At 38.2% G+C, this 107,457-nt stretch overlaps 2 protein-coding genes across 3 annotated transcripts; both read left to right on the forward strand.

The window, feature by feature from the left end:
- The first annotated feature begins 11,799 nt into the window (after nt 1–11,799).
- On the forward strand, nt 11,800–79,313 carry USP4 (ubiquitin specific peptidase 4). Of its 2 annotated transcripts, XM_051986600.1 has the most exons (22): nt 11,800–11,966; nt 14,986–15,113; nt 26,510–26,640; nt 28,196–28,322; nt 29,341–29,486; nt 30,008–30,069; nt 35,723–35,857; nt 36,996–37,110; nt 38,224–38,397; nt 42,286–42,444; nt 44,130–44,354; nt 45,890–45,973; nt 47,134–47,228; nt 49,469–49,660; nt 54,218–54,306; nt 70,289–70,525; nt 71,729–71,799; nt 72,170–72,288; nt 72,910–73,059; nt 75,063–75,166; nt 76,428–76,516; nt 76,882–79,313. In XM_051986600.1, the coding sequence occupies exons 1-22, from the start codon at nt 11,830–11,832 to the stop codon at nt 77,041–77,043; spliced, it is 2,931 nt and encodes a 976-aa protein (XP_051842560.1). In that variant the 5' UTR covers nt 11,800–11,829; the 3' UTR covers nt 77,044–79,313. The 2 variants fall into 2 exon arrangements, with proteins under 2 accessions (XP_051842560.1, XP_051842568.1); XM_051986608.1 differs by lacking the exon at nt 35,723–35,857.
- Nucleotides 79,314–82,097: 2,784 nt separating this feature from the next.
- On the forward strand, nt 82,098–88,219 carry C1H3orf62 (chromosome 1 C3orf62 homolog). The gene is made up of 3 exons (XM_051986723.1): nt 82,098–83,491; nt 84,973–85,064; nt 87,677–88,219. Exons 1-3 carry the CDS (start codon nt 83,031–83,033, stop codon nt 87,940–87,942), a joined length of 819 nt encoding a protein of 272 aa, XP_051842683.1. The 5' UTR covers nt 82,098–83,030; the 3' UTR covers nt 87,943–88,219.
- Nucleotides 88,220–107,457: the final 19,238 nt, after the last annotated feature.

Genomic DNA, 107,457 nt, shown 5'->3' on the forward strand with positions numbered 1-107,457 from the left:
ATTTAATAAAAAAGCTGGAGAGATCTCTAGAAGCAAAGCAAAGTTTATTAAGAATTATTAAGAAGGACATCCCACCCCTTAAATAGAGAATGGAAGGGAGGAAGCACCTCTTGGGACAGGGTTAACACTTTAATCCCTAACACAAATGCCCGCTCCCACCACTGACCCTCATCCTCATTGGCTGAGGGTTTTAATTCTAAATAAGGGACCTACTCAAGAAATTGAACTTGACCAATAAGTACATAATCGCCCATATCTGATTGAAATAGGGAGAAAATGATGTCATGGAAGTATAGCAAGAAGGGAATTTAGGTATGCCCTTGAATCGATATTTCAGGCCTACTCAAACTCTGAAGTAGATGAAGCCTTACTCGATTTTCACAACTGTCTTGAAAGATCTCACCTCATCTCGTTCAGTACTACGTTACAAATGTTATCTCATTTGATTTTAAAATAACCCTGAGATATAGATGTTATTATCTTCCTTTTACAGATGAGGAAATTGAGTCAAACAGGTTAAATGACTTGCCCAGGGACACAGAGTTAATGTCTGAGATGGATTTAAACCCAAGTCTTCTTGACCCTAGCCCCAGGACTCTACCACTGAACCACTTAGTTGTACACTCTGTTTTATCCTTTGAAAAATGAGTTAACTATTTTCACTTTTTTTGTTTTTTGTAGTTATTCTTTTGTTCTGATTCTCCTTTCACAATGATTAATGTGGAAATTTGTTTAATATGATTGGACATGTATAACCTAAAAATAAATAAATAAATAAAGAGTTGGATTGGGTTACCTCCAAGGTCTCTTCCGTTTCTAAATCTATGATTTATATTCTGGTGGGAACCTCAGGCAAGTTCTGCAGCCAAGGTGGCCTTAGGGATTACAATGATGCAAATACCACACAAAAATAGTGTTAAATGCCCTTCTCTTATTTGTGTTGTTTTCAAAGAAGTAATGCAAGAAGCAACCTGGAGTAACAAAAAACACAGTAGATTGGAAGTCACTATTCAATTTCTACTCAGCATAAAAACAAGTCACATGCTTAAGACTCTTAAATCCATTCCTCCTGCCTCTAGGTTAAAATACAAACTCCTTAGCTTTTTAAAAAAAAATTGGAACATTTTTTATAATTTTGAGTTCCAAATTCTCTCCTTTCCTTATTTCCTTCCCCCTTCTTTTGAAGGCAAGCAATTTGATATCGATTATAGTTGTAAAATAAAAAAAAAATTTCTATACTAGCCATTAAACTCCTTAGCTTGGTATTTCTCCCTCCCTCTCTAACTTTGCGTTTAAAATTACCCATCACAGTCTGATTCCAGCTCATCTTTCCAGGCTTCTTTCTTTTCTTTTGATTAAATTAGATTTTTAAAATTCCAAAATCCAACTTCTCCCCCTCTCACTTTGCCTCTTTTCCTAATTGAAAAAGAAAGAAAAAAAAGTCCTCATAACATTGTAAGCAAAACAAATTACCTAATTTTTCCAGGTTATTTTATACTCCAAATTGACGGAAAACTGACCTATTTGCTAATACCTAAATTTAATTTGTTATTTCTCATCTTTGCACCTTTATGAAGGTCAAACTTTACTTCATACCTGGAATATCTTCCTTCTCACTTCTACCTCATAAGAATTCTAGTTTCCTTCAAGAATTAGATTGACATGGGTGAACTCTATAAAAATTGTATAAAATAATCACTGAAACTATGTCCCCTTTGATCTGCTAAGAGAGAGAGATTGGGGTCTCCCAGGCCCCAGAGAGTCTGGAAAGAAGGCACATCTTCCAGACAGAGATAAGCAGCATAATTCAAGGGCAAATCACGTTCCCTCCCTTCCCCCCCCCCCCTTCTCCCTATTGATCTTTTGGGAAGTCTCATCCTCTTTCAGGAAACTCTAAAACCTTCAAAGTGATTTTCATTCAACTGGGAGATCTTGGTCCGATAATCAGTTCAAACTGACCCAGATTTGCTCAAAAAATAGATTTTTGCCGACTCATTCTTTGCAAATTTCTTCATTAAGAAATCTGCCTGCTAAGGGAAAGCCCCTTAGTGAAAAATAAAACTTCCCTTTTTTGCCACAGACTTTGGGGTTTGGGAATTCTTTCGCTTTTGAACCTGTAGACGTCTCCGAGCAAAAGGGATCTCATTTCTTTTTTTTTTTTTTTTTTTTTAAATAACTTTTTATTGATAGAACGCATGCCAGGGTAATTTTTTACAGCATTATCCCTTGCATTCACTTCTCTTACGATTTTTCCCCTCCCTCCCTCCACCCTTTCCCCCAGATGGCAAGAGTCCTTTACATGTTGAATGGGTTGCAGTATATCCTAGATACGATATATGTGTGCAGAACCGAACAGTTTTCTTATTGCACAGGGAGAATTGAATTCAGAAGGTATAAATAACCCGGGAAGAAAAACAAAAATGCAAGCAGTTTATATTCATTTCCCAGTGTTCTTTCTCTGGGTATAGCTGCTTCTGTCCATCTTTGATCAATTAGGGCTCTATTTATCGAAGAGGTCCACTTCCATCAGAATACATCCTCAAACAGTATCATTGTTGAGGTATATAATGATCCCCTGGTTCTGCTCATTTCACTCAGCATCAGTTCATGTAAGTCTCGCCAGTCCTCTCTGTATTCAAGGGATCTCATTCCTACACATCATCAAGATCATGCAGCAGAGAAGCTTTCATATTTTCTTTTGTGAATGGTTTTTTCTCTTTCTTTCTTTCTGTGTATCTCCCTCCTTTCACTCCTCTCCCCTATTTCAGAATAATATCTATGTATAAATGTATGTTATATTATGTGCTTAGTGCTAAGTATACAAATATAAATTTTAATTTGTCCTCCAGAAGCTCACATTTTATCTTCTATGCTTAGCACAATGTCTTGCAAATAGTAATAGTAGATTAATAAATTCACATTGGTTTGGAGTTCTGCCATTTACTAGCTGTGTATCTCTGATCACTTCCCTTCTATCTACCTCACAGTTTCTTTGTGGGTGAGGTTGGAAGGCTGGGAAGTTATGAGCTCTCTTATTGCAGACTAATTCCCCTAATTGCTCACTTTCTTCAGCCCCAGGCAATACCTACCCTTCCCCTTGTTTTTCTTCCTTCAGGGTCTAAAACTTTCTATTTCATGCTTCCTGCTCTATTCTTCACATCTAGGGACTAGATTCTTCAACTCCTGTTTCTGAGCACAGTGATTTCCATATAGTGCGTAATAAATGCTTCATTCATTCGTTCTTTAGCACCACTTCAACTAAATATAAGCTAGGTCTTTGTCTTCCTTCCCAGAAGAACCAGAAATTCTAGATGGTTTTTGAAAGCGAAAAGAAGGCCTGCTAAGGTGAATGAAGTATTCTGGGCAATAATACATGAAAAATTGTTTAGCATTAAAAAAACCACTTTTTTGGGGGGAGGGAGGGGGGATTCTTGTCAGTAACTTTCATTTGCCTCAATCTTTATAGGATTTGAAGGATAAACTGGTATCTTTGGGTTTTCTACCTTCCTTAGGACAGTTCATTCTGTCATTCTGCTTTTTGTGGAATTTTATTGCTTTCCTCTGACTATAAGCAAATCAATAGGCATTCATTAGGTATGTATGTGCCAGGCAGCATGCTAGCTGCTAGAGATAACCAAAGTGAGATCCTTCTCGGAAGGAATTTATATTCTACTAGAAATACTATACCATTCACAGACATGTAGATACAGGATGTATAAAATAAATACAAACAGATGTTGAGGACTTACAGCTGGAGAATTCAGGAAAGGATCCTTGAATAATGCTTTATTGTATTTGATTTAGTTTGTTAGCTCATTGAGGACAGGCACTATATAGCATCTATTCACATTAAAAACTGTGTGTGCTTCTTATTTTAGCACAATATGCAAATTGACACTTAGGATCATAGGACTCTAGGTCTAAAGATAGAGGGGATCCTAGTGACTAATCAGTCCAAACTAATTTTATTTTTCCCCTTACACATAAAATATTTTATTATTTGATAGGCAAGTCTTAAAGGAAACATTCTCTTTTTAGCTTTCAACATTTTAATAAGATTTTGATTTCCATTTTTTGATAGGCATTTCTAAAAACAGGTACCTAGCAGATGAAATATATAGAACATTTGGAGTGCCATTTTCTCTGCTCTGGCAGAGATAAATTCTATGTCCTTTTTTTACCATAAAGTTGACTTTTATAGTCCACACAGGGAGGAAGCATCAAATGTGGAATTTGAATTCAGATTCTCTTAGTATCAATTATTCCCTTTTTCTTATACCATTCTAAATCTCTAACACATGTATTTTTATGATCCTAGAACTGGCGAAGAGAACAAAACAATTATTTTCTCCTCCCCCCTTTCGTTCCCCATAGGTACCTTCCCTCCCCAAATATAACTCTGCTTATTCTAGAATACAGGTGTCACAGAGATCAGGATTATAAATAGTGAGTGAAAAGGAATGGAATCTCTCCCAGGGCATAAATTCCTGAAACGGAAAAAATTGGTCTTGCTTTTTCCATAATAATGCTCAATTAAATTCATCTGTCATTTTCCCCTCAGCCTTCCTAATTTACTTTATGTAACAGCCTTATAAAATAATGATGGCTCCATTCTAGTGCAACTAGATGGGACTTGAGAGGTCATTTAGTCAATCCCATATGGGTTCTTTTGGCTCTGCAATGCCTGAGAAGTATCAGTCTAAGGTTTTCCCTCTCACATAGAATTAGCAAATCTTAGGGTCCAAAGGGGGCTTCATATGTCACCCAGTCCAAACTTTACATGAGCTGTAATTTCTTTACTAAGGGTGACTCATTTCTTTGTACCATAGCTTATTCCATCTTTGGGTCTCTAATTATTAGAAAATTTTTCCTTCTATTGATGTTAGGTTAGTCAATAAGCATTTATCAAGTTTCTACTATGTGTCGGATACTGTGCTAGCTGCTGAGTATGCAAAAAAACAGTAAAAGATAGTCCTTGCTGTTAATGGAGAAAACATACAACCAGCTATGTACTATCAGGCTAGACATAGGATAAATTGGAGATAGTCAACAGAGGGAGGGCATTAGAATTAAGGGAGAAAAAGACTTCCTATATAACTGGGGTAAGCATGCTATCATGAAATTGAAGTACAATATTGATGAACCTCACTGAGAACTAATTGGTAGGGCTGGAAAAAAGGTTAGAAAAGCCAGGAGGTAGAGAGGAGGAGATAGAACCTTTTGGGTATAGAGGATAGCGAAAAGTGCCATAGAAAATTCCCTTCCTACTGAATTGTAGACGTGTTTGAAAGGGTATACTGTGTCTGAAAATTGAAAGGTAGGAGAAGGCAGCTTATGAAAGGGTTTGCACATAACGATTTTATTATCCTGGAGGTGATATAGAACCATTGAATTTTTTTAAAAAAATTTTATTTTTCCAAATACATGCAAAGATTGTTTTCAACATTGATCTTTGTGAAATCTTGTTTTCCAAATTTTTCTCTTCCCCCCTCCTTCCCTTGGTCCCATCCTCTTCTAAATAGCAATCATATAAGTTAAATATGTGCAGTTCTTCTAAACAACTTTCCATATTTGTCATGCTTCACAAGAAGAATCAGATCAAAAGGGGGAAAACCATAAAAAAACCTAAAATATCAACAAAAAGATGAAAATAGTGAAACTATTATGCTTTGATTCACATTCACTCTTCATAGTTCTCTTTCTGGATGTGGATGGCACTTTCCATCACAAGTCTAATGGAATTGTCTTGAATCCCCTCATAGTTTAAAAAGAGTCAAGTCTATCACATAATCATCTTGTTATTGTATGCAGTGTTTTCTTGTTTTGCTGACTTCACTTAGCATCAGTTCATGTCTTTCCAAGCTTTTCTGCAATCATCTTGCTTCATTTCTTATAGAACAGTAATATTCCATTACATTCAAATATCATAATTTATTCAGAAATTCTGATGGACATTCACCCAGTTGCCAGTTCCTTGACACTATTAAAAAGGGCTGCTGCAAATATTTTGCACATGAGGGGTCTTTCCCTGTTTTATGATTTTTTTTTAGGGAATGCAGATCCAGTAAATACAGTGCTGGATTAAAGGATATGCACAGCTTTATTGCCCTTTGGGCATAATTCCAAATTAAGAGCCATTAAATTTTATTGAGGAGGGGATGATGGACTTGTGCTTAAGATCACATAGAAAGCTGAAGAGGCTGTCATTAAAAAAAAAAAAAAAAAAAGCTAAAGAGGATGAACTAGGGTGGGAGACACTTGAGTAGGCAAATAATTAGCAGGCTATGGCAATGATCTTGGCAGACTCAGCTTGTTGGTGATAAGGGCTTGCATCAGGTGGTGGTAGTGTCAGAAGAAAGAATGGCTGTATTTGTGAGATGTTACAAAGAAAATTGGCAACAGGCCTTGGTAAAAGATTGGATATGGGGAGTGGGAGTAAAGAGTCAAGGATGACACACACCTAGGTTGTGAGCCTGAGTGAAAGTTGGTAGCCTCTCTGGAGTGATTTTTTAAAGTCCTCCTGACAAGATAGATCCCCAAAGTGTGGCTACCAGTTTCCTCTTTGTTCTAGGAATACCCCTAAGGGGGTCGAGAGGATTTTCTTTCATTCTTTCCAATGCTATTGTTTATGAGCTCTCCTACCTAAATCCTTCCTCCCATGATTATAAGTTAATGTAATTTAATTATCTAGACTTAATTATCTTTTAGAATGGATATATACTACAGCAGTATGACAAAGCATTTCCCCAAAAGTTGGTAACATACTCTCCTACAAGAATATATAGAATCCAGGGAAAAGTGAGCTCAGCAAGGTGTATTCTCACCACTTAAAAACACATGTGACAAAGAAAAGGGATAACACAGCTTCTACAAGTCCTTTTACCAGAGTCCTCACATTGTTACCCTTCAGTGTAGTGTAGATTTTTTTGCCAGCCTCCTTGTAGAGCCTTAAATCTCTTTTCTTCAAATATAGTTTATCTTCACTTTCTGATGCCTTTACGGTCATCAAATGTCCCAGAAATGTTGATGGGAAGATAATATCAGATTCTCATTCTTCTTTAAGGAAATCCTATTTCCCTCTGCAGATACCTATATGGGATTGTCTCCCAGTCTCTCACTTCTTTATGATCCTGGTCACCCTTCTTGATGCATTCCAGTTTGTTAATGTCCTTTTAAACTGGTTCCAGAATCACATACACCACTCCAGTTATCTATGACCACAGCAGTTTAAAACCTGGATTGCTAGGCCTTTATTATTTATTATTTGTATTTATTATTATTATTATATATTATTAATATATATCATATATATTATTTTAAAATTTTAGTCATTTTTTTTTTTTTAGGGCATTGTAGTTCTAAATTCCCCCACCCCTTTCCAAGTCTTCCCCCATGTATTGAAAAGGCAAGTAATATGACATGCAAACCATATTGTGTTGCTAAATAAATAAATAAAACAACACCCAATAACTTTTTTCATTGAAAAATAAAAAGCTTTTTGTTAAAGGCAAAAATGTGTACAGAAAGTTAAAAAAGTATGCTTCAATCTGCAATAAAAGTTCATCAGTTATCTCTTTTGGTGGTGGATAGCATTTTTCACTCTGTGTCTTTTGAAACTGTTTTGAATCATATTATTGATCATAGTAGCTAAGTCTTTCAGAATTGATCAGCTTTGTTATAATATTGCTGTTACTGTATGAAATGTTCTCCTGTTCACTTTGTATCAATTTCTAGCTTTCCAGGTTTTTCTGAAACCATCTTGCGTTGTCCTTTCTTATAACACAATAAGATTCCATCACAATCAACCATTCCCTAGTTCATGGGCATCCACTCAACTTACAATTTTTTGTTTTGAGAAAAAGTGCTGCTATAAATATTTTTTGTACATATAGATCCTTTTGTTATGCCACAGTTCTCTTATTATCCTGCCTCAGTTTCCCTAAATTGTTCTGCCTCAGTTTATAATTGTTCTGCTCAATCCTGCAAAACCACCCCTCCCTCTTAATCAGAATATTTGATAAGTATAAAAGATTTTATATTTTAAAATATTAGAATGCCTCTCCCCATCCCAAGCTATCCAATATCAGATACCCACTTATCAAACTGCCTCTCCCCATCTCTGGTGGATCTTATCCCACCCTGTCAGAGTCCTCTTCCTGCTCTCAGCACCCTGACCCCACCCCTGCCTCAGTCTAGCCCCTGTGTCTGAGCCATATATATATGTCATCGAGAACTCACATTGTTGACTGGATTCTTGGAGACAATAAGTCTCATTCAGCCCTGGGACCAAACCATGGATCCATTTGGTCCCAGTAAATCTCTCTCCTTTAAAAAAAATATTAAATACTCTCTAATATCTATCAGTTTCTCCAGCATTACATTTTCTCCTTTTCTTTAATCTCTTTAGGGCCTCGGAATAATATTGCTGAGTTGAAAGCTAAGCACAATTCTAAAGTCCTTTAGATATAATTCCAAATTGTTCTCCAGAGAGGTTGGACTAGTTCACAACCATACATTAATGTAACTAGTTTTCACAGAGTAAGAAAAAATTTTTAAATTAAGCAAACTGATCAATACATTAAAAAACCCAGATTATTGTATGCACACCTATGGACACCTCCCCCCCCTTTTCTCCTACAAATAAGGAGAAATGCATTTACTCATCTTTTCTCCAGTGCCAAACTTGGTTATTATAATTATAAGGTGTTCATTTTGGTAATTTCCCTCTCTGAACCCATTAATTTTGTAGATGAATAAACTGGGGCCCCAAGAAGGAAAATAACACACCCAAGTTTATATGGATAGTAAATAGCAAAATTCTAATTTGACCCATTTCCAAATACTGTATTCTTTGTTATATAGTCAAGTTAGCTATGACCTGAGAATGATGCTAGCAAGAATCAAGACAAGCCCTTTTCCATCTATAGTGGGGGTTTTAGACTCTTTTGCGTGGAATAGACTACTTTGACTGTCAGGTGAAGTATTGGACTCAAAAAATCTGTTTTTTTTTTTAATTGAAGAAAATGCTGTATTTCATTTGGCTGTTAGTGAAAGTAAAAATACACTGTGGATCTCTAGGTTGAAAAAAGAGTTCTAAGAGTTTGGAATTCCAGGGTTGATGTGGTCCTTAATATGTGATAATAAACAATACTTAGCTTATCACCAGGAGCATCATTTTGACTAATGTCTGTAACTTGTTGGATGTACAAGCTCTGAGGTCAACATACTGGCCAGATTTGTTGACTCTATGTCTCTTTATAAAGTCTATCCCAGTCTCAATTAGAAAATGATGAGCTGCTCCTTGAGGACTGCTGTCAATCACACAAATCTCTGATTATATAAATAATATTTTAAAAAGTGAGTTGTATCATCTACATAAACCTAAGTTATTGTTATCAGGCCATTAAGCTCACCATTTGATATCTGGGCTTATTTGTCAGTCTGCTTCTGTGCAATTTCTTCTATTCACAAAATTTTGAATCAATTGTGGTATGTAAACCACTGAAACATTACTGTTATCTATATGGATAATTTTTAGAACAAGATACAAGTGGTACATTATTCTTTCTAACCACTTCTAAGAATCTTGAAGAGCTAAACATAGACGTTGGGAAATGTGCATTTAATTAGATTTTGCACTCATTTTTAGGGGCAGTCCCAGGAATTTGTTCTTATGAGTCTTGCCAGTATGAGGTTGCCATTATAAATGAGATTTATATTATAAATGAGAAACTGATTTAGGGAAAAAAAACCTGTTGGTAAAAGAATAAGGAGGTTTGAGAGGTCTTTTCATCTCAGACACTCTCCTGGAACAGAGATCCAGAACTCATGCAGTAAGCCTAATTCTTTGTTAATAATCATTTTTGTTAACAATAATAGGGACAATTCTCATAGAATGCTTTTCCACTTTTTAAACTTCACGAGAATAGTTTTGTTGTTGGTGATACAGGCTATTTATTATTTGTAAACATTACATTTATCCCTTTTTAAAAGTGTAACATTTTAGTTAATTAATAGCTCCTTGGATTGATAATACCTTGGGTTTCATTACATTGACTGGATGCGTCAAGAGACCCCAAAATTCAAATCTTGCTTTTTTCATTTATCCCAAAGAGAGGAATTGTTTTCTCTCATGGATGGATGACCTGAGAGGTTTGGGCTATTAGTTTAGAGATTTTCCAACTTTTTGGTCTTAAAGGATCCCTGTTAAATTATTAAAAAATTATTGATGTTAAAGAGCCTTTTTAAAAAATGTAGCTTCTATCTAATATGGCAGCTAACATCTGCCATATTAGAAACCAAAACATCTTAGTATTATGAAAATAATTTTGTTTTTGAGAATTCCCTTCTTTGAAAACCCCTGGCTTAGATGATTTTCAAGTTCTCTTTAAGCCTTATGTAATCGCCTCGGTTTTAACTGCTTTGGGTCTTAGTTTCCCTATTTGTAAAAAGTGAGGGTTGACTTTAGATGCCCTTCGAAGTCACCTGAGAATTCTTCTAAATTCTAAGTGATTCTCATCTTCGCTGTTGAAATCCTAATTCTTCCTCACAGCCCAGTTCAGAAGCTTCTTCCTCTAAGACGACCTCCTATGAACTCCACAGAAGGAATTTTTTGTTTCCATCCCTCTTGTGGCACTTCTGCCACAAGTTTGGGATTTGAGGGCTTTTGTTTTTTGGTCTTATTTCTTCTGTTATATTTTAATATTCTTGTAGGTAGGAACTTCATTTTTTAAAAAATGTTTTCGGTACTAGTGTCGTAGTAGGGGCTCAAAGATAAGAGTGCCCACATATAAGCTCTTCATCTCTATCCTCTCTTCCCTTCTTGCCTAAATCCGTTAAGACTTTAAGGGAGACAGTCAGGGGCCAACCTCCAAGCACATCTCCCGCTGAGCATGTCTTCGGGATACCAGTGTGCCACTCTTTTCCTCACATCCATAGGAGGTGGGCTCTTGTTTCCCCTCTTTCATCTCATGCCCCGCGTTTTTCTTTCTAACTCTTCCTTTTTATCCCCCTCAATGCACCAGCTCTACGAGCCTTCCAAGGTACTTCCCGCAACTGAGCTCTCAAAGCGGCCCCACAAAATGTCGAGGGCAGCCCCGTACTGTGGGAGCCCACAAACAAAAGCGGGGTACGGATGTGCCAAGCTAAACGTGGATCCCGGATGGCCAGGGAGGAGAAGTCGTCCCGGGAGGAAGCCCTCACCATCGGCATCACGGCGGACATGGGCTTCTTTCTCTATCCCCCTTCTCCCCTCCCACAATCACCCACAGTCACAGGGGGAAAGAACTTAGGGACAGTTGGAAGGCGACGCTCGTATTTTACAGATGGGGAAATTGAGGGTCCCCAAAGCAGTTACGGAACTCGCAGTAGGAGTCTCTGAGAAGGGTGTGTACTCAACTTGGCGGGGGCCCGAGCTCCAGGTTTGGGGGGAAGGGAGAGAGGAAACGTCGGTTGGAGACCAGGAAGTAGTGGGGGTTGGGGGAAGACCAAGGAGCGGGCCGTGGGGGAGGGGTCGGGCGTGGCTCAGAGCCTGAGGCTCCGCGCCCAGCTCCCCGCCCGGGGTCACCGCCCTTCCGCCCAGCAGCTCTGGTTGCGCGGTCTCGTTCACTCGTTCTCTTCCTCCTTTCCTCCGGCCCCTCCCTAGAAGCGCGCTCCTGGGGCCGGGGCACGCGGACTGGGCGTGGCGAGTCGGGTTGACGCGCAGGGAGGGGAGCGGCTGGTGAGAGAGGCGGGGCGCGCGGACGGCGCTGGGCGGAGGGCTCCGTGCGTGCATGCGTGCGTGCGTGCAGAGCGTGGGGCGCGGCGTGGAGCGCGCTGTGCGCCAGGCGGATGTCCGGGCCGGCTGGGCCGGAGCTGGGGAAGGAGATGGCGGAAGGCGGAGGCTGCGGGCAGCGGCCGGACGCAGAAACCCAGAAATCCGAGCTCGGGGCCTTGATGAGGACGGCGCTTCAACGAGGGGCACAGTGGTGAGAACCAGAACCCCGGCCACGGAAGCCGTGCGGCCTGGCACCAGCCCCTGGCACCTGGCAGCCGCTCCCGTGGTCCTCCCTCCCCGGCCCAGGCCCTGTTCCGCAGCTTTTCCAGGCCTTCGGCCCAAGCCCAACCTGCGGTTGTCCTTCGCCCTTTCCTGGGTGGCCTTCCTTCCAGCCGCTGCCGTCCCTTCTGTCCAAAGCTCCACTTCACCAGCCCAGCCCCGTGGCCTTCCCGGGTTCCGCACCGGCCCTCGCCTGGCTTCGGCATCTTAGAATTACCTTCCTCCTTCACTCCCCCCCCTCCTTTTCGCCCCCGTCGTTCCCTTGTCTCCTGCCCTGGACGAACCCCGTAGGCCTTCTCTCTACCTTCCCTGAGGCTATTGGGATCGTACCCTAAATCTTTCCCTTATGCTCCCCGAGCCCTTTTCCTGGAAGCCTCTTATCTCATTCTCCTTTAACTTACTGCCAGACTCGTAGGTATTTAATAAATGCTTGTTGACTTCCTCATTCGACACGTCCCACGTCTTGTTCTTCTCCAAGGTTTTATATCTTCATTTTAGTTATATTTTACATCTCCATTTTCCTTAATTTCCCTTATCCTCTCCTATCTCAAATCTTTCTCCAGCTGAGAAATTTTGGATCTTTTAATGCTGAAACTTCCCTGGGAGTATCTCCCTGCAGAGGGTAGTAACGCTCTGTGCGTATTCTTAACTGGCATGAAACACCCCCCTCCCCCAAAGTAGATTTGAAGTGAATTCTGAAGGGAGTGTATGAGGACTTAGGTTGAGTAAGCATAGACTGGTGCTTCTGGGAGTGGAAGCTGGAATAATGAGAGCAAAGAATGAAGAAACTTTTTTGAAAGGAGGGTGTGGGAAAAATGAAAGATGTTGTCTCTACCACTTGATTGGTTGAGAACTTGTAAGCCCAAGACAAATAACTTGTATCAATGTAAGGATTATGGGAATTGTAAAGTGTTTTGGAGAGAGAATTGATAGGGCCAAAAATAATTTTGGCGACTCCATTTTGGAGTAGGAGAGAAAAGTGGTTGGTAAGACGGAATTGAATTGTAAGTATAAGGTGACTAAGATTTATGTTGGGATTTAATGTTTAGAGGAAGAAATGGAGCAAAGAGTCCTTGTGGTCTTGACGTTATAATAATGGATGGATGATGAATAATGTGAAAGAGCAAATGAAACAATATGTACTGTGCTTTGCTAACTTTAAAGCATTATATAAATGCTAGCTCTTTAAAGAAGCAATGAGCTTTGACTACTGAAAAGCTAAATATGATGCTCACATTTTATTAGTAAAAAGGAATGAAAAGTGAGGTAAGGTTGACAGTAGAAATATGTCTTTCACATATTTATTGGGTGTGTGTGTTGGGTTGGACCTGTAATTTAATTAAGTGTGTTGTAGATAACTTGTTTAACAAGGAAGAAGGACAATTACTCTGTAATTTAGAGTATTGTCTGGAATGTTCATAATTTAGGTGACTTGCTCAGGGTCACATTGGTAGTAAAAGTTGGCCGGATGATTTTCCCCATCTCCTCTTTTCTGACTCTTTGTTCTCCCTCCATCTACTAGCTCTTAATCCATAGCCATACTATTCCTCCATGTGCACTTAATAATTATTATGTAAAGTTATAGTTACATTAAGAGAGTTTGCAGTGAGCTGTTACTCAAAGGACAAGATCAGACCAAGCTAGCTTTAGGGATGGGTATATTTAGAAGTTCGCATAGTGGTAATTCTGAGCAGGGCTAAAGACAAAAAGACCTTGGAGAATTAGAAAGTGAACCAGGGCATGCCAATATTTGCTTTGAGAAGAGGAAATTTATTTATATGAACAAAAGCTTACATTTCGAATAACAGTTTTGATGAAGTATGTGAGAAGATGTATAAGATCCTTTAAAAGTGTGCTTTGTATCTTACTGATAGATTCACACAAAAGTTTTTTAAATGAAGATTTTCATTTTTCAAAAGGAAGCGAATGAGGCAGTAGGATGACAGGGAAAATATGTTCTATTTATTTGTTACGTTTACTAATATGTTCAGTGCCACAACATTGTGATACTTGATGGGATATGCAAAATTTAGTTAGAAGACAGACCCTTCCCTTATGGAGCTTATAGTTTAACCAAACAGTAATATTTCCAGAAACATTGGGAAGAAATTTCAATAGGAACATAGCAGTATCATGGGCTTCATTATCTGACACAATGAAATTGATTACAGAATGATGCATTTGCGGGTATTTAATCATACAAATTCTTCATTTTCGGGAATATACAGATGTTATTTAAATTAGGAGATTAGAGAGTTGATGTTTGGGATTACATTCTAAACTTTGCCATTGTGTGATCTTGCACCATGTACATGGTAGCTACTGTTAGTTGATTGAATGTCTTGCTGAAAATGGAGTATATAGGAATAATTTAGGACTAGAAAAAGAAAATTTTCACTTATCACCTCAGAAACTTGTGTTTTGCAGCTCTATATTTTCCCCTCTCCACATTTAGTTGTAATATTTATTGGAAGTGCTTTTGAAACACATACATGCCCCAGATTTGCTAAAATTTTCCTAACTATAAAAAGTAGCAGATTGAATGTAAAATGATAATTATATAGCTTGGCAAGAGAAAGTGAGCAAAATTGGCACATTTCTATAAATACTAAAAATCTTACTTAATGCAGCATATGCCTAGGCATCTATTTAAATGAGCTTGAAGGACTATCAGAAATATTGCAGTATAGTTAAGCCTACTGAAAAATAGAAACTTATTGCTGCTTACATTGGCAAAATAACTTTAGTATAGATCAGGGTAGAATATTACCTTAAGTAAATATACAAGCCCAAATTGGATCCATTTTGCTCATCTCAAGCCCCAAGTTTTTTCTTAGTGAGATTGCTTAGGGAAGTGATTGAATCCATATTTATGGAGTATTTATATGCATTGGAGAAGCTTTTGCCTCTTTAACTTTTGTACATCAGCTAAATTTTGTCTATTTTTCTAGGTATCTGATTGACAGCCGGTGGTTCAAGCAGTGGAAGAAATATGTGGGCTTTGATAGCTGGGATATGTACAATGTGGGTGAAAACAACCTGTTTCCTGGCCCAATAGATAACTCCGGACTTTTTTCAGGTAAAATGTTAAATTGCCTCTTGGAGTGCTGAAGCAAGACGACTGTCTAGTAATGAAGGAGAGCGTTTGCTATCAGTAGGATTTGCATTGTGAACCAGATTTCCTTTGGTTTGGATATATATGGAAATGAGGCTCACATCTGAAGTTGGAAATTGATGCTTTCATGTATATAGGGGAAACCAGGAGGAAATTCAGCTATTTTCTTCTGGTTGAATGGAATTGACAACCTTCTAAGTTTTCCCTTTTATTTTTCATGTACTTAATCCAGTGTTATATTTTCAGGAAGCTTGAAAGGATAGGAAAAAAGTCAGAAACATAAACTTAAACATTTGAAAATTACATTATAAAGCTGTTCTTGGGGAGCTATAGTTTTCTGAGTGAACTCTAAATGATACAGTGGTAGGATAAATGAACATTATTAGAGCCCTCCTTATCTCTCTGATTCTTAGGTGAGATTGGGCCCATGTGCAGTAAAAACAGAAATCAAAGCCAAGCTAATGAACTTGAAACAGTGGATTGGCTAGGGCCAGATTTACACATGATAGACCATCCAGAGAATCCCATGATCTCAATTCCTACTTGGATAAATTAGGTGAAGATGATGTCTTTCCCCCCAATATTAAGGCTCTATCTGAAGTCTTTTTGCATGTGGAAGTGAAAAATATTCATATTGGATGGCACTGTGATATGTTTGAAGAACTACATTGAGGACAGGCTCTTTCTTTTAAATTGATAACTTAAGAACTTCCTAGCAAGTTATTTTAGCTTTTTGAGCCTTTATTTCATCATCTGCAAAATAATGAAGATAAAGTCTCATAGAGTTTTTGTCACTAAAGAACATTGTTAAATATAAAATATCATATTTACACGAAGTGTTCTCAGAGGAAGTCTCTTGATAAAACTAGTAGGAGCAGTCATATGGAGGTCTTATTTGGCAATCACAAACCCACTCTTTTAGGGGAAGGATTCAATTTGGGCTGTGAGAAAGGTTTCAGTGGTACAATTCATTAAATATCTGTTATAGTTTATCATTTACAATTTATAACTAGTTATGGTAAACCACTGATCAGGAGGTCCCAAGAAGGTCAGAATTGTTACATACTTAGAATTGTTCATACTTAGCATCTCTCTTTAAAAAAAAAAATTCTGGACTTAACAAAACACCAAATAAAATGAGCATTTCCATATTTAAATTGGAATGGAAAAAGAATATTGTACAAGAAACTGTGACTCTCTTATTTGTAGTTTGCCTTTCCTTTTAAGTATATAATTCAGCATGTAACTTTCAGAGCTGCCTTACATACCTGTTTCCTTTTGGCCTCTTCTGTGCTTTTTAAATAAATGCTTCTATAACATCTTTTATCTTATTTTACCTTTTTATTGGTTATCCTTACTTATAAACCATAGTTTCCCTTTTATCTAACCTTTTTTCTCTTTCCCCCATTAGAAAAAAGGGTGGAGGGAATCAAACCTTTGAAATAAATATGTATATTCAAGCTAAATAAATTGTTGAATTGGCCATGTTTGAAAATGTGTCTTGTTCTGAACCTTGTGTCCACAAGGAGGTGGGTAACATGCTTTATCAATGTTCTGAAATTATAGTTGGTCATTCATTCCGTTGACTATGGTTCTTAAATCTTTCCAAGTCTTTTCTCTTTATAGTGTTATTGTATAAATTGTTTTCTTGGTAATGTTCATTTCATCCTATAGTCAGTTTACACAAGTCTTGGTTTTCTGAAAATGTATTTTTTGGTAAATTTTAAAAACAAGAAAAGTAAAAAGAACATTGCCTTATATTCAACAGAACATGAGTGGATTCTATATAAAACAATACATTTCGATTTCCAGAAAACTTATGTAATAAATATTATACATTGTTTTCAAAGCTACTGAGCTTTTCTTTGCTTCTTTACAGGTTTTCTTTTTGTTTTCTGCTGTGCACTTTTTACTTTATTTTTTCCCTTTATCCCCATGCCCTGAAGGTGGCTATAATTAAACTTAGGTATATATACGTACCTCTAAACATACACATATATACTCTCATATACATCTATGTAAGACTGTATTTCCATTTGTCATCTCTTCTAAAGGTGCATAGTATCTTCTTTTGTAGGTCCAAGCCTTTCCATGTTTTTCTAATCAACCAGCTCATCATTTCCTATACCACAGCAATATTGCAACATAATCACATCCTCTCTGAGAGATTGTCTATGAAAGTTTTTTCTCCAGTTTTCCGCATTCCTTTAATTTTTGGCTACATTGGTTTTATTTATATAAGAAAATTTTTAATTTGAGATAATTGAAAGTATCCATTTTATACTTTAACAACGCTCTTGCCTTAAGATAATAGTTTAAGGTCTACTACAGCTGAATTTCCTAACTTTACATTTTTTTCCCCCTGGTTTCTTTGAAATTCCTGATTTTTTTTTCCTGAGGCATTTGGGATTAAATGACTTGGCCAGAGTCACAAAGCTAGGAAGTATTAAGTGTCTGAGGCTGAATTTGAAGTCAGGTCTTCCTGATTTAGCGGCCTGTGCTCTATCCATTGTGCCATCTAGCAGCCCCGAAATTCTTAATCTTTTATTCTTCCAAACAATCTTTGTTATTCTTTTTTCTAACTCAGATAATTTTTTTGATAACTTATTTGGGATGGCTTTGAATAAATAGAGGTGTTAGGTAAAATTGTCACTTTCTTTTTACATTAGCTTTACATATGCAGGAACAATAGATGTTCCTCCAATTATTTAGATCTGATTTTATTTATATAAAAAATGTCTTATGTTTATGTTCATATATATTCCTGTATCTATTTTGGCATGTATACTTTCAGGTATTTAAACTGTCTAGTTGCTTTAAATGATCTGAACATATTGAATGATACTACTGACACATAATATAATTATAATCTCCCTATTTTTTGATTAAATCTATTGTAGCTTTAATTTTGGAGATTGTGATTACTACTCTTGCCTTTTTTTTTTTTTTAACATAATAAATTCTAGTCCTGCTCATTATTTTGTCTTTATGTGTATCTTTCATTTTTATTGTTTCTTGAAGCCAACATATTGTTAATTCAGATTTTTAATCTGTTAAACATTTCCATCTTATGGGTAAATTCATCTGTTCACATTCTAAACTATAATTATTTGTTGTGTATTCTTTCCTTTTTTTCATACTATCCTCCTTATTTACTCAATCCCACCTCACTCTATTTTATTTTTGCCTGCTATATGGACCTCCTATTCCTAAACCAACCTATCCTTCTAAGAATTCCTCCCATTTCCTCTTCCCTTTGCTCTTATATTTTCTGAATTTAGAAGAATTTTATATTTTTTTAGATTAGGGGTAAGAAATCTTTTTCTGTCAAGGCCCATTTGGATATTTATAACATCATTCAAGGCCCATTCAAAATTTTCAACTTAAAAGTACTCAAGCAGTTGACATTCAACTCAAACTGTTGCCTAAGGTTGCTTTAGCAGAGCCAGACCAAATGGTTATCTCTCCTGTAGACTGGATGTTCCCTATGAGCCCTGTTCTAGAACTTCAGGGGCATTTTCCTTGATAAGTTTTTGTAACATTGTTTTGAGAGTTTGTGTGTGTGTGTGTAAAATTTTCTGGTAGTCCAACAATTCTGACATTATTTCTTCACTATCTGCTGTCTAGATCAGTTTTTTCCTATAAGATATTTCATATTTTATTTTTTTTTTCATTCTTTTGATTTTGTTTTTTTTATTCTTGTCTCATAACATCACTAGCTTCCCCTTGCCCAATTCTAAAAATTTATAATTTTTCCTCGGTCTCTCTTATTGGATTCTTTTTTTTTTTTTTTTTTTTTGCTGAGGCAATTGGGGTTAAGTGACTTGTCCAAGGTCACACAGCTAGGATGTGTTAAGTGTCTGAGATCAAATTTGAAGTCACATCTTCTGGACTTTAGGGCTAGTGCTCTATCCACTGCACCACCTAGCTGCCCTTCTCTATTATTGGATTTTTAAAGGTTTTAAAAAATTCTTCCAAGAACAAAGATTGTATTGAGACCATTTGATGATTCTTAAAGAAAAAGTAAAAGTAATTTTTTTTTTTTAGCTCTATTATCTATCTTCCTCAGAATATGAACCTTGATCACCTCTTTCCCCATAGTAACTCTCTTTGGTTGTGCTCGTTTTCCTTTGCTTGATAATTTTTCATTTTAATTTTGTTTTAAGCAGCTTTTAGTATAATCAAGTTCTTGTCCTGAAATATGAGGAATGGTGCCAGATCTCAGGCCTTTTTTATTGTTATTTTCTGAGATCTGTCTTGGGGCCCAATCGTGAGCTCTACTTTCTATTCCTCAAGCAGGGTTAGTGCCTCCAGTCATATTGTCCCACAATGCTCTTGCTCCTTGTGGTCCCTTCTGTGCCTCCAAACTGCAATGCTTTCTCTGAAAATTAGGGACTCTGCTCTCTTGAAACTTCTCATAACCATCAAGGCTCCCTCCCCTTTTGCTGTTGCACAGTCAGTCCCTGAGGGTGCTTGGCTTTCCTGGACTATGGAAGATCTTTCAGTATTCTACTCAAACCTTCTCATGCCCATTTTGTTATTAGGTAAAAGTTCTGCCTCCAGAGTTTGTGTGTAAATTCCTCTGAATCAGCGTGGAGGTATTTGCATTTTAATCAGGCTGAATCTCTACCTCTGGAGGTCTGTCTTTTCTAGGGTCTTAGTTTGTCTTAAAAGCACTACTGCTTTACCCTGAATTCTGTTTATATATTTATTTATTATTAATTAATTTATTTATTTTGCTGAGGCAATTGAGGTTAAGTGATTTGCCCAGGATCACACAGCCAGAAAGCGTTAAGTGTCTGAGACCAGATTTGAACTCGGGTCGTCTTGAATTCAGAGCTAGTGTTCTGTCCATTGTGCCACCTAGTTTGCCCCCTTTTGTTTATTTCTGTAGCTCAACATTCCCTCTGAGTAATGTCCTGTCTCTTTTTTGTGGATGATATTTGGAAAGCTGAAAGTTTTCTGACCTGCGTTCTAATATCTTCCTCTTTTTTATTTCTTAGTAGAAGTATTATTCCACTACATTCATGTGCCATAATTTCTTCATTTATTCCCCAATCACATGTATCTTAACAAGTTAAGAATAAAATTTTCATCCCTTTTGTTTACACATCTACATCTTTTCTGATTAATTCTATGTTGTAATCTAGAAAAACCCATGAATCCATATCAAGTAACATGATTATAACTGACACTTTTACCAACATTTTGGAGACTTAAATCTGACTTTTCTTTATTTTTTAAAAAATTAATTTTTTTAAACATTGCTTTATGAATCATGTTGGGAGAGAAAAATCAGCAAAAGGGAAAAATCATGAGAAATATTTTTTAAAAATAGAAAAAAGAATTGAACAAAATGTGTTGATTTACATTCAGTGTCCTAAGTTCTTTTTCTAGATGGCATTTATTGTCCACAGTCTTGGGATTGCTTTAAATCACTGACCTGAGAAGCTGAGAAGAACAACTTTTCATAGTTGGATCATTGCACATTCTTGCTGTTACTGTGTACAATGTATTTCTTGTTCTGCTTGTTTCATTCAGCATTAGTTCTTGTAAATCTTTCCAGGCTTCTCTAAAATCAGCTTGTTCAGCATTTTTTATGGAACAATAATATTCCATTACTTTCATATACTACAGTTTGTACAAGCCATTTTCCAATCGATGGTATTGTACTCATTTTCCCATTCTTTGCTACCACAAAAAGAGCTGCTACAAAGATTTTTGCACTTGTGTGTCCTTTTCCCTCATTTATAGATCCTACTTTTTTTTTTTTTTTTTTTTTTTTTTTTGCTGAGGCAATTGAGATTAAGTGACTTGCCCAGGGTCATACATCTAGGATGTGTTAAGTGTCAGAGATCAGGTTTGAACTCAGGTCCTCCTGACTCCAGGGCTGGTGGTTTATCCACTGCACCATCTACTTGCCCCAGATCCTATTTTTCTAATGAGACATGGAAAGAGGTGGTTTTTGTTTTTTGTTTTATATCATTTATTCTAAGACTGAGACATTACAGAATTCAATATAAAACTCAGCTTCTTTTCATTTTGTCATTGTAAATATTGTTCTCCTATTTATCAGTATCCTGTATTTTTCAGACAGGGCTTCCAATGCGCATCTCAATTTATCATATTAGTTATTTCTTATGGGGGAGGAATATGCCAGTATATTCATATGCCACAATTTGCCTAGCCAGTCTACAATCTACAATTCTACAATTGCGTATTCAATACTTTGTTACCACAAAAAATGCTTTTAAGAGGACTTTTTTTTCCTCTTGAGAACATGTAATTGTTTTAAAAAGACATCTCAGCTATAGTTTTTTTTAATACACATTATATAGTCTTATGGAGTATGAAGGAATTTATAGTTTATCTAGTCCTACCTTATGTTGGAAGCAAGAATATTTTCTACATAGTCACTAACATGGCTATCCAGTCTGCTTGAACATTGAGTGATGTTATTTAGGGAAGTTGAAATTTTTGATAATTGAGTTAGTGGTATTTGGGACTAATTATGTAGGAATGGGATATTTTCTTTTGACAAGAGCTATAGTCACTTTGTTCATTAAACCTTTTGTTCAGTATGAGAGGTTGTGTGAGTGATTTTGAAATGCAAAATTAAAATTAGGAAACTTTGACAAAAAATCACTCATTGTTCACGTCTCTGTTTATGCATGAATATACATGTACATATGCTCTTATATTTGTGTGACCTGGTGGTAGCAGCAGTTTTTCCCCCCTCCATTCTCTCTCCTGATCTCTTTTTAAATTGAATCCTTGTGGTAAGCCTGATGTTTTGTTTATCATTCTTCCTCTCCATTTATCTCTGCCAAAGAAACTTGTAGAATGGAGATCCATATTTTGATGTTACAGTGTGGTTTTAACAGTGGTGGGCCAAGGGCATGGTAAACTGTTTTGAGAATCCCAATTTGATGTATCTCCCTTGATTGCAGTATAAACACTAGTATGTTAATGGAAACAGTTTGCTATATTCTAGCTAGAAAGTTTGACGTAGCAAGTGTGGTTCGCTGCATTCTTGCCAGAGCGAACTGGTCATTTTCATTGTCAATGATGTCTGACTAAATGAATGGAAAGTAATGTATTAAATGCTTATGTGTCAAGAACCATGTGGAATTTTGGAGATAGAAAGACCCTTTATTAAGAAACTTACCTTATAATGGGGAAGAGGTATCTTTGAGCATGAAAGCTATAGGGATTCTTAGTAGTCCCGCAGGGGAGTTGATTGAAACATTGTATCCAGGAAACATGACAGAGTGGGTTATAGTTCCTAATTTCAGAACTACAATGGAAGGGAAGGGGAAAGAGTACTCTCAAAGTAATTGTAGAAGAGTATAAGATAGCCTGAGAATAGGGAATAAAGTAAAGTATAGTTGGTACTTTTCTTAAAAGAGTGGCTCGGGAAATGCTGTCACTAGCCAGGAGAGTAGGGGCCCTAAGATAGGCGTTTTAGAGAGGAGAGGGTTGAACCCTTAAAAGGTATGGTCACACATGAGTAGTGGGTCCTTCTTTGAAGAGATAGCCAGAAAATAGAAAATAAAACGAAATTCCCCTCCACAATTGCATTTGGTGAATAATTAGGTAAAAATTCATTTCTTCTTAATAGAAGAAAAGCTTGAAATGTCTTTTTTTGGATAACCATTTATCAGACTTATTGCTGAATGATTGTCCCATATTCAAAATGATACAAAGTGAGGGTAGTTCAAATTGGAATACCACGACAAATGATGACAATTACTATATATTAAAAAACAACAGGAACAAAACGTATAAAGAAAAGAAATCAGAAAGGGACACGAGAGATGATAATTTTGTTCCTTTATATTGGTTCAATTGATTAGAGAACTTATCTTGACTACTTTAGCCCATTGCCCATAGTCATGCTGTATGATTCTTGTATTTCTGTCATGTCCTCCACAGAGAATCCATCCAAATCAATACAACAAATAATAAATTTATAATATTTTTTGAAATAAAATGAAATTACAAAATAGTTTACAAGTTATGAGTTTGAAATTCATTCCTATAACTTCTTGTTTGTATTTGTCAATGTTTTAAGTTTATGAATTAAAACTTTTTTGAAATAATAAAACTGCATATTCCTTTGTATACTTCACAGTAATATGAGAAAGAATATATTAAATACTTTGAGCTCTTCAGAAACTACTATAGAAATGCCTGCATAAACAGAATCAATTATAGTGTCATTGCTATATCAACTAAGCATTTAAGTACCTGAGTCCTGAGAAAGCCTCTGTTAAAAAGAATATACCGCATAAACAAAAAGGATATATTATACACATGTGGGATTCTCTTTGGCACCATTGTTCCCCATTTCCTTAAAACTTTTTAAGTTCTGTTCTGTTTTCCTTGCTTTGACCCTATGGAGAATCTTACTACTTTCATCTTTTTGGTAGATGTGAGAATTTTCAGAGAGCAGGAGGAGCTGTACATAAAAGTGAATTAGATGGAATCATTGAATTATTTACTGATCATTGAAGAGTCACATAGTACAACTATGTGGGATGTGGGGAAAGAAGGAATCTCCCTTTAATGGTTTCATATTTCCAGTGCTTAGCATAGTACTTGGCACATAGTTAAAGTGCTTAATAAATGCTTATTGATCTCAAGTATATAATGTAAACTTTTTGGCCTTCCATTCAAGCTCTGCCACAATATGACTTCAATTTTATTTAGAATTTTATCAAGTATTACTACTGGTCATTGATTCTAGGTCCAGCTGAACAACTAGGTTTTTCAGTTTCATCCTACCCTTTGTCTTAATTCTGTTGAAGTTCTCTTCCTTCAAAACATACCTCTGGTGCTATTTCTTCAAAGATGCTTTCCCTATTGCCCTCAGCTGTTAGTGATCTCTCTTCTTAAATTTTATTCAGAACATTTTAAACATCAGCCTTGATTTCGTCACAGTCTGCTTTGCATCAGTCATTTTTCATTTTTGTATCATTAGTGCTTTGCAAAAGGACCTTACACTTATTCTTCAATATTGTTGAAATAAGTATAACCTATTATCTCTTCTCCTTCCCCATCTCATAGGAAAAAGTAAAAGTAACTAAAAACTGAGGCCCAAAGAAGGGAGATGCTCAGGATTTCACAAATAATAAGTGGTCTGATGAAGGAGAAGGGAACGAATTCACTAATTGCCCAGAAAACCTCCTATTTTGGGGGAAGAGAAGTGGTAGGCTTATGTATTCCAGATGGTGGTCATGAAGCTTTCTTAATTGCCTTTATTGCTTTGATCTAATTAGTACAGGACACTACTTCTGCTGTACTGTGAAATATAACTTCACAAATACCAACTGTTCATATGATAGCTTTCATACTTGTTTTGATGGTCTGAAGTACCTTTCTTAATTCTCAGGTTGAGGATGACTTATTTGCCTGTGGAATCTTTGTGCAGGTTCTTCCTGGTCCTGGAATGCATTCTTCCTTCCTGTGTCTCTTAAATAGATTGCCTTTTTTCCAGAACTCAACTCTGAAGGAGCTTCTGCAGGAAGTTTTTCTTCATTTCCTAAGTTATTAGTGCTTTTCTTATTAAAATGACTGTATGCCAATTTCATATATATTTTGTGCAAGGTATATTGTACAAATATATGTACATGCTCATCTATGAACATGCCATGTATAAATTCTTGCTGTGAGCCACAAAATTCCAATTTGTAACAAAAATCATTGAGACATGGAGACAGTATTCCAAGTGTGATAAGTCAATTCATCAGAAATATCATTTGGGTTCAAAACTTTCCTCATGGTCCCTCTTCTACTTGAAGAAAAATTGCTTTTATAGGCATTGAGGGATATCAAAAGTAGCATGAAGCAGTACAATCTCGTGATAATCATGGAAGTCTTAAGATTGGCTAAGGGAAATGTCCACCGATTATGATTGTCCACCAATCATAATCACTTTGTCAACAGGCATTAGCTACAGCTCATCAACTATAGGCTGTCAATTATAGGTCATCTCAGCAGGAGTTTTCCAAAGGCTGTAAGACCCTGCCAGCAACATCTCAAAAGTTTCCACAAGTCACAAGACCCAAGTGTTTGACTAATAGTATCTTAAAGTCCAAGGAAGCTGTGGCTTTGAAACTGTAGTCATTAGGTGGTGAATGGAAGTGATTTCTTTGGGATTGAGGGAAGTGTTATTACTCAGGATTATGAATTTTATTTCAAGTGACATACTTAAGTGTTGGGGAAGGGGGCATTACTAATGCATTAAGTTTTTAACCCTAGGTAATACATGTTCTTATAGCAAGCTTAATTAATACAGCCTGAATCCATCTGATAAATTCAACACAACCAATATAATCACCAATATATAATAAATTAACTAATTGTTGTCTACATAATTTATGATTACAACATTATTCAAACAGCTATATACAACTTGAAATCACTGATACTCATTAAATCACAATGACCTGAGTAAATACTGTTTAAATTGAGTAGGGGTATCGGAATGATCTTCACAGTGCTGCTATATGTCCTGTACATGTATACACATGTGTACTTATTTACGTTCATGTTGCCTCATCAGTCTGATGGCAGGTACTATTTTATCTTTGTAATCCTTTTATCTAACATACCTAACTGTATCTGGTGTGGAGCAGGCATTTACTGCTAGTAGTTGGATTTTGCATGGCATTTTAAAGTTTGTTAATGCTTTATGGAAACACCTTATTTGGGCCTCACACTCCTGTGAGTTAAGCCTTACATCTATTATTCTACAGTTTTACAAATGAAGAAGCTTGAATTTTACAGAGGTAAAATTGTCATATACATGGCAAGAATAGAGGTAGTCTTCAGCAATGTCACTTTATTATAGTACTTGCTATATCTCGAGTTATTATAAATTTTGGAATATTACAGACTTAGAAGAAGGTGGTTGTACAATATGGACATTGTAGTCTGGTCCCTGGATCAGGGAAAAATGATCTTTATTAGTTTTTGCCAGTGATGTCTTTTCATCTTGAGTTTGACATTTCTTGAATTACTTATGTATTGTTGATTCTTTTTTTGTTATTTAAAATAAAAGTTTTGTTTCTATCTAAAAATTCTATTTTATAAAGACTAGATGATGATTGTCTGATGGTTTTATGGAAAGACATGGGTATTTGTCTTGTTCATAATTTTATATAAAATTGTTTTAAAGAAGGAAATGAATAAGAATCACTTAAAATAAAAAAACATGGAAGGTGGTTTCAATTTGCTTGAGTGGATGGAATCACCAGTTCATCAGAGTATCCAGAAATCAATTGAAACGAATATTCCTTTCTTTTGAGAAGAGCTGCACATCTCATGATTTTTATGTTTTTTCTTTTTCTTTTCAGATCCTGAAAGTCAAACCTTAAAAGAACATTTAATTGATGAACTAGACTATGTATTGGTTCCTACTGAAGCCTGGAATAAATTAGTGAATTGGTATGGCTGTGTGGAAGGGCAGCAACCTATAGTCAGAAAAGTGAGTGTTTTGAATTGCTATGCATTTGTATAGGCTTCTTATATGGTGTATATTTCTGTTCTTCATAAAGTTTGCTTGGAGAACAAAAGCTGCTTGCTTGTGCTGGATTTGGGTTGAGTTAAACAAACCTAATTGGATTGAATGAAAGTGCTTTTGACCTTTGACTTACCATTTCCCACCAAACATAATCTGGAAATGGTCCCAAATTCAGATTTCTTGGGGTGGGGAGGGGGAGACATTAGTAGAAGTGAAAAATAAAAAAAGAAGTACTGTTGTTAATGTCAGTGGGACTGGCATCAGAACATGACTTATGTTTAGTTTATGGTGAATATAGCATTAGCATACTTGTATTCTGGATATAGGAGAGGTCTAATTGAGAAAAGTCCATTTGAAATAAATATTTCAATGCTTTCCTTTTATTTTCCTGAAAAAAATAAGATACTTGTAGTTTTCATTGTCTAGACTTTGAGCAATGTCCATGAACAAATCTGAAGCCAAAATTTTATAGGCTCAGAAAGTTTGAGCCTCTGGAGCAACGAGTGTTCTGGTAGTTCAGAAGGCACATATATCAGTGATCCTGATCTTTAGGAAGAACTGGTTCCTAAATATGTGGACTCAAGTACAAGGTCCATTCATTTTAAGGGTTTCTGAATTTTTCAGTTTTGCTTTGTTCCCATATAGGAGAATTTCCATCACTCCAGTCCACATGATGTTTTCACATTGTGCAAGTCTCATGGTTCTGCATACTTTGTTTATCCCCTTCATAATAAGATAGATAAGGAGAGTAGCAATCAGATTGAGTTGCTCAGAAACATCAGCTTTTTCAGCAGCTTGAAATCTGAGATTTTGAGTAGGTTCTATAGAGAAGTTGGGTAGGCAGGGGAAAGAAAAATAGTAGGTAGTAATTTTACTTAATTTCATATATCCTGTAAGTTTGATAATAGTTTTGACAGTAAGCATTACCTTGAACATTTTATAAATATGTTGAGACTTAAAAAGCACTGAGTGTATCCCTTATTTGGTGTCTGACCCAATTTGATAATCCTTTGTTTTTGTAATCATTTCTTTTGTAACAAATGAATTCGTTTTTGAACCATTGTTATGTTGTAGATATCTCTTTGCCATGTTAGTAATATATAGAGTACTCACGTTTACTTGTTTTAAAGTAGTCAGGCCAAAATTCAGGGCAGCTAGTTTTGGCTGACAGAGTCCTATCCAGAAGCTAACCTGACTTTCCAGTGTAGCCAGTGGGCACCTGTCATATCTACCTTCTCTTTGCATTGATGTGACTCCTGCCCCTTTAGTCCTGGCTGTGTGAAAGCAGTGCATTCTTTTCGATTTTCAGGAGAACCTAACCTGTGGAGTAGACTTTCTTCAGTGTTAGGGGCAATAATTGTTATTTTAATCTGTAGATTTGGTTGCCTAACCACTCAGGGAAGGCGATTCTCATGTTTCACTGTTAACTTACTGACTTGATCTTTAGTTTCTGTGTTTATAGCTTTTCTTTGATATGACATCCCCTTCTCTCCTTCACCTTGATGACTCTTGTCTGTAGGTTGTGGAACATGGCCTATTTGTCAAACACTGCAAAGTAGAGGTTTATTTGTTGGAACTGAAGCTCTGTGAAAACAGCGACCCCAACAATATGCTGAGTTGCCATTTCAGCAAAGCAGATACCATAGGTGAGCATCTACTAAGCTGGGCTTGGCTTATGATAGGTTTTAGTTCATACCCAATGTCATTGGCAGCATGGGAGTGAAATTTCTCTCCCTTTAAAATCTTTATTTTCAAACTGAGAAAGATATTATATACCTGATTTATGTTTTGGTAGTTTTTCCATGCATGGACTAGGGCTGCAGAGTTATGGCTGCTGTTTTCTGTTGGGGATTAACATCACTATTGGAACTAAAAAGCACCCTTATCTTCTTGTCCTTCGTGTACATTGAGCACTAGCCATGACTTTGCTGTCTGCTACTCTTTTTAGATTTTTGGTTATATTCATTTCTGAATATGTCTTGCTGTGCCCTTCTTCTTTCTTACTTGCTCCCCTCTTCCCTTTTAACAAAGATTAAAAAAGAAAAAAAAGTTCAATAAAACTAGCCAACACATGTACCATTCCTGATAGTGCATATATCAATTTACATTGAGTTGTCTTCAATACTTTGTGTTTTGGTGATGCCCTGTAGTCTCTTTTGAAGTTTGAATTTTACCTGAGAGCAATTCCCTAGAGGTAAGACTACAGCTCCCAACATGTTTGAAAGATCTTGGTGTAAAGTCAGTGCAGCTGAAGCAGTTGGCAGTCATGGTCAGATAAATATATACGTGATCGGATCCGACCACATATATATTTATCTGACCATGACTGCCAACTGCTTCAGCTGCATATATATATATATATGCAAGCTGCAACTGCTGCTTTTTTACCAAGATCTAGGAAGGCTGTATCAGAGGACTCACATGGATCGTGGGTTTTTAAAAAATACTCCTTAGTGGTCCTGAGATTAGGCAAGAGGAATTTCAGCTACAGAATACTATGAGAGCACCTGAAAATGTTAGCTAGAAATGATTTATCTTTTAATTTTAGTGTTATTGTGGGACTTGATTCTGCCTTGTTCATGAAATTCCTCAGATTTAGTTCTTGCCTATTACTTTAGACTTGACTGTAGAAAAAACAATTAAACTGTGTTTGTCTCTAATTAGCAACCATTGAGAAGGAAATGCGGAAACTATTTAACATTCCTGATGAGAGGGAAACAAGGTTATGGAACAAGTATATGAGTAATACATATGAGCAGCTCAGCAAGCCAGACAACACTGTGCAAGATGCTGGTTTATACCAGGGGCAGGTATGTGGTTCTGAACTTATACTTGTCCCTCATGCCTGGAATGCTCTCTCTTTAATTTCTACCTTTTAGGAGCTCAAGCTTTTTTGAAGACTCAGCTTAAATGTCACTATCTGCAGGAGGCAGGTCTATTCCCACAGCTTCTTTAACCTTCCACTCTAAAGTTACAATCTATCTATTCTAAGTTATGGCTCTTGTAGACATTTAATTATTTATATGTTGTTTTTCCTGCTACAATGTAAGCTTCTTGAGGACAGGAGCTGCTTTCATTTTGTAAAAAAAAAAAAATCCCCACTTTTTAGTACCTTGAACATAGAGCTTAATAAATACTTGCTAATTGATGGCAGATTCCTCTTTCTGGTATGTGTAAATATATTGTGGAATGTCAAGAACTTATGTTCTTTGCAGAAGTTGGCTAGATCCTAGCAGCCTTGAATTTCTTTATATAGAACAGAAAATATGTATGATATTGTGACAGTATGAATTGCTTCCATCTCCTTAGTGTATTATTCTCTTTCATTCAGGTACTAGTCATTGAGCCCCAAAATGAAGATGGCACATGGCCTAGACAAACGCTTCAGTCCAAGTAAGTGAGCTTTTTTCCTGTTTTAATGCAGTGTTTAAATGTCTGAATGAGAAACTCCTTTCTAAAACATCTATGCTAGGGAAATTTCCTAAAATTCTGAAGTTATATTCACATGGTTAGGACTTGTTCTTTGGTATGCAGCAATAATAGGCAACCTCTTTTTTTTTTTTTTTTTTTAATTCAGGTTTAGTTTGATTAGCTCAAAAGAACACAGTATCAGGGAAAGTATTTCACTATTATCAGGTGAGGTTCCTGTTGTTTTAATGATGTGTTATTAGTCGTCTTCTTTGTGATTAGTCTGGCTGGGAGCCCAGCTCAGTGGGAACAAGATTTTGGCTGAATTAAAGGCAATAGCAGTTTAACACTGTCTCATTTCCATTAAAGTGTCATTTCTGAATAGTTGTTCCTAGAGCTTGCCAAGAAAATTTTTTTACCATTTATATGCAGTGTAGAATATATCCTTGGAAAGGGAAGAATTGATTTTTCGTTTTAAACTGGGAAAAAAGATATATGTAATGAGAATGGTTGTAGGGTAATGGTTGTGCCTTTGTGCCAGCATTATTCAGGTTTTTGAGAAAAACTTTTATTGTTTTAGAGATTTCCCTCCTCTTATTGCACTGATAAAAGAAAAAGAAAACTTCAAATAATGATAGGCAAAAGAAATGAAAAGCAGTGGGGCTCTTATTTTTATGGAACCCACGGGACTTCCCAAAGGAAGTCCCTAAAGGAACTTTTAAGATAGAATTCATTGTTGAGGCTGTTGTCATCTCTTCAGAAATGTTACGACTGAGTGTCTGAGGCCCAACATTCTCAAATTCGTTACAATTGAGGTGGAGCATCAGAACAGTGTTCTTCATTAGGAGAGCAACGATAGTAATTAGGAAGAAAACAGCCTGGTGTATGTTGAGACCTCATGTAGCTTTGTCAATTTTGATTATTAAATTGGAATTGGAATTGGGTTGGAAATTCACTAAGGCTGCTTATGTAGCCTCATAAATATGCTTCCCCTGGAATGAGCAACAGTCTTGGTAAACATAATACAAGACTGTTTTTATTAGTTTGGCCAGTACTATCTCTTAGTGACAGAGTTGGGAAAGTAGAAACATTTCTGCGTGTGATATTATTTAATTCTAGTATATACAAATGACTTGCATCCACTCTATTGAGAGCTACTTTTTGGGTCAAGTTTCTTATAATTTCCCCTGAATTTTAATGATGATTTTGTTTTGTACTGTATCTTTTGTGTTGAAATCTTCCTAATTCTCCCCAGTTATAACGTCTTTCAGTCAACAAACATATATTAACTTCTTACTAAGTGCTGTTATTATTTGTCCATTGTTCTCAAAAAAGACCATGACATCAGGAAGGTGAAGCCATGATTTACAAGTGAATTGAATTTAGGTGAAGGAGGGTGGGCAAAATTGTCACCTTCACTCTCTTCCCATTTGGATCCAGTGGCAAGATATGTAGATCAGGATGACTGGAGATGATTCTGGATGCAGTGGGAGACTTTGGCCTTTTTAAGCTAGGATCTTTCCCAGATCTCAGTTTTTTTAAGCAATACCCATTCAGTGATTAAAGCTAGGTAAGAAATGAGGCAAATAATGGCTTCTTTCCCCTAGTCAGAAAAAAAATCAGTTTAGGAAAGGAAGCCCTTAGGGTTTCTGACCAAAATTGAAACAATTGCTATTACATTAACTGAACCATCTATCTGGACCCAAACATTTGGATTAGGAGGTACTAGGCAAATGGGTAGAAAGAATAGAATAGTACCTACGTGCAAGGAATTTGCACTTACCTAAGGAAGCCAGTACTTAGGTAAGCATATACAGATAAATATGAGAAAATAAAGCTAAATAAGATTAAGGTAGAGAGGGCAGTCATTAACATTAAAAGAATAAGGAAAGACTTAGTACATGCTCCTAAGCTGAGACTTGTGAAGTGGCTACATGAGAGAGTGCACATAAAAAGCTCTTTCGTGGGGTGGGGAGAGGAGGGACATGGGGAGGGGAGGGATGTGGGGAGGAACCCAGTGGAGAGATTCGCAAATGAGAGTGGAGTTGTCTCTGAGAAACAGATTGGCTGAATCAAAGAGGGCAAGACTGTGAGGGCACAAAGATAGGATGAAACATCGGTATGAACAAGAACCTTGAATTGATCCTGGGGGTAATGGGAGCCTAAGCACTTTCTTGAGGGGAGTGATATGGTCAGGTCTATGCTTAAGAAAAATCACGTGGCTCTCTTCAACAATGAGATGATTCAAACTAGTTCCAATCCTTCAGTGATGAAGAGAGCAATCTACACTCAGGGGACTGTGGGAACTGAGTGTGGACCACAACATAGCATCTTCACTTTTTCTGTTGATGTTTGCTTACATTTTGTTTTCTTTCTCAGGTTTTTTTTTTTTCCTTCTTTACCTGATTTTTTAAAATTAAAAAAATTTAAAATTAAAAAAAGCTTTAATAAAATAAAAATTAAAAAAAAAAAAGAGTTGGAAGGGAACTCAGAAAGTTACCTAGCACAATTCCTACCTGATTTTAAAAAAAAAGAAAAAAGAAAAATCACATTGGTAGCAGTGTATAAGGTGGACCAGAGTTGAAGGAAACTGTAGCTAGGAAAATCATTTATGAGAGGTCTTCAAGCAGTAATCTAGATGATGAAGCACTGGGGATTTGGATGATTAAAGAAAAGGGTTTGGTATGACAGTTGTCATATAAAATCTTGAGAGAAATAGCAAAATTAAGCAACTGATTGGGTATGTGGAATGAAGGAGAGAGAAGAATGGAAGATAATGCAGAGGTAGTAAATCTGAGTGGTTGGAAGAATAGTGATGCCTTTGACAGAAATAGGGAAGTTTAAAAGAGGGGTAAGTGTGGGAGAGATCCATTTTCTTTTTGAATCTTTCAATAGTTGTCAGAAATCTTTTCATAATCATTCTCCTCTTGTCTAGCATTGGTCAAGCATATGAGTTTATTTCTTAAAAAGGTTGTGCTCAATGTTGTGATCCCTAGCTAGAACCAGCATAGCTTTTTTTTCAAGGAAGGAAGCTCTTCCCCAAGTAATTATGGAAATTGGAAGGGCAGTTGTTATTTTTCTTTACATATTATTAGAAAAAAATTGGGAGTCCCTTTACAATATTTTTCTTCAGCTTAAAAATATAAAGTGCTTTGAATATTTAAGGAGATGTTTCAGAATAGGATTGTTTTTAGAATTTTAAGCAAGTATCTTGAACAGGAGACTGATTTGAATCTGACATTTATCTATTTAAAGAATTTACTCAGATTTAAATGTGTATCTTGATATATTTAGGGCAGAAAAAAAATGAGTGTAGATTTTAGATCCAATACCTTAAATGGTACATCCAGTGTGGCACATGAAGAAATGTGCTTTGGGTTTTTCAGAGAAATTTTGGATCTTGTACCTTGATCTACTCAAGCACTTTTGGAGAATTGTACCTTTATTAAATAATATCTTAGCTTGTCTTCTTTATGTAAATTTATAAAATTCTAAATACAAAAGTACAGTGAGGTTTAATCAGGCACTGCTTACATATATTTCAGAATATTGTCGAGATCAAACATAATTACAGTTAAATAACATACCCTCCATACAATATTGTGTAGATGTTTTCTTCAGTAGATCCTAAGTAAGACTTGGAGAATTTAGAGACGAACTTCTGACCTTCTTGGTTCAACATCTTCCTTCTTTGCAATTATTTTCATTCTTACAGGTTTTGTTCCAGGATTAAGGCACCTATTTCCTTTGAGTCCTCAAGAGGGGAAGAAGTTAATCAATTGCCCAGAGTTACACTGAGAGTAAAGTGGCAGGAATAGGGCAAAAAGACAGGTGTTTGTTGTTTTTTTTCCCCCCTAACTCAGTGCTTTCCTGCTGTGCCATAGTGCCTTCTTTGGTAAAGAGACTGGCCATCTTTGGATATGGATGTGTATGTATGTCCAATCACTTCATTGGGTTGTATGATTTATTGTACATTTAATTATATTCATTTTTAACTTCACTTAGCAGTTTATTCCTTAGCTACACCAGTACTGGATGGGATTGATAGTAGAGTGAAAGGCAATTTAGAGTTTGTATTTCACTGTCTTCTCTTTCTTCCTCTGGCTTTGTTCTTTGTATAACTGATTCTGTCATATTATTGGAATTTGGTAATAGAAGCAGTGGTGGTAGTGGATTGAATTTAGTGGTGCATTTTAAGTTATTTGCTGGTAAATATCCCAAGCTTAGTGTCTTAGGGTATCAGATCCCCATTTGATATGTTGTCCCATATGTTCCGCTGAGTACTTAAGCTAATTTACAATATAAAACACTGAGCATATATATATGTAAATAAGTACTTTTTTTTTTTTTTTTTTACTAATGGAGATTTATCTCTTAGTAGGTACATCATTAAGCTAAATGGGTTCCTTGCCTCTTAGAAAGTTATTGGTGCAGTCAAATATAGAATGTAGGCTTTTCATTCCTTACATAGCCAGTTATATTCTTTAAGGTATGCTCATTTTATTAGTGTATTAGTGTAGACACTGGCTACCTCCTTTGCTTCTCAAAGCTTCAATTTTTTTCAAAAGAAACACTAGTTTCAAATCACGTACCATTATATTGGGTCCTTTATGTTGTCTATCTTTGCTATCTAATCACTTCCTTTGTTTAACCTTTGAAAACTTAGTATTTTGAGCTAATATCACAATTGTCTATTTCTTTCTTCCTTTTTTTTTTTTTTTTTTTTTTTTTTTTTTTGTGCTAAGGCAGTTGGGGTTAAGTGACTTGCCCAGGGTCACACAGCTAGAAAGTGTTACGTGTCTAAGGCCAGATTTGAACTCAGGTCCTCCTGACTTCAGGGCTGGTGCTCTATCCACTTCACCACCTAGCTGCCCCACAATTGTGTATTTTTTAAAGAAGACTTCAGAAGTCACTAGCTGATTATTAGTTGTCTTATTTAACTTTTAATTAACATAGAGAACATCCTGGTGGTTGTTGGATTTAACTAATCTGGAAGTAAGTATAAATCCAAATTATACATTAATGAAAATATTAAATTTTTTGAATTACATACATAAAGTTGAAACAGTTCCTATCATTCTCACAGTCATTTGTCTCACAGTCATGTTTATTTTTGTTTCCTCATTTTTCTTGGAGATATGCTAAAACTGTAGAGGTGTTTTCAATTTAACAGCTATTTCTTAATTATCTACCATTTCCCCGGCCAGGAGATATTAGATGTTGGGAATGCAAAGAAAAAAACAAAGCATTTTCTGCCATTGAGAAACTTCTATTCTGCTAAAGAGGATTTTTCACTGTCTAATTACTTTATTCAAACTTTTAAGGAAACTACTTCACTATAAAATTTTACTGTTGTTGTTCTTTCATTCTTTTACAAGGAATTCTGTTAAAAAAGCATAAATGATTTTTCATCCTGAACATGTTGTGCATGACCACTTAGGGAAACCCAGATATATGTAAGGCCAGAAGAAAGGAAAATTTTGAATTTCTTACCCTTGTGTATCTGGGACCTGCCTTGAAGTTACCTGAAAATGAACTTTTCATATCGAGTAATTGAGCATGTTTCCTGTCCTTGAAAAGTGCTCTGAGGCACTATAAAAATCAGTAGCATTATTCCTGCTTCTCTCCTCTCTCCCAGATCAAGCACTAGCAGAGCTTTTACTACCTCTCCAAAATCATCAGCAAGCTCCTATTCCTCCATGTCTGCTTCTCCCATTACAAATGGTGATAGTGCTAACTCTTCTGGCGTGCACAGCTCCGGTCTCAGCAGGGGGTAAGAGCGGGACTTTTCTCACTGCTTCTCTTTCCTTGGCATCTTTTCCTCTCACTTCAAGCTTTGAATGTCTGCCACCTGTGTCTGCCCTCATTGTGATGGGCTTAGGATTTGCTCATTCCCCATAGTGGTTTTTTTTTTTTTTTTTGAGGGGGGAGGGGGCAGCAGGGCCTTTTCCCTGTTGTTTTAGTCAGTTCTGTAGCCACTTTATGTAGTTTCTCCCTCTTCCCTCTCCATCCCCCCAGCTTGTGCCTTCTAGTTGTGTTTTTACAACATTAACCCAACTATTTTTTTTCTGCTCTATATGTGACTATTGCTGTGGTACTATCACAGTTTTATAATTTTATTTTTAGTAATTATAACCTAGCTAAAGATCACAGAGAGTAGCAAATTCTTGTATATTCATCTGTTTCCATCCCTCTCCACCCCCACCCCCCTTGCTTCAGGAAACTCCTTCCCTCCCTTTTTAAAAATCATAACAACCATGTAATATCAGGGAAGAGAGAGAAGTATAACTGCCAGTTCAGAAAAATGGAAGGAGGCAGCCAGGAATTGGGTACAAGCTACAAGCTAATCTTGTTTGTGTCTAGTATCTAGGCAGAACCCAGCTTTTTTCAAAACTAATATTTACTTCACTCTGCAAGATGAGAAGAATTTAGACTTCCTCTCCATTAAGGGAGAGGCAGTATGGCAGCATTATGAAGAGAGAACTGATTTCAAATGAAGACCCAGGTTTTAATCCCATCTCTCACACTTACTGGCTTTGTGATCCTGTACAATCACCTTAACTTTTCATTTCTTTAGGTCACCTCTAAGATGACAAGTGGCAGAGAGAGGGTGCTATCCTGTAAGAAATAATTTGTCACTGGGGTGTTCCCTATATGTGATGAAATGACAGGTCTAGCCCCTATTCAGTCTCTCCATTATTTACAGATGAGCAAGATTTAGAATAAAGCACTAATGTGGTCCCTTCCTTGATTGTGAAATGCTGTTGAATTGAGGTTTGATGTACCTAGCTAGATAAATTTAATAGGAGGTGGAGTGGAATGAAGAGTAGAACCCTGTAATGGGTCATCTGTACACGTTTGTTGTTCAATATATTCTTCTATTTCTGATGAGTGTTTCTGTTTTCTTCCAGAGGTTCTGGCTTCTCCAATTCTTATAGTTGCCGAGAGTCTCAATCTCACACTCAGCCTGGGCTTTGTGGACTTGGAAACCTGGGGAACACCTGCTTCATGAATTCTGCTTTGCAGGTAGAGGTGCAAAACCTCCATCTAAATAATTAACTAGTTGTCCAAGACAACATGATTTTCCCAGGAATTTTCAAATTATTGGAAGTTGTGACAGCTGTGGTGCATAAACCTGTTGCACTTTCCATAGTCAACTTCTGGTTTTCTGTGTTCTACAGGTTCCCAAGCTCAAGTTTTAAAGAGCCCTGAATCATTCCTCCACCACTCTTTCTCTAATTTGTTAGGTGCCAAATGTAGATGCTAAAATATTTTAATATTGGAAGATACAATTATTCTTTAGGGTACCAGAATTCTTTTCTTAGGTTCACTAACTCATGGGGTAAACACTTAAGAACCAATGCATGCAGCTTGGGAAATATTAAAAAGAGATAGACAAGCCTAGGTCCCTGCCTTCTTCAAATGGGGGGGGAAAAGATAGAGATAAAGTTATGTATACAAAGTTCAATTTTAAGGGTTCTTTCTAAGGGTTAGAGACTCCCTGAGAATATTGGTGCACTTGCCCCATGGCCTGCAGAATTATCTGGTAGCTTTTAACAATCTACACCTTTGCTCTGCCTGTAAACTTTACACATAGGCAATAATACAGCATGCCAATTATTTCAGAAAGCCTGGCTCAGAATTGCTCCCTTTGGAGTTTAATAAACTCAGAGAAAGTTAAAGGCTATTGACTCAAAGTGAGCTTAAGTATCTCATTTTATCTTGAATTTCCAAAAGTATGACGTGTTGTAGGAAGAATTAGATACATTAATGTTAATGGGAGTTTTTTGTATCCACTGGGTTGGCTTAATGGAATGAATGCTGAACTGAGGCAAGACACCTGGGTCTTGGCACTATTGCTAATCATAGTACAGAATAAATGTGCATAGTACAGAATAAAATAGTGCATGTTGAATATTATGTAAGCATAAGACTCTTTCAGCTGTATCAGTAGTCTGTGGATGCTCATTCTTAGTACCTTTTGGAAACTTCTAAGAGTTTTACTTTGAAAAGATGAAAATTGACTACTTTAGGATTTGATTATTTTGTACATGTTATTGATTAATATATTTGGCTATTCTTTACATCCTTACTTATTTTAATAAGGATATGTGTGCCCTGACAGAATTCTCTTTTCAGTGCTTGAGTAACACTGCACCATTGACCGAATACTTTCTAAAAAATGAATACGAAGCTGAAATCAACCGAGACAATCCTCTGGGAATGAAAGGGGAAATTGCTGAGGCCTATGCTGAACTCATCAAACAGATGTGGTCTGGGAGGAACACCCAAGTGGCCCCACGGATGTTCAAAGTAGGTAGACATTCCTTTATGAGAATTGCTTAATTTTCATTCCTTTCTTTTTTAAGTTAAAACTTTTTTTTTTTGGCTGAGGTAGTTGGTGTTAAGTTACTTGCCCAGGGTCACATAGCTAGGAAGTGTATCTGAGGCCAAATTTGAACTCAGCTCCTCCTGACTTCAGGGCTGGTGCTCTGTCCATTGTGCCACCTAGCTTCCCCAAAACTTTTTTTTTTTTTTTTTAATGATTAAGCATTTACTTTTTCTCATTCTTTCACTTCTATGAGGGAAGAAAAACCAGAATCTTTATAACAAATATAGTCAAGCAAGACAAATTCCCCTATTGACTTTGTCTAGAAATGTTTGGCTCATTCTACATATTTGTATCTTCCATCTTCTTTCCCCCTTCTGGGTACCATTCTTCATCATTGATCCTTTGGACTTGGAGTTAATCATGGCCTTGATCAGAGTTCTTAAAAGATTTAAAAATTGTTTGTTTTCAAGTGCTGTAGTTATAGCATAGATTCTCCTGGTTCTGCTTGCTTGACTCTGCATCAGTTCATATAAGTCTTCCCAATTTTCTTTGAAATAATTCTTTCATCATTTCTTATACCACAATAGTAATTCATTTTTATCATATATTAGTTGTTCTCCATTTGATAGTCATCCCCTTAGTTTCTAATTCTTTGCCATGAGAAAAAGAACTTCTATAAATATTTTTATACAGGTAGAATATTTTTTTCTTTCAAGGATCTTCTTGGGCATATGCTTAATTATGGTCTCACTGGCTCAAACAGTATGTAGAATTTATTTATTTTTGAGCTATAGTTTTTCATTGCTTTTCAGAATGCTTTGCTGATTGACAATTTCACTAGCAGGGCATCAGTGTGCTTGTTTTCCCACAGCCCTTCAAACATTTATTATTTTCCTTTTTTGTTACATTTGCCCCTCTGGGTTGAGGTGTAATCATGGTTTCATGTGGAGACTGGCGACTAGACAGCATTGACACTTAAAATCCAGCCTTAAATTCCCACGTTTGTAACTCTGGGTGAGATATCAACCTCTCTGAACTTCAATTTCCTCATCTGTGAAATATTTGTAAAGTGCTTTGCCACTTAAAGTGTTGTATAGACACTAGCCATTTTTATGGCTACAGATAATTAGGGCTTTTTCCTTTGAAAACTCCCTTTTCACATCCTTTTGACCATTTGTCAATTGGGGAATGGCTTTTTGATTATTTTTAATAATAGCTTTTAATTTTCAAAATACATGCAAAGATAGTTTTCAACATTCATTCTTTTTTAAAAACTTTCTTATTGTAGCTTTTTATTTACAAGGTATATGCATGGGTAATTTTTCAGCATTGACAATTGCAAAATCTTTTGTTCCAATTTTTCCCCTTCTTCCCTCCACTAGATGGCAAGTAGACCAATACATGTTAAATAAATATCCATTCATTGTTGCAAAACCCTGTGTTCCAAGTTTTTCTCTTCTTCCCCCCATTTGTTTCCCCTAGATTCTAAGTAATCCATTGTATGTTAAATATGTGCAATTCTTCTATACCTATTTCCACATTTATCATGATACACAAGAAAAATCACATCAAAAAGGAAAAAATGATAAAGAAAAGAAGGCAAGCACATAACAAAAGAAGTGAAAATACTATGTTATTACATATCACATTCAGTCTCCACAGTCTCTCTTGTGTGTGCAGATGCCCTTTCCATCACAAGACCATTGTAATTGGCCTGAATTACTTCATTGTTGAAGAGCCAAGTCTGTTAGAGTTGATCATCACATAAATTTTTTAAGGCTCTTATTTATAATTAGTTCCTTTAATACTTGGGAATGATACTTTGATCAGAGAAAGTTGCTGCAACCTTTTTTTTTTAACTGTTTCCCTTCTAATTTTAAATGCATTGGGTTTGTGCAAACTTTTAAATTTTATGTAATCAGAGTTGCCCTTTTTATTTTCTGTACTCTTGATCCCATACTTGATCATGAACTCTTTCCCTATCCATGGGTTTTAAAGGTAATTTCATTGTTCTTTTAATTTGCTTATGATGTGCTTTTTTATTTTTTATTTTTATTTTTAGGTTATGTATTAATTTGGAGCTTATCTTGGGTTTTGGTGTAAACTATTGCTTGAAATCTAATTTCTTTTTTAAAAAATTTATTTTTAATACACATTGCTTTATAAATCATGTTGGGAGAGAAAAATCAGAGCAAGAGGGAAAAACCATGGTCAAAAAAAAAAAACAGAAAAAAGAAATGAACATAATATGTGTTGATTTACATTCATTCTCATCATAGTTCTTTTTTTGGATACAGATGAAATTTTCTGTCAAAAGTCTGTTGGAATTGCTTTGGATCATTGAATCACTGAGAAGAAACAAGTCTTTCATAGTTGATCATTGTTCATTGCGTATTCTTGCTGTTATTGTGTTCAATGTATTCCTGGATCTGTTTGTTTCTTTCAGCATTAATTCATGTAAATCTTTCCAGGCCTTTCTAAAATCAGCTTATTCATCATTTTTTATAGAACAATAATATTCTATTACCTTCAAATACCATAACCTATTTTCAGCCATGACTTAAGTGATGGGTATCTAGTCATTTTCTAATTCTTTGCCACCACAAAAAAAGTCACTACAAACATTTTTGCACAGGTGGTTCTTTTTCTCTTCTTTATGATTTCCTTGGGATAAAGACCCAGTAGTGGCCTTGCTGGGTCAAAGAATATGCACAATTTGATAGTCCTTTGGCTATCCAGAATGCATTAGTGTCCCAGTTTTCCCACATCCTCTCCAACATTTATTATTATCTTTTCTTGTCATTTTAGCCTATCTGAGAAGTATGAAGTGATACCTCAGAGCTGGTTTTTAAAAAAAATTTTTATTAAAGCTTTTCATTTTCAAAACATATGCATGTATAATTTTTTCAACATTGACCCTGCAAAATCTTGTGTTCCAAATTTTATCCCCCAGTCCCTCCCCTAGATGGCAGGTAATATAGTATATGTTAAACAGGTTTTTTATGTGTGTGTGTGTGTGTGTGTGTGTGTGTGTGTGTGTGTGTGTGTGTGTTAAATCCAATATATATTGCATGTATTTTGATAAACAAAATCTATTCTTTAAAAAAATAAAATATGTATTATTGCAAAGAGGTTTAGGGTAAAGTGAAATAGCCTCAAAACGATTTAGATAAATGTAAATGTGAGAGATTGAAAGGAAATACTGCATCAGTATATCAAATATTTTCCCTTGTAATCTAATTTGATCATGTCACCCAACATTTTATTACTAGTTTTGTATTTGTTGAAGCATCCTGGCATGGTTCCTTTTGAATGGGGTCTCTTATCACCAGGAAATCTGTCTATTTTAACCTTTGTTTTGTATGCACACAATGGAGATTTGGGTTCTGCCAGAAGCTTATATTGGGGCTTGTGATTAATTGTAATTTCTACACTATTTCTTTTGATATTTTAATTTCCTTCATCAAAATATGCTTTCAGTACCTCACAGTGCAGTGGTGATGGCTTGGTCTGAAGAAAGTGACATAAACTCTGGTGGGTCCTATCAAGCTTGAGAGCCTTTTCAAATGAGCCTAGGATTGGATTGTGTATTTATCTTCAGAAGAGTCTTATATAATGCCTTTTTTTGGTCACAGCATCTTGTTAAGCATTTTCTATCAAAGCATAGAAGATATAGAGGAAGGATCATTTTCCCCAGTGAAATCACAGCTTTGGTTAGCAATTGAATCATTATGCCCCCAAAATACTAATTAATGGATTGATGTCAGCTTGGAAGGGGAGAGCTGTCCTATAATGGTGTGCCCTACTGAAATTGCTTTGGGAAATGTTAATCAACTTATTTTAAAAATTATATTTTTGTTTCTGTTCAGACCCAGGTTGGTCGTTTTGCTCCTCAGTTTTCGGGTTACCAGCAACAGGATTCTCAAGAGTTGTTGGCTTTTCTTCTGGATGGATTACATGAGGATCTGAATCGTGTAAAGAAGAAACCATACTTGGAGTTAAAGGATGCTAATGGCCGACCTGACTTGGTATGATATTTGATGTCAGATCAATAATTTTTTTTTTAATTATAGCTTTTTATTGACAGGACATATGCATGGGTAATTTTTCAACATTGTCCCTTGCAATCACTTCTGTTCCAAGGGAAACTATCCCTCTATCTACCCCCTCCCCTAGATGGCAGGCAGTCTCATACATGTTATACATGTTAAAGTATATCTTAAATAAATGCAAGTAGTCCACATTCATTTCCCAGTGTTCTTTCTCTGGGTGTAGCTGGTTCTGTCCAACATTGATCAATTGGAACTGAATTGGATCTTCTCATTGTCGAAGATATCTACTTCCATCAGAATATATCCTCATATAGTATTGCTGTTGAAGTGTCATAATGCAGATCAATAAATTCTTAAGAAAGATAGGACTAGGGGTAGTTACATGGCTCAGTGGATAAAGCCCAGCCCTGAAGTCAGGAGTACTTGAGTTCAAATCTGGCCTCAGACACTTAATACTTCCTAGCTATGTGGCTGGGCAAGTCACTTAACCTCAATTGCCTCAACAGAAAATCCAAAATAAACAAAAACAAAACAAAACAAAAAAGAAAGAAAGAAAGGACCTCTTGAAAATGACGAGGTCTTTTGACAGACTTTCTTTTTGGATCATTGTTTCCTAGGGATGAAATCCTGTCTTGTTGGCCACAGCTTATAGATGTCAGACTAAGTTACTATTCTTTATTATTAAAATCCAAGTTTATCTGCCAGCTTCATTGTTTAGTTACTCTGCTAACTAAATGTTATAAGCATTATCTTGCTTTTTTAGACTATAAAATACGAAACTGATAACAGGTACTTTTTTTTTTAATACTGGGCATCAATAACATCAACAAAGCATTTGAAACTCCTTAAAGGAAAAAAGACTGGATAGAAAAAATGCAGTAGGGTTATGTTTTTGTCTAATACAATCTGGAACAATCTCACAGTTCAAATCTCAGGACTTCATCAATGTAGTAGTAGTTGGTACTTCCTGGAAATATCAAAGCGGCTGCCATCTCTTGCTGAGAGGATACACAAGTGAATCTATGAATCAATAGTCTGCCCCAATCATGTGTTACGTGATGTAGAGAGTTGTAAGGATTGGAGCTGGCAGAAATGTTAGAAGCTTTCTGCGTTTTCTCTCCTCAGTAAATAATGGTGCCAATGATAACTGGCATTTGCAAATTACTTCAGGGTTATAAGGTGTTCCACACAGGCTATTTCCTTTGAGCCTCCTGGCTGCTCTCTTAGAGAGGATTGCCCTCTTCCTCTTCTTTTTTCCTTGTTTTCCTCCTTTTACTAATCAGGAAATGGACTGAGGAAAGTAGACTGACTTGTTCAGGACTACACAGCTAGAGAATATTTGAGGTAGTATTCAAACTTGGGGTTTCCTGATGCCCAGACCACTCTGCTATATAGTTCATTTTAAAAGGAATGGAACTGAGGCCTAGAGATGGTCACTGGGTCTTTGGGGTAGAAGAGGGGAATGTGGGAATTACTCATGACTTATTAAGTCCTGTTAATTTTCTTACTCTTATTTTCTGTTTCTTATTTTAGGAAAAAATTGTTATTTTGCTTCTATAGATAGACATATAGACTGCCTTGGATTGCTCCTTGGAAATCCCATAAACAAAATGTGTAAAGTAGAAATCTTGCTTATCTAGTCTCTTTTCCTCTCTTTTTAGGTGGTGGCAAAGGAAGCATGGGAGAATCACAGGTTAAGGAATGATTCTGTGATAGTGGATACTTTCCATGGCCTTTTCAAATCTACATTGGTCTGCCCAGAATGTTCTAAAATTTCTGTGACTTTTGACCCATTCTGTTATTTAACTCTCCCCTTGCCCCTGAAGAAAGATCGCACTATGGAGGTATTCTTGGTTTCTGCAGATCCGCAGTGTAGGCCTACCCAGGTATGTATCCTGCTCAGTTTTCATTCAGATTTCATCCAGATATTAGTTTTTAGCTTTGAAGTAGCATTAGTCTCCGGGTGCTTTTAGAATTACAAGTGCTGGATAGGTGTTTGCAAGAAAGAGTATAGGTAGCCTTCAAACATAAGTCTTGCTTAAGGCTGGACCTTTACACTGAGCACTTGGAAGTTACTATATATTATTGGAATATTGGAAACTTTGACTTTTGAAAATTTAGAATTCCATTTATCATATGGAATATATCAGACCTGAGGTCCAGAGATGTTCACTGGGTCTTTGGGTTGAGAGAGAAAGTGATGGGACTTATGTACACCTGGTGTAAAACATATTTGACTTGAGGATTTAGACTCCTCTATGACCTCACATTACTGTTTTTGCCTAAATACTGTGCTAATAGCTAAAGTTATCTGGATGTCTTGTTGAGGGGAATGTGAATTAAAACTTTGGAGAAATAAAGGAAGAATAAATAAAGGAAGAATACTTTTTATCTCAGTAGTAGTGGTTGCAGTAGCAATGCCTAAAATTCATATAGTGAATTACACAATTTAAATAATTGATTCAATATGTTCTTAAACAAGGCAATTCTATCAACCACAAAGTTTTAGATTTGTACTAGGTTCTCGGGGGATATAGTTAAGATAAGCTTCCTTGACTTAGGGAGTTCATTATCCTGGATTAAGAATGGGATACATACATAAAGATATAGCTAACTTATGACTACCAGTTAGGCTAGGATATAATAACATCACAAGACTTTTTATGTAGTTTACTGGAAGGTGTGTTTGAGTTAAAGTCACAAGGACCTCAGTACAAATTTCAGTTCTTTTACTTACACTAGCTTGTAAAATGAGAATTTTGGACTCATTGGCCCCCAGTGTCCTTTTTAGCTCTGTAGTTGATCCTATGAGTACCAAGTTAAGTACAAAGCACTTTGTAAGGTTCATGACCAAAAACACCTAAAAGTAATAATGAATTTGTAAAGCCTGTTGGATTAAGAACCAGGGTATCTGGTTCAATTAGTAGTGCCATTCACTTTCAAAATAACCTTGTTCAAGCCATCTCTCTAGGCTTCTGTTTCTTACTCTACAAAATGAATAGGTTGGACTTAAAGGTCTTTAAGGTCCTTAAAACTCTTAATCTATAAATCCCTGAATCTTAAGAATTCCTTGTCCTTTGATCATTCTACTCTACAAATAAATATTAAGAACAAACTAATTTAACTTTTAGGTAGAAAAGAAGTTAATACAATTTCACACTGCCCGCTGCCCTTATTATAAAGATGAGGTGTTGACTTTGTTTAGATTTGTTCTGTTGTTTAATTTTCTGAGGCTCTAGAGGGCAGGGATAACCTTTGCAGGCCCATGCCTTTATTCTGGGTTGAATGGGTTTAGGGATATGTCATGATAGCTGTGTAAGGAAACTACAGTGACGCTAGATCCCTGCACACCTGTCTCTACTTTGATTATCTTTCATCTGTTTCTTTCCTGAGTCTTTTTATGTTCTTTTTGTCCTCATAGTATCGTGTGACTGTACCGATGATGGGGGCTGTGTCTGACTTGTGTGAGGCTCTCTCAAAGCTCTCTGGTATCGCTGCTGAAAATGTAAGAAGTTTTAATAAAATTAAGTATAGTAATTAGAGTTAAACTGCTTGTGAATTGCCACTTACTAGGCATATCATTAATGCTCCTTTATTAATGCCCCTCAGAATTTTGATGGCCTTGTCCATCAGCAGCACTTGGAGTCGTTTTGAGGTGCAATGGTAATGCCTCTAGGTGTTTTATAGGAAGCATTAGAAAGTTTCCATTACTTTTTATTTTAAGCTTGCTGTTCATGAATTTGTTCCTCTCAATTCAGTGGGCCAGCCATCCTGAATTTATTTGAGTGGAAATAGGCTCTCATTTCAGGGTTTTTTTTCTTTTGTGTATTTTAATTAATTTGTTTGTTTTTGCTGAGGCAATTGGAGTTAAGTGACTTGCCTAGGGTCACACAGCTAGGAAGTGTTAAGTGTCTGAGATCCAATTTGAACTGAAGTCTTCCAGACTTCAGGACTGGTGCTCTATCCACTGCACCACCTAGCTGCCCCTTTTTGTGTATTTTAAAAAACATATTCTCATTATTTTGTTAAATGTTTCTCAGTTACATTACAAAAATTTTGGTAATATTTTTTTAAAAATTGGCTATAAATTCTCTCACTCTTCCTGCCCTTGAAGACAAGGGCCTCTTGAAAAGACAAGCAATGTGATATTGATTTTGTTTTTATTTCAATTTCATAAACAAAACTCCCTATAAATATCCAATTTTCTTTGGCTGAAGTCACCATCTTGAGCTTAGGATAACTGGAATTGTTGAGGAGTGGTGGTGAAAGAACCTCCAGATACAGCTGGGTTTTTTTAAAGAAGAGTAAAATGAACTGGCCTCAGTTCCCATAACTTGGTGCCCTGTAAGTAGTCAAACTTACAAGCATTTTTTTCCTTGGGGCAGTATGGTATAATTGAAAGAGCATGGATTAGTAATTAGACCAAGGGTGGCTTTGGACAATTTACTTTATCTCTTGGGATTTATTTCCTCATTTATAAAATGAGGCTACTTATTCCTGCCCAGCCTATTTCACCTCTGTTAGTGTGAGAATCCATTGAGATAATGAATGTGTAAGCCCTTTATAATGTTCTTACAAAGAGGAGGGACTATTGTTATTTTATGTTTGTTTTGGCTAATGACAGGCTCTCAAACAAGTAATCTTTCTGTGGTTATTGACTCTTAGATGGTGGTCACAGATGTGTATAATCACCGGTTCCACAAAATTTTTCAAATGGATGAAGGTTTAAATCATATTATGACCCGGGATGACATCTTTGTGTAAGTATTCAACTATTTGTAAGTTTTCAGTACAGAGAATACATGCCACAAGTTTTAGTTTTCCTTAATGGTCATTATCAGATTTAATTTGTTGACATATTTGACAAGTGGTAGTATATCAATAGGTGTATTTTAAGGACAATAATGGATAGCTGTGAATAGATGCCAACGCTGGGGCACTGCAGAGCCCAACAGGACAAGAACTTTGTTAACATGATGCTTAGAAGTTGAATGTCTAAGAGAACAGATGTTACTTTTTAAATTCAAATATATTAAATGCACAGGAGTTTAAATTTTTTTGTTTACTATCAAGAATATGTTTGATTGAAAGGTTGTATTGCTACTAATCTCAGTGGAGGAAGAGAAATAAAGACAAATTTTCATCTATGGAATCATGGTGGAGTGGAAAGAACATTTAATTTAAATCTTTGATATAGTTTTTTCTTTGTAAAGATACTTCACTGTTCTGGGCTTTATTCCTAATCTAGCAGATTGGTAATTAATAGGAGGTCCCTATGTTTCTCTCTTCTGGAATGTCTTTCTTGAGCAAAAAATCCATTTTGTTATATTTCCAAAAGTGAAAAAATTCAAAGATTTGAATAAAGTATTCTTCTGTTCCTCCCTCCCTCATACACATAATTTATGATGGGGCTTTAGTAAATGTAGTGCTTATTGTCATTTTTATAGTGGATATTGGAGGAAGAAAAAAAAAAATAAGACCTGTCTTTCTGAATCAGCTATATACCATAGCTAGGAAAATTTGAATTGGGGCCTAATCTTTGCTCCTTTCTCTGAGGAAAAAAAATAATCATTAACTTGTACATGGCAGATTGCTTCTGCTTTGATTATTTTTGCAGATGAATACAGTGCCCAAAACATACTTTGATCCTTTTACAAAAATCTCTTTTTGTAAAAAGCAGTAATTACTACTATTCAAAATTGAAAGTTAATTTCTTGAAACTGAGAATGTACTGAGTTAAGGGTAGCCAGAGATTTGCATACATACTGTGTAGGTCAAAGCAGATGGTCGGACTTGGTCAAACTACTTGAGAAGGAACTTTTTTCAGAGACCTGACAGTTTTAATTTATGAAGATACTATCTTCTAACACACCCATACATAATATTTTAATCAAATTAACACTGAGTTCCTTTTTGCTTAGATTGTATCCAGAGCTCTTTGTTATTGGATTTCTTTATGATGATAGGTTTTTTATTTTGGGTTTCAACAATCAAATCAGCAAGGTCAGATCTCCCTCTAAAGGAAGAGAAGAAAACTACAAGTAATTAATAATTTTATTAACATTTTATGATACAACATCAACAAACCTTAACTCCTAAATGTCTCACTGAATCAAATAAATGACAAGCTCAGGATACTTTTGTAAATTAGACAATATTAATTTTTTTCACTGCAAAGTACATAATTATTCATATTATAGTTTGGTTTTTAAATAAAGCAAACTAATTTGTCAAATTTGCTTCCTTTTTTGAAGAGTGGTTCTTAGTAAAAAATAATCTATTACACTGAAAAACTTGTGGTCAAAGAGTTGTCTTATCTTGTAGAAGATGTGATAGTGTTTGAATAAAACTCTAGCTTATTGAGAAAATAAGAGGTTTATTTAAGCAACTCCTGGTCCCTTTGTCTGTTTTACTTTTTATTGTTGAAAAAATTGTAGATGATGATTGTATAAGAAGTAAAAGCTGTACAAGACATAATTGTGTAAATTAAGGGTCTACTTTGGCCTTACTTTTAGAGGCTGCTTCAGAATTTAGTAGAAAATCTTTAAGTTCCCTAAATTGACCTTTGCATTCTCTTCTTAAGGACTATTTCTTTCTCCTTTATATGTATGTGTGTATGTACGTACACACACACACACACACACACACACACACACACTCTCACACACACACTTAATTTATGTATATATTAATATACTCAATAGAAATCTGCTTTCTTTTCCTCCTGTCCCAACTTCTCCACTGATTGAGAGTGAAAGAAAAACAAAACCTGTTTTAAACATGTTATAGTCAAGTAAAACAAATTTTCATATTGGCCATGTCTAAAATTATATATATATATATGTACGTATGTATGTATGTCTTGTTCTGCTCTTTTAGTTCTGGATAGCATGTTTTATAATTAGTATGGTCTTGTTTCAAATAGCCACACTCCTAGTTTACAGATTATATGCTTTCAGGTTCCATGTGTTAAATTTATTTTTTCCTGTGATTAACATAGATATGAAGTCTGCAATGTAACAGAAGATGGATCTGAATGTGTCACTTTCCCAGTTTACTTCAGAGAGAGGAAAATCAGGCAGACAAGCACATCATCTGGGACTGTTCTATACGGGCAACCATTGTTAATCTCTGTCCCAAAGCACAAATTAACCATTGACTACTTGTACCAAGTTATCTGTGAACGTATCAGGTATGTATTTATTGCACAATCAGGTTGTCATTTTAGTTTGAGCTGTTTATTTAATTAAGTTGGTATGCAAATTCATTTTGTCATTTCTAAGCCGGAACATCACACCCTGAACAAGTACCTGTTGGTATATAGGTAGACCAGAGTCTTGGTTCTATCCTATTGTACTCTTTAAGTACTGGAAAATCTCTTATCCTTTCTTTTTAAATTAAGCCAAAATTAGATTTTTCACACAATGGGTGATAAATAATGTGTTGATAGCCACAAAGTCTACAGATAAGTTATAATGCTTGTTTCCTAGTACTTATACTGTAATAGAAGGATGTGACATACACACAAACTGTAATAGAATCACGTAATAATGCCTTGATCCCTTGAAGAGGTGCAAAGAGTATTATATGTGATCTAAATATTTGAGATTATTAGAAAATGCTTTCTGTAAGAGGTGTTATGTTTGAGGAATATTTTAGGTTTAACAAAGCTTTACTAGAATTTAGAAGATTAAAAAGATATAGGACATTTTCAGAAAAGGTAGAAATTAACCTTATCACTTTCAGAGACCTTTAGCCCTCTTCTGCATGGCATAGTTATATCCAGATGTCACCATGTTTGATGGGACAAGAATTGCAATTTGTCTAAGATCTTGAATTTTGAAATTCTATTCTTTGATCTATAACCTTCTGTCTTTCCAATTATCCCTCTAAATCAACTTTTATTCTCATTTTGGCCTTGCTTCTTGACTTCATTATCTATCATTTTAGTGATTCATTAGCCACCACCCTAGGAACCTGTGAGACTTGAAACCTTTTTGTCATTTCTAACCTTATAATCCTCAACCTGGATTACCACTACTACCCAAGAGTTCAAAGAAAAAGGAAAGGACCTATATGTACAAAAATATTTATAGCAGCTCTTTTGTGGTGGCAAAGAACTGGAATTTTAGGGGATGTCCACCAAGTAGGGAATAGCTAAACAAGTTGTGGCAATGGATTGTGAAAGAATACTATTGTGGTATAAGAAATGAGGAGTCATTTGGTGTCAGCAAAACATAATAAGACCTATATGAACTGGTGCAAAGTGAAGTGAGAACTGGGAGATCATTGCACTCATTTACAGTAGTGTTTTAATGACAATCAACTGTGAATGATTTGGCTGCTTTAATCTTTTTCTTTGAGACATATTCTATGTATTTTAGAAACTCTTGTCATAGGAAGGTAAGTATAAAGTGCTGATGGTAATTATTGTTGTATGGAAGATAATAAGCCAGGTTATTAAAGTTTTTCAGTGACACATTATAAGTTATATTCTATTATAATATTATAACTTAATAAGATAACTTATTACATTATATTATAAGTTATATATTATATTCATTGTGAACACATTATAGGTTATTTCTTGGTTCCTTTTTGCTTTATAACTCAGGAAGTTCTTTGGTGGAAGATCACTTTGACATGTATAAAGTGATCAATATCAGGGTAAAATGTAAAGTAGATGATTCTGTATTTTTAGGATAGTAGCTAATGCATCTGTGATTATTTCATTATACTGATTAAAGGATTCCCTTGGGTGCTTGAAAATCAGCTGATTGAAGAGTTCAAGGAATGGTATAGATGTCTAAATAAAAGCTGTGGATTTAGGTTGTTAGAAAGTGACTGAGCTTTTTCCAGTTGCAAGACTGTAGACTTTTTTTTAAAATAATAGTTTTTTATTTTTCAAAACACGTGTAAAGATAGTTTTCAACATGCACTCTTGCAAAACCTTGTGTTCCATATTTTTCTTTCTCCCTCTCCCTCTTTCCCTTCCCTTAGACAGCATATAATCCAAGATAGGTTAAACATGTGAATTTCTTCTAAACATATTTCCACATTTATCATGTACTTAATCATTACATCAAAAAGAAAAAAAAAAAATCAAGCAAGCAAACAGCCACAACAACAAAAGGTGAAAATACTATATTGTGATCCACATTCAGTCCCCATAGTCCTTTCTTTGAATTCAGGTGACACTCTCCATTTCAAGTCTATTAGAATTGGCCTGAATCACGTCATTATTGAAAAGAGCCAAGTCCATCTCTAATCTTGATCATCATGTAATCTTGTTGTTACCATGTACAGTATTCTCTTGGTTCTTCTCACGTAACATCTCTTCTACAAATCTCTCCAGACTTATATGAACTTAAGGCTCTCTAGGCCTTTCTGAAATCTTCCTGATGATCATTTCTTGTAGAACAATAATATCCTGAACAGACAATTCTCAAAGAAATTGAAACTATTTCTAGCCATATGAAAAGATGCTTCAAGTCATTATTAATCAGAGAAATGCAAATCAAGACAACTCTGAGATACCACTACCCACTTGTCAGATTGGCTAGAATGACAGGGAAAGATAATGCGGAATGTTGGAGGGGATGTGGGAAAATAGGGACACTAATACATTGTTGGTGGAATTGTGAACACATCCAGCCATTCTGGAGAGCAATTTGGAACCATGCTCAAAAAGTTATCAAACTGTGCATACTCTTTGATCCAGCAGTGTTACTAGTGGGCTTATATCCCAAAGAAATCTTTTTTTTTTTTTAATTTAAAAAACCAGCTTTATTTCCAAGAACTGATTTTAGTAGAGTTTTGTTTATTTCTCTAAATCAAACATACCTTAAAAAGGCAAAAGCTTGCTATCACAAAAGATTTCAAAATCATCAGGCACTTCAAGATTCGGAGAGACCTCCAGGGCTATCTGGTCTACCAGATACTTAAAGAAGCACCTCTATAACCACCTTAGAAAGCAGTTACCCACCTTCTTCCTGAATATCTGCAGGGATATAGAGCTCATTATCACATAAAGAAATGGCATCTATCCAAAGAAATCTTAAAGAAGGGAAAGGGACTTGTATGTGGATGAATGTTTGTGACAGGTCTCTTTGTAGTGGCCAGAAACTGAGTAGATGCCCATCAATTGGAGAATGGCTGAATAAATTGTGGTATGTGAATATTATGGAATATTATTGTTCGGTTAGAAATGACCAACAGGATTATTTCAGAAAGGCCTGGAGAGACTTACAGGAATTGGTGCTGAGTGAAATGAGCAGGACCAGGAGGTCATTATATACTTCAACAACAATACTATATGATGATCAGTACTGATGGACGTGGCCATCTTCAGCAGTGAGATGAATCAAATCAGTTCCAATAGAGCAGCAATGAACTGAACCAGCTACACCCAGTGAAAGAATTCTGGGAGATGACTATGAACCATTACATCGAATTTCCAATCCCTGTATTTTTGTCTGCTTGTATTTTTGATTTCCTTCACGGGGTAATGGTATACTATTTCAAAGTCCGATTCTTTTTGTACAGCAAAATAACGTTAGGACATGTATATTTATATTGTATTTAATTTATACTTTAACATATTTAACATGTATTGGTCAATCTGCCATCGCGGGGAGGGGATGGGGGAAGAAAGGGAAAAATTGGAACAAAAGGTTTAGCAATTGTCAGTGCTGTAAAATTACCCATGCATATATTTTGTAAATAAAAAACTATAATTAAAAAAAATATATCCTATAACATTCATATACCATAACTTCTTCAGCCATTCCCCAACTGGTGGGCATCCATTTATTTTCCACTTCCCTTGCCCCTACAAAAATGGCTGCTACAAATAGTTTTGCACATGTCCTTTTCCCCTTTTTTATGATTTGTTTGGGATACAGACCCAGTAGAAACACTACTGAATCAAAGGGTATGTATAGTTTGATAGCTGTTTGGGCATCATTTCAAATTGTTCTCTAGAATGTTTGGATCAGTTCACAGTTCCCCCAACAATGTATCAGTGTCCCAGTTTTCCCACATCCCCTTCAACATTCATCATTATCTTTTCCTGTCATCTTAGCCAATCCGAGAGGTGTGTAGTGGCACCTTAGAGCCTGTAGACTTCTTAATGAGACAACACATGTCCCTCAGATCTCTATACCATAAAGACATGGAAATTTCAAAGTCATTTTCCTCTATTTTCTCTCTCTCCCATCTATTCAATGAAACTTTCTATTGTGTGCTGCCAGACTACTATTTCTTTTGCATATAATATAGAATAAATTATTTTTATGGTTAAAAATTTTTTTTGGTTCACTGTTGCCTTCTGAGTAAAGTGCATCCCTTTTGGCCTCTTGTTTAAGGCTTTCTCAGTCAAGTTCCTTTTAACTTTAACAGTCTTGCAGAATATTCAAATTGGATTCTTCAAGTATTTTAATAACTAACATAGCTACTCCAGGAAGAGTGAATAAAGATACCATTTAGGAGAGTTTCAGGTTAGGTCAGATATTCTAGGAAAACACTTTCACTTGACTACTAGATATATTTGTCCCTTAGAAACCATGTTGTTTGTCAAGAAAAATTTTCATTTGCCTTGATTTATGCTCACTACCAAGCAGAAGCCTAGGACTGCAGTGGTTTAAATGAAATGGTTGATATCTGAAGCCAGTTATAAAATTGTATGTATTCAAATGTAGACAGAAAACACAAATGTAGCAATTAATAAACTGCCTTTTTTTTTTTAAAGCCGCTACATAAAGCATCCTTTACCAGATGACTCTCCTAAACCACATCTGGACAGTGCTACCTGCAATGGTTCCAATGGCATTTGTGAAGGTGAGTGCTTATTAAATGGGATAAATAAATGTTTTTGAAAGTTTAATTTTTAAAAATCTTACATCACCTACATTTCTTAATATATACATTTCCTGTCCATAATTCATCCCTTTTAACAAGGAAAAACTAGATAAAATAGTTCAGTTAAGTTAGAAAATAGATCATCTGAATCTAAGACTCTTGTAAGTCTGTTATTTCTGATCTGTTAACTGTAATTGAGTGATGTGTTGAAGCTAGGAAAGGTAATTAGATTTTGTTTGAATGCTTAATCGCTTATGATATTTATCCTTGCTTTTTGTGTCCTATGGTCTACTTGGGGATACCAGTTTGTCCTTATTTTTGCTTTTACTCTTATAAATCTGGACTTTATTTCAATTCATCAAATATTATTAAGGGTATGTTACATATAGAACATTCTGCTAGGTATTAGATATGTTTTGAAGACATTAGATAAAATATAGTTTTGTCTCTCCTGGACCTTATAGTTTTACTAGAGAGATAAGATGAAATCCCAGGGTAAGTATAATACACAATAATATAAAAGCAGTAGAAAAGTGTAAAATAACTTGCTGTTTGAATAGAAAGTCAGTATCATTTAGGAACAAGGAAGAGTTGGAAGAAGAGTTATTTGATTGATGCCTCATTATGTACAAAAGATTTCAGCAGGTTGAAATGGGAGAGAAGTCACAGGGAAAAAAAGCATAACTAGAGGTACAGATATGGGAGAATAAAATTGGTTTAATGGATTAGAAGGATCCAATATGCCCAAAGCATAGGGACAATGGGGAAAAAAATGTATTAGAAAAAGCTAGAGGAGATTCCAGTGATTTGTTCAGAGCCTTGTATGTAAAAAGTATTGGATAAGTTTTTCATATGTTGACCATCAAATCCATTATAATAGCTATTAGCCTTTTGTAGTCAGATCTACTGTATATTTGGGGAAAATCTAAATCTCATTTGTAGTCATAGAGACAAATAAAATGAGCAGTTAGTTAAAATAGTCACTAGATAAGGTATTGGAAAGGAAGACCTTGAAATCTAGGGGGTCATCTCTAGTCCCTCTAAATGCTGGACCTATTTGAGGTAACTCCAGTGTAATTTGCGAGCACATGCTACATGCAGATTTATTTCAAAGACTTAACCTTATACGTAAATATTTATAACTACTCAACAATAGATGACAAACCCAAATATTCATCTTATTTAGTTGTTTAGGATGTTGAAATGACTCCTGTTATTAGATTGAAAACAGGAAGATCTTACAGGTTGTTCAGCCATTCAATTGGACTCTTCATGACCCTGTAGACCATATTGTCCGTCAGATTTTCTTGGCAAATATACTAACATGGTTTGTTGTTTCCTTCTTTGGTGAATTAAGGCAGATAGGGATTAAGGATTTGCCCAGGGTCATTCATCTAGTAAGTATCTGGGGCCAGATTTGAAATAAGAGTTTACTGACTCCAAACTTGGTTCTTTAACCATTGAGCAATTTAGCTGCCTAAGATCTTATATACTTACATGCTATTATCGTAAATTGCTGTTTTTATTGTAAATCTGTTAAATAGTAGCATAAATATTGTGCTTATTAATTTCTGTGGACCACCTGCCTGGATTATAGAAATTTATTAAAAGGAAAAGAGAGGGCATAGTTATAGTAGGAAGAATATACTCCCATTGATCTCTTTTAATTCTAGGCAAGAGTCATATAGAAAGCCAGTTGTATAACAGGTTTGTCACAGCCAGGTTCATAATTAACCAGGTAGGAAAATTTCTTGAATGGGAAACAGAGCCAAGAGGGGTCTACCTGAGTCTTCCCAAAGTCACCACTCCCTTTTCCTACTTCTGAAGTATTCCCCAGGAGTAGATATCTACTCAAAGTAATTCACAGATGTCACTCCCATTAAGCTAATATTTTTCTTGAAGCAGTGAAAAATTGGCTTAATGACACAAACAAATCTGAAACTTCAAGAAAGAAAATTCATAATCCCACAAGATTTTATTTTAAACAGTAAATTCTACAAATCATAGTCTAGGGTAAATTAGAAGTGTCAATAATACTAAGTTTATAGAAAATGTTTTGTAACTATCTTTCAATGGTGGAATTCAATTTAAAGATATTTAAATATTTGTTAATTTTATTAGAAAGTATTTTTTACTATATTTAAAACTAACTTAGTTAACTCTAAAACTGATGTGCAAAACTATTTCAATTGCATTTATATTCCACCATTTCTTTATCTGAATGGACACAGACTTCTAATTATAAAAGTTTTGCATGGTGGTGCCTCTGTAAAAGGGCTTTGGCCTCATGGGGATACTGTAGTATCAGTGGAGTTCCCAAGACCAGATCACAAATCTTTTTAACTAGAAGGGCAATGGCAGCTGCAGTTTGTAGGTGAGGAGTTAATAGAGTAGAGACTTTGCTACTAGATAATCAGAGGTATAATTTTAATATGACTAAAAATAAATCTAGGTGAAATTTACTTTTTAATGTAATTGAATTTGTAAATTTTCCCACTCTAGCTGTATGTAGAACTAGATCCTCCAATATTGAAGGTTGGCAAGTAGCTCCAGAACTATTTCTCAGGTTTGAACTTTTTAGAATCTTATACTCTTTCACCAGCAAGGCTGATAATCTTATGAATGCCCAAATAGCAAGTCTCAAACAACCTAAGAGATCCTTAAAACTATTTCATATAGCTTTAAATATAAAACTATATTATACATATATGTTACATAATTCCAATAACATTTTTAACAACTTTTAAACAACAGCTGAATTTGCAACCCAAAAGTATCTAAATAAAAGAGAAGTTATTTTTCTAAACAATGATAATGTTATCAAATTTCACAATATGAGAATGCATATAAAATGGGAAACCAATTTATTGCCAGTCAGTGACATCAATTTTATCAAATACCTCTTCAAGAAAATAATTTACATAAATGAATTAGTATAATACTACATTATGATTTAGTGCTTGGACATGTTTTTGACTAAAACAGATCTGGGTTTATAAGATTTGAATCTCAATTTTCCCAAAGGCCATTATATGTCAGTACAATAAATTTCAGAGCCCACTGTTTTCTGATTAGCTTTTGCTCAAAAATTTGTGGAGTAATTATTCCTGTTTTATGTGGCTCATGAAATTGCATAATACAGTTTCCTCATATGATTGTTTCCAACCATCTTTCTGCTGGTTTACATAGACTTCAAATAAGTTATTGTTTCTGAACTTCCTGTTGTTGAAGTCCAGCAAAGTATAAACTGTACTACAACATTAAAATAGAAATTTCAGCAAATTATATGATACATGATTAAATCTTAAATTGATTTCCAAAACAATTTTAATCTTAAATGTAAATGCAGATACATGATCATCATTGAATTAATTGTAGAAAACAAGCAAACTGTAAAACCTCCATTGGAGAAACTGAAACAAATATTTTAATTTTTTTTTTTTTTTTTTGCTGAGGCAATTGAGGTTAAATGACTTGCCCAGGATTACACAGCCAGGAAGTGTTAAGTGTCTGAGGCCAACTTTGAACTCGGGTCCTCCTGACTTCAGGGCTGGTACTCTTTCCACTGCACCACCTAGCTGCCCCAAGCATTTTAATTTGATTTGTAATTTTTGCTGACATTTATATAGCAACTTGAACAAAAAACTGTAACAATTTACAGTAACATAAAAACTATGAAGTTTGATAAAACATTTAATATAACGATCCCTTACCAGTATCTTAACCCTTTCACAATTTAGGGTACATATACAGATAGAGGGGCAATAAAATAATAACTGTTTCAACATAAATTATTCTTAGTGATGTAGTACTTGTAGCTTAGGTGTGTATAATTTCTATAATGAAGTCTTACTCTGAAATGTACCATTTTGAAATTCACACTCTAATTTACTTTAGCGAGAACTCCAATTGAATCAAGTTTGGATATATTCTCAAATGGAAACATTTTAGATGCTGTGGATTTTACTTAATGGAAAAGATTACTTGAGATAGGTGACTTAGAATCATAGCAGAATGCAAAATTTTAATTTGTATATTCTATTCGGCCTGTTTTATTTAGCACCTTACTGATTTTTAGAAGTGATGATCAGATAATACATGACAACAAATAAATCTTTTGCACAGTGATAAGTGAGAACCATGGAATTTGGCTTGCTTAGTTAGAAAACAATGGCATTTTAACCTGATTATACTGAAGTAAATAAACATCTGTTTTAAAATATAGCCAATTAAATATCTGACAGCCATTTTGGATAGCAAATAATAATTTTATAAATTTTACAAATAATTATTTAATTAGCAATAATACAATGGCATCACCCTCTTATTCTTTATTAAATTGTCAACAGGAACATATCCAACATATAAAGGACTGCTTGCCATCTAGGGGAGGGGGTGGAGGGAGGGAGGGGAAAAAAAAATCGGAACAGAAACGAGTGTCAATATAATGTAATTATTAAATAAAAAATTCAAAAAAAAAAAAACAAAAAAAAAATTAAATTGTCAACAGGATTTAAACAATGCAATTACAGTCTTTCTTAAACATCTCAGTTCGTAATGTAATAGAATTTCTAATACAATAGCCATAACTTATTACCAGACATCCAATTGAAAGATAGTTAAAATCATTTCAACCATTAGGTTTTGACACTTTATAGTGATCACATACTAGACCAATATAGAGTATTCTTGATTTAGCTGTATTTTACAAAGAAGTCCAATGATGTAATTCCTGTATATATTGTCCTGATGTCAGATATGGGTAATAATGTGAAAAACATTTCTCATGTCACCCGGCAGTGCTTGCAAAAATATTTCTTAGCACTATTATAAAATCTAGTATAAAATAAATTAAGAGATTCATTGTCTTTGTGGATAGTCTCTCTTCTTTGTGCCAATGAAGCTAAAAAACATGCAATGCCATCTGATCTCTGGAATGGATTGATCAACAAAAGCAAATCTCAGAATTTTTTAGTAGCAGATGATTTGGCTGGATCTAGTCCTGCATGCTGCCTAGCATTTTTGCTAGGCAAAGAGCTTAAGAGATCCTAGAAATAGATAAATGCTTAAAATTTGGGGATAGAAAGAACAAGTGATAATACACAAATTTCAGTTTGGGCACCCAGTTAATCTAGGAGTTGACAATATCTAATAATTCAAGACCCATTCCCAAAGTTTTTAGAAAAACATAATTACAAAAGCAAGCTGCTTAAAAGAAAGTAAAAATTTGTATAGATTTAAGCTTCACTTACCTTCAAGTTGCTTCCCTTAGTTAAAGAAATTAAAATTTAATCTCTAAAATTTATCAACTCAATGGTGAGTTTCTAGAGCTATTTTTGTTCCCAGGAATTTTCTTTTGTCTTTTTATAAATTAATTGGAGAAGCACTAAAAAAGATACCAGGCACTGTTTTCAAATCTATTTCTTTTCTCTTCTTTCCACTAATTTTTTCTTTTTCTTAAAACAAATTCTACAAAGCACTACTCACTAAAATATACAAAAACATTGAAATCATAATTTAGAAATTCATAGTAAAGAGACTATTTCCAAAGGCTTAGAAAACTCAGAAATATTCCCATTCTTTTCGGGGAGGGGGGGAACGGGGAGAATTAGTTTACAAGGTAAAGACAGACAGACACAGGGAAGCATTCTCTCCCCCTCCCCCTTCCTCTCTCTCTGTCTCCCTCGATTCTCTCTTTCTCTCTGTCTCTCCCCCCTCCCCTTTTAACCCTTTATTTTTCCCTCTCTCTCCTCTAGAACACACACAGTCTCAGGACTGATCAACTAATTTTGTTGCCCATAAATATAAATCTCAATTCAGTTTTATAATTGTGTTGCTGTTCTCCTTTTGGTCACTAGATGTCTTCACAGACCATGCCATAAGCACAGAAATTTAAAAAAAAAAAAAAAAAAAAACGGAGACATATCTACAATAGAACTCCTAAGAATAATTGTTCAGGCCATATTTTGATTGCTTTTTTTCCCCTTAACAGGGAAGATAAGCTTCTTTATCATTTAATAGAAAATATCCTTCTCAATTTAAGGTCAAAAATCTCCTTGAAGAAAAAATTCTTCAAGGCTTAAGCATTCTACTGGCCTGAAATCAGGAAGTCTATCAAGGGAAAATTAATTATCTTATAGTTTGACTTCCCAGAAAGCGCATCAATCACTCAGCGTTAATTGAGAGGATGCACCACCCCTTCCTTCCCATGAAGGAATTCTTCAAGTAATAAGTTCCTTAGGGGGAATTCCCTAGGTTTTATATTGCTAATTATTTTCTTGCCAAAGATATTGGAGTAGTTTGTCATTTTCTTTCCCACTAGATTAAGACAAACAGAAATTAAATGACTTACCTAGGGTCCCTTAGCTAGTAAGTATCTGAAGTCGGATTTAAACTTCAGTCTTTTTGACTTTACACCCAGCACTTGATATCCATTGAACCATATAGCTCCCTCTTACTTAAACTAGCAGGATTCAATAAATTGGGTCAGTGGTTATTGAGAGAGACCAAAGACTACAAAATAGGATTTACTAGCCTTCAAATAGTTTTGGGAAGTATAAGAAAACAAAAAACAAGGACTAAAAATGGTATAATTGATGGCAGGACTTGTTAAGGACCATGCCTATGTAGAGCAGCAGGTCAATTCTCAGGGAGCCTCCACAGCTATGGATCATAACATCTGAAGGAGTTGCAGGGCAGCCTTTACTGACACAGGTGTTGCGGATTGGGAATGATTTAAATTGGAAGCAGAAGGAAGAGGAGAGAGGTCAGACAATGCAACTGCCTCTCAGGAGAGGTCAGAAAACAGCAACTGCCTCTCAATCTCTTTGTTTCATCATCATCCTCTCACTTGAAGAGATCCATTCTACAGATCTGAGTTAGACCTCCAGCAGCCACTGGCAGGTAGCTCCCATACCACAACAAGGACTGATATCATTATGGGGACAGAAACATTACAATTGATTTTGCTTTTTTTTTTTAATTATAGCTTTTTATTGGCAAAACATACACATGGGTAATTTTTCAACATTGATCCTTGAAAATACTTGTGTTCCAACTTTTCCCCTCCTTTCCTCCACCCCCTCTCCTAGATAGCAAGCAGTCCCATACATATTAAAGTATATGTTAAATACAAAATGTATGCATATTTATATAGTTATCTTGTTACACAAGAAAAATCGGATTTAGAAAAAAGGTAAAAATAACTTGGGAAGAAAAACAAAAATGCAAGCAAACAACAGAGGAGTGCAAATGCTATGTTTTGGTCTATACTCATTTCCCAGTGTTCTTTAGCTGGGTATAGCTGGTTCTGTTCATCATTGATCAGTTGGAAATGATTTGGATCCTCTTATTGCCGAAGATAGCCACTTCCATCAGAATTGATCCTCTTACGGTATTGTTGTTGAAGTGTATAATGATCTCCTGGTTCTGCTCATTTCACTCAGCATCAATTCATGTAAGTCTCTCCAAGTCTCTCTGTATTCATCCTGCTGGTTCTTTCTTACAGAATAATAATATTCTATAACATTCATATCCCACAGTTTATTCAGCCATTCTCCAATTGAGGAGTATCCACTCAGTTTCCAGTTTTTGTCCACTACAAAGAGGGCTGCCACAAACATCTTTGCACATATGGGTCCCTTTCCCTTCTTTAAGATCTCTTTGGGATATCAGCCCAGTAGTAACACTGCTGGATCAAAGGGTATGCACAATTTGATAATTCTGTGGGCATAGTTTCAAATTGCACTCCAGAATGGTTGGATTTACAACTCCACCAACAATGTATCGGTGTCCCAGTTTTCCCATATCCCTTCCAACATTTGTCATTATATTTTCCTGTCATCTTAGCCAATCTGACAGGTATGTGGTGATATCTCAAGAGTTGTCTTAATTTGCTTTTCTCTGATCAATAATGATTTGGAACACCTTTTCATATGAGTAAAAATAGTTTCAATTTCATCATCTGAAAATTGTTCCTATCCTTTGATTATCAATTGGAGAATGTCTTCTTATAAATTTGAGTCAGTTCTCTATATATTTTGGAAATGAGGTCTTTATCAGAACCTTTAACTGTAAAAATGTTTTCCTAGTTTACAATTGATTATGTTAATAAAAGTGGGCTGACATTATATTAGTTGTTTTGTGGGACCTATCCACATCTTGTAATCTTTGCTAGGGAATCAAAACTATCAGACCTAATATCTACTTGGAAGAGATAAAAACTCTCCCTAATTGCACAAGGGCAGGCAAAGACACATACATGTCTTTTTTTTTTTTTTTTAATGTCTTTATGATTTGTTATCAGTAAATGTTTATCAGTACTGTTATCAGTAAATCAGTAAATGGGGATCCATTCTAGATCCCCATTGGTGGGTTTGTGTCTTGTTCCCTGCAGGGTCCTCAATATTGTTTCATCAATATTGTCCTCAAGGACGAGGGCTTCAAATTTATTTGGAAGGAGGGTTGAAGGTCTCAGCTTCTGTAGCTGTTTCACACTGACAAAGGTCATAGAAATGTTCCTACCTCAATGGGTCCTCAAGGAGGGAGATGACTTAATTGAGCATTATGTGGAATCTAGCGGATGCAGGGAAGTGGGGATGTAGCCATCTATCAGCTGGAGTTTAATGGGCTCTAGCAGATGACATCTTTTGGGGATGATATCAAGTTAACATGTAGGGTTTTAAAAGATAACTGTGTTCTGAAAGTATCCCAGAAAATATTTAGATTTTTTTTCTTTTTGATATTTTTTAATAATAGCTTTTTATTTTCAAAATATATGCATCCAGCTTGCAAAACCCAAGCTCCAAACATTTCTCTCTCTTCTCTTTCCATCAAGGAAAATTTAAATCATTGTAGGAAGAAATAGATGTTAATATTAGGATTGCTTTTAAAGAAATTAAAAAAAAACTAGATAGATATCATTTTTTTTCAAAATAGCTTTGTATTTTATTTTTCAAAGTACATGCAAAGATAGTTTTCAATGTTCACCCTTGCAAAAAATTGTGTTCCAAATTTTTCCCTGCCTCCCTTCTCCCTCTTCTAGATAGCAAGCAATTCATTATAGGTTAAACATGTGCAATTCTTCTAAACATATTTCCACATTTATCATGATGCACAAGAAAAATCAAAACAAAGAGGAGAAAAACAATGAAAAAAAAGCAGACAAACAATAACAAAAACATAAAATAAAATATGAAAATATTGTGTTATGATTCACATTCAATCATCATAGTCTTATCTCTGGATGTATTTGACTTTGTCCATCTGAAGTCTATTGGAATTGGCCTAAATCAAGGGCCAAGTCTATCACAAATGATCATCATATAATCGTCATACATCTACTTACTTCACTTATCAGTTTACGTAAGTCCAAGCCTTTTTAAATCATTCTGCTAATTGTTATTGGAAAAATAACATTCTATTACATTAATATGCCATGACATATTCAGCCATTCCCCCATCTCATGGGCATCTACTCAGTTTCCACTTCCTTGCCACTATAAGAAGACTTGCCACTAACATTTTTGCACATGTTGGGTCCTTTTTCCCTTTTTTATGATCTCTTTAGGATACAGATCTAGTAAAAACACTGCTGGCTCAAAAGGTATGCACATTTTTACAGCCCTTTGGGCCTGGTTCTAAATTGCTCTCCAGAATGATTGATTCAATTCACAACTCCTTCAACAATGTATTAGTGTCCCAGTTTCCTCACATTTCCTCCATATATTTATAATTATCTTTTCTTGTTATTTTAGTCGCTCTGTAAGGTGGTACCTCCAAGTTGTCTTTATTTGCATTTCTTTAATCAGTAGTGATTTGGAGCAATTTTTAGATGTCTAGAAATGCCTTCAATTTCTTCATCTGAAAATTGGCTGTTTTGATCTTTGACTATTTATTAATTGGAGAATGGCTTGTATTCTTATAAACTTGAGTCAATTCTTCATATTAACTGACTCAAATTTATAAGAATTCAGTTCTTGGGGCAGCTAGGTGGCGCAGTGGATAGAGCCTTCAAGGCAGGAGGACCTGAGTTCAAATGTAGCCTCAGACACCTAGCACTTCCTAGCTGTGTGATCCTAGACAAGTCACTTAAGCCCAATTGCCCTGGAAGGGGGGGAGGATTCAATTCTCTCTATATTTTATTAATGAGCCCTTTATCCAAACCTTTGTTTATACATGTTTTTAGTTTTCTGTTTCACTTCTAATCTTGGCTACATTGATTGTGTTTTGTACAAAACCGTTTTAATTTAATTTAATCGAAATTTTCCATTTTGCATTTCATAATGTTCTCTAGCTCTTTTTTGAATGTAATCTTCCTTTTTCACATATCTGAGAGCTGGACTATCCTTTGTTCTACTAATTTGCCTCTGAAGAATATTAAATGGGAATAGAAAACAGTCTATATAAGTCTTAGCTGTGTATATACCTTTCAAAATAATCATGTATTAAGGCACAAAACAGTGCACAAAAAAGAAATACTAAATGTGTTTTTACCTGATGCTAATACCAAAAAAAAATTACATTTACTGAAAATCCTTTGAAACTTAAAAATTAATTGGAAACAAAATAATATATAAAAGATCAAAGATAGAAACAATAAATGCATTAAAGATAATGACAACAATAAGGTAACATACCAGAATTTGTGAGATGAAGCCAAAACAGCACTTGTGGGGGAAAAAAATTTTTTTTAATTAAAGCTTTTATTTTCAAAACATATACATGGATAATTTTCTTCATTCTTTTTTTTTTTTTTTTTTTTGCTGAGGCATTTGGGGTTGTGACTTGCCCAGGGTCACACAGCTAGGAAGTATTAAGTGTCTGAAGTCAGATTTGAACTGGGGTCCTCCTGACTTCAGGGCTGGTGCTCTATCCACTGTGCTACCTAACTATCCTCAACATTCACTCTTGCAAAACCTTGTGTTCCAAATTTTTTCCCTCCCTTCTCTCTACTCTATGAGAAAATTTATATCTATAAAGTCTCATAAGTTTAAAAAAAAAATAGCGATTTGGGTATATAATTAAATAATCAGAAAGCCAACAAATATAAAAGTCCCCAAATTATACAAAAGAAGTCTCAAAAATCAAAGGAGAATTTAACAAAATTAAAAGTAAAATTCAAGCTAATAAGTAAAACTAAGTGTGCTTCTTTTGAAGAGTTAAAAAAAAAAAGGTGAAACTATCACTTAATTTGATTAAGAAAAAGAAAATGCAGAGATAATAGCTAAAATTGTGGAGTAATAGGAACTCATTTGGACTCTCAAATTCCCCTGCAAACCACTTTATTATGATGCCTGAAATTGAATTCTTAAGTGGCAGAATCAGAAAAAAGTTGAGGGTGAAATCATTTTCTAGCCCACGACAACTTAGGTTGACAGGAAAAGTCTGTCTCACAGAATAGTGTTTGGTCCTGGGAGACCAGCATAAGCTTCCTTGGGAGTATGTAGTTTCTGAATACTCCACAGTAAGTCCATAAATAGCGTGGGGTGGGGGTGGGGGGGAGTAGGGGAGAAAGGGGGCAGGGAGGTTGTCAATTCAAAAGTGGTCAAAAGATTTCAAGTGATTTTTTTTTTTTTATTTTTACTGGAATTAGGTTTATGATCCTATTGTATTGGTCATATACAGTTCTGGGTCATTGAACCAGGACAAAATGTAATACTAACACACTCCTTGGAGGCTGTTGGGAAGCAGGAGCACTCGTCACAGTTCTAGGGCAATGAGAAAAGTTTGTGATCCCTCATGAGAGTAGGGGCTCTTATTTCAACTGAAATGTGGAGAGAACTACTAACACTTGTACCACAGGGAAGCAAAGGTTCCAGGGTATAGAAGAGTGCTTGTGAAGGCTCACAGACCAGAACAAAGACTAGGATAACAGTAACCACATCTCTTTTTAGATCATATCACCTTAGAACTGAAAACTTTCCAGTCCCTTAGAACTAGCTCTAGAAACAGCAGCACAACAGCTTGGAACTGTGCTCTGTTCACCCAAGGAGCAGAGCCCAACTTTAACATAAAGGTGAAAGTTTAAAAAAAAAAAATAGACTGGAAAAATGAACAAACAACTTAAAAAAGAACCCAACTAGAGAAACATAATATAGAGATAGAAGATCAAGAAATCCAGAGGAAAACTAGTCAAAGCAGCTGCAGGGAAAGGCTCAAATTAAAATGTGAATTGAACAGTAGTACCCTAAAAAGAATTCTTGGAAGAATTCAAGAAAGATTTTAAACATCAATTAAAATAAAGGGAGAAAAGTTTTGAAAAATTAAAGTGATGCAAAAACATTATGAAAAGAGTCAACAACAGCTTGTTGAAAAAATATTAAAGAAAATAACACTTTAGAAAACAGATTCGGCCAAAAGCTCATTGAAGGAAACAATTCCTTTATTATAGTATTTTTCCCAAAAAAATGGAGCTTTGCAAAGCCTTGTGTTCCAAATTTTTCTCCCCCCAAGACAGCAAGCAGTCTGATATAGCTTAAATATATGCAGTTCTTCTAAACACATTTCCATATTCGTCATGCTGCAGAAGAAAAATCAGATCAAAAGGGGGAAAAAATTGAGAGGAAAAAAAATAGCAAACCCCCCCAAAAGATAAAAATACTATATTTTGATCCACATTCAGTCTCATAGTGTTCTCTCTTTGGAAATGGATGGCACTTTACATCTAGTTCTCTTGGCATTACTTTGAATTACCTCATTGTGGAAAAGAGCCAAGTCCATCACAGTTGATTTTCTTGCTATGTACAGTGATCTTTTGGTTTTATTCACTTCATTTAGCATCAGTTCATATAAGCCTTTCTAGGCTTTTCAGAAATTAGCCTGCTCATCTTATCTTATAGAACAATAATATTCCATTACATTCATATACCATAACTTATTTAGCTGTTCTCCAACTTATGGGCAAGACATGTTTGAAGGGACCTCACTTTGTTGCTGCTCTGCTGCCTCATCAGGCACATTTGCAAGGTGCTCCTCATTTAGAGGGAGCCCTCAATGCTTGACTTTTAAGAGCCTAGTTCTTGCTGAAGTTGGACTTGGGACTCTAATGTTCATAGCTGTGGGAGTCTTTGCAGTGGATAGTAGTGTTTTGACAATATCAATATCAAAAACAATTCTTCTGTTTTTCAAACTCATTATTGTTTCCTCTTGTGTCCAGTTACTTGATTTGCTGACGTATGGTCAGCAGTACTTTAACTGTGCTAATATCCTAGAACCAACCAGTATGAAGGAAGGAAGTTGGCCCTGAGAGATATAGATAAAAGTAGACCTTGGTCTATATTCATCTCTCAATCTGACAAAAAAGCCTTGGGTAGCATTTGGTTCTGCTCTTCAGACAACTCTTCAGAAAGTTATGAACTAACTACCTATTCCTTTTTTCTCTTTCTTTTTCCTCCTGCCTCACCTTCCATTCTTTCAGCTTACTTCTTGACTTTAGGTTCCTTAACAGTTGGAAGGAATGCATAGGGTAGAGACTCTGTTTTTGGACCTTTTTCCCTTTTCATTGCTAAAGGAGCAACTCCCTGGCAGGTGACAGATTCAAACTGATAGATTTAATGTTCTAATGTAAGGCTATCAGCTTTTCTTTAGGATTTGTCACTTCAGGACTTTACTTTAGGCAGTAAATACTGTTTAAAAATATACACCTTAACAGAGGAAGAAGTAAATATACTAAACACTCCCATCTCAGAAAAAAGAAATAGAACAAACTATCAATCAACTCCCTAAGAAAAAATCCCCAGGACCAGATGGATTTACATGTGAATTCTATCAAACATTTAAAGATCAATTAACTCCAATGCTAAATAAACTATTTGAAAAAATAGGGATTGAAGGAGTCCTACCAAACTCCTTTTATGACACAGACATGGTACTGATACCTAAACCAGGTAGGCTGAAAACAGAGAAAGAAAATTATAGACCAATCTCCCTAATGAATATTGATGCTAAAATCTTAAATAAAATATTAGTAAAAATATACACCTTTTTTTTTTTAAAAAAAAAATTAAATTATAATTTTCTTCTGCTTTTCTTCAAGGCAGATAACAACACTCTTATTTATCCAGGCTTTTTTTCCCTGTCTTGGACAGTGGGAAGTATTAGAAATAAGTGCTGCCAGATTACAAAGTACCTTGTAAGTCAGAAAAATATTAAATTATATTTAAAGTGGTTTAGTGTTGAGTTCATTTTGTTTAATTCACAGATGTCACCTTCCAGTGCTGTAGAGAGGTGTTCCTTGTTTCTCATAGGGTGTAGAACACTCATAGGGTGGAAAATATTTCTGAGTTAGAAAACACAGACAAGGTGTGAGACTTTCCTTAGGTATCTCCAGGCAGTTGGCCATCACCTGATGCATTTTGGAGGCCAAATCAAGCTTTCAAAAGGTAGTGCCATGGTGTAGAATGGTGTTGAAGATGAGATCAGGAATAACTAGGTTCAAACTTCATCTTAGACAATTAGTAGATATATGAATATGGCCAAAATACCTAGTGTCTCAGAGCCTCAGTTTCCTTACCTGTAAAATAAGGGTAATAATAACCTCATTAGTCAGTATTGCTAATTGGACTACCTAAAGTTGTCGTGAGGTTTAAGTCATGAGATGATCTCCAATATAGAATCTTTTTTATTTTCTGTAAAAGATAAAACTTTAAAAGCCTTATATAAAATCATGGTTACTGCTATTATTATCAATGATTGTATGGAATGCTTATGATGTCAGTGAAAATGGTTTACAAGGAAGCAATTTTTGAAATGGTGTGACTCTCTTCATTGGTGTGTTCTTACGTGGTTAGTATTAATTTTGCCAGATTTTCTGATTCCCTTGCTACTCTGGGTTAATGGATGTTCTTTCTGTGTTTGTCTCTGAAGATCTCAGCAGTATTGACTAGCTGCACTGAATACTGGTGTCTGCAGAGATATTTATGTGACTAATGGCCTTAGAAATAGAAATAACAGAAGCAATTAGATTTTCCTCCTTTTTTTCTGTTCTTCTATGAAACCACAAATTCATGCCTCTGCTCTTAGACATAAGACTTACAGATCTGTTGGATTCTGATTCACTAGTCAGACTACTTTGACTAGGAAGAGATAAAAGCCCCATTTCTGAATCTTACACACTTATTTTATCTATAAACTGTAGGACTTATTCAAAGTTAAGTTAATTTTTCTTCTTCATAGATCAGCTTTTGTCTAGAAGTTGTAGAATCAAACTTATCAGAACTAGAAAAGACCTTAGGGACTAAGACTCTTCCTCTCATTGGGTAGATAGAGACACTGAGGTTCAGCAGATCAAATGTGTTGTCCATGATCATATAGCTAGTTACTGACAAAGGTATACTGAAATCTAGGTCCTCTAATTCATCCAACACAAAGTCATTGAAAGAAGGACATGTGCATTTCTTTTCTGCTAATTAACTTTATTTGTTCTGTGTGCTATGCATATGGTTAGAGGCATTGTTACTTGGTAGAAGGAGTAATGACATAGTTTTCTGAGGCAGCATTGGGTTCTGGAGCTGACTTAGTGATATTGGATAGGAAAGGTCTTAGCCTTCTTATCTATGAAATGATTTTAGCTATGCCTTTTAGCTAACCTGCTTCATGGGCCTGGTAGGAGGACCAAATGAAAATAGATTTAGAAAAAGTTGTGATAATTACATCCAAGGCAAAATATTATTTGCTTTTATGTGCAGGTAGATATTATGAAGGATAACCCTACTAGTGATCTTTAGGCATGATTTTTTAAAAATTAAAGCTTTTTATTTTTTCAAAACATATGCGTGGACAGTTCTTCAACATCAGCCCTTGCAAAACCTTGTGTTCCAATTTTCCCTCCCTTTCGCCATGCCCTCTCCTAGGTGGCAAGTAGTCCAATATATGTTAAGCATAGACATGATTCTTTAAATAAATTTAAAAAAACCCACAACGTAAAGTGTTGAGTCTAGACTTCATTTTTTACTTGTATCAGGAGAAGAAGAAATGGAACACCAAGATGAAAGCAAAGGACAACCTGCAGAAACAGAGACCTGTTCATCAGAGGACTCTGTGGAACATGAATTGGGAAATGAGTCCCATCAAAATGTCCCAAAGAGAGTCAGAGGCCAGCACTGCAAGAAAAGGCTTTTTACCTTCAGCCTGGTAAATTCCTATGGCACCACTGACATCAATTCTCTTGCAGCAGATGGGAAACTCCTTAAACTGAACTGTAAGCATTTTCTTTGTACTTTTAGAACTGATTTAATTAGCAGATGTCAGTTTATTTGTAGATCTGAAAACTAGTGAAAAATGCTCTGCGTGTATGTCTGTGTCTGTGTATGTATTTCACAATAAATAGTGAAGATACATCATAAACTTGACGACATAAAAGTCACTGCTGGAAGAATGTCTGAAGAGCTAATCTATCTGTTGGCTACACTGTACTTGTAAGACATATCCCAGGTCTGATTCCAGGGTTTGTTACCACCTGTATGACTTTTTATTATGTCCTATTTTTTGGAGACGACTATAAATTAAGCTTTGTTAACTCTAAATTCTTTGACCTTATATTTCCCTGCTAAGGACAAAAAAGAACCTGTCTCTCCTCTGCACATAATACCCCAGTAAGAGAAGGAACAAGTCATGATCTCTGTATTAGCACCATCTTTCTTTCAATATTTGGATCTTTTCTAGTATAATTTTTTTCCCCCACAAGGATATTCATAAGATAGGGTTTTGAATGATAGTCGGGCTCCCTGCACTTTATAAATTTTTGCTACATGAGTTAACGATTAGGACAACATAGATAATCAGAGAGGACTACCTAGAAGACAAGTGCTGATGTGGAAAGCTATTGAGAGAGTATCAGAGAGCAGTTAATAATTACGAATTATGGGGGAGTGAAAACATCAATTGACATCTGTCTTATTTTCATCTGTGGAATGGTGCAATACTTATATTACCTTCCTCACACTGTTATTTTGTTTAAAAAAAAAAAAAAAGCACTTCGTAAGTTTCAGTTTGCGATAGAATTCTGATTTTTTTTTTTTAAATATGTAGGTAAGAGCATTATTATGACCTTTAAGGTTATTTTATGAAAATTAATTTGACATGCACATATAAAGTGCCATCCACTTATATGGTCAGGCATTGGATTTCCTTGCAGTTCATGTGAAGACCTGGCCAGACTTTTAGAAGTGAGAATTTCTATGAGAAAGGAGGGAGAAAGCTCCCTGCTTTGAAAGATTTAGGTGCAGGTCAGAGGGGGATGGGTCTAATTATGAGAAATTTCAGGGAGTAGCTGGTGCCAGAGTTAGATCTTGACTTTGATCCTTCTCTGTTTTCCCATCACCTGGAAAGCAGCCACCCAAGCAGCTTCTTCTCTTGCTGGCCAGTGAGCAGGAAATGGAAATCTTGTCCTTCTCTTCCACAGCTCGTTCCACAGTTGCTGTTGATTGGGACACCGAAACCCGGTGTCTTCACTACGATGAACAAGAATCAGAGGTGGGTAATTTGATTTGCCTAATTGATTCATTTTAGACTAGGTTTCTCAGGCTTTATGCCTGAGAATGTTGGAATAAGGAGCCTAAGTAGAGCAATTAGGATTTGGAAAAGGCTTTTCATCTTTGAAAACTTTTACGATTGCTATCAGAGTTCAAATGACAATGTAGCAACTTGATATATTTTCACATTGAACAGTGCATATTAGATGTGGATTTGAAATTGAGATCGAAAAACACAATATCAAAAATTTTCTGCAATGCATTCCACTAAACCTGAAAAGGAAAAAAATACATTGCCTTGTCTGATTAGAGTTTCTTTTTGTCTTTGGTCAACTTTGTGGCACCAAACTTTACCACTGTGTTTCTCACAGGCTTATGATAAACACAGCAGTATGCTACAGCCCCAGAAGAAGAAGAAAACGACAGTGGCTCTCCGAGATTGCATAGAGCTCTTCACTACCATGGAAACCCTTGGGGAGCATGACCCCTGGTAAGTTGAGTAGTCCAAAGACCAGCCTCACTGAGGTTGGAGTGATTTATATCTAGGTTGGCCATAGGGTGGTTGGCGAATGTTTAGGTTGAATCCCTTCATGAACTGTTAGTTGTTTCAAGGTTATAGTATAGTCTGTTTCATTGGAGAGGATGCCCACACTGCTTAAAGCCATAGCCATTGTTTTCATCAATGAACTATTCAAGTAAATTTTTTCTTTTACACTGGAAAATCTGGAAATAACTTCATGGCAGTGTTCTCTGCACTAATTGTGTTTTCCAGGGTTAGAAATACTCTTTGCGTGGTACTGAAGTAATGTTTTCTGTACTAGAGTCAACTTTGTTCTGGGGCAGAGAAGAATGATTAAAGGAAATTGACCAATATTTCTGATACAAAAGATATTAGTTCCTTTAGCTATTTCCTAAAATTCTCTGTTCTGTATTATGTAGTGAGTGCATTGAGCCTCTCTCATAGGATATATATGTGGAAGAGTTGAGGACCTGTGATCTTTACTTTTATAAAGAAAAGATTGTGACTAGGGCAATAATTGAAAATTTGTCTGAATGCTTTCCTGATAAAGTTAGTTTGACTCTATAGTGAGAATATTTATTTCTTCTTCAGGTATTGTCCTAACTGTAAGAAACATCAACAGGCTACAAAGAAATTCGACTTGTGGTCCTTGCCAAAAATATTGGTGGTTCATCTCAAGCGATTTTCATATAACAGATACTGGAGAGATAAGCTTGACACAGTAGTTGAATTTCCAATAAGGTAGGATTCTTTAATATTTATGTCAAAAAAATTACAGTCACATAAGAAATGCTGCAGCAATACTGCTGGACTTTGACCCCTAAGTATTGCCATTTTTGGTCCAGAGTTACAAATGACCAATTCATTTTTGGATAAAGGTGTGATTATAATTGAACCATATTTTCTCCCTTCATTACAGAACTCCTATATCTAGGAAATAGACGTCTTTTTTTTTTTTCCTTCGACTATTTCTTTTTTGGCTGATCTATAGTCAGGGTAGAGTATGAAAAGTATCATCTGACTAAGACACTGAGGACACTGGAATCCGATCCCAAATTCCTAGCTCCCATTCTTTTATTTTGACTCAGTGTGATAATAATCACATGACACATTTATCTAGTACTTGAACTTTTTTTTAATGGTATTTTATTTTTCCAAATGCATTCAAAGATAGTTTTCAACATCCACCTTCACAAAACCTTGTGTTTTGGATTTTTCTCCCTCTCTCCCCTCGTTCCCTCTCCGAGACAGCAATCAATTTGATAGAGGTTTAATGTGTGCAGTTCTTCTAAACATATTTCTATATTTGTCATGCTGAGCAAGAAAAATAAGATCAAAAGGGGTAAAAAACTCAAAAAAGGAAAAATACAACAATAAAAAAGTGAAAATATTATGCTTTGGTTGATCCATATTCAGTCTCCATTAGTTCGCTTTCTGGATATGGATGACACTTTCTGTCCCAAGTCTATTGCAATTGCCTTCAATCACCTCATTGTTGAAAAGAGCCACATCTGTCACAGTTGATCATCACATAATCTTGTTACTATTACAATGTTCTCTTTATTCTGCTTGCTTCATTAAGCATCAGTTTATGTAATCTTTCCAGGCTTTTCTGAAATCAACTTGCTCATCATTTGTTATAGAATAATAACATTCCATTACATTCATATATACCATAGTTTATTCCCCAGCCGATGGGTATCCATTCAGTTTCCACTTTCTTACCATTACAAAAAGTGCTGCTACAAACATTTTTGCAGATGGGGATTCTTTCCCCTCTTTTATAATCTCTTTGGGATACAGAGGGTTTGTAGTTTTATAGCCCTTAGGGCATAGTTCCAAATTAGCACTTTTAATTTTATAAAACATTCCTTATCATAATTCTGTGAGGGATATGGTGTAAGTATAAGCCAAAGCCAGAAAGAGGAAATAATTTCCCATAGTCCCACCTCTTGTAAATGTGAGAGCTGGGATTTGAATCTATTTCTTACTGATTCATCAATGGACAATTTACTCATTTCAGGGGTATATTTTCAAATTCCTTTTCAGAATCGTTATACAAGTTCAGCAGGTGAAACAGTATATGTAAACAGTACCTATTTTCCTAAAACTCTTTCAGTATTTATTATTTTGGGGAGACATCTTTGATAATCAAATGGGTGTGAAGTAAAATTTCCATTGTAGGCTATACATGTCTCTGTCTTATTTTTCATCATCTTGGAAGATAGTTGGTGTTTGTGTTATTGCTGGTTTTGCTGGTAGCCTCCTTATTTCCTTTCAATTTTTTGCTGACTTTTTGTAAAGTTCTTTGGTGGAAGAAGTTTTTTATTTGGATTCCTTGATCATTGTTTAGCATGATGAATTTCAGGTTGCTGAGGGAGTCCATGGGAGCTACCTCCCTTCAGGCACCCATCTTGTCCAGATATGACTTTTTACAAAAAAAATTTTTTCCTCTCCCCAGTTGTTTCCTTTTTAATTTTAATTGCAATTCTTGTTTGTGCAAAACAAACATTTAAAAGGTGTTTTTTTTTGTAGTCAAAATTATCTATTTTATAATTTGTAATCCTTTTTATCTTTACCTTTTATTTGGACATGTACTCTTATCAATAAATCTTGCTTCTCTAATTTGTTATGTAATATTTCATATTTGCTATGTGGTGAAATCTTGATAAATACTTAGCATCTGCTAGATTTTACCTGTAATTTCACATATTTATGGGATGTCTTATATGTAATTTCTTCAGGGACCTGCACATGTCTGAGTTTGTCTGTGACCCAGCAGCTGGCCCTTATGTCTATGATCTCATTGCAGTATCAAATCATTATGGAGCCATGGGTGTGGGCCACTGTAAGTACCAAATTGCATGTCATTCTCTAAATTTTTCAGTGGCAGCAAGTTTTAATTGAACTGCTCCTATATGTATGTACTATATTAAGTGTCCTGTGGGTTACAATGAAATATGACATAATTTCTACCTTTCAGATCTTATAGTCAGATTGTGCAAATAGATTGTGTATACCTGCTACAAATACAAGCATTTGCATATGCAGATAAGATATTAGGCTAAGTTCCAGATGAAGTCCAGAAGAAAGTACTTTACAAAAGAAAGGGAGATTTTGATTTCAACTAGGCTATAAAGTATTTAACGAGTTGAATACTGAACTGAGAAGATTTCAATAGAGAAAAAGGGGCATGCAGGCAGGGAAAATAGCATTGGTAAAGGCATAGAGGCAGAAACTATGAGGAATTTTGTACTAGTTTGATTAGATCAGAGAGTTTTAGAGAAAGATGATAGATATGGTTTAAGAGAGGGTAAATTGTAGCTATACTTTAGGTGAATACAGTTTAGAAAAGATTAATGTTGTAGTATGTAATTGGAGATGAGGACACCAGGTAAGACAAGTTTGTTGTAGTTTTTTAATTAATATATATTATTATTATTATTAATGAGGTATTTAGGAACCTGAGCTAGGATTGATAGAACAACAATCATTGTTTCTTAAGTGGGATCCTTCAATATTATACCATTAAAAGTCAAAGAATTCATTTGGACTTCTTTGGGAAGCATTTCTTTCTTCAATAAGTATGCTGACAGTCTAGTGTGTAACCACTAAATAAGACTGCCATATTTGAGAGACATGGTGCTGTATCTGGATAGCCTTGAATAAAATAGCCTTATTGGCTTTTGAAATTTCAGACAGATTTTAGCTCAGTTTGCATTTCTTTTTTAAATACAATATTTTATCTAACATGAAAAATGAACTTTGGCTCCTATCTATGAGCTCTACCAGGCTTAAATATTGTCATATTCCAGCTGACTTTTGGCCTGATACTAGCTATCTATGTTTGTGAGATTAATTGCCAGAAATCCATCTTGAAGCGTTGGTCACCAAGAGATCCATTGCTTGTTTACTTGAAGTAAATCTTTTCATAGAAACAGATTAGAAAAATCAGTTATTTGTTTATGCTACATCACAGACTCCAATTTGCTGTATGTCTCAGTAAGAGTTAATTTCAGTTAATTTAAAAAAAAAAATCTTTGCTATAGTTGATATAGCATGGATACCCTCTTCAGTAATTGCTAATATATTCTTCTCTGACTTGACAGATACTGCATATGCAAAAAACAAACTGAATGGCAAATGGTATTACTTTGATGATAGTAATGTATCTCTGGCCTCTGAGGATCAAATAGTGGTGAGTACTTTTGAGTTGGTTGAAGTTACCAAGTTCCTGCAATCAGCTATTATGAATTAAAGATGAAAAATTTTTGAAACATGGGTGTCATGAAAGGAAATGAGAAATAGCTATAATAAGAAAGTAGGTCTGTGTCTTAGAGCCATTAAATTAACCTGATTTGACAGTCTCTCTACCTGGGACTCTTCAGACACCTCACATCTTGAGCAGTGACAATAGATTCCCAAAACTCTTGTCTATTGTAGACACTTGATGAGGAAAATACCCTTTAGTTACTACTGTGTTGCTACAGTCAGTAGTGATAACAAAATAAACAAAAGGTTTTCCAGATTAAATTTATCAGATTGACTCTTCTTCTTTTTCAGACAAAAGCAGCATATGTGTTGTTTTACCAGCGTCGGGATGATGAATTTTATAAGGCACCCTCACTCCCGGGTTTCCCTGGCCCCTCAGATGCAGGGAAGAAAGGAAAGCGCTCCCAGGAGGGGCTGGAAGAGGATGACATGTATAGCATGGATACCAACTGAAACTGCCTGAAGTCAGCCACTTAGAATACCATTTGACACATCTGGAACATCTCTTGCACTCTAAAAGCTGCCAGATGTACAGACTGCCATCCATAAGGAAAATTCCTTTTTTATGGAACAGAAGAGAAAAAAAAGACCCTGTTTGCTCATGAAGGGTTATGTTGAGAGGCTGAATTATTATTTTTAAATACAAGTTGTGGGAAAGTTCTGTAAACACCTGTGATGCTACAGAGCTGGGGTCAGCAGGGTAAGGGCTGTAAGGCTGGAGGAGCCACACATTATGATTGGGGAGTGGAATGGGTGGGAGGGTGGGAGGGGGTATGAAAAGATGATAAAGCATACCATTGTGGGGAGAGAATATTTCTCCAGGAAAATCTCCAAAGTAGCTCTTCTTGGTGCAACCAAATGATTTGTTGGCAATAGTGAACCCTCTGTATTGATTATATTCCAGAATTCTCAGATATTCACTTTCCCATTTCTCTTTGCCAGCTGCCGTTGTAGCCTCTCCTATAGGAAACCCACTCAAAAAGTGAAATTGGGCACTTTTTTGATCTGCCATTCTTGTACCTTGACACAGATTTACTTGAATTCCTCCCCTTTCCCTTGAAGACAACATTCATTTTGATTTCTGATTTTGGATCCTTTGGGTGTTTTCAGAATGAAATGACTTGAATGCAACTGCTTTCTCAATAAGTGTAGATGTTAAATGTATTTGAATCTCCTGTCCTCTCCCCTAGTGTGGGATATCTTTAGATGCTAATGACTACTGTATTCAGTAATGAATTGAAACATTTTGATTCTATACTCAGCTGGATTTTTTTTTTTAAGCTATAGCTAAAAGCAATCTCCCCTTATTTAAGACTGCTGAGAACTTGTATCTTTCCCTGGAGTCAGTAATTTTGGTAATGTCTTCCCCCTGCTTGTCTTTAGGATCTACAACTTGGAAATCCTTGCCATTTGCATTAGTGCTAAAAAGGAACCATTTGGTAAAAGAAAAATTAGTCCTTGCCAACCAACTTTCCATTCTGGTTGCATAGTTGGAGGGGATAGGAAGCATTTTATTTCTCTCTTTTCCCCCTCATTTCTTTCTTTTCATGTCTTTCCCTGATCTCTGAATTTTAGGCCTGCTTTTGGCATCAGTGTTCTGATTTTCATTTCAGTTGGTTTCCTCTACTTGCAGAGACTGCTAGTCAAGCACTAACTGTGGACACTTTTTAGTTCTGCCTCTTGGTGGCAAAGACACCTTTTAATTTATAGAACACAGATCCCTGTTTCCATGTTTTTACATGCATATGCCAAAGGTGTTTTCTTTTACTAACAACAACCTGTCAGCATTCCTGAAATTAACCCATAATCAGTATGCGTATGCGTATGCTATCTTCTAGTTCGAAAACCCAGTTTCTCCATCTCCAGTTTTTAAAATGCCCCTGCCCCAATGCCACTGCCTTTCTCTTGTGCCTAGGACTGCCTATCTTGGCTTTTATCTATGGACATCACTAGTTCTGTCCGGGGCCTTCTTTTCCTTAAACATGCCAGATCAGGAGCTGGACCCCTGGGTGCAAACTTAAAAAGAACCAATGCCACGGGAATGAATTTGGTTTTCCACTGTTGTAGAGGAAGGGGAATGTGGCCCAAGCCTAATTGTTCCAGCTCCAGGACCTGTTCTCTAATGGGAGTTTGGTATTTTGCCGCTTCCTACTTTCTGAATAGAAGGTGGTGTAAGAGGGCTAAGCATTTCTGGCTGGCGCCGATTGGCTCCCTGGGAGCGAGGCAGCCTCCCCGCCCGGATGACCAGCAGCGCTTGGCCCAAGTTCTGGCTCCAGCCCTTCACTCTAAAGCACTGAAATTGTCGTTTATTTGCTCACGATTGCTTTTGGTGTATTGCTTCTTAGACCACTTCCCATCTTTAGGGTTGGGCTGCCTGGACCTGAGCCCCCGCCCAGTTGACCCTGTCCTCTGCTGCCTGCTCCGCAGCCTCGGGCTCTGCCTACCCTAGACCACATGGATCTAAGGGAAATGCCCCTTTGCCTGTTTATTTCCTTTGAGACTGGCTGTGTGCCCGTGCCACGGTGGTCAAAACAACGGGTTTTCTCAGGGCCCTGAATCCTAATGGGACGCATTGTAGCCAAGGGGAGCGGCGGGAGCCCGTCCTCTTCTGCCTCGGCTGGGCCGGGGTCTCTGGCAGCTCGAGACTCCTTCAGGACCAGGCTAACCGCCTGCAACACCGGGTTTTTATGCTAGAAAGAATAAAAGTGAATGGTTTGCACTAAGCCAGCGTGGAGTCCTGTGCTGGGGCCCGGGCCCGGGGGGCGCGCCTGTTCCGCGCGGCCTCGCACGCGCACAAGAGGAGCGCGCGCGCGTAGCGACCGTTGCTGCCGGGGGCGCGCGCGGGCTGCCCGGGCTGGGCGGGGCCGTGCGGGTGAGTGCGGGGGAGGGGGCGACTGTGGCGGGAGTTGTGGCGCCGGAGTCCGGCGGGTTTTGGTCTTTGGCCGTCAGCCCGGTCCTGGGGTGGTGGGGTCGTGGGGTAGTGGGCTAGTAGTGGGGGAGGCTTCGGAAGGCTTAGTGAAGTTCAGCCTGTCCAAGGCCGAGAGAAGGGGTCAGGTGTCCGGGCCCCGCCCTTCTGCTTCCGGGGGGAAGGGCAGCATCAGCGCTTGAGACAGGGCCTGTAGGTCTTCCTCGGGCTCGCTGTCAGTGAGGGACCCCCTTTCCATAGTATCCTCTAGTCTGTCAGTAAGGGACACCCATCCCTCCACGGTCTCCCCACCTCCCCCGTCTGCTGTCTGAGGGGCCCTCCGTACCCCGGGCCAGATTTAGAAGGCTGGGTCCAGAGCTAGGGCAGGCCGGGCTCCGTACCACCAGACCGGCGGTAACGGCGGCGGGAGGCTGCTCGCGGCCCGACTGTGGGGGTGGGGCAGGGGCTACCGCCTAGATTCCTGGGCTTGGGACCCTCGGAAACCTGGGAGTCCTCCGAACTGGATTGTGAGGAGGGGGCCCACCCGGGGGTCCTGACTGTCGCGGCCCAGCTCTGCAGAGGGGCGCCTCTGGGGAGGAAGAGTTGGTAGCGTTTTGAACTAGTTACCCATGGGTGTGAGATGGCCGATTGCGAGTCGTCCGGCTAAACGTGACGTCAGGCTCCTGATCGGGGTTTCTCTGAACTGTATGGCCGTCCCCTCCATAACGAGGGTCCCTGAAGGGGGCAGTCGAGGGAGACTGCTGTGCTCCTGGGGAGCAGGATCCTCTGTCTGCACCAGCAGCTGCCTTTATTCCCCACCAATCCCCTGCCCCTAAATCTGGTTAGAGAATTTAGTTCGTTACTAATTTAATTCCACAAACATTCATTAAGCATTCCGGGGGTGGGGGGGAGGGGAGGCGCTGCGTATTTAACGTGTTTGTAAATTGTCTCCCCATTATTCCGTGAGCTCCTTGAGAGCAGAGGCTGTTTGCCTTTCTTTGGATTACCTGAGATTAAGCATTAAGCCTAACACAGAGTCGTCAATAAATGCTACTTAAGTGAGAGGTGGGTGATGAGGATACAAACACAGGCTCTGCTTCCAAGGCACGTACAATTTAATGGGAAAGAAGCCTGCATAAATAACTGAAACAAGGAAAAATAAGTGAAAAGGATCTATTGAGGCTTTGAGAAATTTGAGGAAAGATTTCTTTCTGAAGATAGAGAAGGCAAGAGTTAGGGAAGCCTTGATGCAAAAAGCTTCAAAAAGTAATTGGGGGGGAGAAGGGGGGAGAAGTGTAAGAGAGGAGATGTTATTCACTCCAGACCTGGATAAAAAGCATGAGCAAGGGTTTGCAAAGGGTCTTAATAAAACAAGATGAGAAGGGGATAGAGCAGGCCAGTTTAGTTTGTCTAGTCTCTAGAGCATATATAAGATAATTTAGGGGCAGCAGCAGATGTTGAAAGAGTATATTCAAAATCAGGAATTCAATAATGAGCCACTAGGATGAAGTAATTTAGGCTAAAAGAAATGAGGGCCAGGCTTATGGTAGATTCAGTAAGAGGGAAGAAGGTGCAAGAAAGATGTAGGGAAGGTGAAAATGTAGGGCTGGAGCCTATTTATATAAAAAAATCCTTGGCTTTTTTCCTTAAGAAAATGAAAATTTTAATCCTAAATTAAAGACACACAAACATCTCTTAATAGATGTGAACTAGATCTATGACAGCATCTTAATCTTGGTAGGGTTGATGGGGTGCTCGATATCCTTTTCTGTGATATCAGTGCCAAAAGCCATTGTGTTATGCCCAAAGCACTCAGTTTATTAGTGAGTTGAAGTAGAGGTGGTGTGATTTAGAGGCAAGCTGCAGATGAATTGCATTTGCTTTAGGGCAAAAATTCAATTTTTTGGTCTAAGAACAGCTTTGTCTTCTATTTTAATGTTACATCTGGAGCCTTCTCACAGACAATTTAGTGTACCTCGTTTTGAATGGGCACTGGAGAATTATGGTAAAGAAACCATTGAGGGAGAAAAAGAATAGCTAATAGCTAGCACTTCTATAAAAAGGTTTTTATGCCACAGTACAAATATATTTCCCATATAACAACAGTCTAATGTTAAAAGTACAGAAGCTCAATGAATCCAGAAAGATCTCCTCCCCTCTTCCCTCCCACCCCACACCACTGTACAAATAATTAACTAATTTTATCCTCACAGAAACCCTGGCAAGATGGGTGCTATTATCATTAACTTCATTCTACAGATAAACAAGTCAAATAGGTTAAGTGACTTGCCCATAGTAACAAGGTTTTTTGAGGTTGGATTTGAAATCAGATCATTCTGAATTCAGATGCAGCACTTCATTAGAAGGATCCTTAAAAGATTTCCTTGTTCCATCCTGTCCAGTATTCCCTTCCTGAAAGGCCTTTCAGCTAGTTGTGGATTCTGGTCAGAATAATAACATTCATTTACAATTTTCACATTTGCCAATTAGTTTCTTCATAAGAACCCTTGTAAAATATCAAAGAAAAAAGTCTCCACATTGTGCTTAATGCATTCTTTTAATGCTTGAAGGAAATATCATAGCCATTTTTTCTTTCTTTTTTTTTTTTTTTTTTGCTGAGGCAGTTGGGGTCAAGTGACTTGCCCAGGGTCACACAGCTAGGAAGTGTTAAGTGTCTGAGGGTAGATTTGAACTCGGGTCCTCTTCAGGGCTGGTGCTCTATCCCCTGCGCCCCCTAGCTGCCTCCTTTATAGCCATTCTATAAAAAAGAAAGCTTGAGGTTGAGGGGATCAGTGATTTGCCCATGATCACATAACAAGTAAATGTTTAGAAAGGTATTTAAAAACATTGTACAGTGGAAAGAAGATATGGGGTGTGGAGTTAGGGGACCTGGTTTCAACCTCAGCCCTGCTTCTTGTTACTTGTATGAATTGGAGAAGCTCATGGCCTCTTAGATCCTTCATTCCCTCATCTGTTAAATAAGGACGTTTGATTAGCTGACTGGTCAGATCCCTTACATTTCTTCAATCTTTTGTCTTATGAACAGGCCTTCTAACTCCATGGCTCATTAGCTGGAAGCAAATACTGTTTATCTTGTTAGCTGATAACTGATGAGTAAAGATGTTATGCTTCCCGGGGTACTAGAAAGAAGAAAAAAGTCTTCAAAACCTCAAAGGGAAAAAAAAAAGTTTTGAAATAAGAGGGCCTGAGTTTGAATCCTGACTACTACTTGGGACCTCTGTGATTTGTATGGTCACTCAACTTCAGTGGGCCTTAGCTGGGATTATTAGATAACGATTCTATTAATTTTAAGCATCAGGTAGTAGAGCCCTCAGATTGGTACAAAGAAATTTGGGGGTAGGTGGACCTTCTTACTGCCATTAAAATCATAGCCACAGGCAGAGGTTAAGGCTCTGGTGGGGGCAGCATATAGTGAATGCTCTGGGAAGTCTAGGTATATGGATTTACAGGGATTACAACAGAGGAGGAAGGAGGGTTGTTGGTGTGGTTCTTGATAAGTATTTCCTGCCATTTTATGTATTCTTGTTTTACACACTGTATAATGGAACCATGGCCATTTTTAGGTGAAATGTCTGAAAAGCTAAGAAGATGCAGAAAGGAGCTGACAGCAGCTATTGACCGTGCATTTGAAGGCATCAGTCATTCTCAAGAGTGTCCAAGTCAACAAAAACCAGACTTGGATACATCACCTTCTTCCTTCACTATTCAGATGAATAAACTTCTTTGCAGGAGATATCCTTCTACCACTTCCTATGTTGGTCAGTTTGCTCCTGTTTCCTGTGCTCCTGAAAATGAGAACCCTGTCTTTGTACCAAACCATATTCCAGTAAATATGAAGCCACATACTTTATGCCCCAAAAGAAAACCTTTGACCAGCAAGGAAAATGTGTTGATACATTCCTCGATTTTTGTACCTGAAAGGCAGTTTCTGAGAGCCACTGGAGATGGGGAAAGTTGGAGAAAGGAAAGTTTAAGGTGATTTTTAATTTGGTACTCTTGACTATTACATTCTAAAATGTTTATTTCTGGAAGAAAGGATTTATGGGTGTTGTGGCACAGGCCTGTAATTGCAGGTATCAGGGAAGCTGAAGCTGGCAAATCTTTTGTGCCTAAGAGTCTGATTTGCAGGTGTTGATTAGGTGCCCACACTAAATTTAGCATGAATCTGGTAGGTGTGTGTGTGTGTGTGTGTGTGTGTGTGTGTGTGTGTAACCAGAGCAGGTCAAAACAACTGTGCCAGTCAGTATTGGGAGTGGACCATGAATACCTCCTGCACTTTTAGCATGAGTGAGATGGGGCCACCTATTCTTTAAAAAAGAGTTTGAGTGATTTTTTTGTAACTGACACTATTATTTTCAAAACTACAAAGTGAATGTTTTGTAGAGAGCCTTAGTATCTCTAAAGGCAAAAGTTGGTAAAAATGCAGATATAATAAGACCATAGATTTAGTGTTGGAGAGAATATTCTAGATCAATTATTCACCCTATAGATTATTTAAAAAAAACATAAAGCTTCCCAAATCTGGCCTTCTTAATTTAGTAGAATGTAAGCTTTTGCAGGGCAAAGACTATTTCATTGTTTTGCCTTTGTATCCTCAGCCTAGTCCAGGGCCTTGCACATAGCAAGCAATTAATAAAAATTTGTTTACTTGAATTTGCTATTCAAGAATCCTAGAAAGCGACCTGCCTTGAAAGTCTGAATGCAAAAAAGGGTGGTAAGTATCCAAAACCTCTGATTTTTCATGCCTCAGAAACAAAAAAAGGTTAGAAAAGACACCCACACACCCTATTTTTCTCCTAAACTTAACTATTCATTTTTGTCTTCCTAGTATAAAAGACACCTCAAACTTTTCTCCTTATCCTCCTGCTTTGTTCCCCTGATGCCACTATTTCTTGAAACATTTCTCAAGGTTTCCTCTGCACCTGTCTGTGCTCCTGTGAGGTCCCCAATTATTCTGCCCTGTTTCCCCCACCCAGGCCTGTGTTACTGAATGTCTCTTCATCCCTAATTCCCAACTCAGCTGTTGTTGTCCATGTTCTCCATGTTCTCCACATTCTCCCCTACTGTCTTCTCATACACCAAAGCAAAATCAGATTCTTGGTGCCCTCAGGACCTGACAGATTTTAGGCATTGCTCTCAATGCCCATATCTCTAATCCTGAGAGCCATCTCAGGACCAGGATTGTAATGAATCAGGACAACACTTTACTAAAAAGATTAGGATTAAGAAATTCATTATCAGTACTAGCCCAGCACCTATGACAGATCAGCTTTTGTCATACTTGTTTTATTTACCAAGGCTGTTTTTATTCTATCCAGACAATCACCAACAATTTTAAGATTATCAGGTTTGCCTCATCACCTTATTTAATAGCTCTGGTTTCCCCCCTCAGTACATTATTGAAAAAGAACCTAAAATATCACCATTTTTTACCCTCCCCTTCGGGGGAAACATAGGAAGGATGTGGATAGATATTTGAAGGTTGAAGCCAACGTTCCTCTCAACAATTCCAACCAAGAAATCACAAAGGATCTACTTGATATGATTGGTGAGTATTTCTTGATGTCCAGAGAGGATGGCAGTCTGTCTGGTTCTCAGGAGTAAAGTGGGACAATCAAGAAGGTCAGTATCATGGTTTTTGATCTGAAGATTGTTAATAGTTGTAGACTAAAAAGAATAATATGCAGTAAAGTCATTGATCAGGTCATCGGGAGCCTTTTCCTCTGGGAATATCAGAAATGTGACCTGGAAAATGAGAACGCCTTGACGTGTTCTTGAGGTGAGGCAGACACTGTGGCCACAAGTTGCCAATATCCAGAATTTAAAAGGAAGAATATGATGAGTACAGTAAGAAATATGTGCCTCGGTGTAGGAGGGGGGGATAAATACTTGGGGAAATCTATGACTAACTTTTGAAGGATGGGTAGCATTTCAATAAATAGCGATGAAGGAGTGGGGAAGGCATTCTAGTCATAAGTGGCAGCACGAGCAAAGATACAGAAATAGGAAAAGTGTTGGGACTTGTTCGGGAAAAGTGCAGGGGAGAAGTAGATCATAGATTCCAAGGCTGGAGTTGTGAAGAGGTTCTAGTGCTAGGCTGATAATACAGCCTTTATATTGTAAACAAATGGAAAATCACTGAATAATAGATGCTTGTTTACTGACTGACTGACGGCTCTCAGAAAAGAAGACAGCTGTAGGATGTCCAATATAGATTAAAGAAAGAACTTTTTTTTTAAGGCTTAGTAGATGGAGATTGCCAAAAATTGGTTTTTGAATAGTGTGTGTTCTGGCTCTCCTCTCACAAAAATACAGCAGACTTACAGTGCCCTGAGAACCTCAGAGCACTCAATGGCTTTATTTGGTTCTAGGAAACAAAATGTTTCTCGTCTCAATACTTATATCTTGTGTCCTCCGTGTGGGGATGACCAGCTCCATGACTTAGGATCAATGATGTAAATCTAATTGGGACCTTCATGATCTTTTTACAGATGCAGAAGTTGGCCTCCAAGTTACCTCAGTAGTAAAGTAGTAGAGCTGAGGATCAAACTCATTTCTTTGACTTCACATTTCATGTCCTTTCTACCACCCATACTGCATCTAGCAGATTGACTAATTAATGAGAGTCCTGAAGCAGGGCACGGCTAGCCTTAGTGATGGATAACAGTAGCCCTCCAAAGCCTCTTGCTCCTTCCTATCCTGCCCTCACCTCCAGAACCAGCCACAGCCTGAAGCGATTCTTGCTTGTGGGTCATCTTGTCCAGGGGTTTCTTAAACTTTTTCCACTAATGACCCATTTTCATCTGAGAAATTTTTACATGACTCTGGATATGTGGGTATATAAAACATTACTGATAATAAACCATAATTTCCAACTCCCACATTCAGTTACACAGTTTCATATGGGGTCATGACCCACATTTAAGAAGCCTTGATTTATCCAATCCCTTCTTCAATTTTCCATTGAATGACTTGCTCACCATGTTAGTAAATGGCAGAGCCCAGATTTGAAACTAGGTCCTCCGATTCCAAATTTAGCTCTCTTTCTATTGTACTCTATCAACAAATGATGGATCCTTTTTCAAAATGAAGGGGATCTTCATTTGGAATAGGTGTGACCCCATTATACTTTGAGTTAGTTTATCCCATCCTCTATTATGAGATTATGTAGTATAAATGGAAAATGGACACTTAGGAGTCTCTCTGTGCTTGGGAGATAAAGGATCTGGCTTTAAATCCTACCTTTTCTACTTTCCTGAGACACTGGGTTAGAAAGACTGGAGATGATGCAGAGGGAAGAGGATGACTAGATAGAGAGTGAAAGGACCTGTGTATCATCAGGCAACAGAATTCAGCAAACATTAAGTACTTACTTTGTATGAGGCACAGATATGGATAGAAAGGTTTAAAAAATACGACAAATAGGCTCTGGAATTTAGATTCTTCATCTGTAGAAATAAGGGAATTAGATGGAGCTTTATGCCTCCTTCCAACTTCACCACATCTCAGTTTCGTCATTTGTAAAACAAGGCAATTGGATGAGACTGGCCTTTCTCATAGAGTTTACTCCCACACGTGCATGGGATTGCCGGCATAAGCTCCATGCAGCTCCCAGAACCGTGGCACTATATGACCTCTAAGGTACCTCTTAATTAAATCCTGCAACCCTCGAAAAGTTCAGAAGCAGAAGCTTGGGGAGTTCTGTGGAGGCCTTATTTTGGAGTCTGAGGTCCTATCCTAGAAAAGGAACCTGGGTAAGGAGAGAGGACTGGAAAAGGCAGCAGAGACAGATTTCACCAGGGTCATGATTCTGCCCAGGGTGATCCCTCTGCCCTTCCAGCCATTAACAAATGACTGCCCATTTGCTTTTTCAGTCAATAGACATCCATGAAAATGGGTCCCACTGACTCTTGAGAAACAACAAGAATGACTCCATTTAACCCCACTGGTACCTTTTCTGTGCAAGCAAAGGCTTCCACTCTGCTTTGGCCCTAACTGTGCTAACTACAGAATTTGGATTAAAAATGGAAGCCTGGGGCAAGGATAGCTGGTTTTGTTTCACCTTCCCAGTAAAACATCAAAACCACTTAAAGGTTAATAACAAAAAATTTCTGAATGCCTATTGTATACATTTGAATATGGATTTTTTTTATTTTTAAGACCACACAAGCATCCGAACTATTGAAGAATTGGCTGGAAAGCTAGAATTTGAAAATGAATTAAATCGAGTTTGCAGTCGTTCAGAAGATTCTCCCTTTAAAGAGGAAGTCCTGGCACTCTTCATGGATGAGAGTCCACACAAGGCCACAGAAGCAGAAGCAAGCTGCCTAAAGCCAACTTTTGATGATCAGAATATCATAGAAACAGTCCTGGATTTGGAAGAGGACTATAATTTGATGACCTCTTTTAAATACCATATTAAGTAAGAATAGTTCATTTTAGCTTAGCTTTTCCCTTTGATTTTTGTGGTGCTCAGAACTATCTGGGAAGGCACAAGGGCTCCTTCAGGAGTGTCTTGGATACTGCCATGGAAGTTCCTGGACTTTTTCTTGCCAGGTCTTCTCATTCCTAGCCTCCTTCCACCCGAGTTTAGTTTTTATATTTTTCAGGAGTGTTTTTCTTACTCTTAGTTTTGCTTACTTTCCTCAGTACCTTAAATCTGTTTCCTGATTATAAATACAGCTAGTGCCCAAGGGCCTGTGAGCTGGTTGTCTTCCAGTCTGATGCATCCCTAGCAAGCCTGGTGCCCATTTAGGATCATAACATTTAGAGCTGGAAGAGATTGGAGCGTACTAGTCTAACCTTCTTTAGAATTGAGCAAACTGAGGTCCTGCCTTTCTCAAAGACCAGCACTCTGACAAGAAAGCTTGGGATGGGGATGTGCCCACCTTTCTGGGCCCAGAGGTCTCAGAACAGGACTGTTCTGCTTCCTTGGGTGGGGGGGAAGGAAAGCCCCTAGGATGGAGTATGAACAGATAGGATGGTGGCTGCAGAAGCTTTCCCAAAACAGCCTTGCAGTAAGAGCCGGGTTAGGCAGACCCTCTTCTCCCCCACTCCCTCTGTTCCCTGTCTCTGGGCCTTGCTGAGTCCTGGGGGAAAGGAAAGGAAACTGCCCAGGACCCAAGAACCAGCCCACCCCGGTACACCGTTAGGAGAGATGGAAAGGGCCAAGGAATTGGGTGACTTTTCCCAGATCTCAGAAGTACCAGCCCAGAGTCCCCCCTCCCTTCTCTGTTTTGTCCTTCCGCTCCTCCCAGACCCCAGCCTTCCCCACAGAGACTCTGCCTGACCACTCATCTCCCTCGGGGCCCACGTCCCCAGCAGGCCATCTCCTGTGTGAAAAAAGGAGACAATGGCCTTTAAGAATAAAAGCATTGCCAAGGACCCAGGGTGGGTTTTCTGAGGCTCCGACTTGGCTGTTGAGCAGGTTTCTTCCTGGCTTTCTCTCACCACTTGGGAACAGGAGCGGAGAGAATGCGGGTGGTGGTGAGCCCAGGGTAGAGAGGTCACACTGGGAGGCCAGGCTGGGAAGGCATGAGGGCAGTGTGGAAGTGAGAAATGGCTGGCCACAGACATGTGGGGAGCTGCCATCGCCTTGGGGATATAATGATGAAAAATGAGTAGCTGGGAACATATTAAGGGGACATATGACCTGCGCTGGAAGTGAGGGAGATGGGAGCTGCCCGCCAAGAGTCGGACTTGGTATCAGAGCCCGGAGGTCTCAGTGGGCACAGGCAGAGCTGGATCTGCCACCTCAGATGTGCTCCCATCTCCTGGAGCCCCGCAGGTCTGGCTGGGTCTCATTCTCAAGGCTCCTGTATGTGTGTGGGAGGGAATGAGCCTGGGGAGGCTCCCATGGGCATGCCCTGCTCAGTGGGCAGAGATCTGAGGCAGAGCTAATGGGAGGGAAGGGTCCTGGAGCTCAGGAATGTGAAGTGAAAGCTTGTTTGGATGTTTGGGGGTGAGGAGGAGATGGCACAAACCCCGCAGTCCGGAGCCAAATGGGCAGACCTGCACCTCTCTTGGGCACAGGCGAGTGGGCACGTTGGGGGGGGCAGAGGCGGACTTCGAAGTCTAAAGCAAAGTGCCCAAGCTCAGCCTTGGCTGTCCCAGGCTTACAGGTAAGAGCTTTGTCCAGGCTAGTGCTGGATAGCCTCTCCCAGGAAAGGGCAGAGGAGGGCAAACTGCTGCCCCGCCAGACACTGGTGGTAAGACCCGAGAGGACGGGCAGGGCTGGATGGGAATCCAAGACACAGAAATGAGAGCGGCAGGCTTTAGGGAGGGGGCTGTTCCTTTTCCCCCATGCGGATCTTCTGTACCCAAAGCAGGAGTCCTCGGGTGGAGTACATTTACAATGTAAACCAAAGACCAACAGGTGGCAAAGACCAGAAATGTCCAGAGGGCCCGTCCTAGAAATGGGCAGGCTAGGAAGCCCTCCAGATTCACTGAATGCTCTAGGCGCCATGTGTAGCTCCCACCCACACCCCCACAAAAACAGATTTACAGAAGGGTGTTTATTTGGATAAATAGATCAAAACTGCGAATTCCTCTGGGAAGAAAATAAGTGATGATAAATTCAGATAGTCACATGTGTCCTGGGAAATGGCACTTGGGAATTTCCCCTCTGGGAATCTGTATCAAAGTTGCCATCCCTCTTGAGCTCCACAGCATCCGCCCCAGCTCTTCCCTCATTCCCTGGAGGATCGGCATTAACACCTAACATCTCTTGAGCAACTTTTATCTTTCCCTGTGACGTGGGTAGAGCAAAGGAATGTTTGGAGAAATGTTCACCTTAGAATCCCAAGTCTGAGTCTGCCCCACAAGGCCTCTGAAGTAAGGCAGGAGCCCCCCACCCTCATTGTACGGGAAAGCACAGTGGCCCACGTGCCCAAAGCGGGCATTGCAGCTCTACCTCCCCTTGCCGACACTTGGGCCCTTGGCAAGGTTCCAGTTTAGGCCCTTGTGGAGCTTGAGGCCCACATCCAGACTTTTGAATAAACTTCAGATCCTTAGCCCTTTCTCCTGAGTAGCTGAGAAGTAGGAGCACGGGTAGGAGTGGTACCCAAAGTGCCAACTACTTCAAGGGAAAGTGCAGGCTAAATTGAAGAAGACGAATCCAAAGGCCACTAGGACTCTTGGAATAAGATGGGAAGTGCCGGCACTCCCTGTGCAGAGTAACGGGAGGAGTAAGGAGACACTGACTCCTCTGGAGGCTAAGTTGCTGGAACCAAGGCTTCTTTGGGTATCAGTAGTTCAAGTCGAATGGCCTTTTATATAGAGCTAGCTCTTTTTCCTTTTATTCACTCCCATCAGGCCCATCACAGTGGGGACAATGTCCCAGTGCTGGGTTTTCCCTGAGGAGTTCTTATGTAAAAGGAGATGGGAGAAAAGAGAAAAAATTTCCTGGTCATCCTTTTATTATCTAAACACTTAGAGGAAAGTATGGCCGATGCTCTTCCATGCTTTCCATCCTCAACTCTCAGGACCAAGTAGGCAAATGCATCCAAGGACCTAGAGATAGCAAGCAGACAGTTCTTTTCCTCAGCAGAATGAGGCAAGGGAAATAACTACGATCCCACCTCGGGAGACCCACTCCCCTACATGAGACATAGGCCATCCAAGCTTAAAAGGTAATTGAAATTTCACCTTTTCCTCCGCACCCAGTGTAGCAAGTACCTTGGTGAGGTACACTGGGCAGTAAGTTATCAGGTGTAATCTAAGGCTCTTTGTACCTGGTCTGGGATTCTGTGACTTTCCGCTGTGGCTTTGGGGCATGAACATTTCCTTCTAAGCCTGTTGGCAAGAAGGTAATGTAGTGTTCTGTTACTGTTTTTGGAAGCTCACAAACCCTAGGGAACCAGCAGAAATACAAGGAGGGAGAGAACTTGTTTCCCAGTTGCACATAGCTCCTGTAAAGCTTAGATTAGCAGGAAGCTAAGTTCAGGGTTGGATATCTAAAGGGATTTGAATGACCATTAAATCAGTCTAACTACTGGTATTTATTCCAATCACTTGGAAACAGCCACATAAAGAAAGAAGCTCTGGAAAAAGAAATATGAACAAGGCTACAATTCACAAATTTGCTAATCTCCTTTCGGTACTGTAGCAGTTAATTAGAGATATTACATATCATATTCCAAAACCAGGGTACTGATCATCACCATTTCTGTGTGTGACAAAAAACAGTTGTATGAATGGCTGTCTCAGATTCTATCATATATTTGTAATTCTAAATCCAATATGATTCACTAAATATTTAATTTCTATACAAAACCCTACATTCAGCACTCAGAATACAAATCCTGTCCATAAGGAGTTTACACTCTCATGAGGCACATTTTTTTTTGTTGTTGATGTAAGCCTTTTTTAATTAAAGCTTTTTATTTTCAAAACAATATGCATAGATAAATTTCAACATTCACCATTGCAAAACAGTGTTCCAAAATTTTTTTCTCTCCTCTCCACTCCCTCTCCTAGATGGCAAGTAATCCAATATAGGTTAAACATAATGTAGGTCTTCTATATGTATTTCCACAGTTATCATGCTGCACAAGAAAAATCAGATCAAAAAGGGAAAAAAATGAGACTGTAAGCAAACAAAAAAGGTGAAAATACTATATTGTGATCCACACTCAGTTCCCATAGGCCTCCTTCTGGGTGCAGATGGTTCTCTCCATCGCAAGACTATTGAGACTGGCCTGAATCACCTTGCTGTTGAAGAGTCATGTCTGTCAGAACTGATCATGATGCAAATTCTAAGGATAGTTGATGAGAAATTTGTTCAGGATCTTTTACTATCCTAGGATCTTGGAGTTGGGAGGGTGCTCAGGGGTCAATTAGCCCAACTTGGATATTAGCAGCAATGTTCTCTACAACTAGATGACAAGTGGTCATCTAGGCTTTGCATGAAGACTTCCTGGTGGAAGGCCCATTCTTTACTAAAACAGTACTGTCCATCTTGCATCAGCTCAAACTGTTAGGAAGTTTTTTCATGTTTTGGACTGAAACCTACACTGCGCAACTTCTGTTGCTTTTATCATATTGAGGACAGAATATACAGCTCAAATCTTTCCACAAAGATTAGCACATCTCTGAATTATGATTTTGTTTATACGTCTACAGTTGATTATAAAAATCTGTCAGATCAAATCAGGTATCAATTTATATGAAATTTGGAAAATCCCTAAATTTTGATTTAGCATGGATGGATGTTATGGTACAGTTCTCTTTATCCCCATCCCATGATGCAGCCCTAATGCCATCGCTGCTGGAGTTACACTGATGATTCCAAGAAACACCTAATCAATGGCTGACTGCAGCCTTTGATTGCCCTTTCTGGACACTCTCTTTTTTGTTTTTTGTGACTCTGCTCCCTCTTGGTCATCCTCTTGTCTATATGACCAGTCTTCAATCTCCTTTGCTGGACCTTTTTCCACATCGAGTTCAATAACTGGGTATCTCCCAAGGCTCTATCCTGGTTCCTCTTCTCTTCTTCCTCTCTATTGTCTCCCTCCCTGGTCTTTTCAGCTCTCATGGGTTCATCTTTCAGTTCTTTGTGGATGGTCTCAGATTTATTTATCCAGCCCTAACCTCTCTGCTGACTTCCAGTCTCATCTCACTAACTGGCCATTGACTCTCAAATTCAACGTACCTAAAACAAAACTCGTTCTTTCTTTCTGGCCCTCCCCTCTTCCTAACTTCCATATTACTGTTGAGAGAACCATCATCTAGGTAGCATGGTTACCTAGGTCTAAGGGCCTGAGTTCAAACTCAGCCTTTGACACTAGCAGGCCAGTGCTTGCCTCAGTTTATCTATGTTGTGAGAACAAATGGGATCACTGTAAAGCACTTAGTGTGTACCTGGCCTGTGGCCGGCACCGGATAAATGTCAGCTCTCCTTGTGGTCACCCTTGACTTTCACTCGCATGCTTTGAGTCTCCAGGACGCTGCTGAAGTCCAGGCCCTTTATACCTTCACAGTGGGTCTCACCTTGGTCCCCATCTCTCTGCTCCAGAGCCGCCACACTAGCAAAGGCCCTCGCCCCCACGCCCAGTGACCGGCCTACAGGCCCGCTCTTCCCCTCTCCAGCTGCTAAGGTGAGTTTCTTAAAGTGCAGGGCTGACTACAGCATATCTCCCTACTCAGTAAAGGATGATTCCTTGTTACCTCCAGGATCAGAAGTCACTTCTCTGGCTTGTAAAGCCCTTCACAACCTAGCCTGCCTTCTCAGTCTCTTGTACCCAGATCCCCAAAACCTATTGATCTGGGACTCTCTTCTCCCTGGCTGCTGCAGCTGCCTGAAGGGCAGGGAGGAGCTGGGGAGAGAAGGAGGGAAGAAGAGTCCCCAGCCGCCCCTCTTCTGAGCCTCCAAGTCTCTGGACGTGTCCCAAGTTCCCTCCAATGGCTTTGAGGTACCTCAGTGTCTTGAGGTTTGGGGGTGCTTCTGGCCCCTAGCTTTGGGGGGTTTCCGGCTTATGGCTTTGAGAGATGGAAGCTGCTAACTCCAGAATATTGAAGGAAAAGGCTCTGGGCAGAAGCCAGGGCAAGAGGAGACTGCCGGCTCCATGTCGGGGGGTCTTGAGGCTTGGCTTAGACACGCCACTTTCCTGTACTAGATGGTCCAACAACACTGCCCTGCTTATTCCTGGTGCATCAAATGCCGTTTCTCTGTTTGTTCATTTTCCCCAGCTTCTCAGTGGCTTCCTTGGAGACTCAGATCAAACCTTAACTTGTGGAAGAGACCTTTCTCCTTCCTCCCTCCCACCCCCAAGCCTTCCTTCTGAGAAGGGAGTTGTTTTCATGTTGTCTTCCCCCTTGTGAGGTAAGCTCCTTGAGAGCAGGGAGCCTGACTTTGCCTTTTTCTGTATCCAGTGACTTAACACAGTGCCTGGTAAATACTTAAATCCTATTTACTAACTTGAATAAATTTCCATTTCGTAGGTTTGAGTATGAGGTCCCTGGGCCACTGGATGGAAAAGCAGATAGGCTGCTCTTGAGTCAGGAGAAGCTGAGTCCAAATGTGACCTCAGATACTTACTAGCTGTGTGACCCTGGCCAAGTCACTTCATCCTGTTTGCCTCATTTTCCTCATCTGTAAAATGAGCTAGAGAAGGAAATGGCAAACCAGTCCAGTATCTTTGTCAAGAAAACCCAAATGGGGTACAGCAGTACCAGGAGTTTTAAAATTTAATTAAAATTTAATTTAATTAAAAGGTAATCCTTAAGATTATAGAGGCACACCTTTAGGAACTCTCAAACTATGTGCAAGCACATGTTCTCCCCTTCTATACATTCCTTCAGGAATTCTACCAGTGCCCCAGTTGCTGCCATGTGGAGCTTAGAGAAGTCTGTTCTCAGGAAGGAAGGAGGAACCCGAGGTCTGGGACATCAGCATGGGGGTATCAGCTGGAGAACCTAAGTTCAAAATGTGCCTGTCATTTATTGCTTCTATGACAGGCCATAAGCTCTGGAGGATTCGGTTTTCTCATCTGTAGAACAGGAGAGGTGGACCAGGTGGTTCTCAAGGTCCGCTCAAGCTCTGAGTCTGAGGAGACACATGGAGCTCAGCACATTGCCATCAGCCCTTCCCTCCCCTTGCTGCACTTCCTGAGAAGGCATCTTGGGGCCGGTTTCCTCTATCAGATAAGCCACCTGATAATTAGCAGGAGCCTGCCTGTGTCTCTAAGCCCATCCAGATCCTGCTGCTTCTCTCCCAGGGGTCCCCTGCTCTGACGCAGTCCAAGATCCCTCGCATTGACATCCTTTCAAGCAGGACATTTTGCCCCATTTAGGGGCAAGCATCACCTCCTAATCTGTTCCACTCTTTAGATGACTTACAAGTCTGCAGCAAGGAAAAAACCACCGGCAACACAAATGGGGAAGGGTGTGGGATCTGATCCCTAAGGTCTCTTGAACTTTAATGATCTGGGAATCTTTTCCTCCTCTCTTTACTCCTCCTATCCCTTTTTTGGGCTACCATTCCTAATATTTGGTCTACATCCCAAGGAGTAAGCAGCTTGAGCCGTTGAATAATAGCAAATTCATAGAACATCAGGATTGAAAGTGACTTTAGAACAGAAGATTTCAGAAGTGATTGATTTCATGTTAGAGATAAAAATTGGATTTTCTGAATCTTCCCTAAATCAGGGAGAGGGTGGATTTCTTCTTTCTCTGCTCCTGGAGCCGGGTGAGAAGAGGCAGTAGATGGCACTCTTGTAAAAAAATTTTCCTCTGAGCATCACTCCCTCCCCCCACCCCCTTTCCCAGCCTCCCTCATAGAAGGCGACCTACTGCAGGAGTAGCCTCGGTGCCATACAAAGGAAAGCTAAAACAGAATTAAAATCACTTGAGCTAAATGGCTTGTCAGTCTTTAATTGCTACTCCTCCGAATAGCTTCCTGATTAACTGGAGACGGTGAAACAAAGGTGGCTGAGAGATGAAATGTCTTCCTGCTTGACATATTAAGAGCAATCATAATGGCTTCAGTTTCAAAATAGAAAAAAAAGAAACAAAAGGGGGAGGAGAAAATGATATTTTTCAGTTTGGAGGATCGGCTTAGATTGTCTACAGGCCAGAGGGCAGAAAATAGTTTTCCTACCTACAAAGCTTCAGCTTCAGAGCTGTTTCTATGTGATTCCATTTAACAAATATTTATGAACAATTAAGCCGTGTTAAGGCATCATAATTGCATTGGAAGATTAGGACTTCACCACCCCAGGCAGGGCTGCCAATTGAGAGAGGGAGGGCGGGAAGGAAGGAGGGACAGAGAGAACAGAGAGATCTAGGTAGGGAGAAAAAGAAGGAGAGAGTGAGAGAAGGAGGACTTAAATCCTGAGTCTAAGGACTACTCTAAGGAAGCCGAACGGTACAATAGAAATATCAGGTTGGAGACTTGGGAGTGAGTCCCAGCTGGATGGTGTTTCAGTCTCCTTTTCTGTAAAATGAGGTGGAACTAGTATGATTTCTCATGGCCTGCCATGGGCCATCTGTGAATCTCTGAACCTGTTTCTCCTTGTCTGTCAGGGGTGCAAATGAAACTGCTTTTAAATTGTCCTCACCCTAGCAATCTGGAACTATGCCCAAAGGGCTGCCAAATTGCATGCCCTTTGATCCAGCAGTGTTTCTACTGGGCTTATACCCCAAGGAGATACTAAAGAAGGGAAAGGGACCCACATGTGCCAAAATGTTTGTGGCAGCCCTGTTTGTAGTGGCCAGAAGCTGGAAAATGAATGGATGTCCATCAATTGGAGAATGATTGAGTAAATTGTGGCATATGAATGTTATGGAATATTATTGTTCTGTAAGAAATAATCAATGTTGGAATACACGGGAGCCACCTGACAGTGGCTGCTGGAGATCCAACCCAGAATCAATCTCCTCTTGTGAGAGGATGATACAAGGAGACTGAGAGGCAGTTGCTGTTCTCTGACCTCTCTGAGAGGCCGTTGCATTGTATGACCTCCTTCTCTTCCCTCTGCCTCCAATTTATCTCATTCCCAGTCTGCAACACCTGTGTCAGCAAAAGCTGCCCTGCAACTGCCTCAGATGCCACAGCTGGGGAGGCTCTCTGAGAATTAACTTGTCCCTTAACAGATCAGCAGGATGATTTCAGAGGACTGGAGAGACTTACATTACATGATGCATGTAAAGTGAGCAGAACCAGGAGATCATCGTACACGGCAACAGAAATATTGTGTGATGATCGATTCTGATTGACGCAGCTCTTTCCAACAATGAGATGGTTCAAATCAGTTCTGAATAGACTTGTGATGGAAAGATTCATCAGCACCCGGAGAGAGGACTGAGTGTGGATCACAACATAGTATTTTCACTTTTTGTAGTGGTATGCTTCTTTTTTTTTTTCTCATTTTTTTCCTTTTTGATCTGATTTTTCTTGTGTAGCAAGATAACTGTGGAAATATGTATAGAAGAATTGCATATATTTAACATTTATTGGATTTCTTGCTGTGTCTGGGTGAGGATGGGGGGAAGGAGGGAGAAAAATTTGAAACACAGGGTTTTGCAAAGGTAAATGTTGAAAACTATGCATATATAAAAAACTATTATTTTTAAGATTAAAAAAAATTGTCCTCTTCCCTAGAGATAGAAGACAGCTGTCATCAACGTGGGAGCAAATAAATAGCAATGAGGTTCATACATATATGATGCTTGAAGGCTTACAATGTGCTTTTATGGTCATGATCTCATTTGATATCAGAATTGAAGAACACAGATTAAAATGGGGAAAGAGACAAGGAAGGGAGATAAGCACCTCACTTTATATCAACAGACTACAAAGAAAGGATCATCTTCTGTCCAAAAATGATTTACAATAGGATTCCTTAACATGACTAGCTGTCCTGGAATCCATTTGCTAGAAATCTGACCTTCCTGACACTTTGTACCAGAAGCATTTTGTGTAAAAGGAAACCTTTGGGGTCCCTGTCCGGGAGGTCGCATTGTGTTCTGTTATTAGAGTTAGCCCAGAGACTGCATTTGTGTCCCTCTCCCCTCCCATTCCCTTGAAGGTCACTTGACCATTAATTACAGCAGTACCAGGAGCCTCTCTGTCTCTCGAGGGACCATCCAAACCCTGCTGCTTTATTTTCGGGCTCCCTACTGCTAGTGCAGGCGATCCCCCTTGTCATTACCATCTTCCTAGTAGGGCAAGGAGCGCTGCACTTCCCATTTCGGGACAAAGTTCACCTCCTAGACTTCAATGTACTTAAATGGAGAGGGGGCAGCAATGTCTCCGGGGCGGTGAGTCTTGGCAAATGGTTGGTTATGGGCAGGGTGGGGAGGGAGTCAAAGGCGACACCAGGGAGATGAAGCTGGGTGAGAAGTAGGGAGTTGGGAGGAGTCGCCTGGGTTTTGTGTGGGGGACAATGATGGAAGGCCACAGGGACACCTCCTTCGAAGTACCCAGCACGGCACTTGGTGGTGCAGGACCGCGGCTCCCGAAAGAGACGAGGCTTGGAATTATGGGTCTGGGAGTCCTCTGTACAGTGAGGAAAACTAAACGAATGGGAGGTGGAATGGTCAGGTTAAGAGAGCAAGTGAAGACCAAGGACAGGGTTGGGGTACATTCATAATTGGGGGGAGATATGGAGATTCTGCAAAGGAAAATAAGTAGAGGCTGAAAGAGAAACATCACAAAAATCCAGAGAGAGGTGAAGAGAGCGTGGTCAATAATGTTAGATACCGCCTCGATCTGGAGAACAATCTGGAACTCTGCCCAGAGGGTATCAAACTGCACCCAGCAGTGCCATTGCTGGGTCTGTATCCCAAAGAAATCATAAAGGAAGGAAAAGGACCCACATGTGCAACAATGTTTGTGGCCGCCCTTTTTGTGGTGGCAAAATACCCATCAATTAGGGAATGGCTGAAACGGAAATTTATATATATACATATGACATATACATATATCTCCAGTATAAATAAATCTATAAATAGATAATATATTGCTCTATAAAAAATGACTGTAGAAAGGCCTGGAAAGATTTACACGAACTGTTTCTGAGCCATACAAGCAGAACCAGGAATACATTGTACACAGTAACAGCAAGAATGTGCAATGATTCCTATGAAAGATTTGGTTCTTCTCAGTAATTCAGTGATCCAAACCAATCCCAATCGTCTTTGGACAGAAAATGCCATCGGCATCCAGAAAAAGAACTAAGGAGACCGAATGTAAGTCAGTACATGCTATGTGCACTTCTTTTTTTCTGTTTTTAAACCCCTCCCATGGTTTTTTCCTTCTGCTCTGATTTTTCCTCTCCCAACAAGATTCACAAAACAATGCTTATTAAAAATAAATAAACTTACTATGATAAAAAATACTGCATGGAAGTTGTGAAGATGAAAATTGAGAAAAGGCCATTATATTTGGCAATTAGATTACTGGTAACTTTGGAAAAAATAGATACAGTTGAGTGATAAGAACAGAGACTAGATGGCAAAAGGTTAAAAAAAAAAAACTGAGAGGAAAGGAAGCGAGACAATTAGGGTTGAGAGTATTTGTAAGAGTGAGGAATGATGGCTGGATAACAGAATCATTTGTAGGGATGGTAGAATCAAGTGTAGAGTCAAGTTTTTAGGTGTAGCTGGGACAATCTCCCAGTAAGGTATTCCCAGAGACGTCCGACATTCCTTGTTCCAGGCAAACAAATGGAAGTGTTGAGAGTGGAAGTACTTCTTGCCCTGTAAGAATCATTGCCGAGGGGATTGCCTCATGAAACGATGGAGCTCCGTATTAGCTGTGGAGCTAGAAGGGGAAGCTTTATGGCATACTGGGTGGAGGGCTAGACTTTGAGTCAAGAAGACTTGAGTTTAAATACTGCTTCAGACCCTTATTGGTTTTGTCAACTTGAGCAAATGGCTTAACCCATCTTAGACTTAATTTCCTCATCTGTAAAATGGAGATAATAACAGTACCTACACTGAAGCAGAGTGAGTGAAATAGGATTGATGAAATAATGTATGTAAAGTATTTTGTAATTCTAAAAGTGCTTTCTAAATAATAATTATTGAGACCTGATGATTCGGTGGATGAACCAATGGGAGCAACTAATGGCTCCCTCATTTTCTTTCATGTTTTCTCTTCTAAGGTGACAAGGCAACAGACAGGAGATGGAAGTATACATCTGAGAGGACAGTCACCAACCAGAGGATTATCTTTCAAAAGTCTGGTCGTTTTACCAGCAGACATATATTAGGAGTGTTTTGGACAATGCAAAGCAGAGGTGAAATGTAAATTGCCGAATCAGTCATCTTGCTTCTGCTTTTATGCACTGATGAAGTTTAAGATCCACCCAATAATGGATTATGATAGTAACTGCAAATTAACTAAATCCCAATGAATGCTTGTGGTGAATGTACTTAGTAACATTCCTCTTTTGTGTGAGAATAAATTGCCTGTCCCATACTTGATTCGTATTATTTTGAGTGTCTTTTTACTCTCTCCTTTTTGGGGGAGGCTCAAGATGTGAACTATAAGTAAAATCACCCCTGGAGTTTTGGGGGTGAAAGACATAATGAGCCAAAGAAAGCCTGAACTTCCCAGGACTGCACCCAATCCAAAATACATGCGTAGATCTAGAGGTACAGGGCAGAGAGTGGCTACAGTACCCCTCAGGCACCCCACTCCCAGCCCACATGGTGGCCATATGACCATAGTGGTTCCCCTCCAGGTTAAGTCTGTGACTCTAACCTTTTAAGCCTGAACAGACAGCTTCAAAGGATGTAGGACTGGAACAATGTGTCTTAAAATTGCATTTTTGAAGGGACCTGGGATATTAGGACTCTGTTAAGCTCCTGACACGTAAAACAGTGAACCTCAGTAATATCTGATAAACGCTATAAATGGTTTTGTGTCATTTGATCGTTCCACACCCACACATACAATTTTTGGCATGCCAGACAATCAGAGACTTGTTTCTGTGGAAACACTAAAGTATAATTTAGGTTTGAAAGTCAAAATAGAAGTGAGTTGGTTTGGGGAAGAAATAGGGGATTTGGAAACTGCAATTCATCAACTCCACGAAGGGCTCTGGCAAGGCCCTGTAAGAGGTCCCTGCTTCCTGTGAGGGGACTCTAAGTACGAAGTGGTCTGGGTCTGCTGACCAGAGAAAGACTCAGGTATTTCTGGGTGGAATAAGCAAGAAATTACTTGTCAAGAGAAAAAGCCTTGGGTCTGGAGTCAGGAGCCCTGGGAAGCATCAGGATAGTTTGTACTTGGGGCAGTAGACAGAGAGAGCCCCTAGGAAGCACAACATGAGAATAAAAGAAAACTCACTGAGTTTTGAGGCAGGGGGCTTGGCTTCTCATCCCGGCTCTGCCCCTTACTCCCTTTGGAACTTTAGATAAGTCCCAACTTCAGGATTCAGTTTTCCTCATCTGTAGGGTGGGGTGGACTATCTCAGAGGTCCCTCACAGTTGTGTGTGACCAGAAATCATTCACACGATCTCAGAATTAGTCAACAAGACCCGACTTTAAATCTAGTCTCATATAATTAGGCTCAAGTCACTTAGCCTCTGCTTACTTGGGTTTCCTCACCTATAAAAATAGAACTATCTTTCAGGATTGTTTGTGAGGATCAAAGGAGAAATATTTATAAAGTGTTTAGCACAGGACTGTGACACAGTAGGTGCTACCTTGGTGCTTAATCCCTTCCCCTTCCCTCTCAAAGCCAAGGTCAATGAAAAGGAGGGACAAAGTAGGCTGTTGCATACATCTTATGTGAAGGGGGTTGGTCAGGGGATCCCGGATCAACGTGATGATATTAGGGAGGGGATTTTTGTAGAACCACTGCACCTTGTAATGGAGGAAGACATGATGAACTCCTCATTTTTGATCCCCAAGGACTGTGGCTGCCTCCAAGAAGACTGGTGAAGGGAGCAGAGGGTGGGACATACTCACTGGTAATCTTTCCCACTTTCCAAAAAAGGGAATCTCTTCCTTTTCTCATAATGTCTCTCCCTTGGGTTTCCAGGAAATGCAAGTAGGAAAGGATGACTTACTGGAGAAGCATATGGAGAGCCTGAACAAAGAATTCCAGTTCCTGGCTTCTGTCTTTTTATTTCCTTTTCTGGACACAGGTCAGAGACTAGAATTTCTGAAAATGAATTTTCTATGCAAGCTTTAGCGTTTCCAAAGAATCAAGCATTCTTGAGTTTAATTGTTTGGGCATCGGGCCTCCTAGGAGATTTCCTTAACTGCAAGTTCTCTGGAAAAAGAAAAGAAACCCCAATGTGGTCCATGAATGGTCCTGGAACGGGAGCCGTATTAGCAGGAGATCTGGACTTTGCCAACATTCCATGACACTGTTGTGAGTTGCTCAGACAATCCTTGTAGAGTCTTACATTTAAGTATTTTTTCTTTCTAGAATTATTCAAAAGATTTTGTGAGACCTTTGGATTTTATGCCTTTGCTGTAGGTAAAAATAAAAACAGTAACATACCCCGTACCTGTACATTGTATATTGAATGTCAATGTGGGAACTGGGGAGGCTATCATGCCATGAATTATGACATATCTTTATTTTATAGATTTTTCTGGAGAAGTCCAGGTGGGGAGAAAAACCAGAGCTAATGATCCTTTGGGGAGCAGACACCCCAAACCTGGACCTAGTCCTCATGAATCCAGTTAGAGTCCCTGAAGAGGGGCTCGAATCATGTGTTATGGGATAGATGGATGATGACTTCTCTATGTAAGACATATTATACAAGATATCAAGAACATATTGCCCCGAAAAGGATATCAAGGAACAAGAGATGCTGAATCCAATTAAAAATATTAAAAGATTCAGAGAAAGGCCCCTGGCATCTACTATATACTGTATCCCTGACTGACTGTATGATTCCAACTAAAGCCAGAAGGGTGGGAAACAAAGGGTGGGAAAAGGACCTCATCCTCTTTCCATCATACCTCAGTTAAAAGTATCATTTTTTAAAATATCTTTTGTCTTCACATTATTTTATTTTCCAATACAAATCTCTCCTACCCTACCCAGAGAGCTATCCTTTGTAACTAAGAATAAAAAAAAAGCAGAGCAAAGCCAAACCACACAGCAATGGAGTCTGAGAGCATATGCAACGTTCTAGACCCAAGATCTCCATCTCTGCAAAGAAGGGAGGGAGCTTTTTTTCCTTATATCTTATTTTCTTGTATCTTAGGTCTAAGCTCAGTCACATTCAGGCTGACTTATTGTTGTTGTTATTCTTTCCATTTCTATCACTGGAGGCATTGGGTACATAATTTTCCTGATTCTTACTTCCCTCTTATCAGTTCATATCTATCTTCCCATATTCCTCTAAATGTGTAATATTCACAATTTTTTGTGGTATAGTAACATTTCATTACATTTATGAACCGCAATTTGTTTATCCATTTTCTAATCAATGGACATCTACTTTGTTTTCAATCCTTTGTTGCCACAAAAGCGTAACTGTGAATATTTTTATTTTTTATTTTATTTATTTATTTTTAAATTTTTATTTAATAATTACTTTATATTGACACTCGTTTCTGTTCCGATTTTTTTCCCTCCCTCCCTCCACTCCCTCCCCTAGATGGCAAGCAGTCCTTTATATGTTGGATATGTTGCAGTATATCCTAGATACAATATATGTTTGCAGAACCGAACAGTTCTCTTGTTGCATAGGGAGAATTGGATTCAGAAGGTATAAATAACCCGGGAAGAGAAACAAAAATGCAGATAGTTCACATTCGTTTCCCAGTGTTCTTTCTTTGGGTGTAGCTGCTTTTGTCCGTCATTTATCAATTGAAACTCAGGTCTCTTTGTCAAAGAAATCCACTTCCATCAAAATATGTCCTCATACAATATCGTTGTCGAAGTGTATAATGATCTCCTGGTTTTGCTCATTACTGTGAATATTTTTATACAGGACCTGCTGGGAGAAGCAGAAGCTTATCTGAGAAGTGCAAAGTGCTTGTCTCCACGAAGGGAGAAGCCCTAAAGTTCCAGAAAAGAATTAAATGCAACATCCCTGAATCAGAGGCTCTTTCCACTGAGAAAACCTTTGTAAAGAAGCAGCAGCCATTGCATTTCAGAGCCACCTGTCTTCTCCTCCCCCTCCCGATTAAGCATCTGGCCTCTTACTACTTCAGTGACTCTCCTCCTCTCCAGAATAACAGGGTTACTTCTCCCTGACATTTGACAGCAGTGCCAGGGCCCGGAACCCCTCAGGTGGGCTAAGGGGAAGGACCGTGGGGTCTCGACCTGGAAGAAACCCTTTAAAGTTCATTTGGTTGAAGCCCTTATTTACTAAGGAGGAAACTGAGGCCCGAATGGAACATGATGGAATGGGGAGAGGAGTTGCTTGAGGTCCCACAGGCCATGGCCCGGCTGCCTGGGTCCAAAGCTCTTCCCTTCACAGGAGCCGCACCTGGGGCTCGGTGTCTCTTCCCGAATGCTCAGGAGAACGTCTAAGATGTTTACAGGAATAGGGACAAAGGTTTCGCCGCCACTATTACCTGTATGCAAGCAGGGACTAGCTACTTTGGTCCCTCTCCTCATGACAAGTATTTTGATGCTTTTTTGGAGCTTTATATAAGGTTTAAATGAATTTGCACAGCAGGGAGCTGCTTACAGGAGGTGAATAAGCCTAACAGCAGTCCAGAGGCCCAGCGGAAAGATTTATGTGTGTTTATGCATGATGTGAGGGATGCACAGTGTGAGGAGCCGGCTGCCTGCCTCCTGAGACGGGAAAGGGCAAGTCTCTCTGCGCCCGGATCCAGCTGAGAGTAAGGCTTCTGACCTTCTGTGAAGAGGAGGGAAGAACTGTTTCACAGCAGTTGCTCCAAGGGCCATTTTGGGCACCACCTGCTACCAGGCATTGAAGGAGACAGATCAAAGACCAAAGGGGCAGATGGCCCCGGCCGCAGGGCACGGCCCATTCTAAAAGTACAATAAGCTTGGGCTGGACTTTACAAGAGCCATAATACCTCCCTGAGGTGGCCGTTGCAAGGAAAGCTAGGGCCTTGCTGGCAAGGACAGAGATCAGAGGGGCAGCTTGGAGACGGAGCGGGAGAAAACTCCTGCGGTGATCCAGGTGAGAGGGGAGGAGGGCCTGGGCTGTGAGCAGACAGGAGGATGTGGAAGGCCTGGGGAGGGAAGGTGCGTCTGGAGGCTGGGCTTCAGAGAGGGACAGGGTGGAGGCAGCTCTTTAGCAAGGAACAATAGGGGCTTACAGGAGGCCCTCACAGCTCAGAGCAGAGCTTCCTCGGCCTGGAAGGGAGGTTTCCTCTGCAGGGGATGACAGGAGAGACTTCTTCTTCCCCACCAAAGCATTAGTCAGGGAGAGATGGCTATTTATTTGTGAGAGGCAAAGAATGGTTCTACTTTGTGATTTTTCCTTGCATGCCAACAGAAAAAAGGCCAAGGTCTCCCATGGCACCTTGGGCCGTCTCCAGTCATCCTGATCTATATCTGGCCCCTGGGCCCAGATGGCTCCGGAGGAAAAAGTGGGCCAGCCCTCCCTCCCTTCAATCCCGTTCATTTGCCTATTACAGCATCACCTCCCTGACGTCATGGTCCTCTTAGAAAGGGCGAACCATAACAATTGTATGCTCACATGTTTAAATTAAATACTATTCAATTTATTTTCCTGCCTGGTCTGGGAAGTAGTCTGTCTTGAAAGGAGATTGAGCTAAATTATCCCCACCTCCAAACAATAGGGATCCAGAGTTTAGTGGGAAACTTATTAAAAGTAAAATTTTTGGAGGGGTAGGAGGATTTGCCCGAGGAAGGCCCGACCCGGGAAAATCTGCAGTAAGAAACTTCCATATTCCGCCCCCTCCGAATCCAGAAGGTCTCAATGACGACCTGCTCAATACTTGCCACCCACGTTAAAGAAACAAAGCCTGAGAGAGAGCTGCTCTTAGCGCGTTCCCACGGTCACTTCTGCTCCGGGATGAAAAAGAGAAATCCTGTTCTTGCTCTGACCCTGGGCGCCCGGGAGCCCTTTCTCCGTCCCGACCCCCCTTCCCTTCTCTCCGCTCCTTCCCGGAACAAGGTGCGAAATTCCGCAGGTCTCGGGCGGGCGGGAATCCGCCTCGTGCTCGGTCCCCGTAGTGCTTCAGACACCGTGTTGATGGGCAGTTGCGCATTTGGCCTTTACCAGGGAAAGTGTGTGTGTGTGTGTGTGCAGGGGGGGCGGGGATTAAACCTGAGCCACAGATGGAGAGAGAGCCGGCAGGGAGACGGAGATGGCCGGAAAGCGCCACACGAGAGGCGGGCGGGCCTGCGGCCCCTTGGGGAGCCTGAGACGCCATCCCGGAGCGGAGGCATCAGGAGGCGGCCTTGGTCGGGGCCCCGGCCCTGCTTGAGTTTTAGGGCGGAATCCGGCCGCTGGAGCTCAGGGCACGGCCCATTCTAAAAGTACAATAAGCTTGGGTTGGACTTTACAAGAGCCATAATACCTCCCTGAGGTGGCCATTGCAAGGAAAGCTAGGGCCTTGCTGGCAAGGACAGAGATCAGAGGGGCAGCTTGGAGACGGAGCGGGAGAAAACTCCTGCGGTGATCCAGGTGAGAGGGGAGGAGGGCCTGGGCTGTGAGCAGACAGGAGGATGTGGAAGGCCTGGGGAGGGAAGGTTCGTGGGGAGGCTGGGCTTCAGAGAGGGACAGGGTGGAGGCAGCTCTTTAGCAAGGAACAATAGGGGCTTACAGGAGGCCCTCACAGCTCAGAGCAGAGCTTCCTCGGCCTGGAAGGGAGGTTTCCTCTGCAGGGGATGACAGGAGAGACTTCTTCTTCCCCACCAAAGCATTAGTCAGGGAGAGATGGCTATTTATTTGTGAGAGGCAAAGAATGGTTCTACTTTGTGATTTTTCCTTGCATGCCAACAGAAAAAAGGCCAAGGTCTCCCATGGCACCCTGGGCCATCTCCAGTCATCCTGATCTATATCTGGCCCCTGGGCCCAGATGGCTCCGGAGGAAAAAGTGGGCCAGCCCTCCCTCCCTTCAACCCCGTTCATTTGCCTATTACAGCATCACCTCCCTGACGTCATGGTCCTCTTAGAAAGGGCAAACCATAACAATTGTATGCTCACATGTTTAAATTAAATACTATTCAATTTATTTTCCTGCCTGGTCTGGGAAGTAGTCTGTCTTGAAAGGAGATTGAGCTAAATTATCCCCACCTCCAACCCAAACAATAGGGATCCAGAGTTTAGTGGGAAACTTAATAAAAGTAAAATTTTTGGAGGGGTAGGAGGATTTGCCCGAGGAAGGCCCGACCCGGGAAAATCTGCAGTAAGAAACTTCCATATTCCGCCCCCTCCGAATCCAGAAGGTCTCAATGACGACCTGCTCAATACTTGCCACCCACGTTAAAGAAACAAAGCCTGAGAGAGAGCTGCTCTTAGCGCGTTCCCACGGTCACTTCTGCTCCGGGATGAAAAAGAGAAATCCTGTTCTTGCT

The sequence above is a fragment of the Antechinus flavipes genome, chromosome 1 (assembly GCF_016432865.1).
Source record: "Antechinus flavipes isolate AdamAnt ecotype Samford, QLD, Australia chromosome 1, AdamAnt_v2, whole genome shotgun sequence".
NCBI lineage: Eukaryota > Metazoa > Chordata > Mammalia > Dasyuromorphia > Dasyuridae > Antechinus > Antechinus flavipes.

Coding starts and splice junctions, on each gene's coding strand:
- C1H3orf62 (XM_051986723.1), top strand. CDS start 83,031: ATGTATTCTTGTTTTACACACTGTATAATGGAACCATGGCCATTTTTA. Junction 83,492..84,972: donor TGGAGAAAGGAAAGTTTAAG/GTGATTTTTAAT, acceptor GGGGAAACATAG/GAAGGATGTGGATAGATATT. Junction 85,065..87,676: donor GGATCTACTTGATATGATTG/GTGAGTATTTCT, acceptor TTTATTTTTAAG/ACCACACAAGCATCCGAACT.
- USP4 (XM_051986600.1), top strand. CDS start 11,830: ATGTCCGGGCCGGCTGGGCCGGAGCTGGGGAAGGAGATGGCGGAAGGC. Junction 26,641..28,195: donor AGCAACCTATAGTCAGAAAA/GTGAGTGTTTTG, acceptor TCTTGTCTGTAG/GTTGTGGAACATGGCCTATT. Junction 29,487..30,007: donor CTGGTTTATACCAGGGGCAG/GTATGTGGTTCT, acceptor TCTTTCATTCAG/GTACTAGTCATTGAGCCCCA.